Source organism: Kogia breviceps, chromosome 17 (genome assembly GCF_026419965.1).
Source record: "Kogia breviceps isolate mKogBre1 chromosome 17, mKogBre1 haplotype 1, whole genome shotgun sequence".
In the NCBI taxonomy this organism is placed as follows: Eukaryota; Metazoa; Chordata; class Mammalia; order Artiodactyla; family Physeteridae; genus Kogia; species Kogia breviceps.
The window spans coordinates 59,373,331-59,517,509 of NC_081326.1; the positions used below are offsets into that span (position 1 = coordinate 59,373,331).

Consider the following 144,179-nt stretch of genomic DNA (forward strand, 5'->3'; position numbering starts at 1 on the left):
TAATAACTCCCGTGAAGTGCTGCATGCAGTGTCTGAAACACGGTATGTTTTCAATATATTAATATGATTAGTATAGGCCCCCAATGCCACACCTCCGGGTTTTTCTTTTTTTCTTCCCATGGAGATACTAAATATTCATTGAATTAGGCATAATGCTAGGTGTTGCGCATTCACTGCGTGGGTGAAGAATATCACCTGTCATAGCAGTAGAAAAAGGATGCTGCGGCCATCAAGCCAGCAGTCGCCGTGGCGGCCCCCAACTCTGAGGAAATCTGGGATGAAACAGAACAAAACAAAACAGGATACCAGTCTTAGACTTAGCTAGTTAAAGGTGCATATCAGAGGAATGAAATCAACGAGCCAGCCTCTTGAATCTTCCCGTACATAGAAAAGCACTAAATTCCTTAACTTGAGATGCCTGGTTTTCTTTAATGAACAGTGATCTTTTTTTTGTTTGTTTGTTTTGTTTTGTTTTTTGCGGTACGCGGGCCTCTCACCGCTGTGGCCTCTCCCGTTGCGGAGCACAGGCTCCGGACGCGCAGGCTCAGCGGCCATGGCTCACGGGACCAGCCGCTCCGCGGCACGTGGGATCTTCCCGGCCCGGGGCACGAACCCGTGTCCCCTGCATCGGCAGGCGGACTCTCAACCACTGCGCCACCAGGGAAGCCCTGAACAGTGATCTTTGATGTTCCCACTACCTGGTTTTTGTTGCAAAAACTCCTCTATATCCCGGCTCCTCCTGCCTCTTCGGAGCAGTCCCCCCAGAGGGATCTGAGAGGCTGGCCTCTTGTCTTAAGTCCTCAGAAAATCTGCCGAATAACACGTAATTCTCAACATGGAGGTTGTGCGGGTTTTTTTCAGTCCACAATTATCTCTAATTTTCTTAAATATCCAAAGAGGTACATATGAGCATTCTTATTTTACAAATGAGCCGGCCACAGGTGAGAAACATGACCAAGAACTAGTACGTGGCAGAGCCCATGCTTGAACCTACACCTGATTTCAAAGCCCCAGGGTTTTTCCTCATGTTGCAGATTCAAGCTGTTTATGTGAAAGGGCACAGCCGAGGGATGGGGCTCATGTGACCAGGTGGGCAACTGAGTTTTAGCAAAGTGCAAGAACAGGACAAAAACTGTAAGTCTCTGGCTGGGGTGTTCTCACAGCCCAGAGTGAATGCTATCAACACGCAGAAGAAACACAGTTCTCATTTCAGGAGATGTGGGCCTCTGGATTACCATTTTATCTTCAGCTCATCCTAGAGTTTTTCAATGACATTATCTCAGAGGGTTGAAGAGAGAGGAAGCCCCATCAGTCACTCATCTATCGCTTAATGATAATCAAATCTCTATGAGGCACTAGGCAAATGTCTCTGAATATAATGATGAATAAGACAAGATCCCCTACTTTTGAGGTAGAGGAGATAAATATATTAAAGTACAACACTGGTTGGAGTTACTACTGAAATGGCAAACAAAGCCCTAAGGGAGAAAGAGGTAAAAGATGATTCAGATTTTTAAATCTGTTAAGGAAAAGGACAATGCATTTTCTGTGACAAAGTAGATAATAGAAATGTAAAGTAATGTAAACATAGGGATATTGTGACCAGCTCATCATGGTTTGCCGGAGACTTTCAGATTTTAGCACTAAGTCTGTCAGTCCAAGACATCTGGTCACCCTACGTGGGGGTCCAAATCAAATGCCTAAAGACAAGCAAATTAAATGAATGCAGTAGGATAAGTACCAGCACAATAAAACAAAAGTACCAGCCCAATTTAAAAAAATTGCAACGTGTACTCCACCTGGGGTGGAAAGAAAGACAGTAAGAGAGGTATTAAAGAAAGTCAAGCCCATTCGTTTATGTAGTGTCTATGGTTGCTTTCACTCTACAATGGCAGAATTGAGTAATTAGAGGCTGTGTGGCAAAGCCTTTTACAGAAAACCCTTGCCAACCCTGTTCTAGAGAACGCTTGCCCTGACTTAAAGGCAACCAAATAGGCTTCCGCTGATGGTTGACAGGAACTATAGCCTACGAACAATGACTAAGGAAGGAACGCTTAATGTTGTAAGAGAGGTCAAAAATCTGCAATCCGTTGATTCTAAATGTTGGCATCTAATGTATTTTTTAAATATCATGTGGGCACAACAGAGCAATCTGTGGTCTGTATCCAGCCTGTAGGCCACCATTTTGCAAAGTACAATGTACATCATATGTTCTATACTAACACTTATCCCAAGAGGAAATTATATTAGTTCCTTAATTTGAAGGCAAATCTATGACAGAGGACTCTATTCATTCATTGCTTTCAATTTCAAATTTGTTTGTAATTCAGTTGCTTTACCCATGAGGGCCTTGCCAGAGTTATCAAATCTTCTCAACAGCCTATAAAAGCTTTCTTCCACTCTAAATAACATGAAGTCCTCCCTCAACTCTACCCACCTCTTGCAATTATTGTCTATTTCTCCTACTTCCTATCTTCAAAGGGCAGTCTCCACTCACGGCCTCTTGTGTGGTCTCCCATTCTCTCCTCTTCCCAGTAGAGTTTGGCTGTTTCTCAGTACATTCATTGAATGTGCTTCCAGGAAGGTCACGGATGACCACCTTATTGCAAAATTCAATGGATTCCTTCAAATTCCTGTCTAATTTAACTTCTTTCTGGCAGTTGACATCCCTGACCACTTCCTCCATTTTGAAAGTGTCTCTATCCTTGCGTTTCACAATACTCACTCTTTCCCTGTTCTCTCCCTACCTCTCAAGCTGCTCCTTCCATTTAAAAGAAAAAATTTTTTTCCTGGCTCATTTTTATTTAGACAATATTCTTGAGCACCTGACATGTACCAAGCATGGTGCTAAGCATTTTCCAAATGTAACTGGTATGTATCTTACTCCCTAACTTTATTTCCCTAAAATAAATTTCATTTCTAATCTAAGATCCCAGCTAACATGGCTTACATGATGTTTTAATTCAGTCTTTGTGGAGAGTTCCATCTTCCCCTCCAGGCTACACCAGAATCTAGTTAATGGGGAATAATGGGAGAAGTATTGGGTTGGCCAAACTTTTGGTTCAGGTTCTTCCGTAGGACGTTACGGAAAAAAACAAACAAATTGTTTGGCCAAACCAATACCAAAGGCATGGATATCTTCACTCTGCATATGCCCAGGTCCCTTGAGGTTTGCCCATCTTCTGTTTCCAAGCCACAGCCAGGACCTCCAGGACCTAGGGCTCCATCTCTCTAAAAGGACCATACAGCACATCCTAGAGTGTAATCACCGCTCAGATCCACAGACTCCTCTCTGTCCTGAATCCCAGGAAAGTTCCCTTTCTCTCTTGGAACTCTAAAGACTATTTCTTTCCACCTCTTCAGTGGGTTTAGGTTTTCACAAAAGACAGGAAATCCATTAATTTCAGACTACTTCTGCAAAAGTAGTAGTAGTAGTAGGGCTTCCCTGGTGGCGCAGTGGTTGAGAATCCGCCTGCCGATGCAGGGGACACGGGTTCGTGCCCCAGTCGGGGAAGATCCCATACGCCGCGGAGCGGCTGGGCCCATGAACCATGGCCGCTGAGCCTGCGCGTCCGGAGCCTGTGCTCCGCAACGGGAGAGGCCACAACGGTGAGAGGCCCGCGTACCGCAAAAAAAAAAAAAAAAAAAAAAAAAAAAAAGTAGTAGTAGTCCCACACCCACTCTGCAAAAAGCCACGAAGCCCAAAAACCACTTTAAAAGGGGATGCCTTCCTTGCTGGGAAGTGGACATAAAAATGGAGGAAAAATGTATCAGTTTATATTTCAGCAAGGCTTCCTGCCATAACCCTTCGGCCAATGCTGAGAAGAGTTATTGTCACCGTTTTATAGATGAGAAACATTAGATGTAAAGTGGTCCGAAGCCGTATTACCTGCGAATCTCCAGCATTTATCCCACGGCCTAATACAGCCTTGTCTTCTCTCCTCTGCCCTGAAATGCTGGCATCCTTCCTCTATCTTGGTTTTTCTCACTCTGTATACCTTACAAGGGGAGTGGGGCCCACACGGATTGTATTAACTGACACCTACATACCAGGTGTGCAGATTCTTCCTTATCTTGAGTCTCCTACTTCGCTTGCTTCCTGGTCATCTTCGCCAAGATGACTTGTTCACACTTCCATCACACTTCCCTAATAAATGAATGACTTAATTTATTGTCTCCTTGTTACTCCAGCATCTTTCCACCTGTTCATTTTCCTAGAATTTTGGGGTAATGGCCCCATCATTTCCCCAAGTGCCCAAATTAAAAGCCTCTGAATTATGCTTATTATCCCTCTTTCTGTCTAGTGAACCTCCTATCTATCTGTCAAATTTTTCCCTGCTTTCCATCCCCAAAACTATTGAAACTGTCTGGGCCTTCATCCGTATACCCAGTAACAATAAGACTCTTTACTGGATGCCTACCCAAATCATGCTATGCATTGAGGGAAGATGGAGCTTCCAAAGTCACAATCTTGAGTGTATTGGTCTTCACAGTAAACAAGTTCCATCAGGATGAAGCCTAAATCCTTTCAGCAAGCTCCTTTGTTACTTGAACTCAGCCTTACCAGTCTAACTTTTAGTCTCCACACCCCAGTTCCAAAGCCAGCACAAGCATATGCTCCATGAAATTCATTTCCATTCCCTGACAGTGTTACGATCGATCTTTCAGAATTCCTACTTTTGCAAATGTTTGCTAGAACTGCCTTCGTTCATTTTCTCCCTGAAAGACATTTACGAATTCTTCAGGTGTCTTACTGCTTGAATGTCATCACTTCTCAATGTCCTTTCTGATCTGCTCCTCCCCTCTTCCTACCTGAAAGGCATTTTGGCTTGCAGGAATAGCATGGCTCTTGTAGTGAGAGAGGGATTCAAACACTGCCTTTCTCCTCTTTACCTATGTGGCCATGGACAGCTCGTTTATCAAGTTAGCCTGATCTTTCTCAGCTATAAAATGTGGGGTTTTGTACGTACCTCAGGGCTGCTAATAGCAGCGAAAAACATAACATAGGTAAGATCACTAGCTGAGAGTCTGGCGTATCGTAGGTGCTTAATAAATGCTAATTTCCACATCAAGGTAGAGTGATTCTTCCTTTCTGTTCTCACTAAATGTATGTTGCGTTGTAACTATATTTTAACATATATATGACCCACTATTACTGTAAGACTTTTAAAGTTAAAACTATTTCTCGTGCATTTTTGTATAAAGCACACTGCCAAGGGGATCAAATGTCCAGCTGAACATTAATCAGCACCTGAGTTTCCACTGAAAGGCAGGAAAAGAACCGCCTGAAGGAATGAGAGGGAACAGAGTCCAGGAGGAATTAGAAGGAACAGGGATTGGAGTTTTGTCTGTCCCCAGGAACCAGAGCGCAAAATTTCATAGGACAGGGACACAATTTCCACTTGCATATTCCATCCCAAACTGGACATCCCTGCCAGGAATGGGGACGTGAGGGATCAAGGACATGCGCTTCCTAGAAGTGCAGCCCAAACAGCAACCACTGCCACTCTTGGCTGAGCCTCTAGCGGGGCTCTGTTTACCCCAGCCTACAAACGCAAACAGCTAAATCTTGTTCCTCACCATCCCATACAATCCCTCTCCTCCTGGGAGAATTCCCATTGCCTTTACCACGTCTCACCCGCAGGGCAGCCCCGTCCTGACTCAGCAAAAAGATAGGGAGAGACAGCACACAAACAGGAGAGATCAAGACCTCATCCGCAGCCACCCTCTCCCCAGCCACCGCCAGGAATAATGGCCACTGGAATCCGGGGCAAACCCAACTGACACCAAACACTGCTTTCGCTTAGATTTTTTTTTTAAGTCAACACTCCTAAAGACAATTCAGAAGGTTTTTACCCTTGAGAAACTATGTGGCTCCTTTCCTGGTTTACTCTATTGACAATGAGCTCGTGTTAGAGAGTCACTTTTGAATGAGAACAGGACCACCATGCTAGCAAGCATGTGGCAACTTGCTCAGTGAAAGCATGAATGGACCAAGGTCTCAATAAAAAAACAAAAAACAAAAAAACACACCCCAACTTAAAATAGTGTTCCGGACCTCATTTTAATAGAGTTCCTTTCCATTCAGAGACTTTCACGAATAACCCCACAATTAATGACATGTGTTTATCGGCAAAACCACTCACCTGAAATATACAGTGGTCGGTATGGAGTTTATTTATGAGAAAGAAAGACGACCTAAGGATTAAAAATAGAGTAACGGTACTCAAGTAAATCTGCAGCTGCTTTCCCCAAAAGCCTCAGGTATAACCTATTTTTAGAAGAGTTCAATCTGAGGTGATGTGCAAATCTAGCTAAGCAAGGAGCTTGCAAATATTTTTAAAAAGTAGAATTAACACTCCTCTCTTGTAATGCTACTTTTGGGAGTATTCGTGCAGAATTACTGCACCCAATAGGCGTACCCTCTCAAATCAGATGTATTTTATGTGGAATTACATTTAGAGCATACTATGTAATTATTGCATATCCATGCCAATACACTGAAATCTTAAATTGAATGTTGTCATACCTTGGCTTGAAACTTCTCAATTATTTTCCTTTGCACTTAGAATAGAATCCTCAGCAGGGCCCAGAAAGATCTGCTGACCTGTTCCCAACCAACCCCACCTTTGTGTTTGGGCGCACCTATTTTTCTTTCAGACCCTCATGCATCCCAAGATTCTTCCCCACCCCTAATCCTTGGCCCTGCTCTTCCTTCTCATCCTTGTTCTTGAGGCCAGTTCTTCTCATCCCTCAAGGGTTGGCCGTAGTGTCATCGAAGGCTCTTCTCTTTCCACCCCCTTGTCCCTCAGCACCTGTTACTGTCTCACAGCACACATCACAACTAAACCCTGGGGTTTTTTAAGGGGTCTCGTTCTCCCACTAAAGTGCAAGTTCTGCGGCAGCAGGAACCACGTTTATCTTACTTAGTTTTAACCTCAACAGCAAGTATAGGTATTGGCATGCAGTAGATGGTCAATCAATCATTACTGAATATTAAATAAATGATGAGTGATATCCCAATTCATTTCTACCATACTCTTGTTGCCAGACCAGGTTTGTTTTCCCTGACTTGCAGCAGACCAAAACGCTGAGACACTGAGTTTTGCAGCAGAGAGAGGACTTACTTGAAAGGCAGCCAAGTGAACAGGCATCTCAGATCTGCCTCCCAGAAGGCAAGGAGCTCAGGGTATTTATGGGATTAAAAAACGAAGAAGCAGGGCGGTCTGAGGCTTGGGGAGCCCGAGGGAGAGGTGACTGGAAAAAGGTGCAGTCGTCCATCACCACTCTGCGCAGGGGTAACTAAGCCACAGGCCTCTGCACATGAAAAAATGGAGGCGCTTAGCACGATCTGAAGGTGGAGTTTGGGGCCCTGTGATGTCCGAAGGTCACCGAGAGGGGCCACTCGCGCGTGCCCAGTTGGAGGGTTGGTGGTCCTATCCAGTCTTAACCAGCTCAGCTCACACTAGACAAGGCTGACTCCCAGTTCCTGGAAAACGACTTGGGCAAAAGCGTCTTACCGTTTAGGCGACATGCCGCTCGGAGGACGCGCAAGTATTTTTGATTCATGAAGGCAGCTGAAATGAATTTGACTAACGATTGCCCACGCTTTCACTTCCGCACTACCTACCCCGAACTACAAATCCCAATTCAAGCCTTCTCCCTTCCCAGCTTCATGCTTCTCCTTTCCGTAAAATCTTCCCTGAGCTCCTCACTTTTCAATATCTACAGACAGAGCATGAGAAGTGCCGGAGACATGCCTGGACTATAGCAGCTGCTGGATAAATACAGATGTCAACAGTATTACCACGTTCACTTCTTCCAGTGTATTCCTGTAGCTGTGTTTCCCAAACATCGGTTTTTCTCATACCACATTCATGATTTTTCACATAACCCCACCACCATCTGTCCTACTTTTGTTATTATGTATTTTTTATTTAACACAATGTCTTCCCTCTTTTTTAAAAAAATAAAATTGTTTATTTATTTATTTTTCGCTGTGTTGGGTCTTCGTTGCCGCGCACGGGCTTTTCTCCAGTTGTAGCGAGCAGGGGCTACTCTTCGTTGCCGTGCACGGGCTTCTCATTGCGGTGGCTTCTCTGGTTGCAGAGCACGGGCTCTAGGCGCGCGGGCTCCAGTAGTTGTGGCACGTGGGTTCAGCAGCTGTGGCTCGCGGGCTCTAGAGCGCAGGCTCAGTAGTTGTGGCACACGGGCTAAGTTGCTCCGCGGCATGTGGGATCTTCCCGGACCAGGACTCGAACCCGTGTCCCCTGCATCGACAGGCGGATTCTCAACCACTGCGCCACCAGGGAAGTCCCCACAATGTCTTCCTTCTTAAGCAGATTTACTTTTAAAGGAGAATTTATAGAAATTAAAAGCCCATTCCACTGACCATAAAAGGTGGCTACTGTAAAAATTAACATGATGAAAAAGAAGTGCTGTTCTTTTTTTTTTTTTTTTTTTTTATGGGAGATTACTAACGGTTAGAGACATGGCAATACTAAGGTGCACCTTTCTCCCTGACACAATCAGAAGGACTGAAAATCTCTGAATGATTCCTCACTTTGTGCTTCATTATTACTTAAAGCCACAACTGGGTCCATCAAAAATCACCCCACCTATCATTCAGACCCTTCTGTCATATTGCATGATTAATAACACTTTTCACTTGGCATTTATTATTCTCAACTTTGATTGGTGAATTACACATTTATGTCTATATTTCATCCCAGTGTCTTATTTCTCTTTATATCCTCCCTGGTTCTTACGTTGATACTTATACAGAATATAGCCTTAATATAGTCTCTGCTGAGTCTAATAAAAGCTTTGAAACAACTTGATCAAAAGAACCTGTTCCTCCAAACTTCAAAGTATTTTTAAAATAGATAGGTGAGGTGAGAGAGGATATTCCAGAGTTCTTCTGACTCCTCTTTTCCTCTGCCCTTGATTTCCCATAGATATGTACCTCATCTATCTCATCCAGGCCACCACAGTTGAATATTAAGGATGTCCCTTTTACTATGTGAACTACATCCAACTAGGAAGAGGGCCCAATACAAGAAATGTATACATTTTATGCATGAAATATACCAGAAGCAAACACTCTAATTTATGTGAAATAAAGACCAAATAAAACCAGAAAAAAACTGAATGTGTGATTTATTATATTTAAGATTGGTCTATAAGGCTTAAATATGTCTCTCATAATTAACAGTAAGTGAATGCAACTTTACAAAATCAGTATTTCAATACAGTACGGGACTAAATGTGGCAACTGTGCATTGAAAAATTGATATTTCCTCAATGCAAATATCAAATGTGCAGCACCGTTTAGAAGCTTCCACTAAAAATGCAAGCTGCAGTAATTATTACAAGCTCTACTCAGAACACAAGACTACCTATATCGAGCGTTAGGGGAAAGCAGTGGAGTCATTCAGGCGTAATATGTCAGATTTGGTACAGGATTAAAATACTAACATTTTTTTTAATGTCCTGGTTTCAAATTAATAAATACAAAAATAATATAAAAATATACACCAGTTGATAAGACTGCACCGCAGAGGATCAGAAGGTTAAATCTCGCTCTCATATGTATGCAGGTATGTCTTTAGTGTCAGAATTTCTGTATAGCTGCGGCTGGTCTTGCGGAAGAAATCCAGACTGGTAAGATGTTCAATGTCCCGCACCCGAGCCGTGTGCATCTTTATAAGCTCTTCTACCCATTTCGACTCATCCTCTGAGCTCTGCAGCGGAAAGGGAGTACAGAGTCAGAATTCTCCAGAGGAGTTTCTCTGCACAGTCCATTTGCTCCAAGTCCACAAATGACCTCTACATACTCCTGCACCCAAAGCCAAGGCGTGTTATTCCTTCCCGTCCTCCCCACCTCTCTCCCACAGTGCTGCTGGCAACGGGCCACAAATACTGGCCCTTGGCTGTGAACATTTTCAACAGCAATTAGCTGTACCAAATAAACCAGATGTGTGGCGCGAAACGGCATTTGGTGCAATACGTTCTCCTAACGTAAATCAAAATTGGGAAAACCAAAGGCCCTGGAGCATTCAGTGATTCGTTTCTTTCCCCTGCTGTCAAACTGCAATGAGAAGTGCAAAGCATGAGGGATTAGGAATGCTCCTATGCCTCCCAAGGGAAGGAAAGAGCTTGTGCCCAACGCACAAAATGATGCGAGTGCATTTCTAGTCCTTCAGAAGAATGTGCTAGATCAAAGACATCATCTATTAGATGGCCGTGAATTGATATTTGAATGAGTTCGACTCTAAGCAGCTCAGTTGATACACCTGGCACTTTGGGGCCCGAGAGGCCTGAGTTGAAGTCGCCACTCTTCCACTTCCTGGCTGTGAGACCTTGCTGAAGCTGCTTGACCTCTCTAGGCCTCAGTTTCTTCATTGGTTCATAAGAATAATAATGCTTACTTCAGCTCCCCGGGAAGGAGGAAGGAGAGGAAGGAAGAAGGGGAAAAAAAAAGAGTAAAGTAAGGAAACAACATCATGGGTTTTCCCATCATGGGAAGGAAGGAAATCTCTTTCTGTCTTAACTACCTGCCCAAAATTGCCTCACTGGCACAAATTCGAGATGAAAGACATTGAAATGTCCCACACTAAACAAATCTATTTCACGTCTAAGTAGAAACAAAAAGGCAGTGCAGATAAAGCAGTCCTTTACATTTAAAAAATGTCTTCTTTCACTTTCGAGGGAACTTGAGAGAAGGAACGAGATCTGAGAACCTTGAGAATGTGGAGAAATGTCTACCTTTGTCAGTAGACATGGGGCAGGAGGGTCTTTGCCACTAATTTTATTCCCAAATGCCCCCAGAATTGCAATGGCTTCCAAAAGTCTTTCTACAAGTCGAAGGGTAGCTGTGCATCCCAGGGCTGAGAATGTTCAGGTGTGCCCTCACCCAAGTCTTTGACTGCAAGTGGTCTCAATGACCTACCCACCAAAGCCCAAGAACCTGCACTGGGTCTTCTCCGAAAGCTCCAACCCACACGGACCTGGACAGGGAGCTCCTGCAGCTTGTGCCAGTGCTAAATATGCACAGGAGGGCGTTGGTTCGGGAAACTGATGCCTGGCCATCCCAGGCAAAATGAAGAAACAGGAAGAAATTGCTTTGCAGGCTGGGGGAAATAAGGATTTTAACCCTCCATGCCCCACCCTCCTAACCCAAGCTAACCAAGATCTCTGCGAGTCATAGGAAAGAACAGGCCTAAATATAACTCTACCCACAACGGTACTGACCAATCCTCAGCGTGACCATATAATTAACGAAGTAGGAGGTCTCCAAATGGGTCGGGACCCCCTCAGAGTAAGCAGAGTAAGCATGAAGTGATATTTTCGGGAGAATTTTCATATTCAACTCATCTATTTGATTTTTCAATGGTCAGTAAGTCTAATGTTTCCTTTGTAAAGGCAGTCATTTGAATGTGTGGAGAAGAAGTGAAAAGGTTTTTCCTAATTTAAATAATGGCGAGCTGGGATTATACGAATTTGGGGGAAAATCTGTCTTTTGCTATTTCTTTCCTTGGGAAGTGATTTGCCAATTTCATTTGAGAGGCATTCTCCTCTGGTTCTCACAGGCTAAAATCCAGCCTCCAATTAGTCCAAATACTGGGCTATGTTACACATGAAGGAAATGACTTCTGCCTCTTGCTAGCTAGCAACCCACAGAAGTATTTGCTGCAGGAGACTCTAGTACGAAATGCAAAACTAATAAAAGTCGAATAAAAGTTCATGTGCACCAAGAGAGGAAAAGAAAAACTTTAAAAATAAATTTTAAAAATAAATAACTTTACACATTAATGCAAACGAAAGCACAGTCCAGGAACTTGCTTAGTGTTTTTCTTGCTATGGACATTTATCCTTCACCTGCCTTTTCTCCCTGACTTCCTCCCAAGTGAGTTTGTGAATTCAAGTCCCAGAAGTCTTAAGGTGGACTTTAAGGCAAAGACAAGTGTCTACGTAGGCAGGGGGGGGTCTTCAATAAGAGGCATGCTGGCCTTGGACTCTATAAGAAATGCCTCTAAGCGCTGTGCAGAGAGGAAGATGTATGGGGACATCAGTGGATTTCATTTGTCAGATGTAACATAAGGGTGAATAAAGAACTGTCTCTGAGCTGAGTTCAGAACGTTTTTCAAACTCCTGCAGCACCAAACTCCCCTAATGACAGGGAAACATGAACGTACATCCCCCAGGAACTGAGGTGTCTCTTAAATGGCCTACTTTAAGTCTGAAATGTCTTTGTAGTCTCTGCCTGATCTTAAACATGTATGGCAACTTTGAATTTAACTCCATAAAATAGGTGTTTACATTTTTTTCAAAAAGTTTACCTTCCCAGAACAAGATTTTAGTAAAACTGAAGTTCAAAAAGTACATCATGCTATCCAGAGGCATTACCTCCCTCCGGTACACCATTACCTAGTCTCTTGGGCTGCAAACAATCAAAATTGAGAAAGTCAAGCCAATAAACTGAGGACAGCTGCTCTCTCACTTGAAGTTCCCTTGCTTCTCCACTTCCCATCCAATTATTTCTAAGATCTTATTTATCCTTCCAGTATAGTATTGCTGTCTTCCACCTTCCTTTAGAAATTTCCAAGACCACACCCAGTTCAAGTTCTGGTCCCTCAATCCTGGGACTTTTGCCAAAAACCTTTGAGGACCATGCTTGATCCCCTCCAATTCAAATTTATCTCCCCAGAACAGAGTCTACAATGTTGCTCTTATGCCTAAACATTTTCTGTGGTTATCTATTGTCTGTGTGATGAGAAAAAAAGTCTTAAGGCCCCAAGCTTCCACTATAGAAATCTGATAAATTTGAAAAAGGATGGGCTTTTGGAATCAGAGGCCTTGAATCTAAAGTTCTACTTTTCTACTGACTAACCAGTAATCATGTTACATACTTTTTCTTCATGAGCTACAGGTTTCTCAAGAGTTACTAAAAGGGGAGGGGGAGGAGCTCATATATACCTGCCTAATAGGATAATGAGATGATTAGAAATAATGAATGAGAGGACCTGCACAGTACTTGGATAGTAACATGGACTCAATCAATGGTAACTACTACTGCTACGGGCTCTGTGATTACTACCACGACTACTTTTATTTTAAATCTGATTCCACGCGAACTTTAAAACCTTATCTCTCACTATGATCCTCATTTCCAATATTCTAGCCAACTTAATTAGCTTTTTCAGCCATATTTCAACTTGCAATTTTTTGTCTGCATCTGTTATTTTGTTTTGGATGGTCATAGCTTCAATCTTCACCTATAATTGAAGCCATAGCCCCAAAGCTGCCTTGTCCACGAAGCTGAAAATCTCTGTTGAAGCTATTCTTAAGGGTCTTTGCCTTTTAGTGAAGCAATTTCTGTGCTTGTTTCATTGACTTTCCCCCTTGAAGGCTGCCTGGAGTGTGACTATGTTAAATACACCATCATTTTTCCCAGGGTACCTTAACATAATTAAGGAATTTGAGTACTGCTTTTTGACTAAACATCTTCCTCTGTAGATTTTATCTCCTATTCTATTATATAAACAAAAGCATAGAGACTATTACTTCGAAAATCAACCTTGGAACACAGGATTTCCATCACGTTAAAGAAACCTGGACTGATCATGTGATTTGTCCCTGAGTGCAGCATTAGTACAGAGACAGGAGCACAGAGCATGGATCCTGTCTGCCTTCCTCAGGGCTTTTTTGCCATGCCGTCCTCCTTTCACGTTGGAATCAGTGAATCAAGAGTCATCTGTGCCATTTAAGAATGGGGTGACCTGTTACATCTGCCCTCATAACTAGTAGCAAATGAAACTCTGATTTGTAAAGTATAGATTCCTGTGTGTGTGTGTCTTTTTAAAAAAGTTTTTATTAATGAAATTTTCAAACATCCACAAAAGTAGAACGAATGATATAATGAGCTCCTGAGAACTCTTCCCTCATTTCAGTAATTACCAAAATTGTGTTACTTTTCACTTTTTACAAAATATCTATGTCTTTTGCAAAATGGAAAACATGTGGGCACTCCTATCATTTGCCAAAATCAAACACAGAAATAGAACAACATTAAATGCACACACATCCCACACACCCCTATGCTGAAAAATAAAAAGCCATTAGAGCACAAAGTTCCCAAGTGTTATGCAAAGTTTCCTTTGGGTCCTTTCTAAAGACCCAATTTGTATACTCATTTGTGTAGTGCAAATGTTTTAGGATAAGTATGTCCTAGTTCAAGGGTGGGAATATAAATTAAGACCCCAAGGTGAATTCTGTCAGCAAATCCTAAAGGACACTGTTTTGAACTCACATTGCAGCTTTCATCATTGTCCGGTCTGTGAGGAAGGACGAACGAGGAGACGGAGAGGGGGCCGTCACACTTGTCGGCGGGCTGGGTGAAATCCAGGCAGCTGGTGATGATGCTGTAGTAGTGAGTTGGAACAGGAATAGAACTGCCTTCCACGTAACTGAAACAGGAAGGCAAAATCAAACTATAGCCGAGGTAGTAGCTTTCTTTTTTAAATGGTGGCCAGTGTATATTACCCAAGTCACTAAAATTAAATTTCACTCAGTGGAGTAATTTTTCACTTACAAGTGTCAACCCACTTCTATATCTTTGAATATCATGTTTTCAATGCCTAGAATCTCCTCTTTCGCTCAGCCTGGTAGAGTGAAAAAGATACTCCAGACAAAGAAAACAGCTTGAACCAATTCTCAGAGGCAGGACATAATGCATAGGTCAATGGAGTAGAAATGTAAGTCTGGAAGAGTCAATAAAAGCCAAAGTAAGTGGGGTTCTGAGTGCCAAAGTTGTAGAGTTTGGGCATTATTTTTCAGGCAGTAATGCTCCACTGCAGGTTTCTGTGCTAGGAAGTGCCATTATGAGATCCATGTTTCAGGAAAATAACTTTCATAGACTTGTATAAAATGGACCGGAGGCAGGAAACACAGGAGCTAGGAGAGTGATAGCCCTTCCAGCCACAGTGAGATCCTGAACTTGATACAGTTGGTACAGAGAATTCATTTACTAAAGAAAATTCTATGAACTGAGTGTTACTGATGAGTTACAAAAGTATAAAACAATATTTTGAGTAGAGATAGTACAGAAATTCATGGTTTTTCTATTATCTTAATTTTAATCATTTCAAAATATTGAAATTATGATTGAACTTACAATATAATTTGGCTGAAAACTATGGCAATAATCAGCAATAAAATAAATGTATAAGTAGGATCAAATTTCTCTTATGGATGACTGGAAAGGGGATAGGATAACACCTATTTTATTAGTTATATATATGAAAAAAAATTGGCATTTTATGTCTGTCAGTCACAATGAAACCCTCTCATATTCTGTATTGCTCTCTAATTGTTTCATGCACCTATAAAATTAAATGAAGAGGGCTTCCCTGGTGGCGCAGTGGTTAAGAATCTGCCTGCCAATGCGGGGGCCACGGGTTGGAGCCCTGGTCCAGGAACATCCCACGTGCCACAGAGCAACTAAGCCCGTGCGCCACAACTACTGAGCCTGCGCTCTAGAGCCCACAAGCCACAACTACTGAAGCCCGCGTGCCTAGAGCCCGTGCTCCGCAACAAGAGAAGCCACCGCAATGAGAAGCCCGCACACCTAAATGAAGAGTAGCTCCCACCTGCCACAACTAGAGAAAGCCTGCACACAACAACGAAGACCCAACGCAGCCAAAAATGAAATTAAAAAAATTTAAAAAGTTTTTCAAATATTAGTTATAGCAGCTCCTTAAAAAAATTAAATGATGACCTATTATGAATTTTTTCTATTTATATCTTCTTACTTTCTCCACCAGACTGTAAGCTCCTTATGAACAGAGTATGCCTCATCCTTTTATATCCCTAACAGCACCACAGAGAGGGACAGAAATGAGATTTGACCAAAGTTCATATGTAATTTCCTATTGAAATGTACTGACTCAGAAAACCTAAGGAATTCTAAAAGTCCCCCCCAAATAGTGAACACAAGTGAAAATGATCATCTTCCCACTAAAGAGTTGTTGAAGAACAAACTTAAAAAAATTTCTAATCTTCTGATACATTTTCTTTCATGAAAATGAAAAGTGCATTTATTTACCACAAATCCTAATTCCTTTCCAACCACCAATGCCTCGTTTAATCACAGGTCCAAAAGAACTGAAGAAATCACAAGGAGATTCAAAGAACAACAGGTTTAAGAGGTATCAGCTCTTCTCTAGTACGTGAATATTTGAAAAATATTCTTGCGTGAGATCTTGGAATTTAAAAGCACACGTTGCGTGGAAATGGAAAGCTTACTGTTTGATTTTGTCTTGTGTGTCATGTAAGCCATCGTAGTCATAGTCAAAAATTGGTCCACTTATCACATTAACTCCATTTCTTTCTGAAGCATATTTCTTCACCAGAACCCTTTGGAAATAATTCCAGACTCCTGTACAAAAACAAAATCAGTTCTCCGTGAACAAAACTCCTGCTTTGGCCAAATTCTCTCTTGGATGCATTAAACAAGCCAAACGTCACAAGCCAAGAGACAGGAGAGCTTCTGTGATTCTTAAGAGCAATCCATCCTAAAGCATTAGCTGTGGATGCGTCATTTATGAACCGGCCCAGAGAAAGATATGGAGACAATGGTAGAGGAGTTGAATGTAGCCCAACCAGTCAGGGAAGGATTTGCTGGCGAAGTGGTTACTAGGCTGAGATCTGAAGGACAAGTGGGTGTTTCTGAGGCAAAGAGGTGGAGACAACATTCCAGGCAGAGAACAGTATGTGTAACAGGGGAAGTACGGTGTTTGTGGGAAATTGAAAAAAGGCTTTAATCTACTTTCTCTTCTTTCACATGTCGTAGATGGGCTAATTCCCAAGTTTATGTCTCTAGCCCTAACCTTCCAAGGCAACTCCAGACATGTTATCCAACCAGCCATCTCATGGTGCATTTGAATACCTAATAATCATATCTAAGAAAAAATTATCCAAACAGAATTCTTGATTTTTCTTCCACTTCTGCTCCAACTCTTGGCTTCTCCATCATAGCCCGTGGCACTCACTCACACCTCGATGTTCAGGTCAAAATCTTAGGATTCATCCCTGACTTCTCTGCTTACTTCATATGCATGTGAACAAGTCGTGTTAGTTCTGTACCTCCAAGATACGTCCCAGTCTTCCAAATCTGACCACTCCTCACAGCTTTCCCTGCGTCCACTCTGGTCTAAGTCACTATCCTCTTTGCAATGAACTACCACAAAAGACTACTTGGCACCTTGGGAGAAACTCTTCCTTCCCTGTAGCCCATTCTCTCTGGAGTAGCCGGATGGATCCTTTTACACTATATATCAGATTCTATCACATTTCCGCAACACCCATCTCTAACATTCCAGATGATTTCTCACTGTAATTAGAATAAAATCCCAACTTTCCACCACGGCCCTTGCCTCCCTCCACGACTTTTCTTCCTGTTCCTTTCCCCCTCAGGCACACGCCCTTCTTCCTGTCCCCCTACTCGCTAAACTTGTTTCAGAGTGAGATTTTGCCTACGCTTTTCCCTTCATCTGGAAAACACGTCCGCTGACTAGGCATGCCTGGTTTCCCCTCCGCTGTTCATTTCTCACTTTCGTGGTCATCCTCTGGAGAGGGTTTCCTTGGCCTCGCTAGCTCCAATTTACATGACAGTCAATCACAGGGGAAGGAGAGAGGCAGAATGGAAAAGGGAAAAGGCAAAAGAAGGGAATAACAGAAGAGGACAGGAAAGGCAAACCAAAGAAGTTGGCTCTAACGTGTTAGACTTCACTTACCACGCTCTATTCTGCATCGGGGTTTTGAGGTTCAGGCTGTTATCATTTCTTACCTCCCCTTATTAAAATTGCTTGGGCATTTTTCCCATGCTGCTTCAACTGCTGACCCTCTGTTCTAAACGAGAAAGACAGAGCAGCCCACCAGAGCCAAAGTACCATGGATAATTATTTGCAATAAAGAAAGGAGGACAGTGGAGAAGAAGTTCGAATGTTAACTTAAGCATAAAAATCGGAGAGGCATAGAGGGAAAGAAATAACAATGAGAACAGTCAAAAGGCCAAACCCGCAGAAATGTGGCATGTGAAAAAAACCATTCCCCTAGTGAAGAACAGCGGGCCCTCTGTGCGAGGCCTTTGGCCGCACCAGCCTCAGGGTGGTACCGTGTGCTTCCTTTATTGCTGCTTGGTCAAAAAGGCATCAGTGGAGGATAAAGAAATCCAGGAACCCCTGACTTGTGGAAATTCAATGAAGCTGCATTCCATGTAATATTAGGACAAATGGATCTACGTGGGTTTGTGAAACATTTCTCAACTGGGGCTGAGAACGAACCAGGAAACCCCCTTCCAAAAGCATACTTTAATTTTTCACTCATACGCAAGAGATTCTACCTTTGAATAAGCCTTTATTTACGAACTTAGGACATCAAATAAACATTTTTTTTTTTTTTCTTCTCTAAACCGTGTTGGTCATTTCACCAATGTCAAGTTGAGGAGGCCCGGCCCTGTAGATGACATTCCACCATCTCGTGTCCTATTTTGAGACTTTATTTCAGCCCTGAGAGTCATGTAACACAGCCCAATACTCCTTTAGAAAGTGGAGTTAGGTAGAAGTGTCTCCTTTTCCTACCTTTCCTATAAGCATATATGTCTGCTCACTGTAAATAAACTAAAGGGAGGTCAAAGCTACTCTATAATGCTTTCTCTGTCTTTGAATACATGGATGGTTGCACGGATGGAGGGGTACGTGGATGGATGGAAGACGGACGGATGGGCAAATGAATGAATTCTTTGTTAGCAGAAATGGAAAATGGATTGGTTTTGTCATGGGACAGTTGTTACAAGTCCACACAAGCCATAGAAGTCATGCAATCAAATCTCATAATTTTATAAACGAGAGGCTAAATGGCATTTCTATGATCACGTAGCCAGTGTTGAGACTCCAGAGACCAGAACTCAGTTTTGGGGCTGGGGCTCACTGTGCCTACATACCATTCATTTCATCACTATCATCCACAAATATGTATGTCATATACAAAGAAATTATGAGTGTATATACTTTGCACAGCCCTAAAACCAACTGAACTTAATTCTCTGATGATTCCGAAGACCCTTTCAGCTCTTGCTGGGTTTCAGGGTCAACATTCAGAATACATCTCCATCCCCCTAAAGGAAGAAGGTGTTAGTGGCTTTTACTGTAACATTCTATAAATAAATACAGATGCTGTTAAATGTCAGGTAGCCTCCAAAATACAGAGAAGACTCTTTTAAACCACTGAGCATTGAAATAGGGAGAACACTGGATTAGAAGGAAAGCACAAACTTGGTTTAGCTCAGCTTCTGCCTTTCATGACCTGGTTCACTTCTTGTGACTTCAATTTCTTAATTATAAACAAGGGATAAAAAGAAACCCTGCCAGGCTCCCTCACAGATTCCTATTTTGGCTTAGCAGTAGAGAATTTACATTCAAGTTCTTCAAAAATTATAAAGGCTAAACACATGAAAGGTATTATTATTATTAAAATGAATAGAGAGGTAGGAAAGGTAAGTGGTAAATTTAGAAACATTTCTTTCCACAAATAATAGTCTACTAGGTAAATATTAGACTTACGTTTGAAAGCAGGATACATTGGAACCATATTGGTTACAAGGAATGCATCATATTTAGCTTCTGGCAAAGAGCTCAGATCTAAACGTTGGGAAAACAAATAGTGTCCATTACATAATAGAATCGACATCAATTAAAAAAGGAATCTTCTAAAATGGTCCAAACAGCATGAAATGCATGGATCTACTCTTTTATTCCTACTTATCCCATTATTTATATACCATTTCCCACTTCCCTTCCCACTCAATCTCTTCTCTTCACTCAATAGTTCTCCTTAAAAAAACTTTTATGATTCTTTTTCTTCCTACTTAGTCTTGGGTCTACTAAGTATTTTATAAAAGAATTCCTTGATTTTACTAGCATAATTGGACCTAAAAAAAAATGTCATCAAGGTAATGAGAGAGAATTAAAGGGCTTCGTGTATTCTTAAGAGATCACCTCTATAGCATTATTTAAAAGATTTATGTCAATAATTTCCTGTTTCACTTTCAGATGCTCATTTAGTGATGTCAGGTGACACACAGAATATTCCCTTGCATTTTAGAATTCCCCGGGGAATAGGATTTGTGAAAGCTGGTCTCTTTTCTGGCTGCTTTTGGAAGGCTCCCAGAGAAGTTCATCTCCTCAATCTCTTGAGCGCCCCTCTGGTTTTTAGGTTTTTTAGAAAACCTAAAAACCACTGAAATCCTAAATACCAAGTTGCACACGCCAGACTCCACAAAATAACATCCCTCTAGAATGGTCAGATGCTGCTATTCTGTAACTTACACGGAGGAAAGAGGAATCCATAGGACATCTGTTTATCATTTTTGTAGGCCAAACAGCTCTGACTGAAACTCGGAGAAACACGGACATCAGGCCGGACACAATTGGTCAGGTGTTCAGGGATGCCAGAGACCTCAGCCTGTATGGTAGTCACAGGTAGTCAGCAATGCCATGGCAGAGACAACACCAAACCAACAGGGAAATACTGAAGCCAGATTGTTTGGTTCCAAACAGCCAGAATCAAAACCCCATTAGCTTTTACTATAGCTCATATTCTAATATTGACTCTTTTTTTTTTTTTAAGGACCTCAGTTTTAAATGCACTAAGCTAGTATTTTTTTAACTCTTATTTTTTTAGTAGCAGGACTCTCTTATCAGTCTTAGGTAAAACAATAATACGTAGGGCAGAAATCTCACTGTTGATATAATGAATGAGATTCCACAGAAGACAGCTTAAAAAATAATATTCTGAGAAATAATATAGACATATCTCCTATTTTTAAAAAAAGACTATCTATGTATCGTATGTGCCTGAGTACAAATTAATAAGAAGCTGTGTTTGGGGCAGTAGAAGTAGTCATTTGTATTCAGAGTTTAAAAACATACTTCAACTGCCAAATGAATTTTTCTAATTCCTGATATAAACTTTCCTACCTCATCTTTACCAAAACTGAAACCCCAACATAAAACCTTCATTTAAAAAGAACAGGATGTTGATAGTGCGGAAGGCTATACGTGTGTGGAGCCGTGGGTATATGGGAAATTTCTGTCCCTTCCACTCAGTTCTGCTGTGAACCTAAAACTGCTCTAAAAAATAAAGTCTATTAAAACAAATGGCCAGATACTGGTGGCTTCTGTAACTAGTGGGCCATGACAAGCAGAGTAAAAAAAGCTACAAGAATGAGTATGCTATGCTATTTCACCTATTACCATGAAGCTTTTAGAGCATTGCAGAAAGTCTAATTCAAAATATTTCACAACAGATCCAATATAGGATTTCTTTCATCAGGAAAAATTAAAATCTTTTCTAAGACAATTCTGTTCTGCAAATAATCATTATATTAAGGCAAGGAGCGTAATGACACGAAGAACATGAGACCCAGTTTTCTCAATGACCTGTTTGGAAACAGTGTACGATGTCCAGACTGGCATTAGGAATATCTCACTATAACTGCTTTCAAAGTCAGTGTGATATAAGATATTATATCTAGTCCGATAAAGCACTGCAGGCCGTCCATAGAGGAGGTGTCTCTCTAGGAAAGAAAAAAATAAACTGTCTTAAACACATATTAAACTGTACGTCAAATGTTAAAGAAATATTGGAAGAGAGTCAAATTGTCCACAATTGGCTTGCTTGCTTATTAATAATGGAGCTCCTCCTCCTTAATTTAATCAGGTTAGTTTTCCTAACACTTCTGTGGTTTATTTGATCACCTAAGCGTGGGTCAAGACTTACAGTTCTCAAAACTGTAATGTAAATACCGTATTTATTTTAATGTTTTTTTTTTCAGTGATAAAGAATTGTAATCTGTATGGGAAAGAAAATTATTTATTAAAAATTTTGAAATGATTCGGCTGAATGGGCAGTCCAGACAATTAGATTTTTATGGAATTAATTCATTTGACCCTGGAAAGGCTCATCAAATTAACCAATGATTTAATTAAGAGGAAGGTACTCTTTGATCATTATTTGTAAACTGCAACTCAAATATGCATTATTTCAGCATAAAAAGTGAGTACTAATGAGCATTTAAAGTAAGTAGCTTTGTGACATGGAGGAAAACTCTTTAGGTAAGAACTTAAAGAAACATGTATAGATATTTAAAATAAGTGGCACTCAAGGGGGTCCTTTAAATACAAAAGGGAAGTCATCGGTTACCAAAGAACTCAGTTAAGACCCCGAATGTAGATTCAGACCCCTAAGAGAAAGCTCTCCTCTCAGGAAAAAATAACGCTTTGAAACTTTATTCTTCTAAGAAGAAGACATGGGAGATTAATGTGCAAAGCTTCATTCTACACCCACAATAAATGCCTCAAGCTTGATCTGCCCATTTTAGACAGGCTAAAGTCAGAACTGCCATAGATTCATAGAAATTGGGGTCCTGCAGACCAAAATATTTAGAGACTTGAGGCTTTGGCAATTCACGATCCCCTAAGTGATAATCAAAAAAAATTTTTTTACTATTATTTCTATGAGAAAAAAGTCAGTTCTGGCACTTATTAAATTATGTATACATGTTGCTTTAATTAAAGTATTACCATTCTACACAAGTAACAGAGAAAACCCTTTGTAGATTACTTTGCAAGACCCTCCCAAGTAGAACTGCTGATTTGAGGCAAAACAGGCCACACTGTTAACAGCACAAGCCTGTTCTGGGTCGTTGGGCTCTGTCAGCATTGCAGTAAATGTAGAAGTCTTGGTAAAGCTGCCAAATTTGGGGACCCACCCCCAGGAATTAGAGCATAATATGCTCATATCATACAAATGAAATATAATGAACAAATAAAAAGCCAGCAAATCATAACAGTAGTACTTGGGGGCCGTTTACCAGGTCAGACTTTCCTTCAAAACTCAAACCAAACCTTTTCTAGGTTCAAAATTTCCATTAACGTTTTCCTTGATTTCATTTTTGCTGCCTCTGAATTTCCTGGTTTCAGCTGGAAGCAGAAGTATCAAGATTCTTTGAGAAGCTATTCTCTTTTCATCATTCAAGTTTTAATGCTTACCCAACACATTCCTCCAAGCTCAAATGCAAACCTGGCATATTATCCAATCTATCCCATTGAGAGGACAACAAAACAGCAGCCATATTCCTCGATGCAACACCCCTCTTTAGAGCAGCCATCAATCAACACTCTTAGACAATCTATAGACTCCACCAACTCTGGTTCCTCCTTATTTCTCACCATTCCCAAACGTAGCACTCCATTCCGTGAAGGCTGATTGATCTGTAATACTGCTCATGATCATTGCCAACAACTGTATGCTATTATATATATGACTCCCTTTCTCTCTACTGGGAATAACTTCTCCACCAGTCCCGTCACTTAGCTCCCTCCAAACTTTTCATTGATGTATTCCCCCCTCATCAAACGTATACTGAGTACCTTCTTTGTGTCAGGCCTTGGGCTATGGAATAGAAATACTTGGTAAGGACAATTAAGATAGAGCTTTTACCCTCAAGAAGCTCACAGTTCAATGGGAGAGGCCAACATGGCATAAATGACTAAAATGCAATATGCTGCTCACTATAGCAGAGATACCTACATAGTGGGACAGGAAAACAGAGCATGATGCATGCCACAGATGGGGATGAGGTGGCATCAGTACGGACCGTACAGAACTTATGAAGCTAAGCCAGAGTGACCCCACATCCCATTTATGCCTGTTGCCCTGGCATAACTGTCCTTCTCACCTTCAAAAGGGGATGACGCATAATATGGTCACATAGTTCAGCTCCCATGAAAGAGACATGGGGAGGAGAGGGAGAAACGGACAAGAGGGGAAGAGACATCTTAAGGGTCACTTCCTCCTGAAAGATTTCTCCAGTTAAGCTTCTCCATCTCTACTCATGCTTCTGCTCTGCATGTAGAAACTCAATTTTCTTTTGAAATGTGGGTGTCCTAGCTCCCCAGATATGCACAACTGCAGTTTGGGGCACACAGCTGGAGCCCCAATATATCATTATCTGACTAACTTTTTCTCAATTGTTCACTGAGCATGTATGACATGAAGAAAAAAAAATGTAGTGGCTTTGGCAGTCTCCTAATATCCAACCAAGTTGCCCAACTGACCCAAAGAATCTACTTGGGTCTTCCTGTTGCATAATAGTTTCATCTAAGAAAGAGGTGAAATCATCTTTGCAGTAAGAAACACGTTAAGGTCCAGAAACAAAATTTAGATTTCCCTTTTTCAGTTTATCAGGGTATCAAACAATCACAGGTTCTTGGTCACAGCCTGCTACTCCATATGACATCTTAGACAAGTCACCCACTGCATTTCCGTTTAGCAAAAAGTCCCTCGTTGAGCCACAAGAGTGTACTTGAAGCTCACTCTTTGGACACATAAGTGCTTCATCTAGAGACCAGCCACCCTGGAGATGAGCCTGCAAGCTTCTGCTTTTGAAATATGTTCTTCGTGATTTCTTGATACGGATCTAGAATAGCTTGTGTCTTCCCAGGCTGGGTTCCTACTCCGTGAAATTCCAGACAGAGCCTCCACTCCACGCCCCAGTTCCCTGTTTACAATAGTGGCTGGCATCTTTGGTACACGCCACGGTTCTCCTCCAGATACCACGTTGGCAAAATACTGTGAGGCAAACCTTTTTAAGTGGTGTGGACTTCCCCAGCGCTCATTCTTTTGTCTTCCAAAACTTGGTCATCCAGACTTGAGTGTGTGTTTCTTTTCCCTCTTCAGCTTCCTGATTCATATTCCCACAGATTAGCTGGCTGGCTTGAGAGCCACATGAAAATCTCTCCTCTTTTTTGTTTTTGTTTTAAACATCTACTCCCACAATAATATGCTCTTACATTTTACCACAAAATCTCTACCCAAGGTCTTTCCTTTTCCTACATCCTTTCTCCTCCTTTGCCTTAGAAGTGTCTACTAGCATTTACTGCCATGTCAACCTCGTCTGGGATTAGATTTGATGCCTCTGGTAGGGTCCTGTTCTCTCTTACCTCAACCCTTAAAACACTACGCTGTAATTCATCAACTGGCTAAATCTCATAATAAACTAATAACTTAATGAGGACACGGATTTTACCTATTTTGTTTACCATTGTATCTCTACCTCCAACAACACCAAATATCTATGTGGATAAATAAATGATTGTTTTATTTTTAAAAAAAAATACTGTTCTTTATGACTTTCAAGAACTGGCTTTCTATGTATGACCCGCCTAATATTCCCTCTCTAGCTATTCAGGCCTGCTTTAAAGTTAACAAGAATTAGTAGTGTTTAAGTCATTTTTCTAACAAAACTAACGTCTCATGGTGTGTGATAAGGAGCCAGACACATAGGTGTCAAAATGATGTTTAATTCCCTTTCTCACAAAGATGAGAGTGAATGCCAACCTGACTAAGAACATACAAAACATGGTTTAGCAATGCTAGTGGAGAAAAGACTACAGTGAAAATAAATAGTGCAATTATTCTTACAGTAAAAATTATACCTGGCTCTAGTGCCAGAATTGCTTGCTGTGAGAAATTTAAATATTTCCATTTCATTCATTCATTTATCCATTGATTCATGGATTACAAAATGAAAATTCAATAAGTTTGCCAAGACATTACATACATGTGATCCAGAAAAGCAGCCATGCAATTAAGATCCGGAATTCACTACAAATGTAGAAATATTAAAGCTTTAGCAAGCAGTTTAGATCACAATTTTTGAAGCTCATATTTGTTCTTCCTCTTCATTTTAGTAAAGGACTTGATTCTCTAAGTTTAGTATTCATAATAAAATATAGCCTAAGATTAATTTAATACACCACTGTTTTGTTACCTCAAATTTACCCTGGGTTGTTTCACTGTTGGAATGCATAGCTTATACACATGTGTTTGGTACAGATGTATGTATGAGTGGTTTTATGTCATATGACATCAAAACAGTTACATATGAATGTTACGAATGGAATGGGCAGGGCCTGTGGTTTATTCTGAAAAAAATCAGCTACCTATAGGTGTATTTTTTTTAAAACTAGGCAGAAAAATAATTCAGCTTTACATTTGTATAGAACTTTAGGTCTACAAAATGGTTTTAAAGCCTCAATATATATTAGAGATAGCCAGAAAGGGGAGGTGATTCCTCTGAGCGTGACACACACAGCACCTCGGTTCTACTCCAGCAGAGCAGATGTTGACTATTTCCAGTGGGGGACTAGACTTGTGACCCAGGACACACCATAAAGGCCTGAAAGAACTCAGACCAAGAAAATGTCACTTTGCAGCTGAAGAAATGACTGAGACAAGACCCTTAAGGAGACAGACACCAAGAGACAGAGAGAGAGAGAAAGAGACAGGAGAGAGAACACCGAGGCTTACACATATCCTAGAATCTAAATGAGCAAATGCTTTGCACATAATAAGACAATGATACATAATTATTTGAATTTCATGTAATAGTTTTAAAGTCTACCTTGTATCACTCCAGTTACTGGCAATTGCAAATAGCCATTATTATGCACACATACAAAACAGTGCTGTATAAACTTAAACAACTTTACCAAAAGTCTATTGACTATTAAACTGTTAATGAAAATAAAAATAAATAAAGTCTCTCTTGTATCATTAGAGACTGTCCCATTAAGCCGTGAGCAGACCAAGAAGGTGTCTGCTTCATGATCCTCCCCTAACATTTTCTGTCACCATTGGGAAGTCACATGCTGGAAACTATTGGTGACAAGGCTGACAGAAACAGGTGTCTCAGAGAAAGCAGCTCCCAGCCCAGGGTAGGTACTCAACAAATACACATGAGGGTCCATTTCCATGAAAGTATATAAACTTTAAGCCTCGGTGACATAAAATCATCTAGAGATAAGACACATATTCACCTCTGAGCAGAGCAATGGAGCGGTGAGGTTAATAACTATGGCTCTGTCCATCCCTGAGAGTCAGTGATTCACCTAGAAGATGCCTCTTATTTTCAGGCTCACAAGTTTGAGGCCACTGTTTATGCTGACTTGTGGGACTGGTTTTGTCCTATGAGCACACTGCCACGAAAAAGCTAAATGAAAGATTTTTTTCCCAGATGGAAATGTTTTAGGACCATGAATAGTCAGAGCTTGAATCAGCAAAAAACATTAGAGTCCATTCAAAGTTATCATAATTAACTATTTCATTAGTGACTTTTAGAAGAGAAACATCTCAGTCATATTTCTCTGCCTTGGTGAGTGAATATTTGAAAAACTCAAATCATGAGATTCCATACTCCTTGATCCTGGCAGCATTGTAATTTTTCCAATTCTAATGACACTGCGGTCCACTAGAGGTTCGATGTCAAACATTTCAAATCACTTCTAGATTTGTGAAGGATTTGTGTACCGTCCATCAACTAAGTCCTATCTCGAAAGCCGTGTTCATCCAATTACATGCCAAAGAGTCTGTGTGTTCTATCATCAAAGAGAGAAGCGGAAGGGTGGTGATGCAGAAAGAGAAAAAGAAAAAACATGAAGATCTTTATAAAGAGGGGAAATAAGTCAAGTAAATAAAATATTCCACTGGTTTCCTCAACCTTTACTTAATCAGATTGGAAATGGCATGTATGATAAATAGAACCATATGTAAGCTAATAACTCAAGTAATGCTCTCAAGGGAATTTGACTACGTGCATCTTTACTGCATGACTTGGGCTGCTGTGCTTGATTTCTCTCTTCTTTTTAATACACTTTTGGTCATTCCCTTGCTGTTACAAGATGCTATCCCATCTGCCGTAGTGACCTGTGTAGGAGCCTTTCTGTCTTCTTCTAATCTCTTCTAATTCTCCTGGGATTTCAAAACCAGAAGGAAGAGCTTATGTGGTAGATTGCGTTATTGTTCCTAATTATTTACTGCTCTTTTGTAAAGGATTATATACTTCTACCCATTGCCAAGTGACTTGTAGGACAGTGTCCTTGTGGAAAGAATATACTTCCCTACTCCACTGGTTTCATGTGCCCTACTTTCATCAATGAACTGGGAATGGAAGTGACAGATGCCTCATCAAGGCAGAAGTGTGGAGACCCATTGCCTGGTCCTGCCATTCCTCTTTTCCCTCTGCCACGAGAAGGGCATGTCCCAGCTCGGGGCTGCTCCTTCAGCCTAGATTCCAGAATAATAAGTACACATGGGGCAGAGCCACACTTGGCCTATAGTCAGCATCCTGAAATATGAACAAGAAATGCACAGCCCACTGAGATTCTCTTTTTTCATCACAAGCTTGCAAAAGTTGACTAATTCAGGAGGGTTATTATTGTACATAAAATAAGAGGAGAATGAGTTAGGGCTCAAGATAATCCTTCTTTGAAGAGAGATTTCTGGTTTGGTTCTTTCTCTGCATCCCTTCCCGTAACATACACACTGACTCTGCAGGTCGGTAAGCTTCAGTAGAGGTACCAGCTGCTACCATTTATAATTGTGATTTCCATTCCCTTCATTGAAGTCCCCGTCAGCACCTTAACTTATGACCCATCGATGCACAATTGTATATTTAAGCCCTCTGCTTTTCAGAGGGCTTAAAAGCTACTGAGGAAAAAAAAGGCAATGGAACTTTTCTGACTTATTACATAGCTGGCATCCTGTGTACATAGAATAAACTAATACCTTTTGCCAGATGGTATAAAAATCACTTTGCAATCCAAATTCGAATTTTAAAAAATATTGTGCTAACACTATGAAGTAAATAAGAAGTCTCTCCGATTTTTGGAAGCTAGAAAACAAAACTTATCTGGTTGTTTTTTCCACCAACTCCTTACCTTCTGTAGACCCTTTTATATGAAGGCGTTTGTTGAGTTCATCCAATTTGTTCTTCATGTGTGAAAACCAAAAACAAAAAGAAAAGAGAAGAGAAGAGAAAGCAAATCAGAAACGGTTTTTCTTTCCAGCACCCTTCTCTCTATTTAGTACCCAGCTAAATCCAAAACAGGATCCTAAACTTCATCAATATCATAAACTCTGTAGAGTATTACTACTCTATCTCAAAATGAAATTTTAGGCTCCACTTCCTAGTGATCTATGGTCACGAATATGTTATTTAATTTCTCCATGATTTTGTTTCCTTTCCTTAAAAGTGTGGATAATCATGGTACCAACCTCCCATGTCGACAACGATGATTAGGGCGCATATATGTAAATGAATTCGAATATTGCCTCACTATTTCGATTAATCTCTAGGTACGCTAAAGTGATTCCCAAACCAAGTTATGAAATTGCTTTTTCTAAAGCTGAAACATAATGACTAAGCAGTTCTGAAAAGTCACGGCTCAGCAACTCCATCTCCCACTATATATTCTAGAGACACTCTAGCATACGTGTACAAAAAGACATTTGCTGGGCTTCCCTGGTGGCGCAGTGGTTGAGAGTCCGCCTGCCGATGCAGGGGACACGGGTTCGTGCCCCGGTCCGGGAAGATCCCGCGTGCCGCGGAGCGGCTGGGCCCATGAGCCATGGCCACTGAGCCTGCACGTCCTGAGCCTGTGCTCCGCAATGGGAGAGGCCACAACAGTGAGAGGCCCGCGTACCGCAAAAAAAAGAGACATTTTTAGTAATGTCTACTGCAGCATTGTTTGGAAGAACTAACAATTGGAAATTACCAAATGTTCTCAAATAGGAAAATGAATAGAATCATGATGGCATAATTATATAATTAAATATTACTTATTAGCGGTAAAAATGAATGAGCTAAAACTTCACATATTAATATGCATAAATCTCAAAAATACAAGGATGAACAAATAAATGCAGGATACATATAGTATAACAGCATTTACATAAAAATATAAAATATCCAATGCTATCCTATAGATTGTTTTAGGGAACTATATACTAAAAATTAGTTAATACATTATTTAAGAGATACATATGTATGGAGTGAAAGTATAGAGGCGTACATGGCAATTATATACACGATATTCAGGATATTAGTTACCTTTGGGGTAGAAAGGAAGTAGGACTGGGGTGTGGGATGTCACATGGAACTTCCATTCAATCTGTAATGTTTTCTTTCTCACAATGTGTGTATTGAAGTATTCAGTTTATTAACCTCTATACCTTTTCAGTGTGTCTGTATTTTTTTTTTTTAAGAAAAGGAAAATAGTCTTTTGGAGAAACCCATTGACAAAATAAAGATGATCTAGAATCTCTCTAAAACGGTTTAAGATAAAATAACCAAAATATTTCTTGCTTCCCAGAAGAAAGGTAATTCAGAAAACAAGATACAGCTAATAGATGCCTCTAAAAATATAACTAGAATTCACTTCAAAGACCACTTCCTGTTGACTTTGGCAACTCAACTCCTCCAGCTGAGGTCTTAGAATTACCTACTTTATACTAATCAGCCCTGTTAGTTCTTACCAGGAGCTAAAGTAGGAAGGATTAATAAAGGGAAGGAGGTAGAGAAGAAGAGCAAACTTCCTCCCATGGTGGGCCTCCCAAACTGTGGCTCCTAGGCCCCTAGGAATCCTAGAAGGTAGCAAGTGGTAGGGGAGGGGGATAGACCAGTAGGAAAATTATTTTCCATTTTTCTGAGGTCTAATAGAAAGATCACACATTTGCCTGTAATAAAACCACACATGCACACATAAAATTGCTTTGCTTTGTGCTGGAACCCTCTCCACCACTAACCAGTGTTAGTGGTAACACTGGTTGTATCTTGCTGTCAGAAGCACTGATGGGCAACTCTAAAAGGTCTTTGATCAATATAAAATTCAATAAGCAAATCATTACTGAACACGTGTAGTTTGCTTGTTTCAATAACTGTCCAAACACGAGGGGCTGGGTAGTCCCTATCTGCACCCCCAATGCCCGCCCTGCCACACCCTTCCTTACCCTGCTCTGTGCCCTGGGAGACTGATCTCTAGGGACTCATCAAAGAGCAAAGCTTGCCCTCCAGCCGGGCTCCAACAATGAGAGGTACCAGCAGGGGATTGGGAGGGGCGGATTTACTGCCCCAGCTTCCCCTCTACCAGGTTGCAGTGCGTTAGCGGCAGCCATCTACCAAATTCCGTCCTTCCTTCCTATATAGCTCTTTCTCCATGTGCCAGTAACTGCTCCCTCCCTTTACTGTTGAGACCCAGGATTGGTACCCTATTAGCCCCAGGGTACTTCAGCAGCCCTCATTGATTTCCCTCTACCCTGCCAGCCTTTGAAATAGTCTTCTCATTAAACGTGATTGAAACAATCTCTTTAAACCTTCTTTTAAAACCTCTTCTGCGTGGGCCATCTGTTCCTTATTGGGACCATGACTGACAGACATGTGATCCAGGTTGAAAAAAAAAGAAAACAACCATTTTGGTTGGGAATTGTGACTCCACAGAACAGCATTATGAATTTTACTTTTTGTTCTTCATTATCTGTCCCTGGGCTGTGCAATATGGTGGCCATGAGCCACATACGGCTCTTTAAATTTAAAGTCACTAAACGAAATTAAAAACTTAGTTCCAAGTGTTCAAAAGCTACATCTGACCAGCGACTACCATTCTGGACAGTACAGATACACCATTCATATAATCACAGAAAGTTCTATTGAATAGCACTGCTCTACACCCAACAGGCTCCTGCATGATAGACATTAAAAATTATTTCTACCTTTGGCTCTCCCTTATCATCACAGGTACAGCCCAGGTCAAAATCGGACTGAAGGTACATAATCCCTGGGTAATTGGGTCTGGTAACTTCCTCTGGCATGGTTGGTCTGAAAGTGTTAGTACACAGGAGATGGTTCAAACTTCCATGAGTCCCGTTATTCGGAGCTGGTTTCAGTCCCAGGAGATCTGATGAGAAGAAAGAAAAGAGCCAGGTACTCTGTAAATATTTTTGATGAGGTATAGGGAGAGTCAAAACCATTCACCTTCCAGGGGCCTGAAAACTTGGAACACAAATTAGAATAGAATAAAACCAAATTTAGACTGTAGGCTCACTTCTTACTTCCTAAATCATTCTTGCCTGATCATGTCTTGGCAACGACTTTCTGAAATAGTATGTTCATTGCTTGATTATAAAGAGAGACGTTTCCAAAAAGAGAGAGTGAAGAAACAGGGCCTTACTTAGCTACTGCCTATGTCTGTGACAGTTACGGCCCAAGGACCATCAGCGTCAGGATCATTGCCTTGCTGCTTCTCTAAACGTCTAAGGAGACTTTTTAATCCCGAATTTTCAAGTGGGACTTATGATCAATAAATAACCTCTAGTCTGCCCTCTCATGCACTCCACAGAAGTATGGGGACAAGGGAAGGTTTTGGCCTTGTGCCCTAAAGGGCCGCTGTGCAATGAACAGGCTGATTTCACAGCAAGTGAAATGGTTGCCAAGCAAGCATACAGTGACTTGCCTAAGCTGAGAGGTGGGGCAGGGGAGAGCCAGCAGCCAAGATGGGAAAAGAACCCAGGAGACCCGACTTTCAGACTCCCCCTCTAACCACCAGACCGGCACTCCCTTACTAAATAGGAAATTTGTCCTCATTCAGCAACTAGAAACTCAAGGAAGAAAAATAATTAGGAGTACATAAATAGCTGGCCAGGATACAAGCTGGCGAAATTTTAACTGGGCTGCCATGAGAGAGATGGAGGTGGGAGAAAGCTCTGTGCTGGACTCTTGCTTCACCCAGCCTCTGACCACTGGTGTCAAACTGTAACGCTATGTTAGATCAGCCAGAGACTGCCAACGGCAACGCTATGAAAACTCCCCGTTCGTCAACTGTTGAAGGAAGACAAAGAAGCCTTAGAAGGGGATGATATTCTGTCTCTTGAACCAGTGGGCAAATTACAACATTGTTTGTGTGTGAAAAGATGAGGTGATCCCAGAAAACAGACACCTCATTTCTTTCTCTGACATTGAAAGAAGTTCATACATTAACTCAAGATTGTTTTCTTGGTTTTGATGAAATAAGTGACTTACCACACATAACATTGTAAAGTTCAATGTTTTCAAATGGAGGCACCTTCGTCTTGTACTTAAATGTCGGGCCATAACCTACGAAAACAGTCTTCCAAAAGAAAAGAAAACACACAAAACAATTAGGCATTGCTAATATCTAGTAGCAACGCTTCGATTTATAAATGCTTTGCAAGCCTCACTCACACCACCATTCCCTTCCCTTCTTGGAGTCACTAAAACACACTTCGATTCACAGTTCCAGGAGCACACCTGCATACTGTTGACCTTGTTATCAAATCCGTGGTCTCCCTGGAAAAAACATTTTCCCGATGGTTTCTTATAAACATCCAAAGGTTTCCTAGAGTGAAACAATTGTACAGTCAGTCAGGATTTCTCATGAAATCATTCTGATTAAAAACAAAAACAGTGCACAAAAAATATCTCTAAGGAGTGCATCTTACAAGTATATTCTTCTCATTGTAATTGCATCATTCCTGTGGTGACGAAAACATGATGCTGTTCTTTTGCCCCAAGTGCTTTTGCTTGGACAATCAGCCCAGGACAAATTGGGACCTGAAGTCCTGGTCCCCTCCTCATGCCTCGTGCTTGCACGGAGCAAAGCCCTGGTCACAGGTACAGACACACCTTGTAGATACTGCACGTTCGATTCCAGACCACCACAATAAAGAGAAAATCGCAGTAAACTGAGTCACATGAAGTTTTTGGTTTCCCAGTGCATAGAAAAGGTATATTTACACTACACTATATTAAGTATGCAATAGCATTATGTCTAAAACAGCAACACACATACCTTAATTTAAAAATAGTGCTAGGGCTTCCCTGGTGGCGCAGCGGTTGAGAGTCCGCCTGCCGATGCAGGGAACTCGGGTTCGTGCCCTGGTCCGGGAAGATACCACATGCCACAGAGCGGCTGGGCCCGTGAGCCATGGCCGCTGAGCCTGCGTGTCCGGAGCCTGTGCTCCGCAACAGGAGAGGCCACAACAGTGAGAGGCCCGTGTACCGCAAAAAAAAAAAAAAAAAAAAAAAAAAAACCAAAAAATAAAATAAAATAAAATAAAAAGAACTTATTCTTAAACATTTCTTAAAAGTGCCAGGCATCGGACTTCCCTGGTGGCGCAGTGGTTGAGAGTCCGCCTGCTGATGCAGGAGACACGGGTTCGTACCCCGGTCCGGGAAGATCCCACATGCCGCGGAGCAGCTGGGCCCGTGAGCCATGGCCACCGAGTCTGCGCGTCCGGAGCCTGTGCTCCGCAATGGGAGAGGCCACAACAGTGAGAGGCCCGCGTACCACAAAAAAAAAAAAAAATAGTGCTGTCAGAAAAATGTCACCTATAGACTCTCGATGCAGGGTTGCCACAAAGCTTCAACTGTCTGCCTATGTGCTTCACTGGCTCCAGGACTGTTAAGATTCTCCACTCTGGGGCCATCTTGGTCTGGTTCATTTCTACATACCCATCACTATGTTCCATGCTAAGCACACAGTTGGCACTTTAAAAATGTATGATTTTAATCAATGAATGGAGATCTGTATTCTATAAAAATGTTTGCATACAAATTTACCTGTCAACAAATTTACCTAATAATACCACTAGAGAACATAACTGAGTCACAAGCTTAACATATGTAATAGTGGCATAGCTAACAAGAGCTAAGCCTCACCTAGACAGTACCTCTACTTAAAAATAGAAAATGGAAACCTTGCTCTCTAGACATCAAAAGCATCTGAGCTTCCTTGCTGGGACAGGAAGATGCCTTTTGCTTAGAGTCATGCAGCACTTTTCCAAAACACTTTCATGTTTATTAAGACAAATATTTCCTAAGTACCTATAGGTACACTGCACTGAAGTAAAGTGCTTGGGGGAAAACAAAGAAATTAAACTTTGTGGGCTTTGCTCTTAGGAAAAGTACTTTCAGCTTGGGATAATAAGATATGTGCATGAAATAACTCAACAGTGCAAGACATAAGTTGAAAAGATTTACTGCTAATTAAAATGCCTGGCTTTGGTCTACACTAATTTGCTCAACTATCTTCATCTTACTTAACTCCTATTCAACTCCCAAGTTTTCTTCATCGAAACCTACAAACGGCACAAATTTGCTCATTCTTCCAAGCCATCCCATACTCAGACATACTCAGCCAAGCCATTTGGGTCACATTTTTGTAACTTTTCCTTGAAGACTCCCCATGTCTATTCTAAATGATCTCAATAATTTCTAGTTTACACACATAACTCTTCACAATCCTACATATTTAACTCTATGTACCCCCTGACAATTACGGTAGGATATTTGCATATTTGTCACATGTGTCTCTCTAGATGTTCCATACTGATGCAAGCTCTTAGAGGACACACATTTTCTTGTCATCTTCTCTCCCTTGTAAATTCATTCAAGTACCAAGCCAGAGTACAGCTAGTAGTTGTTCAATTATTACTAAGTTAAGTAAGACTGAGTCTCAGCACTTTTCTTAAGGAGAAAGTCAGAGCAAGAGTGAGTGGGGGACTTCCCTGGTGGTACAGTGGTTAAGAATCCGCCTGCCAGTTCAGGGGACACGGGTTCGATCCCTGGTCCGGGAAGATCCCACATGCCACGGAGCAACCAATCCCTGCACCACAACTACTGAGCCTGTGCTCTAGAGCCCATGAGCCATAACTACTGAAGCCCACATGCCCTAGAGCCCACGCCACAAATACTGAGCCCGTGTGCTGCAACTACAGAAGACCCCGCCTAGAGCCCGTGCTCCGCAACAAGAGAAGCCACCTCAATGAGAAGCCCACGCACTGCAGCAAAGAGTAGCCCCTGCTTGCCTCAACTAGGGAAAGCCCATGCACAGCAACGAAGACCCACCACAGCCAAAAAAAAAAAAAGGAGTGGGTAGGAAAGGTCTACCCCCAGGTCTGTGTGAAAGTGATTAAGCTTTGGATAATTAACTCTTTGGAACTGGTTAGAGCTTCCAGACACATCCTACATCAGATTCAAGAGCAAGGAATAGTCTCTTCCATATTGGAGAGTCTTTTGTAGTTCAAAACAAGGCAAACATCTGAAATATTTAAGGCAATGTAAAACACGCCTACAGTAACAGAGGTTCTAAGATTAACAACATTTTCTGAACTCTTCTATAAATGTCGCTACAAGCTAAGTTTCGTCAACGGAGGCCAAACCTGTCCAGTGTGGTAAGGCAATGTCCCAGGCATATGTTTGACTTACTCAAGTAATAAGAATAGAAGTAAATCTGAAAAACAAAACGGAGAGACAAACACACAAAGATGCACTGAGAGGCTACAAAGAGCCACCAAGATGCTGAGACCAGGAACACAGAGATGTATTGTCTCAGGGCTAATTGTTTATCCAGCACACAAACTCTTTGCAAACGATGAGATTTCCAACCGAGGTTTCTTTTTCTAATGGCTAAAGACCTTAAAGCACTCCAGCTGCCAAAGGGGTGGTTATGAAGATGAGAATCAGGGACAGCCTATCCCCAAGTTACCTTGCGACGTGCCATCTTCGGTCCACCAATAAATGGATGTCCTCGATTCTTCTGTTGTTGGCATAGTGCAAACGTTTGGGAAGGTGCTGTTTCATGTAAGGCTTAAAGTGCTGATCTGGTTTTTTACACTGAAATAGAAATGCATATTGAACTTTAGATGGAGTGTCTTCTAGAAAAGTCCAAGGCATTCTCTCTAGAAAGAGGAAGGAGGTTTTAAGTCAAACAAAAGGCCAATTACTGAATAAATGGCATTTGTTACCCCTATCAAATGATAAAAGCTGAAAACAAATAGATTCAAAGGGGATTAGATAATGTTGAAGAAGACATAGAAAGTTATCAGAGGGGAGTTAGAAATTTTTAAGATACCTTCCTGACTCGTGAGACCATCACGAAGAGCAACTCAAACTCCAAGGCTTTTCCCAAACGCTTCAAATCAAGGGATGGGGAGGTGGGGTGGGAAGGGGGGAGGAGGAATGTTCAGGACCACGTGATTACAGTCTCATGTGACTTTACGGTCTCCATCCCGGATGGGAAAACTATGGAACAGGGTGATGGCCAGATCTGGTTCAGAAAGAGTAAGGATCTGTTTAATCATGAATGAATACTTTTCAGCCCTAATGGCAAGGTCAGATACTCTCCTTTTGTATCGTTACCAAGACCATTAGGGAGCCTACAGCTGTTCGTGGGCCAGAAGTTTTGAAAGCTCTTAGGGAAACAAATATACAGGATGGCAGGACAGTGAGGAAAATGTTCCTCCTCTCGGCCTACAGGGGAGCTGAATACAGGAGATGAGTGTGTGGAAGCTTCTCCAAGGGCAGAGGCCTGGTGACATGCAATACTTACCGTGAGATTAGCAATAATGACTTTAGGGTCATCTGTTCAAAGAGAGAAGGAGAAAGATTTCAAAAGAGTTGACAGTAATCACAGAGAGAAATCATTTTTGCAGCGAGAGACTCAATTCTTTTTATTTTCTCCTAGAAGACCTATCACTTTCGATTTTGTTTAAAATATATGTAAAACTGTGTGTGGGTATTTAAAAGTTCAGTAAGTGAAATGTATCTAAATGAGAGGAACAATTCCTATGGTAAATGTCCCTGCTAGGTCCAAGTCAACCTTTCCGGAAGGGAATTCCTCCTTCCAGAGCACTGGGGTATTGCTGGGTAAACCGCTTTTCTAAAATTCTCCCAAATGGTCCCTCTGGAACCTGGACTGAATTTATTTGAAATTTAACAGCAGGAACTAAACTGGACATTTGGGGCTTTTAATGTAACTTCCTATGTATCCGCAGATCTTTCAAACAAGCGATCATCCACTTTTAAGATGAATCTTCTAATCGATTATTTTTTCTAAAGGGAAGTTTTCTCCTCAGTAATATCACAGGTCTAATTACATAGGTGGCTGCCCCTTTCCAGTTGCAGACACACACATGTATGCACCTCCTTTATTTTCACTACCAGCAAACAAAGGATATTTTAGTCAATACCCTGAACTGGCTAAAAGCAAAACTATGTAAATGATGGCTGTGTATAAACTGTGGACAGAATTATATTATCTGAAGGTCCCCTTTTGGGGGGTAGTGTGGGGAGAAAGAGGAGATTGTAGGTTGGTTGGATTTTGTTTTGTTTTCCAAAAATTCGCTTCAGCATGTCATTATAGAATCAGCAGAAAAGGAAAGCAGCGTTCACAAGAGATACCGACAGCCATGAGGCAACGGTCCCTGGAATATAAACATCAGTAGAGCAGGTCACGTCTCTGTCATTTCCTGCTGCATCCCCAGGGCCTGGTAAGCACTCAATAAACATTTGTTAATAAATATAAATAAATATTTGTTCATGTTTGCTGCAAATGCATGAATAAGCTTGCCTTGCAGCATAGATATACGCTCTTCAAAGACAATGTTCAGAATCTTAGTTCTAAAGCTATGAAGTTCGCAGATAAAAAAATGTGGATTCCCTTCTCCTTAAACTGGGGGTAAAATTTAGTTGCATCTTTCAATGACAAGCAACTAAGTAATAATGGTAGCAATAATAATTAACCCCAATTGTGTCCATACCATGCTCGGTCTCTGTAAGGGCGTTGCAGGCACTGCCTCTCTGGTCATTCACAACTACTCTGCTGGAATGCAGGTGTGATCAGAATCCTCTCTAAGCCCAGTGACATTTAGAAGGTGGAGGCGGGGCACGAGGGGAACGTGCACACTGGGACCCTGCTGGCAATCTGGCTGAGCAAGCCATGCTTTGAACCTCTACATTCAGTGACCTCATCAACCACAGTCCTCAAAGGGGCCAAACAGAATGAGTTCATGTTCTTCTATAATAGTGAAGAAAAATAAATAGCACAGGGCAGTCTTGTGCTCAGATAAATCCCAGAGAACTTCGAGGAAATAACAAATGCCTGAGTCCATGTGTGGGACACCAATCCTTCAGCTCTGAAACACTCAGCCCTCTCATGCTAACAGCTCCCAGAGAGCAGGGGAGGCTCCCAGGACAGGGTAGCGGTTAAGCGTCAGTTAAGCATCTGGGTTTCAAGCCCCACTGTGTGCTCACTAACTGCCGTCCTCTTGGCCAGTTACTTCCCCTGTCTCTGAGCCTTGATTGCCACTGTCTATAAGAGGAGCTGATAATGCCTCACGCACAGGCCATTGGAAGGATTCAATAAGATGTGTATACATCTGCTGAAAGAGTGACGTGACGGAAACATCATTGTCGTAACTACCATGTATACAGATTTGACTCTGTGCTAAACGCCAATCGAAGTGATATGTGGAGAATCTCTCATTTAACCTTCCCCCAAATCCTTATGTTACAGATGAGAAGAGTAAGGCACAGAGTGTTTAAGTAGCTTTTGCCTTAAGTAGCTGAAGGTCACAGAGTGAAGCAGCTGGCAAAGATCTGAACCTACACATCCTGCCACCATTGCTTTGGCTCTTAAACACCTCGCTCTCCCATCTCTCAGAAAATGTATGAACGGTGTTTTTTAAAATACAAGACCTTTAATTATTGGTAGTTATCATTTCATTAGCCTTAGGAAAGTTTTCCTTCCACCCTTAAAACCACCTCCCCATTACTCTTACTGATGTTTGGAAATACCTTTCAAAACAGACCAAAACTTTCTCGCATAAGCCCTAGAACGCGAATACTAAATCAAGAGGTACCGTAGTGACTCTGCAGGCCGCTCTGGCGAGTGCCTGCCTAGCTCAAGTGAACAGAGAAGACAGGACACGAGGATAGAAAAGGCATGGAAAAGAGAAGGCAGAGACACCAACGTTTTGTTTATTTCACAGCGTTGCCTGGAGCTGACCTTGGAACAGTTCCCATTTCTGTTGACTCAGTAACATCGTTTGGGAAAAACTTAATTTTCCAAAGCTTTGTGCTTGGTGCCAATGGTTTCTTATTACCAAGGCTAAAAATGCGAAAGGATTTTTTTTCTTCCCCCAAATGCAGCATGCCTCCCATAAAACGATACACTTCTCCAAAGCTAGGTGGTTAGGCTGCATGTAAAACATCTTAGCCCATAAATCAAAGTTCTCGTCCGTGGCATATCAGAACCCAAATGTGTAAAACAGAAGGGATAAGATTATTCCTGTTCATTTTACTTCTAATCTTTCAAAACAGCTGCCACTTTCCAAGGGCTTAATAGTTTCTCCTGCTGGGTCCTGTCAATCACTTTTCTAAAGGTGAAGAGTTCCCTTCAACCAGGCTCCTAGGAAGGTTTAGGGTCTGAGGGCACTTTTGCCAGCCCTGTCATGGACTCCCTCACTTGAGCTAAAGAGTAAACCTGAACCTCTTGCTGGAAAGTTTGTCTCTTGTAAGCAGAAGTTTATGGTTATACACATGCCTCAAATTAAGTGTATTTTCCACATGATAAAAACAAGAGCAAATATTTACGTAATGCTACCAGGGGCCAGGAACTATTCTAAGTGATATACATAGAGTCATTTTCACAACAACCCTATGAGCTAGTTGTTATTTATCGTCCCTTTTTCCAGATGATAAAAACTGAGGTTTAGAGTTTCAATGACTCATTCAAGTTCACTCAGCTAAGCAGCAAAGCTAGGATTTCCACCCAAGTAGTCTAGCTTCAGAGACGAAGCCCCTTCTCACTCCACTAAATTACCCTTCTAACAATTTAGTATTTTAAGAGTCAACTTACATTTAGCATTATTGCTAAATTTGGGTCGAATTCTTCCCAGGGTTCCTGGCACTAAAGTAATGTCATCCACATTAGTTAGGTAATTGCTCAAGAATTCGGTTCTATCACATGTGACATCTTCCATTCCTATGGGGAGGGAAAAGAAAGTATTTTCAGGCAAGTGTAAAATTAAAATCTCCACACAGACACTAAAGGTAACATTCAGGCCTCTCCTTAATTCGTTTTTCACAACTTAACGTGAGGATCCCTGTCTTTTGAGGTTTCTTAACCTGACTTTGAATTTTTGAATGTTTCATTATATAATCTTTTCATCAGGCATTGCTTTAGTCATATCATCTTGCAGCACTAGAAGGCTGAAAATGCATCATCTCAATTATATTTTAAGACATTCCCCGAGACCAACAAGATAAAGGAAGTAACCGTGATCTTTTAAAAAAAAATCTATTTACACTGTCATTATGAAAAAGATCTATTCTTTAAAAAAAAAAAAAAATCCCAGATTGCTTTAAACTCTTCCCAGCTAGGGGTGGTGTAAATAGCTGTGTCTCTTTTACAGAATGTCATTTTCCAACTCTCTAATGTATCTCACGACTTGAGTACATAATCACCATCTCACTCTGCCTTCACTGGCGGCCTTGGATGTTACTGACAAAACAATACTGGCAACAAGAGAGAGAAAGAAAAATGTCAGCCCCAGTGACCACCCGAACTGAAAAACAAAATAACTCTGAAAACAAGCTGTAAACAATATAATCAGTTAAGACTGAAAGCTAGCAACTAGAATATAAAAAGGGTCTTGGTAGGGAATTTTTTCACCAACAGATATTGCCCCCTCCCACCCATGGTTTGTTTCCTGCCTCCCATCAAGGAGAATTTCTTGATCAATATTTAAAAAATAAATAAAAACAAACTCAAATCTTAGAATCACAAGTTATGGAGGCTGGAAGAGAACTTTATTGTCATTTCAGAATTTATGAGATGAGATAAAGCTATAAAGGTTTCATACATTGCTTTGTACAATCCAGTATCCAAATATTTTTTAAGTGGGGAAACTTAAATGATTCTGTAAAGGATTCCCTAAGGTTTTGGAATAAAGAAATATAACTCAGAGTGGCCCAGATATGGTGAAATTCAAATTATCACCTTCTGGGATCCCAGATCCAGACCCCTCTTTTTCAAATATAAATTGGAAGGAAGAGAGAAAAAAACATATCCCAACATAGCACAAGGGTTATATATCTTGCCTTTTAACATTTAAAATCTCAGGAGGAAAAACTGAAACAATAAACAGCTATTATGTTCAAGTACAATGTTAATCCAGGAAGGGGAAGTCTCTAAATACATGTTAATGGAAGACTAGAAGGATCTTCCATTTGCTGCCTTCCTAAGTCACTCAAGCCACCCCAAGGGTGAACCATCTTTCTTGCTTTCAAAGTGCTTCTCAAGCATCATCATCCTTCACCCTCCAGACCAACTCTGTGTTGGTGGTGTCGGTGTTCTCATTCTACAGACGAGGAGGCTGAGACTTAGAGAGGCTTTTGAGTGGCACAGTGCAACTGGAACTCCATTGCAACTCATTCTTACTCCAAAGCCCAGGCTCTGGAACACTAGACAACACTACCTTTTAAGAAAGAGATGCTGTGCCATCTATTCACCTCAGAAGCCTGCACGCTGGCAAGACCAGATTGTAATCTAGCCAAGACTTTTACAATGCTCCAACATGTGATTCATTGGAGCCCATCTACTTAGACATATGGCTCCACCATGCAAGCAAATGTTCTTGACACCTCTGGGCAACTTAAATCAAATCAGCTGTGTCACAGGCTCCAGATCTCTGTCCTATCTGCAGCTCTCCACCAAGTCAAACTCATGGAACATGATTTTGCAGATGGTTACATTTAGTCTCTGCAAAAGAGCATGTTAGTTCTAGGGGTTTTTTTTTTGGTTTTTGTTTTAATTTCTCTTAGATCTTCTAGAAAATTCTATAAAGAAAACTTCAGGCCCAGAGCAGAGTTTTGATTAGGGAGAGTTATCTGCCCTTCTTAACAGAACTACCAAGTCAACTAATTTTCTTCTTCCAAACCCTCTCCTAGAAGGGAGCAGCCCCATATTCCAGAGTCAGGATTTCAATTTGCTAGTCCTGGAGTGCAGAAGGCACTCTCAGTCTGCACACCTGTGAAATAAGAATGCTCTCGATGCACCCTCCCAGCCCAGCTCTATAAACATATATGTTTATGATACTCTTGACCCATAAATTTTTCTACTTTATACAGTGATTTAGAAAACAGCCTCCTAAACTGCTTCTTCCTCTCTTTAACAGTCTTCTCTACTGAAACAGGGTCCTCTGATTTGGGTCTTGAATTCGCTCAATGAATGCATGGAAATCACTTTTCTCATATGCCACTTCTTTGACAAGAAGCCTATGTCTCCACCTTTTTTTAATCATATTTAGATTTATTTTTTAGCCACATGAACTCTGTGGGCTCCTTTTGCGGATGTGGCTAGGAGGGATAGGCCACATTCACAGAGGAAGCTCTTAATATCACAAGGGAATTGTCTGCAATCTTTTTTTTTTTTTTTTTTTGTCATGCTGCACAGCGTGAGGGATATTAGTTCCCCCGCCAGGGATTGAGCCCAGGCCCCAGCAGTGAAAGCGCCGAATCCTAACCACTGGACCGCCAGGGAATTCCCTGCAACTTTTTAATATGGTACAAATTTTTGTAGGAAGGCTTTTCCTGCAAAGAATAGGAAGATACAGGAATTCCCTGGTTTTGATCAAAATGTATGCAGGGTCATCTCAGGTCGTCTCATAATTTTCAGTCACGGCTCGATTTCTTTCCCCATCCTGAAGAAAGGGGGAAGGAGGAAGAAGAATACGACCTGGGATTCTGAGAGCAAGGGTTTCCCCGGCACATCAGAAACCTTATCTATCTGGATAAAGAAACAAAGCTTTACCATGGTCTCCAACAAAGATGACATTTACACAGCGATGCAGCTTTAGTTGTTTCAGTCCATCCATTAATTGCCCCACTGTTTTGTCAATATCCCTCAGAGGATTTGTCATCTGGAAAAAGGAGCAAATTAGTCCCTGAAGGTTTTTTTTTTTCCTTTCAGTATCTCATAGCTCTTCCACCCCTAGAACATTCTGGAAAGAAAACTTCAGGCCCAGAGGCAGAGCTTTGTCTAGGGAGATTTTCCTGCCTTTCTAAATGGAAACATGGTCTAAGCATTTTTATTTGTATTCTTTTAGGAATGTAAAACCTCTCCTCATTCAATCCCTTTCAAGATTCTTTGATATAAAAATAGAAAAATTAAGGGCACTTCTTTCTTTAGAGATAAAACGGCCTTTCTAAAATGTAACAATGTTCTTTAAGTCCAAGAATTTTGAGAGTGAGTCAGATGGACAGTTTAAGCCTCTTGTTCCCTACGTGAAATCACCTAGGCTCTGAACCATGGCAAGAAGATGGAGGCTAAGTGAATCAAAAGCAGTTCTGAGGTTAAATGGTAACCTTCCACTGGATGCCAAATTAGAGCATCATTAATACAAAGAGATCCATCTAGCGTTCCAAAAAAACTTAGCTGTCAATTTCTGACAACAATAGATTCTTAATAGAAGGACCACTTCTAAGAAGCAAGCTACTACTTCTCAATTTAGTCCCTTTCAAGCTGATTTTGAGTAAAATAAAAATCTACAAGAGTTCAAACTTAAACAGAAGTGAATCATTGAGCTTGTTCTAGAAGGTTTCTTATTTAGCCTAACGAACAATGAAAACTCAGTTCTCTGAAGAATATTTCCAAAGCATAAGAATCATAATCCAACTCTCATGTTCTTATTTCAAATGGAAGTTTCTGAAAGCAGGAATGCCACCACCTACTAGAGATTTCCCTCTCCCTCTCATCTCTGTGCAATGGAAAGATTTTCAAGAAACATCCCATCAGACAAACACTTGACAGAACTTTAGCTGAATTTGACAGCTTAGCTACAATCACACATATCCACTGAAAATGACAGAGATAAGAACAGATCGGCATATCTTTTTTTCCTCAGACACATAATCTTATCTTCCATTAGCATCTTCTCAGATGACTCTTGACCTTTCCTCATATCATGTCATCAGTAAAATCAGGTGTAAATTTGTTTTTCTTCATGACAGGAGTCAGTATTTCAAATTCTGTCCCAAGGAGTAAGTCACAAGTGAAAGTTTCATAATGATGTGTGTGGCATAATCTGAAGAAACTAACAGAGGGTAGACTTAGTGGTATTTGCTTCTGAGTAAACTGTGCTCTCCTCTAAGACCTTCACCTAGACAAAGAAACACCAAATGCACAACCTATGTCAACGCTTGGCAACAAATTCATTTTCCTTATTCAGAAGGATGACTCAGGTTAAAATCCAGAACCTATTTCTTAGTGATTAGTTCAAACAGTCATAAGTAAGATAGTGCCTCGGAGGTCTCTGGAGGTTTCAAGAAAAGTAACAACCTATGGGCTAGTCTGAATGTAATGAAAAGAGTACACATTGCTCATATCTCTATAAGAAAACACACCCAACTCTATCTACCCATTGTTTTCTCTCTCCTTCTGTCTCAGCTCTTTCCTTGCCTATCATCTAAGACCTCTTCTGACCTTGGAAGGCACAGACCACTAATCTAGTCCAATATACTATCGAGTTCTAATCTATGCGTCTCTCAGGATTTCCCCGGTTACCTTGCTGGGCTGTTCTCAAGAACCAAGGCTACAAGAAACTGTGACAAATTCTGTGAAAAAGTGCAAGCAAAGCCAATAGCTTTCTTAACACTCATTCAAGCCTAAATATTCATACTAGTCTGGGGCAACTAACTTTAAAGAAAGTAGAAGGTGGTGGTGGTGGTGATGTTTTTTCTGGCTGAAAGATCAAGAAGTCTTCACATCAGTGTTAACCTCTGAAGGGGCAGATTCTTCTGGACTCAAAGCCAGGGATGACACGCCAGACTTTTCCTGAAAACTATTCAGCTGATTTTCAAACCAAGGCACTGAAGGTTTGAAACCTTCAACTCAGACCTGCCCGCCGCAAAGCTTTGGAACAATAGATAAACTTACTTTGTCCTGACGAGTTTCCGCAGCATAATGATCCATCCTATGTAATTTTCTTCTTCTTTTCTTTGGAGGAGTAACTGGTCTTTCCTGTCTCCTCTTAGGGGTAACCTTCCTCTTAGGTCTCTTAGCCGGAGTAAAAGGTGAACCATAACTACTCTCCTGTACTGGCGGATAGAGATGTCTGGACTCAGAAGTCGTCTGTCCCTCTGGGTCAGACCATAAAGCCCACACTTTGCCATCTGGGGTCAGCAGAGTCTTAGTTAAAAAAAAAAAAACTCACTCCTTAAGTGAGGAAAAGTGGGTATGAGGGACGATTCGGGGAACTCGACAGAGAGAAGCCTCCTAGGTTGGTCTTGATGCTGCTGTTACAGCTTCTTCAGTGAAAACAAGAATATAATTTAAGAGAATCTGGTCATGTGGGTCTCTTTTGGCTAAGGGGCCTACTGTGGCTAGACCTGAAGGTGACTCTGCATTCCATAACTCCTGCGTTACGGAGAGACTGGTCCTTGGCTATGAAAAGCTCTGCATTTATAAAGTACTAGCTGAAAACTAAATAGAATACTAGTCACTTGGTCGTTTCAAGGTGCAAAAGGATTCATGGAGGTGGTTCCAATTCAGATTCTAACAGGGATCTCCGCTCAGACCATCAACTATATCCAAGCAACTGTCACCTTCATTGGAAAGCATCAGGAAAGAAAATTTTAAACCAAGGATGGAATGAAACATAAATACCAAGCAGTCCTCCTTGGTCATGAATGTACTTCCACAACAGCAGAGAGAACTCCCCATTGATAATTTAGGTTTCTGGTAGCAAAGAACTCTGAGCCAAGAGGTAACCATAAATAGAACTGTCTTTTCAAAACTCCTCTTGTAAAATGAGGTAAAATGTAAAAAGTCATTGAGATCTCTTCATCTTGGTATACATATATGTATATCAAGAAAGAGTCTACTTACACTCTTTCTGTCAGACATTCCCCTTTTAGTGGTGGTTGGAGGGTAGTGGCTGTACTATGCATTTGTTTTGAAAATCTAGCGAGCAGTAAAGGCTGACACGTAAACTGTAGATAAGGAAGATAACCTTTGGGGACTTCCAAATGCTGGAGAAAAACAGGCCCCTGATTTGCTGATGGTGCAAAGGTGAATTAAAGCAGCAAGCCCTGCTGTCTACCTAGCTGATTTCTCTCGGTGGGACTGTCACGAGACTCATTCAAATGCAAGAAGGGCCAGGAGGAGGAACGATGTTAGTGTATCCAAAAGGGAGGCCATCTGCCATGCGATTTCACTGTTTCCAGAGCAAGCCACTGCAAAGGCATCGCCACAGCTGTCTCATCCTCTCCTCCTCCGGCACAGCGATGGAAAGACACAGCCCCACGGACTCTGGTTTGGTTTGGGTTTTTTTGAACGCCTCTAGTTTTAGCCCATTCCCCATGAGATGAGAAGCAAAAGGAAAAAGAGGGTTTACCATTTCCTGGTCACCAAATTCATTCAGCTAGCGCTCAAGTCTGCCCATCAGACACTCGGCCATTTGCAAGAGACCTCAACATTCCGAAGGCTCCAAAGGTGAGCCCTTCTGATGGCAGCGGGTTAGAGGGGCAGCAGGAGAAACAGGATTTTAGTCAAAAGGAGTTTTCATCCAGGGATTATATTGCACGGATTTCCTTCTTCGAATGTTAGAGGTTGACAATCGCTAAGTTTTCACGGACCAGCCATACTTTAGTCTGACTTTTAGAAGATTTAGCCTGAGGTTATTAAAAGGATGGGAAGGAGAGGGGCAAATTTCCCCACTTTTCAGAAGGATACTTTGCCATCTGAAGGTAGTAACTGGCCAGCCAAAGCTCTGCCTCTAGGCCTGAAGAGCAGCCGAACAAAGAGTCACAGAGAAAGCACAGAAGCTCAAAGAGAAAGAGGTTGCGCCAGTAACCAAAAGCAAGCGTATTTTCTGAACATTCACCATTACACTATGAAACCAGGAGCAACACACCATTTCTTGAAGCTATTAGCCCAATGTTTGTGAATCGGCCTGAAAAAAGTATACTCGGGTATTAAGCGAATAAAGCACAAACTTCAAGTGTGTTGGAGCACACAGCATTTTGCCAGATTGAATCATTTCGATTAAATTTCAAATGCAAGGTGTAAAAGATAACGGGATACTGATTTTAAAAATAATATTTCGGCTACATGCACAATAAGTGTAGATGAGGGATATACAGGTAGATAAACCAATTCGTCTACCACAAAAAAGAGGTTTCGCTGGCTTTGGTTTCATGTTTTAAACTGTTTTGTTTTTCTTTCAGTAAAAAAATAAGATTCCTAGAACCAAATGAGAAATCATTGAAATCTGAAAACATCCCTTGCTTTTTTGGGAGAAAGTGACCAAGTTCTCAGGTTATCATAACTGAAGATACATCATAAGGGTTTTACCCCGTAGATATATGAGAATATCCCAGTTATAAGAAGCATTAACACTAAAAAGAACATAGCATGAATACTTCCAACTCTTAATTCAAAAATACTCAGGAAAAAATGTTTGTATATTTATGAGGATCCTGGACATAGAACCATCCTTATAGCCAATTAAAGCGTCCTATATTATGCTTCATTTATCACTGCTCAGGACTTAAAAAAAACCTTGTAGTTCATTTCTCGATCAAGAACACACTTTCAAGTAAGTAATTATAACTGAACTACACATATTAGAAATCCAGAGATGTTAATGAATAAAGAACATTCATTGCTAAGCCATATAACTTTTAAGGAAATGAATATTATAAGAATTATACCTCCTCTGTGTTGTAAAAAGCCAACTTTTGACACAAAGAACACGTTCTGTGTGGTTTGAACATAGTTATTAATGGACCACTTTGCTTATCTCCTGGACTAAAGGAGAGTTAAATTATTTCCTAGTCTGGGAGTCAGAAGTTCTGTCTCCAAGTTCACTTACCAGCCGAGCAACTGAAGTAGCTCCTAACCTCTTAAAGTGTCAGCCTCTGGCTTCTAAAAGAACGGCTATACCAATTGCTGTTTGCTTATGCCACAGGGTCTTTTAGAGGATACTATTATCCAAGCAAAACTGAACCTTTAAATAGGGTACATGGAACTGCTTAGGGTTTGGGTTTGTTTTTCTTTTTTAACATCTTAATAAAATGAGGTTCCTACTGTTCATTTTATTTATTTATTTTTATTTTTTTAAATTTATTTATTTATTTATTTACTTTTGGCTGTGTTGGGTCTTCGTTTCTGTGCGAGGGCTTTCTCTAGTTGTGGCAAGCGGGGGCCACTCTTCATCGCGGTGCGCGGGCCTTTCACTATCGCCACATCTCCTGTTGCGGAGCACAGGCTCCAGGCGCGCAGGCTCAGTAGTTGCGGCTCACGGGCCTAGTTGTTCCGCAGCATGTGGGATCTTCCCAGACCAGGGCTCGAACCCGTGTCCCCTGCATTAGCAGGCAGATTCTCAACCACTGTGCCACCAGGGAAGCCCACCTACTGTTCATTTTAGATTAATCTCAAAGAAAATCATCCTAAAGATAAAATAGCCATGCTTGCTCTGGCAAGAATAAGATTTGTGTTTCATGTATGCAGATGTTTATCTCATTTTATCATTTGTGTTTCATACTCATACAGCAGAGGTTAGACATCAAAGGAATAGGAAAAAGAGCATCAGACTTATATGACTTCAATGATTTAAGGCAAACTAGGAATGGGTTCACACAGCCTCTAGTTTCCAGTGCTTAAGGAAATCACCACTGAATGGATGTTAAAGCATTCAGAAGTATTTATGGCTCCTTAGTATTTACTGTCTTTGTTTAAACATGCTGCATTTTGATCAGAAATACTTAAACCAAGACACACTTATCTGTATTTCCTTAGTCATCCTTATGCTGAACATAACAAACTTAATTATAGCCAACAGTGTTGCCACCAGCTATCAGAGAATAAGAGGTAGTTCCCATCATCAAAGAGCTTATGAAACAATTTCTCAGCCAAAATCAAGTTTTATTATGTTGATGTAGACCTCACCACCCTAGTAAGAAAGAGAGGTGGAAAACATTTAAAATATTAAAAGATTTAGATTTGCAAATCCCAGAATATTTTAAAATGATCTATGCTGCAGCATTGGAAAAATTTCCATCTCTCGATAAAAGAGGAACATAATAAAATATCTCCATCCCTTTCCCACCTCCTGAATTTGAAGTTATACTGGATACTAACTTATAGACAGATTGTATTCTACTAAGATCCCTGAGTGAGACAAGGGTGTCACGTTGCTCTGCTAAACAGATTCATTAAACAGTGTATTTCTCCCAATTAAGAATTTATTTCACTTCGGGGGTGATGGATATGTTCATACTCTTGATCATGGTGATGGTCTCACAGGTATATATACCTATGTCAAGATCAAATAAAAAAATGTCCAGTGCTATCAAATTTTCCAGGTTGCTTGTACCTGTTAAGGTTAGTTAGCTGACCTACCCTCTCTGAACAGCAAAACCATTTTAAGGGAGCTGAAATTCAGTTGCAATGCTCTATATTGCAGGTTTCCTCTCCAGATTCTTTTCTACTCCTATCCCAGTGATGGCAAATGCCAACCCTTCCCGATCCTTCATCTTTTGACTGATGCCTGCAGGGCTGGAATACATCCCTTCCTATGAACACCAAGTTTAGGATATGTTTGAATAGCAAATCAATCTGAAATGAAGTTCCTGTAAGAAAACCAGGTATGTTTAAGATTCTTTTAAATGTTTTTACTCTTGTAGTTCTTTGACTCTGTATCCACTTTGCACATACAAACACCCTAAGAGACTTTGTACAAATCCTGAAATAAGGTCAGTAGATTAGGTGGCCCAGGGACACAGGTTCTCCTCAGGCAGAAGATAAGCTACTAACCTCAGGGCCAAAAGGGCCATATTTGTGTCCAGAGAAATCAGGTTGTTCGGAATAGAAGGCATAGACTGAAGGCCTACGGGAAAATTGGAAGGTTCAGAATCTCCCCCAAACCACACATGACAAAGAATATCAAATATCCCTACATGTTACTGAAAAATCCTCTCAAATCAAGTTAATTAATAGCCCAACCACTGTTAGTCTTAGCATGAAAAAAGTCTCTTTCTTGTTTTTTTTTTCTACGAGAAAAAAAAAACCATCCACCACCCCCTACACCGTCCCCGCTGGGGTAACTGCCCGGTTGCTACCTTCAGGAATAAAAAGTCATGAGGAAAATCTGAACGCAAACTCTGGTCTTGGATCCTCAAGATAAAAGAGCCCAGTGATCATTCACAGGGGCCATGCAATCTGCAGCCTGAAAGAACAACTCCATTCAAGTGAAAAGTCAGTCTTCTGGACTGGGAGCTTGGGATTAGCAGATGCAAACTACTATTCATTGAATGGATAAACAATAAGGTCCTGCTGTGTAGCACAGGGAACTATATTCCACATCCTGTGATACACCATAATGGAAAAGAATACGAAAAAGAATGTATATATATATATGTATAACTGAATCACTTCGCTGTACAGCAGAAACTAACACAACATATTCCAATAAAATAAAATCTTTTTTAAAAGTCAGTCTTCGTGCTTCCCCAGTCCTTGGGATGCTGCTGGTTTATTTATCAGAGCCGGGAACTCCCTCGAGCTCTGCTGCGGTGACCAGGATTAAGAGCTCGAGTGATTCATGTAATTAAATGGTCCTCAGTAACCTACGTCCATTGTCACCTAAGTCCTTCTTAGGGAAGCCACGTTTAAGGCTCAGAACCACAAAGCTTGTAATAATACCAAAGCATGGCTGTGCTTCTATTGTACAGTCCATCTGGTTATTCACCCAATTCCAACCTAAAAATGGAAATGTACTAAAGAAAGAAGGGGGAGAGCCAGGTGGGAAGGGGGGAAGCAAATACCTTTCGTTGTCCGGCAGGGTGAGCCACTGCAGGATGGTTAATATCCTCCGCTCATGAGGGATCATCCTGTAGGGTAGCGACCGGCAAAGCGTGAGGTTAGGTTGCATTCCTACCGTCTCCAGCCCGATAAGCTCTTGCTCCTGCACCCAGGCCAAGCGCTCTCTATTTACCACCATCTGTTTTCACTTTGTCGTAGGAAAAGATCCCCTTTCCAATTAGTGTTTAAACGTCCGTTTCTATTTGCAACAGGTCACGCTGCTCAGCCTCTGCTACAGAAGACAACACTGGAAACTCTGATTCACAGTCGCGTGAAGAATCTGCCCTGCTTATCAGAGGCTCAGCTACAGGCAGAAAGGACCCCAGACTCAGAATCATTGCTAGTTAGTGGGTAAAGCCGTTTAGTTGTAGAGCCACCGAGGGGCCAGGACTTATATCCCGGCTCTGCCTCTTGCGGGTGTGACCTCTCTTGACCTCTATGCCTCTTGACCTCTCCCCCAGCTTCAGTTTGCTCATCAGTAAAATAAAGATGATAGCAAAGCACACTGAACAGCTGGGTTGTAAGGAGGAAATGAGACAAGAAAGGCAAACGGCATGTCCGGCGCCTAGCACACAGTGAGGGCTGAAAATAATCCCTATTTGCATGAATGATCATGATTATTATCATTCTATCTCTAAATAGCTATATGACTTACGACACATTATTTAAATCTGAAACTTTAAGTTCCTCGTGTATAAAATCAGGGTTTAGGAAAGGTATTCTTGAAATTCTCTTCTAGCGCTACAAAAATCTATCAAGAAGAGGCACATATAATTATGAGACTGACAAAAAGGGTATAATCTTCATCCACAATGACTTTTGTGTTTTAAGTCTCATTCCTCTGTCGAAATATCATTACCCTCAATCTGGCACTCATTTCAAGAGCTCTCGGCTAACACGATAGCATTGTATCATGGGCCGAGTTACGTTCAGATTCTCACAAGCTGAGTGATGTCTTTATTTGCGGGGAAATTTGTTTATTTTTTCCTAACAAGGAACACAACATACTTTGCTGCTTCCCCATCCAAGACCAGGCATTAGAGCATGTTTATGATGAATTTAAACTGAAGCCTAAGTTTAGCTGTAGATAGTAAAGCTTGCTGTGGCCAAGAGTGAACCCTAATATAAACTATAAAAATTGCTGTGGCCAAGAGTGAACCCTAATATAAACTATGGTCTCTGGGTGATAATGATGTGTCAATGGAGGGTCATCATTTGTAACAAATGTACCACTCTGGTGGGGATGTTGATACTGGGAGAGGCTGTGCGTGTCTGGGGGCAGGAGGTAGATGGGAACCCTCTGTACCCACTGCTCAATTTTGTTGTGAACCTAAAACGGCTCTAAAAAATAAACGATTAAAAATTTATTGTGGGATGTTGGGTCAGCCATTTCAACTTTTACTTTGGGTAGAGACATGAGCATGAGAGAGGTAGGAGGAAAGACAAACCTTCAGAGCCATGGCAGATGGCTAGAGCTGCCAGGGACTCTAATCAAGCAGCCTCCCCCTATTTCCAATAGGTAGGGGGTTTGTCATTTCTCTCTCTGGCCCCTTCTCTGTCTAGAACTGTCCTGCCAGCCCCCAAAAAGTCACGTTTACCATAAAACAAGTTCTCATTTAAACAAATTCCAATGCTATTGAATAAATGTGATCCTGTTTATTATATCCTATAATTGAATTTGAAGTAGGCATAGCAAAGCCAGGTTAATCGCTGAAGGTATTTAATTCTTCAGCCTTAGAAATCCCCTGTATCTGAACAAAATAATTACATATTCTGAATTCTTTCCTAACTTAAAAAAAAAGTGAACGTTGTAGAGCCTTTTCATTTCACCTTACTTCACTACCTACCTACAAGCTGCTTTATTTTGTGTAATTGGTGTTAAGTCACAAAAATGGATTCTGATGGACTCACTTGATGCTAGTGGAAAAATACAAATTAACAGAATTTGTTTCAAGCTCAAAATGTTCACCCTTTACTGCCTTCTTTGGATGGGGTGCTTGACAAGGAGGGAGCAGGGAAAAAAAGTGGCAGCTCTGAGGCCAGAATGCCTGGGTTTGTGTTGGATGAGACTCTGACAAGTGACTTAACCCTTTAGTGCCTCTCTAAAATGAGGAGAATGATCGTCCCTATCTTATAAGGTTGTTGTATGGATTAAAAGAGATAATACTTAGAATAGTGCCTGGCACATTGAAAAAGGTTAGCTTTATGGGAGTTCCCTGGTGGCCTAGTGGGTAGGATTCTGGACTTTCACTGCTGTGGCCAGGGTTCAATTCCTGGTGAGGGAACTGAGATTCCGCAAGCCACATGGCATCCCCACCCCCCCAAAAAGTTAGCTTTTATCATTATGTACTGGATTCACTGGCACACCCATTCACGAAGTATTTGTTAAAAGCGTATTACGTTCAAGGCATTTCTGTGAATACAAAAAAAGATACAAGACACTCCTACCAAAAGAAAAAGCTATTACGGGGAAGTCACCATTCTCTGCTTGGAACGAGAAGCAAGTGATTGCCATTTTGAGGGCAGGGGCTGAATTCGTGTGTGTGGTGCGAGGATGAGTACTTACTTTGGAGGTCTGAGTATCCACTGTAACTGTGGCCTTGGGTACGTTTTACCTCTCTAAGCCTTGGCACTCTGATCTCAAACACGAGGAGTCAGACACAGTGGTCTCTAAGTTTCCTAGCCGCTTTAGATTATCTTTATGAAATAACCTCAGAGACCAAAAAAGACATGGCCCTTAGCTATTACTGTTTAAAATTTGAAGCAGACATGGCACAAACAGATCTGACAAAGGAAGAGTGTATTCCAAACAGAAAGGGAAATGGAATTCATGCTGTTGCCTTGACATCATTGATTGATATAGAATTTCTCATGACACCAAGTACATTAGACTTGTCTAGAAAAAGAAAAGGAAGTAGGAAAAATGGAAAATAAACTAGATGAGTTTCAAGAAACTAGATGAGCGATTTAGTGCTAAAGGGGAACAAATTACCTTAGGTCCTATATAGCCATTGTCTGGTCATTGTTGAAAGAGGTAATGTGAATAAGAAAACAGATACCATTTATTGGCTGTTCTCTACGTACTAAGTACCATACTAAGCATTTTAAATAAGGTAACTCATTCTATCTTCACGATGCCCTATGATGAAGACACTATCATTCCTATTTGAAGATGAGGACATTGATTTATCAAGAGACTAAATCACCTGTCCAAAGTCAGCAATCTATTATTACGTGACAGAGCTGGGATTGGAATCAATCCAGACACCCATACATAAAGGGAATTACTGCCTTTGAACATGAATTGACATAAAAGAATGTAATGGAGACTCAGCTGAGGATGACTTTGAAGTGAAATGAAATCCTTTGAAAAGCTAGACTAATTCCAGGTTGCAATATGGAACCAGGTTAAAGAGATGACCTTTAAAGTCTAAGTCTATGGTTGAATCTGGTTTTAAATTTTAAAATCTTCATAATCTATGACGTGTAGATGTCCTTGACGTATATTCCATTAAATACCTGGAAGTATCACAAGTTTTTTTAAGTTCTAAAGGGATTTTTTAAAAGGAAAGAAAGAAAATGAATCCAAGTCACTTCCAGGATATAGAAATAAAAGAAGAATAGTCTGAGAAGCAAAGCAAACTACAGACATCTTTGGAGCAAAAAAGCTACCTTCTTATAAGGTTAGAAATGGGTGGAAAGAATTGCCGTTCAATACCGGCACACTAAGCCTTTTCAGTGAAGCTCTGCAGCAGTTTCGGGGGGTAAGGGTGGGTATTATTAATTATGCTGTTGGCACCTCTCCATTCTGCCAGCCAAATATGTTGTGGAGCAGAATGAAATCATTTCTGTAAGTATCAATGACAATCAAGGGTTAACAAATGTAATGCATAAGATTAAACTGGTAAATCTACATGTCATTTCTAACATATACTTATTTCTCAACAGAGAAAATCTCTTTTTTAAAAAGGGGGGGGAGACTTTTAAGGGACACTCTGTGTTAGCTTCAAAGCACCAAACCCAATTTCAATTTAGCCCTTCAAATCTGAAAAACCTACCTTTATTCCTGAATTTGGAGAATATAGATGGTAGCATTCTGTATTAATTTGAATTTGTGATTGCTCTCAGCACACTACTATTGCAGAATAGTCAGATTTTTGTTACGGCATAAGAGGCAAATATGGAAACAGCTTTAGGTGGTTTAAAAAAAAAAAAAAAAAAGATGGAAAGAACATCTCAGTGGGAACAAAATCCCCATGAAAGTTGAAACAGATTCCTTTTCTTACTAAGGAGCCTCAAAAATAATCAACATGTTGACACTTTTATTAGGTAAAGTTTCATCTTAAGTCTATTTTATGAACATTAACTACTAATCCCCCCATCACCTCTGCAGGGAAGAGAAGTAGCTCCTTTTTTCTTATTAGGGAAATCCTGGAGCTCAGTGGGAAAATGGGATGGAAACAGAGACTTCCTCTTGTCTCCTGTCTGGAGTTTCCAGTCTCTAGACCACTACATCAGGTGTCTGAGACCATATTCGATATCTAAAGTTGTGAACCAAAATAAATATAGAATGTTGTAATATATTTATAGAAAATGATAATTCAAATCACAGTAATAAATAGCCTGAGAAATACACATTCCCTAGGTGCCAAGTTACCAAAAACCTATAAACAGGGACAGAAAAATCTAAAGGGTGACTAGATGTAGGAGAGAAAATCTTCCTTACATTCTATTAAGAAAAGATGGGGGGAAAGAGAGAGAGAAGAGGAAAAGAGAATGGAGATGGGAAAAGACAGAGAGGATCTCTTTAAAAAAATGGAGGGTTATTTTGAATCATATGTTGGAGTATGTTAACATTTAACTGAAATGAAATCAAATTGAATGAATGTTTCTTAAATTGAATCATAATTGTAATTTTACATTGACAAAATAGAGGTAACTTACACAGACCAGAAGAATGTCCCAGCTTTCACCCCTTGCTTGGTGGCTGTAATCCATAGCTAATGAGGAAAAGATAAGAGGCTTAGAACATATTCTGGGTTTGGGTCAAAGAAGAAAAGGTTTTAAAATATATTAGCTCAGATATGTTATACCCCAACATAAATTTCCCAAAATTTGCAACCTTTTTCTTTTTTCACATCTGGAAGTCAGAATTATTATTATTCAATACATTCTGTGCAAAAGCTTTCAAGCTCTGCTATGATTATAGTGGCTTTTTTTAAAAAAAAAACTTTTATTTCATCTCAAGAGTCTCTTCTGTACCTGTCCTTTCTGATCATTGTTTTGAACATTTCACTTACATGGCAGAATTCTGCTCATCAAAGGACCCCGAGTGACCATATGTTTCCTTGACTGTTGAAAGCCTACAGAGGAAAACCCCAATTTGGCACACAGATGCCAGGATCTCGGAACCTAGCTTTGTCTTGTTTTGTTTAAATGAGGTGAATGAAATGGGGAAAAGGGGCTATTTTTTATTCTGGTTTTCCCCTTGTACCTTTTACTTAGCCTTTTAGTAAGTGGAATTTTAGGAGTAAATTCCTGGGTTGTTAGGTGAACCAAGCATGTCATTAAGGCTTTTAAAATATTCTCTCCAGGGACTTCCCTGGTGGTCCAGTGGTTAAGACTCTGCGTTTTCCACTGCAAGGGGCAGGGGTTCGATCCCTGGTTGGGGAACTAAGATCCCCCATGCCCCATGGAGTGACCAATATATATTTATATTCTTTCCAGCTCACGCTGTTGGGAGGTAGAAGATACGGCAGTTAAGAACCTGAGCCCAGCGACCAGCTAGCTGCATTTTAAGCCTTGCCTCTGTCACTTACCAGCCGTGTGATCCTTCAGCTCGTTATTTAAGATCTCTACATTCCTTTAAAATACAGATAATATTACCTAGCACATAGGACTATTCTGAGCTTTAATGAGTTAATACAAGTAAAGTCCTTAAAAACAGTTTTTTAGCATTTGGTAAACACTAGATCAATTTTCATCGTAATTATTATGCATTAATGGAAATAAATATAATCCAGTTATTTTCAGGACACTAAAAACAACTTAGAATGGCCAGTGTCCCATTGACTAGAAGTCTGTGAGAAGAAACCCCTTAGCTTCAGGAGGCAAACAGGAAAAAGAAGTGTAGCTTGGTTTTTTATAAGACCAAAACAAAAATGGTCTACGAGTTGCAACCAACCTCCTTTCTGGTGTCTTTGTCTCCAGAATTTGATAGTGTTTTACTTACTCCAGTTAAAATCTTTGTTTTTTGAGGAAAGGGGCAATTTGGAGGTGTGGGGCATTCAGGAGCTTGGCCATGGCCTCAGAATGGTCTGGAACGCCGGGTCTGGGAGAATTCTGCAAGGATTCCCAGGCCCGTGGGCAGAACTGGAAACCGCCAGCTCCAAAATCACAGCTGCTGCAGCTAGCAAGTGAGGGATGGGGCAGGAGAGCATCCAGCACCCTCCCAGATTCCTGGAGGTCTGAGCTGCCAGCGGATGTCATTAGCATGGGAAAGGTGGAGTCCTTGTCCCATTGGGATGGACCAGAGAGATCAGGACCTCAGATTGCTCTGAGCACTCTACCGGGGTTTGGCCCAAAGTATCCTTCTGCTTTACAGATAAACTCTGGCATTTCTGGGCATCCTCATGCCAAGGAGGACTCAAATGGGTCCTGGAGTTTCATACATTCTTGTGTCAGCAACTCCTCTAGCAGGAAGGTAAACTCAAACCGAGTCCTGGACACCCTGCAGGCCTCAAGGCTACCTCAGATCCCGGAGAGATCAGTTTCTTATATTAAGTGATCTATTTGCATACTTATTTTAGTTTCAGAGACACAACCTTGGTGCATGCAAAGCCAAACAACTTCCTAGAAAATGTGATGCCTTGACATTTCCAAGGAAGTTGTATTAGGCAATATTTGGCAGATACGAAATGTAAAATCAATCTGGGGTTTTCTAATGGAAATTTTGTCAAATGATGACCCTACATTTTCAAAAGTTATATTGTGGAATACATGCTGCTGTTGGCATTATCAGAGCAACAGGAAGCCCTATAAGTAACTTTTAGCTTACTAACCCTCAGGGGGAAAGATCACCAAAGGAGTCTTTGCAATAGCAGAAGGAAAGGGCACTAGGAGAGACGACAGATGTGAGGGTGCTAAAATTATCCCCCTGGCAAAATCAGAATCATTGGTTCTTTGTACTTGTCTGTACTTCCCCCAAATTTTGTAGTGACAATTAACATCTTGGTAATCAGAAAAAAATAAAATTAACCAGTTGTAAAAAGCAATATGAACTATGAAAACAAACTAAAGGTAAAAATTTTTTATTTCTTTTTTTATTTCTTCCAAAAAAAGAAGCAAAAAATTTCTCCCTGCTTCTTGGTACAAGTCGCGTTGGCCGCATTTCCTAAAAGAAAATTGGGAGCATGGTCAGAAAAGTGCAAAGAATGAACAAGTAAGAGAGAATACTTGGAATTAAAAAAAACATTCTAGGGCTTCCCTGGTGGCGCAGTGGTTGAGAATCCGCCTGCCGATACAGGGGACACGGGTTCGTGCCCCGGTCTGGGAAGATCCCACATGCCACGGAGCGGCTGGGCCCGTGAGCCATGGCCGCTGAGCCTGCGCGTCCGGAGCCTGTGCTCCGCAACGGGAGAGGCCACAACAGTGAGGCCCGCATACCACAAAAAAAAAAAAAAAAAAAAAAAAAAAAAAAACATTCTAGGGCTTCCCTGGTGGCGCAGTGGTTGGGAGTCCGCCTGCCGAGGGAGGGGACACGGGTTCGTGCCCCGGTCCGGGAAGATCCCACGTGCCGCGGAGCGACTGGGCCCGTGAGCCGTGGCCGCTGAGCCTGCGCGTCCGGAGCCTGTGCTCCGCAACGGGAGAGGCCACAACAGTGGGAGGCCCGCGCAACGACATTTTAAAATCTCAAAGGAAACGGACCGTAGCAGTAATGAAGCTGGTCGGTCAAAGGTCTGGCAAATGGTATGAGACTGAAGCATGAAGAAAGTTTCTTAAGTTAAATCAGATCATGAGCAGCTATAAAAGTTCCTTTGCAAGTTATACATGTATATTATATTTCAGAACTCTAAAGTTAAATCTAGTAATTACAGAGAAAAAAATGCAGTAAAATGTGGGTCCAACGGAAGATAAATGCAAAGGAACCTCTTGGTCTATAAAGTGGAGGAGGGGCAGGGGAGGGAGAATCGTACAACAGAAATCATAAAACTAGTTTCTTGTTAATTCAGAGAAATAGGAATTATAATTTCCCATTTCCCATTCTGAATTTGAATGTAATCTATATTTCCTCAGAGATGGGCCAAACAACCAGCTAAAATAAGAAGACACTGAGTCTGGCCTTCCCACCTTTTTTTTTTTTTTTTTGGCGCTACGCGGGCCTCTCACTGTTGTGGCCTCTCCCGTTCCGGAGCACAGGCTCCGGACGCGCAGGCTCAGCGGCCATGGCTCACTGGCCCAGCCGATCTGCGGCATGTGGGATCTTCCCGGACCGGGGCACGAACCCGCGTCCCCTGCATCGGCAGGCGGACTCTCAACCACTGCGCCACCAGGGAAGCCCCGGCCTTCCCACCTTTAATCCCAGTATTTCTTCCATTGCTTTCCTTTATCTAGAGGCAGAGTTTTCAACATTTGTGTCCTAGATGCTACAGTGTGAAAAGGGGACAAATGGAAATAATATTGTACCTTCTTGATATGTTATCAGGAATTAAAAAAAAAAAGAAGGGCTTCCCTGGTGGCGCAGTGGTTGAGAATCCGCCTGCCGATGCAGGAGACACGGGTTCGTGCCCTGGTCCGGGAAGATCCCACATGCCGCGGAGCAGCTAAGCCCGTGAGCCATGGCCGCTAGGCCTGCGCGTCCGGAGCCTGTGCTCCGCAACAGGAGAGGCCACAACAGTGAGAGGCCCGCATACCGCAAAAAAAAAAAAAAAAAAAAAAAAAAAGAAAAAAAAAGAAAACTCCCACTGGGACCAGGAGCATTTAAATGTGAAATCCAACACTTTCTCAAATTCAGGAGAATATGCAGCTGTGGGAGAAGGGGAGATGTTTTAAAAAGGAAAACAAGCAAAAAACATTTTGAAAACCATGAAGTACTATTGTAGTCTTCCTAGCAGTTCTTTGCAGGGAAATTATTCCTTTGCATTCTAAAGCACAGAGGTAGAAGAAACAGAATTCTGGGAGACCAGAGGAATGGGCGGGGCCCTAGTATCAGCAGGAGTAAGTCAATCACTGAGATTCAAGAGTAGGAACAAACTAAAGATGTGAGGGTTCGGGGATGCAGCACAATAGATTGTGGACAAGTGTGGCTCTTTCCAGGTGATTAGGGCCAGAAGAAGGTGAGTGATGAAATACAGGAAGAAGTACAGGCAAACACGCCTCAGGTGGGGCTGTAGAACAGTTCAATCCAAAACATAATAAATGGACACCTAAATGTGTTAGGCTGTGGGTTAGGTCCTGAGAATAAAGAGACAAATAAATCAAGTCTCTACCCTCATGGGGCCCATAGACTAAAGCAGATTATGTGAATAATATCAAATGATATGGTCACCGTTATGACAGAAATAACAAGAAAACCCAAAAGAGGGTCCCTGAGCTTAGCGAAGGCTGAGGGAGCTCAGTGAAATCTACTTAGAAAAGGATGCTTAAAGTGAAATTTGAAAGAGAAATGAGCCTGGCAGCAAAGGGACCAGGAGAGTAGAGTCTATCCTAAGTACATTGTGATACAGTAAAATGAGAAAGAAATATAGATTTATCGCAGTATATGGAAAAGAAACACAATAAAGAAAAGGTAAAATTTTCCTGGAAAAAAAAAAAAAAAAGAAAGTCACCTGTTAGACAAAGTGGTAGGCAAAGACGAACATTTTCCATCAAGCCAATCCCTTTGGCCTGGAAGTTCACTCCTACTCTAATGTCATTCTTCTTCTCTTTGCTGTCTCTTTCTTGAACCTGCCATCTTTCTTGTGTTCTTACACTACAGCAGTTCACAAGAATGATCTCAGGACCAATTCATTGCCTCACCAATACCGGCCGAAAACCACCGTCGGCCCAGCAACTTGAGAAGTAATAGGAACGCAACAAACTAGTAAATAAAACAACAAAGAAGCAGACTCACAGATATAAAGAACAAACTAGTGGTTACCAGTGAGGAGAGGGAAGGGGGAGGGGGCGATATAAAGGTAGGGGAAAAAGGGGGGGGTTATTATGGGATTATCTGATATCATGCGTGTGAAACTTTTGAAAATTGTAAAGCACTATAGAGTTTAAAGACTCTTTCATTCAATTAAAAAAATTGTTTTTAATTTTTAAAAAGAATCCTCCTTCCTCCAGGAACTATGGCTTCAGAGGACTTGCACCATGGTAGGGTGCTGGACTCATCTCTCAAATCGCCACACGTAGTGGGCCCTGTGGAGTCTCATTCACTCTCCACCTCTCTGAGTCCAGCTTTGAACAGAACAGGTAATTTCCCCACTGAGTTATCTTAGTATTAGAAATTGCAGGATTAGAATGGAGAGATTTTTTCAAAGAAACAAACGCACTTATGGCACTCTGTTAAGGGTATGGAACATACTTTTGTAATGAGAAAAAAGTAAATAGTTTCAAAACAACAACATAAAAAGGAATTCCATTATAATATATAGGAGAAATGTAGGGTTGTACAGTGAATGACAACTTTTAATAGTACATTCTGAAGATTAACAAATTAAAAGCAGACTCAACTTTGCTAAAGTGGCTATATCAGGGCTTAAAAATACAATTAAATTATAGAAATTATTTTTGGAAGTCGAATGGTGCCATTCAAATTGAATGGACACTACAAATGCCTCATATCACATATAAGATTTCAAACTGGAATAAGAGTGGTTCTTATTCACCATTTAATCTGACTCATATATTATTTAGCCAAATGTCCTTCATGGTTTAATCACTCAGTAAAAAATAAGTTGAGTTTGACTTAATTACCTGTTTAAGATTTTTATAAATATTTTCTCTACTCCACTTATTTTTTCACTGTGAAATATACAAGCCTCTGAGAGGATGGTATAAATGCTTAAGGAGTATTTATTAGGGCTCATCTTTTCTTATAGCACTTATAATTTCTTATACTCATACTGTAGTTTCTTATAGTTCCTGTCCATATATTATTCCTGTGTGCCAAGTTTCTATAAAACCTGTTTTTAAATGATACCTACTGTGCTCCTTGGATTTCTTATGGTGGCATCTTGTTCAAGAAGATAGACAGAAACACAAATCAGTTTCACTGCAAATCTCCCTCTGCACTAGGGAATTATTAAACTTAGTGAAATGTGTCGACTTAGAGAGTTAGTGAGGAAACAGGCAAACAGAGTTAAAACAGACTTCACTTCATTAAGCAGGTTCACAGCTTTCTGTCTGCTCTGTTTCTGCAGCAGTTAATGAACATGTGGACTCATCTTCTGAGTCACGCCAACCCAGAGGAAGCCTAATAGCCATACTCAGTGGAAGTTGATCCAATTTGATAAAATCACTGTTTATATCCTCTGCGGTTCTTCAAGCAAGTTTGCTTCCATGACAAATTTAATATAAAAGACCAACTAGCAACAGCTCTTGACAGAACTCAAATTTCAATTATTTTATTTACACCTAAAATGTTCCTCTATCATAAACTTTGCTTGGGAAATCCACACTGTAAACAAATTTCACTTTGCTGACAGCGTAGGACATCACAGACTTCTGGGAGTCTAGCCTGAATAAAGACAACAGAATCAGAACCTCTGCTAGAAAGAAACACTTCTACAGATATACAAGTCTTCCAACTTCTTTTTTAATGAAAAGCCCATATTTAACCATGCATACTGATTATGTGATATGAATATGTTTGTCATAGATGACCGTTTCTCAAAGAGCAATAACATTTTTTTCATACTTTATATCCTCTATTTAGACCATAGACTGAAGCCAACATTTCCAGGTAGGAGATCATCTGGGGATGGTAGGTACGTGGATGTGTGCAGACTGCCCACCCTTCATGCCATGGCAGATTGCACAAAAGCCTCCCAGCCCCCCTTCCCACCAGCGTTCCAGGGAGCCGTGGCCCCCAGTCAGAGTAGACATGAGGTGGAACCATTTGCCATCCTTCTTCTACGCGTTTCTGATTGACTGTGTGTACTGGGATGTGTTCCTATGCGGACTCGGATCCTTCTACCCAGGGTCGCATGCACTTAGCTCAATTCTGCACATTAAACAGCTGTGGATTTATGTTGCTGCTTTGCTCACCTCTGACCAAAGCAAGCTGCCTGACCGTGCACATACACACAGTCACAGGAAAAATATTGTGCAGAAAGCCACCTATATCCCTTTTTACTTTCTGCCCAGCCATTTGATCTGGAGTAAATAGGATCATTTCTTTCAAAGTACCAATTTGCTGGTCCAGAACCAAGGTGGATTCCACTTATATGTAACTTCCAATATTTTTTTTAAATGGATTAAACAGAAGAATTCATAAATTTACTGTGGGTTTCATTGAGTTTTTTTTTTTCCCAGCAAGTTTCCCTGTTCCTGATCATATGGCACTTGGGCTAAAATTCTGTGGCAGTCATGTCATTGACTTCTTTTTCACTGTGTCCTCAAATCTAGTAAATCAATAAGATCTGAGTATTCCTTCCTCAAAATATTTCTGCAAGTTACCCCTATGTCACCATTTCTACCACTGTCACCCTAATGAAGATCCTTACCATCGCACACTTTTATAATCATAACCTCACATACGCACACACATGTATAAACATAGACACATAAACATATGTATATACAGTATATATACATTTATACGCACATATGTATACACATACACACATACATATATAAGTATATATACATGCACATACATATTATATGCACATATATATACACATGTATTATGTACACACATATATATACAATATCAAAAGACAGAAACATTGCCAGGTATGAGGAAATTAAATGCATCTTTTCAACAGGTAACAAATTTGGGGGTGGGTGAAATGTTTCAAGGCACAGACATACAAAAAAAATGCAAAACTCACCGGTTGACCTCCCCACCACCTATGATTAAATTTCTCTCGCCCTCGAAGATGGAAAGTGGCATCAAATACAGGATCATACATTGAATTGCCAACAATTCCATGTGATTCTGGATATAGCCCCTTTGTGGAAAAGCAAATTTATTGTCAAAATAATCCACACATAAAAGTTCTCTCATAAATTTTCTTATCATAGAAGGTTTTATAACAATATTTAATTTCCAATTTTATATAAGACATATATAATCTCTATACATGTCTATCTTAGCAAACAGGAATATTCTCTACGGACTAATTATAAGCCATCTGTGAAACTTGACATGACTATAAGAAATTTAATATTGGGATTTTTTAAACTGTTGCATTTAATAAGATGACAATAATTTTTATTACAATAAATTATCCTTTAGAATGAAATTTACTTCTGTGCCTCCAAAATTTCTAAATACGCTATTCCTTTTTCCTAGGTTCTATTTCTACTCCAAACCAAAAATAAATAAATAAATTATATTTATTAAAGAAGAAAGCAAGGTAGAATTGGGAGTATCTGAAAATTTAAACACAGCAGCTCTGAAGTCAACATTTCTTATTTGAAAATTCAGAAAATAGAGACTAGCTCCTGTGGTATTTGAGAGGTTGAACGTATGTATGCAGACAGAACTGCAGCTGAAAAACAACAAGGTTTTAAAGTTGCAGTGAAGTTCAGTCATTCACAAAGTTGTAAAAGGCATTTACTATGAACAACTGATACAGGTAAGATGAAAACCAGAAAGATTTTCTCTGAACACTAAGGAACATGGTTTTTAAATCTCTCTTTAAGTCATTTCAGGATGAAATCAGCGCTTTGAATCTACACCACTTGAAAAAATACTTACAGTGGCCAAAGTGTATAAGTTAGGGAAAGTTTTTGTCGGGTACACGGGCCTCATGTAGGGAGAGTGAGTACCACAAGACCCTAGAAACAGAATTCGGGTATTAGAGCAAGAGAACACCCAGCAATCACCTCGTGTATGCAAATCCATTCTATAAATGATCAAAGACACGTGCCACCTTCACTTCTGAATTTCAGATGGTAAAGTCACGTGTCCATACATCTCAGAACCGACAGCTAAGTGGTTACTGGGCAGATCATGGATTACAGATAAGAACACAGTATGAAAATGACTTACTTAGTTTCTCAATGTTAGGCATGACCTTGCTGCCTTTCTTCATGTACGATGCACGGAAACCATCCACAGAGAAGATGATTAATGGAGGGCGAACAAACCTTAAACAGTAACACATTAAGCTTTAGAAAAATCATTGTCACAGGTTTGCTCTATGCCTAGTCATTCTCAATAATTGGAACCGAGGGTTTCCAAGATGAAACTTCAAGTGAGGATATCTGTACAAGCCTGGGCTTCTAGCCACATAACGTTTGTGGCAACTTAAGTGCAGAGTTAAATGACCAGGGAAGGGACTGGACTCCGATTTCCCCTAATGTACTTTCTCCACTGCTGCCTCTTGCACTGCAAACAAGGTTTTTCAGAATGTAAAAAGCTGCTATATTTGCCTGGAATATTGATTCTCCCATTTGCTACCTGAAAAGCTCCTATTCATTCTTTACAATTCAGCTCATGATTTCCTCTTTCATAGTATTAAGTGTCATGCTTCTGAATCCCTTTAAGAGATTAATTAACACCTCTTTTATCATTCATATAAACATTATACTATATTATATTACTATATTAACATGTTTACCTTCTTCACTCGTTTCAAAGCACAGTTTGTGTCTTATTCATCTTTTTATTTTGTGCACCCATAGTAGGGCTTCAATAAATATTTATCAGATACAAGAAAAAAGGAAGGAAGGAAGGAAGGAAGGAAAAGAGGGAGGAAGGAAGGAAGGAAAAGAGGGAGGAAGGAAGGAAGGGAGATGAAATTAATAGTAGTAGTACTCCTGTCACTAAAACTAAATACTTCTACAAAAATTATTTTAGGTTTAATTACAAAATAATTTCAAAAATAATTAAAATTGTTGAAGATCTAAAAATCAATCAATAAAGAACTAGACTATCCACCTAACTAGGGCAGGACTGATGAAATAGGCCTTTTGTTATATTCTAAAGATACAGTTGTTCGATCAGACTTGAGAACGCTAAGCTGTGTGCAAAACTGTTTCTAATAGTTTGAAGATAATTCAGCAAGCACAGGCTTGAATTTATTTGAAGCTACATTTATTATGAGGCATTTTTAAAAATATTTATTTATTTATTTGGCTACGCTGGGTCTTAGTTGTGGCACGCGGGGTCTTCATTGTGGCATGCGGGATCTTTTTAGTTGCAGCATGCGGAATCTAGTTCCCTGACCAGGGATCGAACCCAGGACCCCTGCGTTGGGAGCATAGAATCTTAACCACTGGACCACCAGGGAAGTCCCAAATGAGGCATATTTTAAATGACTCATTTAAAATAGAGTCACATATAAAGAACTTAGAACAATACTATATGAGTTCATTATTATCATAACTATTATAATTTAACGCTTCTACCACATAGACTGCTTTCTCCTCCAAAATAACTGAACAAATTTTAAACATTCAGAAACGATTGCCATCCCATTCTAAAAGTCCAAAGAAGTTCAAGTAGCTCATGAAAGTTAAAAAGGAGACAAAAATAAAAATATTTAAATTCTTGGATTTTGTGTCCCAGGCTGTGCTGCCTAAAACAAAAAGACACTCAATCAAATACATTCTTGAAAACACATTTGTAGAACATTTTATTTTCTGCCAGGCATTTTAAGGGTCCATGAATTTGCAACAGTTTCCTGGAAGGCGTAATAAGTGCCTTATGCTGGTCCCACTTGAGCTGTGGGGTGTCACTCAAGTTTGGCTGTATCCCAGCAAAACAGGGCTGTAGTGGTTTGTCAAGTTTCTGTAGCATCTGGTAGGAGTTACCATCTTGGATAATATTTTAGAGACATTCTGTAGTCCTCCCTTCAGCCACCCCACCACCACTACCGTCACCAAAAAAAAAAAGCAAAAGCAGCACTTCAGGAAAAAACACAGGAAAAAAACCCAAATCACTGCCAGAAATGTTTCTTTTCTTCTTCAGTATTATTTACATGTACTTCATAAAATCTTCAGCTGAGGTGAGATACAGAGGATATTCAGTCTCTGATATGTGCAGGTGATAGGAGAAAAAAAATTTTTTTAATTCCCTACTTCAAGATGTACATTCCAGCATTCAACTGGTAAATTACTCAGAAGTACTCATAAGTTTGCCTATATAAGAGGATTTCAGTTTTACATTGTTTTTAACCATTTACCCATCCATAGCCTGTGATATTTTATCAATAAATATATAAAACTGTATAATATTCGTAAAATGCACTCACCCTGCAGGACATTCTGGGGACTTTATTTCCTCACAGTCATCATCTACCCAATGTGACTCTCCTGTAAGGAAAAATGGGTAGACTTTTTGGTGAATCTAATTATAAATAACATCCAGAGCCTTGAAGTGTATAATTGCAGGACCTGTGTCCTGTTTGATACTCATTGTTTATGGGACGCCATCTAAAAAGAACTTCTGAAATAAAGCCTAGTGTCTGTTTTGGCTTACTAAACTATACCCATACATGATGGGAAAGTCTAGATTTAATAACCCCAAGTGGTGTTTATTTGAGCCTTCCGAGTCTAAATGGTTTGTAGATAAAAACACCAGTGGCGTCAGTGAACAAAATTCCATGTTTGTTTCCCTCCAGAAATAAACTGTTTGGTCATTAGACAGAACATTTTTTCCTAGGCCACCAAACATCTCATAGCCATAGAAAACATGGCACAACTTCCCTTTAGCTGGGGAAAAAGATTTAGACTACTCAGAGATGATAGATGGAATATCGCAATAGAGAGGTTATTTGCCAATGGATCTGTGTACAGCCCTTGCACTTAGGAATAAAAACCAAGGCTATCTTTCACTTTTATCTTCCACTAAGATCTGAAAGCATAAACCTATGTCTTTCTTGAGTTACTCCCATCAAGAATAGAGAACAGAAAAGAGCTTAGATACAACATGAAGCTTACTTTGGAGAAAACGAAAATTATCAAAAAGCATTTGCTTTAAGTTCTCCTAAAACAAACAAAAGCATATGTCTTGAACATAAGTAACATTTGTGACCAAGACTTTGGAGAAGTTGCTCCCATGTAAAGAGCACTGGAAATCTCCCTGGTCAATAAGAATCTAACTACCGACAATTGTGTAAGTACCATGCCCCTTAAAATAGGGAAGCTTAACCACACGTGTAATAACCCAGGCGTACATATGGGCCCCACAAAAGTACTGCAACTAGAATTTTAAACCAGCAAAAGCCAGCGTTTCATGATTCAACGACCAGTGATACTTAGGACTTTATTTTCTCTTCTAATAGCCTTTGTGGCTTATTGGTACATTTACTAGGAAAATAAAAGGGAAAAGGAAATAAATCCTTGATGGATTTTATGCTTTATCAACAATTCCAATAATCATCTGGGTAGGAAAAATGTTCAAACTCAGCATTCAAGCAGTATGTCTTGCCATAAATAAACACTATGCATATTTCAGAACGGATTTACTTTTCCCCAAACATATTTGAACAGAAACTCTATTTAAATGTTCCATGTCACAGCTAGGAAGAGGACTTAATTTAGACACTAAAAAATGACTTGCAAACTTTACACAAAGATCCTTGGATCCTTCCATTAACTTTAGAAGTGGGTGCCATGGTGACTTAAAAATCCTTAAAGACAGAAACTGCATATTTTTATATGTTCGGCAGTCCATTGAGTAGTATTTATTATTGGAATAAAACCATCATATTTGACAAGCAGCCACACAAAGTCAGCACACATGCATGTATGGCTTTGGGGTACAGCAGGAGCTATTGCTGTCGCATCCCCTTTAGCAGCTAGTACCCCCATCCCCATGCTGCTGCTGGCGCTTCGGCTTACAGCTTACAGCCGGTGGGTACAAAAGCCATGCCCCTTGCCTCAAAGGTAAGAACTCTGGGATTTACTTTCCAGAGCCTGCAGGAGAGCACACCAAGGTGAGACTTCCCCTGAGGCCACATCCTCGCTTGCTCTCCCCTCTCCCACATCCCCACTGCTCCCTTATATGGTTTTCTTGCAGAGCACTCTTCCAATAAATTCCATAGACAGAATACCTGTTTCAGGCTCTGCTTCTAGGAAACCTGACCTAGGACCAAGACCGGAACTCTTTTAGAAATCTCCTCATTATTCTGGCTGTATCTAATTATGGAACTTGGGGTTATTTCCTTGTTATTTCAGATCAGTGAAATGCAGAGAAGCAAAACTAAGAAAGAAGCATGAGAAATTAGGAAGGACAACTCATTCCTGCCTCCCAAGCCCATATCCAAGGTGATATATCCACAATATCCAAGGTCTCTTCGAACATCTCCAGTTTTTATTCTTTTAAAGATCAAGCCAACCCAAGGAAGCATGTACCTTTGCAAACCACTTGGTAATTAGTACAGCAGTCTCCCCTGGCCAAGCAGTCCTCTGAGCAGTGACATGCATTGTCTTCGTTTCTTACTTCTCCGCATCTGTCCTTAGTACACTCCCAGCCGCCAGCTGAAATCGGCACAACAGAACACTCACTGCTTCACACAAACCAAATAAAAGAGGCCACAATTGCTTACAACGTTTGCCAAGAAAAAGAGCTAAAAATCCCACATCATTTAATCTGCTTGTGAAATTAGAGTTGGCCTGAGGCCTAGATGATATTTGGAGGACTTACAAATAGGATGGATTTTTAATTTTTCAAATCAGAGTACAAAGCTAAATGCCACTGGGCTCCTTTGGAAAAATGAAACCCTTAACCATTTGCCAACTGTCCTAAAAGACCCAATACAATGTATAGTGTGTGTAAGGTTTGTGATAGAGATACCTACCATTGTAGGCATAGTTGCTATAGCTGGACTCTTTTATTTTCCCAAGTAGCTTTATTTAAACTTTAATCAGCTTGATTTAAATACAAATGAGAGTGCAACAAGGACCTACTGTACAGCTCAGGGAACTCTGCTCAAATTATGTGACAACCTAAATGGGAAAAGAATTTGAAAAAGAATAGATACATGTATACGTATAGCTGAATCACTTTGCTGTACACCTGAAACCAACACAATATTGTAAATCAACTATACTCCAATATAAAATTAAAAGTTTAAAAAAAATAATAGTGCAACTAAATGTCCTCTACCTGCTATAAGATGCACTTGGGGGTTAAAGTCCTAAACAGATATGAAGAGTATAAAGGTATACTAAAAACATTCACAGTTCTAAGCGTTGACCAAACTGTGGCGTGGCCCTACCCACAATCAGAGGTCAGAATCCCTATTTTCAAGGAGGTCAATCGCTAGGTTACAGATTTCTATCTGAGCATACTTGATTGGGAGTTCACATCAACTCTACCAAGAAAATATCTTCGGAAAAGTAATATTTTTATTTTAAAGAGTGTGCTGTACTTTTCGTGTGACTTTTCATCTGCTAGACTGTAAGCTCCATGGAAGGAAAAATCACATCTCTCCTTTCACTGCTATATCTCCAGTACCTGAGTCTATCTGCCTGGCATATGCCAGGTAGTCCATGAACACTTATTAAATGTAATTGAGAATTACCCTGAAAATAAAATATGACTCTTTAAATTGGGGGTTGCTGTAGTGAGAAACTTCATAGTTAATTCATTTATTCAATAAATACATCTACTATATTTTCTATGTTCTAGGTGCTGGGGAGATAGTGAAGAACGAGGAAGACAAGGTCCTGTCTTCACGGAGCTTACGTTCCAATCGGGAAAGACAGACCATTAGCAAGTAAACTAGTCAATGAGATCATTGCAGCTCGTGCTAAGGGCTGTGAAGGAAATAACAGGATGGCATGGATAGTGAGTGACAGGGGTGGGCCCGGTCTACTTGACATAGAATGGTCAAGAAACGCTTCTCTGAGCTAAAGGACACTTCAGGTCTTCACCTCTTAAAACATGTCATAAGTGGAAAGCAATGATTTTAGAAAGCCGTGCTGATTGACATATATACACTAATATGTATAAAATAGATAACTAATAAGAACCTGCTGTATGAAAAATAAATAAAATTAAATTTTAAAAAAAGAAAAGAAAGCAGTGCTGCTCCTTAATAATATTCTACCTAGAGATACTACTGCTATGTGACTAAATGGATAAGGAGATAATAGCTGCCATACTAGAAAACAAGGCAACTACTGTCTAATTTCCATTCTTTTAGAATTACCTTTGCATCCTGATTCCATGCTCTGATTTTTTTTAATATCCCCTATTTCCACGGCTTTCTCTTCCCAAGCAGAATAAATGCTTGGAATTCTTTTGCCCAGGGTATGCTATTCCCGATGGTTAGCAATTTTCCAAGGTTACTTTGACTGATAGAGGTCATGCGAGTCTTTTTCCTCAATTCAAAGATAACTCTATCAACCAGTATTCCTCTCCTAGTTTATTCTTCCCCTAGTTCCATAAGAAAGTCCCTTCGCTTACAAAAGTGCATCACTATTAACAAACTAGGTTTATTGAGAAATTACTAACTTTGTATAAGAATGAAGTTTTTTAAAACTCAGTGAACTACAAGTAAGGTATGATTCAGTCAGCTGTATAATTTTCAAAGCAAATATGGGAATAAACATAAAAAACATTGAACTTTATTGGATAACAAGAAAGTTACCTTTCAGAAAAATATTTTTAAAAATGAAAACATGCTGAAAAGGGAGTGCTGAAAAGCTCTTGTGCCCTTTGAGAGAAATATCAACTTTGAGAAGTGTAACTCTGTAATACATATTTAAATTTTTAAAATGCATATATGCTTTGATCCCCAAATCCCATTCCTCAGAATTTATCTAAAGGAAAATAGGCAAAAATATGAATATGCATGAAAAATATTCATTGATAACATTGTTCATAATAGCAAAAATTACCGAAACATAAATGCTGATCAGTTACTCAATGAAGTAGGCTGCATCTGTTCAATGGAATACAATGTCGGCATTCGAAAGGGGGTTGTGTATAAAGGTACACAAATACAGATACACCTCACACAGGCATAGATATACACATGTATAAATGTGTACACACATTCTAAACACACACCCAGTCTCAGAGTTTACACTGAAACATTGATTGTGCTTATCTCTTGAGAGTGCTGTGTCAGCATAGTAGAATCTCAGAGATTTCTGTTTGCTCCTTCAACCTTTTGTTATTATTTTATATTTTATTCTTCCACATTTGGCCTTGTTCATTTCCACAGGGAAACGAACTACTTGAAACATTGATTGTGCTTATCTCTTGAGAGTGCTGTGTCAGCATAGTAGAATCTCAGAGATTTCTGTTTGCTCCTTCAACCTTTTGTTATTTTTTTATATTTTATTCTTCCACATTTGGCCTTGTTCATTTCCACAGGGAAACGAACTACTTGAAAGTGTTACTATAGCCCATATTTATTAAACTTGGGAAGAAAGGCATGAGCTACATTCAGAGAGAGCTGAGCTAAAGTCAGGAGATCCATTAAACTTTGCAATGAGCTCTAAGATCAGGAATCCGGAGGGCTGAGATGATGCGTCAGGGACAAGATACTCAAGGTAGAGAGGAAACATACACCATTAGTTAGTTCCTCAGTGCTAAGCAAATACAGACCGCTGGTTTGAAATAACACTTTAGAGCCAAAAACTCTCCTGGAACATCTGTTCCATCCATATATTCAGGTTACAAGGTTCCCGGCATTTAAGTTTACAAACCCACAACTAAGGAAGCTGGCAGAAGTTCCAAAGGAAAGTAACACAAAAAATGGCCAAATGTTTGGCAAATGTATTATGCAAAAAAACCAGCCTAATAAAATTCTTCTTATCTGGGGCAGAAAACAAACAAATCAGAACTAGTAAGGGGGTTGACATAGGTTTTCATATAAATCAGCGGCTATTTCTTTAGTAAAGGAGAGTAATGTCTCTGTTTCTAATGATGTCATTAGAAAAATCAGACTAATGTTAATGATAATATAAGTCAGATTTTTGAAAAAATCATCTAACCATAAATGTCTGAAAACAGGTAATAATTTATCAAGAGAGCTGCAGAATCTTTGCATCTAATGGTGTTAAGAAACTTTCCCAGAAAGTTTGAACGTGATGCTGCCCAGAGGCATGATGGGTAGCCTACAGCGTATCTCAAAAGTCCCATCTAAAGTGTTAGGCTTTGGAAACAGAGCAGGTAGAATGGCAGAAGTCTCCAAAGTGCTTCTTCTCAACTCAAGTATATTCACTCAGAGGCCTGTATATTCTACTGACTCTTCCAATAGGGAAGAAATGTAAAGGAAGGTCAGGAACCTGTAGAGGAAGATCTGAGAGCTGCCTTGAGCATGCGACCCCAAGCAGAACTCCCTAACAATTTTCTACTTGCGCTGAGAACAGGAAATGACATCCAAGCAGTACAGTAGTAGACTATAAGATGAAATAAAACAAACGTTAGAAACTGGGCAGGCAAACAAAAAAATTAAAGTTGAAACAACAACAAAAAACCCCCAACACTTTAAGAATGTGCACAATTTCAGCCCAGGTGTCCTAGCAGTGAATGAGGGAATTGACAGCAAGAGACAGAAATGATAAAGGTGAAAAAAAAAAAAAAAAAAGGCTGGCCACAAATACTTCCAAAACTAGCAAATAATGACTGCAGCTGCAAAGAACCATCTTTGGGTGGGCGTTATGTGGACACAACAGTCACATAGGGTGTGCTCACAATAAAACTGATAATCATTCAAGAAACAAAACTAAAACTCACCGTTTGGTTTGGCCAAAGCAGAATGGCAATGGCAGGGTGTACAACAGCAGGGGGTCTTAAGCCATCTAATCAAGGCTAGAGAAGACTCAAAAGTTACACACCTGTCTTCAAACAAAGCTCATCAAAGTCATGGCAGCAACTGCTGTAGCTCTTACACAGGTTGTCACACCGACAATCAGGGGGTCCGACCTCTTGAAGTTCAAAGCATCTGCCCTTGCAAGATCCAGAGGTGTTGGTCCAGGGGGAGTCTGATAACACTGCAAGATACAAGAGACAAAGGCAACGGGATTAGGGAATGGGTTATGTTGCTATGGAGGGGTGACCCCGTGTAGCAATACAATGCGGTGATGCAGTCAGACTCCGGCTGAGCAGCCAGATCCATCACCTGCCGGCTATGTACCTTCAGCAGGTTCCTTGTTCCAGTTTCTTCATCTGTAGAGTGGAGGATTAATAGAAGTAACTCGAGGTTACAATGAGAATTAAATGAAACAAACCACGCAAAACATTGAGCAGGGTGTCAGCCGTATAGAAAGTAACAAATGTTGGCTATTGGTTTTACTACTGTTTACAATGATTATTACTACAAACGTGAGGGTTAGTTTCTCTGTGGATGCTGTGATGCCAACAGAGAACAGAACTTTGAAGTATATACTTTGAAAGAAGAGTTTGTTCCCCTATTCAAATATCCATGGCTTTTGTAAGGAAAATTGAGCCTAAATGTTCTGAGAACATTCTGAACAGATGGGATTGGAATAGAAGACTCTTAAGATCTCTTCCAGCCATAAAATCTACACCTATAACTAGGGCTACACAAACACAAACTCTACAATCTCGGCTTTTCAAACATAAATCCTCCTACATTATCTTCATATGATGTGATTGTATATCTAGAAATCTCAAGAACCAACTAAAAATTTTAGGAAAAAATAATTCAATGAGATAAAAATTCCACAAATTTGTAAAATACAGGCAATATAAGTTCAAAAATTAAATGGAAGTTCCATTCATCATAGTACCTAAAAGGTAAAATATCTAGGTATAAATTTAATAGGATGTTTAGAACCTACATGAAGAACACAGTTGGGGCTTCCCTGGTGGCGCAGTGGTTGAGAGTCCGCCTGCTGATGCAGGGGACATGGGTTCGTGCCCCGGTCCGGGAGGATCCCACGTGCCGCGGAGCGGCTGGGCCCGTGAGCCATGGCCGCTGAGCCTGCGCGTCCGGAGCCTGTGCTCCGCAACGGGAGAGGCTACAGCAGAGAGAGGCCCGCGTACCACCAAAAAAAAAAAAAAAAAAAAGAAAAAGAATCACTATCTCCATAAATGGAATATTGCCCAGCCCTTAAGAAGAATGAGTCAGATCTTCATAGGCTAATATGGAAAGATCTACAAAATTGAAAAACACATTTTTTTAACCAGCAAAGTACAGGAAACTGTTATAGTAGTAAATAGTACATACAATTGATATATTTTGTGTTAAAAATAGAGACAAAGCAATAAGGATAAAGATAAATATAAAATAAAAACAGAGGCCAGAGCTAGAGATGAGACAGAGGGTGAGAACAGAGCCATTGAGACAAGGTGCCAGTATGAATAACCATTTTTTTTTCACTGTAAGAAACTCCTTACAGCACTTACATTTGGGGAAAATGAGAAAGAGAGAAGCAAGGAGACTTCTTACTTTTCTGCAGTTTGAAACGTCTAACGTTTTACAAATGTCTTTTTGGGTTTTTGCTTGCTTACTTGTCTCTCTCGTGTATATATGTATACATGCATGTGAACATACGTGTATAAAGTATATGTTATATAATATTGATATGTAAATATCCTAACAAATGTTATTTAAAACATGCTATCTGTAATTTTTTTCCTTATTTACATTTACAAATTTTTCATTTTTTATGATTAGTATTCATTACTTATAAAATCAAGCAAACACCAGAGGCAGGGAGAGAACAGATGTTCAATGACATTTCTAGGTTCACCGAAGCCTTTTATCTGAACATCCTGTTCATCCCTTAGCTCTTTGTCCTCTTTAAAGTCAGAGTCACCCAATCCTCACCCATATGGCATTAGATCAGTTCAACTAAAGCAAACAGATTCACTAGACCATGAGATGTGAAACGCTTTCGCATGGTTCATTCTGGGATCTTGAAATACATACAAAGCACACCAGTTCAGTTTAAGAAATAATGTCAGGTTTCCAATGCAATGCCTTACCTCTGGTTCATAAACCACATTTTTCTATTGACTTTGGCCAACCAATCAACAGTGCATGCTGCATGCACCCTAAGAAACTATGAGGGGAGGACGGTTGAGAAGTGGAAAAAGGAAAAATAGAGAAATCCTATAGTAGAGATAAGAAAAAAGATAAAGATAAGAAAAATGCTTATAATTGAATTATTCCTTTTTTAAGGGTACCGCTTAGACAGAATCATTCCAACAGCCATCTAATAAATTCTGAGTCGTATTCATGCCTACGAGCTGCATACATAAATATGCTTGGCTACACTTATAGCTGAGAGAATCAGAAGAGATCCAAAGGCACATTGTTTGTAGTTGTTTACTTGTCCTGGCTCCTCTTCTTCATAGCATCCCAGCCTGCATGTGAAATTTTCCTCCATTCATGCCCTTTGCTTTCCCTTTATCATAATCTCTTCCTTCTTCCTTTCTTTCCTTTCAAAATATCTGTACAAAATTTCAGCCATTTTAAACCTTTCTTTATCCATGCTATCAACGTGATTTTTACTCTTTTCTTACAAAGTTGGTTTTTCTCTAAGTTTATCCCTTACTTTGTCTTTGAAAATAATGGAATTTCCCTCAATAGCTTGCCCCTATCAATTATAATCTTCCTTGCCAACCCTTAAACTGAAGACAGCTTTGTTAAGAAGGATTTGCCCTTACACTCATAATGCAAAGATACATCTCATAAAAAGTACTCAAGATTGGGTTACCAACAGCTTTCAAATGAGAGTGAATTCCTGGGCCTATGTGGGTTAGGGATACATATGACAAAATTCATTCTTGGCTGACTTGGATTCAGCTGACAATGGCAGGAAGAGAAATAGGAAGATAAACAGTTGAGCCATATACTTCTTCAAGTCCGATGAGCTGAAGAACTGACCTGCTGCACCTTTTTTAAGAAAATAAAGTGATAGAGTAGAACAAAGTTCACTTTGCCTTTCCAGGGTCTATTCCATCCCTGCCATCTTCTTTCATAACAAGTTCCAGCCCTGCTTCTTTCTGCAGTTCTGTAATTCATCCCCACATGCTGGCTTTTTCATTTCATGCCCAGGTCCCATGTCCTTCTCCCCACACCAGGCTAAGCACAGATTTTAGGACTTCTCTTTATATTATACCTGATTGAATGATCAAATATGGAAAGATTCTCTGACTTACTATGCCTGAATTCTAAAATCTGTAAAGCCTTCCTTTTCCAGACCTAATAAGCTCAGAACTAACAAGAAAGACAAAGACAAAACGAAACAAACAAACAAACAAACAAAAAACTTCAAAAGGATCAAGTCAGAAATCTGTGCTAGGTGCTATGGGGGTTTGAAATTTTGTATGAGACATTTGCCAATTTAATTACATACTTTAAATGGTGTTACTTTACTTCAAAGAAACTAGTCTGTTCCAGAATCTTAAAAAATAAATGTTACAGATCTACACAGATGGAAGTTTTTTAAAAATAGGGACTTTAAATTTTAAAATATGTGTGTATGTATGATATGCATAAAACAAGGGTATACATTTCTTTTTTTTCACAGAAGCATAATTTGATGATTTAGACAAAAAACACCAATGTAAAACCTGATTTATTTCATTCAAATTCATAATTCTGATAGAAACAAGTGAAATTATTTTTATTTCTTTAAGTAAAACCTTATTTCTAAAACATTCCATCTTACCGTATCAACACAGAGGTAGCGTTGTGGAATTCTGGTGTCATTTATATACGGAAGAAATACTATTGATAATTTAATTAGACTATTGGAAAGAACCTAATTCATGACAAGAGTTGTGACCTAAACATTACTTCATCCTGGAGTCCCAATCATATTTCCCTCCAACTCTCTCTGCAAAATGGAAATTTTCAGATTTGAATGATGGCCAGTGAAGGAGGCTGTATTTAAGTTTGAAAACATTTAGCTCAGCATAAAGCTGGACGATTCTTCGAAGTTTTGTCTGGTCCTGCATTCAGAGTTTGCGATATGACACCCTCTCTGTTCCTCCCATTCTCCATGGTTCCCAGCCCTAGTATCTCCTGACAGTGAGACTAAAGGCTTGAAATGAAACGGACTGTGGTTATGTCGCCTCCTTTTCAAGAGCATTGAAACAGATCTGGTTCTCCTGTGTCTTCCTGCCCTGTCTGAAGTACCAAATGAAAGGAAAGGAGGCAGACAATGTGAATGACACTCAACATACCGCTCAACTCGAGGATTTAATACTGTCTGATGCCTCTTCTGGAGTATATGATTCGTTCTTTCTGGTCATACCTTCTTGTACTGAAGTCATTTTTTTCTTTTTGTTGTTCGTTTGTTTTTCTTTTTTTTTTTTAAAGTTTTTATTGGAGTATAGTTGCTTTACAATGTTGTGTTAGTTTCTCCCGTACAGCAAAGTGAACCATCTATATTATACATATATTCCCTCCTTTTTGTATTTCCTTCCCATTTAAGTCACCACAGAGCAGTGAGTAGAGTTCCCTGTGCTATACAGTAGGTTCTCATTAGTTATCTATTTTATATGTAGTAGTGTATATAGGTCAATCCCAATCTCCCAGTTCACCCCAGCCTCCCTTTCCCCCCCTTGGTGTCCATACATTTTGACCTCATCCCTTAGAAAGCAGCACTTACATGCAGGCCTGCATGTCTGTATCTCTGCTTCCTAAATACATCACTTTCTATAAATACCTATTACTTAGGCATCACTATTCTCTCCTCTTCACAGCTTCCGAACCAGATTTCATAGATAAATTTTTTAATAAATAGGTCCACCTGGGAAGTTTTCAAACACCTGTACTTTCAATGTATTTTTAAATACAACGTCCTCATGTAGAAAGACCTCATAAACTACAAGAAAACAGATTTCTAGTTGACTTGAATGAAATTTAAGACTTTAATTTCACTTATAAACCACTCAAATAGCATTTATGAGAGTAGTCAGTAGTGTAAGTCTGAATGATTTACAAATCTGCTACCAAACAATGAAACATCATTTTATACAGCAGGTATTGTCAAGTTGATAGGATAACAATTTAGACACTGACCTTCAAACAAAATTGGAGGTAAATTAAGGGTATCATCATATACTTAACACTTTATATTCTCATCAGTCTTGGCATGGCATTTTGTTTTCAAAAATCTTTTCGGATAAAGAGGCAACATTACCCCCATTTTCCTGGTTGGAGGAGCAGAGCTCTAGGCCTAACTTGAGTTAGCAAAGGCCTAGCTGCAATTTCAGATCATCTGACCATAACTACAATACCATTTTCACTAACAAAGAATTTTTCAAATTATGTACATAAGTTCTGAATTTTAGATGTTCTTTTTAAGATATGATCTTGGAAGATATATTGTATTTGAACTCTACTGAAGATGAAGATTTCTGGTTAATGCAACAAGATAGAAGATTCTGTATCTTTTTTTTTTTTTGGTGGTACGTGGGCCTCTCACTGCTGTGGCCTCTCCCGTTGCGGAGCACAGGCTCTGGACGCGCAGGCTCAGCGGCCATGGCTCACGGGCCCAGCCGCTCCGCGGCATGTGGGATCTTCCCGGACCGGGGTACGAACCCATGTCCCCTGCATTGGCAGGCGGACTCTCAACCACTGCGCCACCAGGGAAGCCCTGTATCATTTTTAAGATAAATGAAAAACCACTGCACCAAAGCACCAATTAACAATGAACTGAAAAATCCATGCCCTCCTTAAATTCTAATTCAAATTATTTCATTCCATTGACTTAAACTCCCTCTGATTTCTACACTAGATTTAACATAAAATCCCATAACGTGATAGTCCCCTTAATTTTCCTTGCAGAGTAATGACTGATATGTCAGCTTTGCAGTTCCTACATGCTGCCACCCTATCATTTAAGTGACTTTTCATTGTAGAATGAGGACTGAGCTTTCTAGTCTGTATTAGCCAGTTATTCACAAGCTTAGAAATTTCCCTTTGTCTTTCAAGTACTAACTTGCTTCTCTCAGAGGATATCCCGTTTCCCCCTGGAGACTGGAAGAGTATGTATCACCAACTTCAGTGCAATAGACTCCACCATCACACCACAGACATACACATATGCACATTACAAGAGTGCACACACACTTGTATACACATACATTCGCTTGCAGTTTTAAAGGTAAATCAAGCTGGCTACATCAGATGTATGGGACAAGGATGTCAAACTGAATTGCACATATTCTTTACATTCTCTTTGAAAAGTGATTCCAGCCATTTCATTTACCTGATGGCCCACTACAGTTACCCAACAGAATTATAATTAGCTCTGCTCATTTCATATCTTCTAATAAATCTATAGGTCTTCTATGATCTGGTAGAGGAAATCCTATTCTACCATGATTTCCAATAGATCACAACATCCTAGCAAAAAAATCCAGCTAACAAGAGTGCTAGCTAATTAATTATAACAGTTTGCACTGCCACAGCCTTGAAACTTAACACCTCAGTCCGTAGTGCAGCAGCAAGGGTGTGCGTGAATATAGAACATTCTCAGCTACGGTTGAGGACTCGGGGAACCTACATTTGCTAAACAAGAAACTGAATGCTTGTGAACGAGAGGTCTTGCTCTGGTCAGTCTGAAGCTGGCCGTAGGTCAATACCCTGTACGTTCCTTCTATTTGGTGGAAAGATCGCGAAGCATCTAGCTTCCCAGGATTTCTCTGGAACATGAAAGCGTTGTTGAAAATAAGCATAGCAGCCTTTCCTCCTAGTACCTTGTTCTAATACATAAGTAATCGTTCACCCAGTGTTTTCCGATGTGTAGGCTTTGCTGACAGACTCACCAACTATATGTGCCACTTCAGGCACATAAAACATTTAAAAAGATGAAAATGCTTAAATTCTCTGCACTAAGCTCTCACCCAGTTTCCAAAGTACATCTTGGTCTTTATTCAGGAGAAATCATCCACAGTGCCTAGACAGCCGGTAAGCTATAGCCAACAGAAAATTTAAAATAAAAAGTGTCAGGTATACCAAAATCCCAAAACTCAGACTTAAATGGCGTTGTGTCCCAAGACTAATACTTCTTAGCTGTAGAATTTTCACCAATAAATTATTTTAGAAGATACCATAAAGGCTGAAAATAATTAATGATTTAATTAAATAATTCAAGAAGCAAATATTTTGTAGTATGTTTAAGATCACTTAGATTTATAGATGATAATTTAGATTATATTATTTTTCCAGAAGTAGCATTGATCCATTAGTTCTTATAGTTGTTCTTAATAACGTATGGAAATAATTTATTATACACAAAATATATTCAAGGATTAGTAAATCTGGTCTATATTTTTCAAGTTCTCCTGAAGAGAGCACACACATTCAAAAGGCAATGAAACAGAGTGGACAGAACCACGGGCTTTTTTTTTTTTCAAATCCAGAATGAAAATTAGAAATCATCTAGGCCTGTTCCTTGTCGTACAACTAAGGAAGCAGAATTCACAAGCGACTTCCCCAAGATGGCCCAGCAAGTGATACAGATCCGGGGTGCCAGTCCAGGACTTTCATGACCATTTTCCAAAGAAGTCAACTTTGAAAATAATGGGTGACTTGATTGTTTTACAACGTTCATCGTGGAAATCGCTTTTAATATCAGTTTTAGCCAAAGTAATATATTAATACAAAACAGGAAAAAAGTTCCCTTAGGGTCCATTGGAAAGAACCAGCAGTGAGCTCTCAAGAGGTTAGCTTGCCCACATGACCAAACGAAGGATCCAATTCCCCCCTTCCAGTCTGAACAGTTACAGTCAGTGTGAATGGTAGTTATACTCGTCTGGAACAAGAAAAAGAAGTCTTTGAAGAGAGCATTTGTTACCAATAAAAACAGGACTCTCCAGCCTAGTGATCTACTTTCCTCCCCGTCCCCAACAGAAGACAACTCATTCTGTCCATTTGGCTCCCTGGGGGTGCAGTTTTTATGATCTATTTTCTCACTTTTTGTTTGTTTGTTTTGTTTTGTTTTGTGGTACGCGGGCCTCTCACTGCTGCGGCCTCTCCCGTTGCGGAGCACAGGCTCCGGACGCGCAGGCTCAGCGGCCATGGCTCACGGGCCCAGCCGCTCCGCGGCACGTGGGATCTTCCCGGACCGGGGCGCGAACCCGTGTGCCCTGCATCGGCAGGCGGACCCTCAACCACTGCGCCACCAGGGAAGCCCTATTTTCTCACTTTTTGCCCCAAGCACACCCCACTTGGACTCACTAAACTACTTCTAATATAATTTTTTCACCCTTACTCAAAAGTTACTTGCTTGATGTAAGGAAGACTCAGTATTCCATCAACGTATGGATCATAACTGGGCTAATAAGTGCTCATGCTGGCTAAACAGAGACAGGTGAGAGTCTCTTATGAATCAGGTCAAGAAATACAGTTCAGAGAAACACAAAATGCACAGGAAGGCAGACAAACCTGCTGAGACGTCAGGAAAAGTCAAGAAAAGATTGCCCCATAGAGCACCCATTACTTCCTATGTAATTTTAATTTATAAAACCATCAGCAGCTCCAATTTCCATGAAATTAACCAACTCATTACCTAAGACCTGGTCAGTTAAGCCCCTCCATCTGCACAAGGAGCTCCTTCATAAGGATTCACACACACACACACACACACACACACACACACACACACACACAGAATTCCCACACTGCTTATGGCACAGTGTATTGTAAAAGGAAACTCTTTCACTTCAGTTCTATTAGTTAAGTCAAGGCGCACTATTAAAACTTACCGCTCCTCAGTCCAAAAGAAAAATCAATGAGTGCAACTCAATCTTGTAAACCCTTCTAAGCACCTCCTCTCTTTTATATTTTTCCTGTTCTAGGTAAATCTTAATCTCATAGCCCTGAAGTTTCACAAAGAGAGTTCCCTGCCTTTTTAACTTCCATTCCTATTTTTCTCTAGGTCAGAACTTTCTGGAAGCAAATACTCCATCTCATACCACATGACAATAAATCAAATTCTCTTACCTGTTGGAGGGCCTTCACCCCATCCTTCTGCTCTCTTAATTCGATTTGCTGTGAATCCTAAGCAGATATTGACCCCAACAGCAAAGGTGAACAGGGATATTACCTAAGGGAATAAAGAGCTCAAATTGTCAATGCAGCCAGACAAGCCTAAGTCAAATGCCAGGAAGGCAATGCAGATGACTTCAACATCACCACCCAATCTTACAACTTCCCAGAGGCACCATACAGCGCTGTCCTCATTTTAGAAACAAAACGAAAATTCAAAATCAGGAAGCAGCTCTGAAGACCAAGGCTTTCCCCTGGCATTCTGTCATTCTCCTACCTGATACAGCTGGCAGGAGTTTCTCCTGGCCATGGCAGAGGGTTCTTGGAAAGCCTTTTGCAGTGTGTTCTGTTTGCCTACACTGAATGCACTGCTTTTGGGGGCTCCGAGTCCAGTCTATTAACTACAAGTAATCCCACCTGGGAGGTTGACAGGCTCCTCTGATTTGTCCACAGCTTGATTTCATCACAGTTCGTTCACAAATCGCAGCTCTGAGCATAAGAAGCTTGAAATATCCCTCTCCTTCTCTCCACCCCCTATCTGTCCCTCCCCTGACACACAGATACTTTCATGTGGTTTCCTCTGGTAACATAAGGGTTTCTTATGTCGCTGTAGCCAATAACACTGCATGTTCATTTTTCTTCCCTCCTAAAAACATGGTTTTAAAAAAAGAAACCAAATGCATTTTATCCAATAAAAATGAAACAGAGCCATAAAAGGGTTTCTACCCGCTCTAAGCTTTTAAGGTTTACAATGTAGTTATTCAATGTAGCCAACCTCACGACTTTATTATTTTTTTTTAAAGGAAAGTTTTATCATTTATAAACCTAGTAACTTTCTCTGTCTTGCCTATTTATTTATTTTTCTGGCAGTTTCAACGACCCTGTCCCTTTTGCCACATTCTCAGCTACTCCCGACTCCGCAAACATTTCTCACGATGAAATCTCCCACAATTGTAACTAAACACAGGAGATAGCATTATGTTTCCCCATGTTGTTGTGAGAGTTTAGAGAAGTAACTTTTATCAAAACGCTGGGAATGCCAACTAAACAGCACGGGGTTCTTCTGCCGGGTGAGGAGGGACGATATAACTTCACGTCTCTCTGCCTCTTCCTCCCGAAAAAACTGTCAGCTTGGGTTTGGGGTTTGGGGGGTTTTTTTTGCTTTTGTTTTTGTTTTTTTGGGAGGGGTACGGGAGCAGCAGGGGTGGGATGGGAAAGCTTTATGAAGGATTGAATTGAGGAAGGAAATCTCAATGGCAGCAAGAATTTAGCTTTCAAGAACTGCTTCCCTAGGCTTTTCCCAGATAAATTATCATCTAGCCACCAAACACTGTGCCCTTTGATGCTATCGTGAGCAGGAAAGTCTCTTCACTAACCTCGTTGGCAATCTGGAGACTTCTAAAAGAAATCAAGGCCTCAGAAGCCGAGAGGTCTTTAAATACTGTACACTTTTAGGATTCGAATGAGGGAGGAAAGCTTATCTTTGGATTTTCTCTGGCCGGACCCGGTGACCATGGTTCTTACACACAGCATATGTGTGTATGTAAACAAATAACGGCGCTTACCATGCAACAAATTACTGAGGAAGCAGTGGCTCAGCTCCAATAAAACCTGATAGCACAAAAGCCAGAACTTGTTTATGGTGGATTTTGCACATCAGTCCTGGGTTTCATTAGATATTCTAGAATTTAGTAAAAGCTAATTGAGCAAAAGAAAAAAACACTGCCAAAATGTTAGCTGCCTTTCTAACGTCCTTTTCATTTCGCAGTCTTGCAGAGATGGCAGGCTTGTGAATTTTTCTGTAGAAGGCTCCTGCTTTAGTCTGTGGGCCATACTGAAATGATTTGGGGGCCTGCATTTAGCAGGGCTTATGAAAGATGTTAACCCCACGTAAGATTTTTTTTTACTCTTTACGTTCAATTTCAAGATGCAGGCTTGCTTTCACAGAGGACAACTCTAAAGCTAAAAGGAAAATACCAAGGCAATCCTGTGACTGCACTGCATGCCGCGGTGTCCCAAAGGCGCTCCCCCGCCCTCATCAACTTCCCCGGCCCTCACCAGAGTCCAGCAGATTTCGAATCTGTCTGACATTTGACGGTAGAAATCCAGCATGAGGACAGTGAAGATTCCCCTTGAAAAAAAATTAGACTCAGAAGCTGAACATTATCCATGAATTTTTTTTTTGACCTGCAGACTAGCTGTGCAGGGGGGAAAAGTCTGAAGTGTAATAGCCAGGTTGATCCAGAATTGGTTTCTGTACAGCACTTGTTACCAATTATCTAAGAGGATTGAACTCAGCCACTCTTTCTGTTAACCATCTGCCAAAGAACTTTATCTTCTACCAGGTCATTGTGTGCACGGAACACATTCATACCAACACACACACGTGCACACACACACCCCCCCCCATCTAACACAGTTACACAGGATTTTACTGAAAGACATCGTTATAAATTGACTGTCAAGAGGAGGACCAAAGTCCCCATCTGGGGCATCAAATCAAACACAAAATAAAATTACCCCTCATTATCTAAAATTGAGAAAACCAAAAAGCCTGACAACGCATACCGCACGTCCAGAAACTCAACTAAAATGACCGAAATATAGTCTAAAACCTTCTATAACAAAAGCGAGTCAAGAAAGTTCACCTGCTCTGGTATTTAAGACTTTTGGTATAAGGTCAACCATGGTTGGGGTCAGTAAACAAGAAAGTGTATGAGAAAGACTAAAATTAACTTTCAGCTTGGTTTATTAATCCAGCCATATTTCGGAGAACACTGCCCCCTGGCAGAAGAGAACCCAAACAAATCTGGCAAGTCTCAGGCCCCAAAAATCATTCTGTGGTTCTCAAGTTTTATTGGGCATAAGAATGACCCTGGGAACTTGTTTAAAAATGTTGATGCTTATGGTCTAAACCCCAAGATTCTGATTCATTAGCTCCAGGAGGTGGGGAGAAGAAAGGGGGAGTTCAGGAGCCAGACAAGAACTGAGACAATGGGCTATTCTGATAACAAGCAATGTAAGGACCACATTCTGATACAAATAATGTAGGAACAACCGAGCATTAGAATAAATTACTCGGAATCAATTAATTTCTGCCCTGAATGTTGACTTGCTTGATCGAATTCATAATGTAATTTTAATATACCATTAATAGCATTCGCTACTAATTGGACATTAAAGTTTCAATCTCAGTGACAAACCGTGGCTATTCCTCCGTGGGGATCATCTCCAAAGTGTAAGCGGCAGAACAGTATTTTATTTACTTTGCTGGTGGTACGAAGCAGCAGTGTGTGTATTGCTTAATTGCAATACAGTAGTTGCATTTATACAAATGCACAGTCCATCTTTTCATGAAATACTTCTGTGAATCCTTGTTCCCAAGCCCTGATTGAGGTAAGAGGGCTTGAGGTTAACAGTGAGATTTGAAAGATCTGTAATTGAGGGTTGTAATTCTTGCCTCCTGCAGTAATTATGAAGCATTCATCAAACTTTATCAATGTCCAGCTTCTCATTGTGCAAAACTAACTGCAGTCATGGTGCCTTGACTTGACTTAATTCTAGTCCCAGGATACTGCTAAGACTATGGGGTTAGACAGTCACTGACCACCTGATTTTCAGGGGTACCACTTAGCAGACGCTACAGCACATACACCAGGAAAGTAAGAAAACCGCACGCATGTGTATTCTTCCTATCCTATTTTAAAACACTTTAAGACTTGTTTTTCAATTCTGCTCCGGTTGAGGACTATTAGAAAATTCAGAATAAAAACCGGACAACAGTCTCTGCGAAAGGGATTTGCCAATCTAAATGGAGCAAAAAATCATGACAGCTAATAGAAAAACAAGCAGGCTCAATCGCTTCCACAACCCAGGACTGCCTGTATGTATAAAGTAGACACCACTTAAGAGTTTAAACCACAGAGGCAAAGTTTTACGGGTAATCTATGGTCCCGGGGGTTTCTCCAGTGGAGAAATAGCATACGCCTATTCAAATGAAAACAGTACTTGTGTTATTACTTATTACACAATTGAAAGCTGAAATCAACACTGTCACCTCTTTCAATGACATCAACTTATATCATAAACTTCTATGCATTACATTTACTCCCAATGGAATCCAAACATGAGCCCCTGCACTGGAACACTCTCTAAGAATATGCATTCATCGCACAAATGCTCATTAGCTCCTACTGTGTACCAAGCACTCTTCTGGGCACTAGTTCTATACAAGGAGCCAAACCAAACACAGTCCCCTGGCTGCATATCAATCAAACAGACACAGAAATAAATGTAAAATTGCAGCCGTGGCAAGCACAGACGTAAAGAAGTCAATGATGCTACGAGAACGTGTAATTCAGGTTTGACGTGGTCAAGAAGGTCACGAAAGACTCTGAAAAGTGTCAGATGAGCTGTGATTTGAGGGATAGAGGGGAGTAACTAGATAAGAGAGGAGAAAAGGATTCTAGGCGGAGCGAACAGGATCCGCAAATGTTGTAGGCTGGAGACACCAGGCATCCACCAGAAGAGAAGGCAGCCCGTTTGACTAGTTCAGGGAGATAAAAGGGAGCCTGCAGTGAAATAAGACCGGAGAGGTTAGTAGAGGTCAGTCCATGTGGGGCCTCCTCAGTCTTGCAGGGTGGTATAGTCTTTATCCTAAAAGCTTTGGAAAGCCTTTAAAGGGCTTAAGTTGGTGGAAGCTTAATTAGATATGAAGCATTAATCTCTGTACAGTGTGGTTATGAATTGGAGGGAGTCAAATGGATACAGTAGATTAGTTTGGAAATGACAGCAGTAATCCAGACGAAAGACACTGAGTGATATTTTGCACCAAGAAAATTATGGTGTTGGTGGAGAGGCAGAAAACTGGGAGAGTTATAGGAAAAGGACTTGTTAATGCATTGGGTATGGAGGCTGAGGGGCAGGAAGGCGTTAAACGTGATGACTCCTGAGTGAATGAATACGCAATGATCGTGATGACCAGTAAAGTCACTTCTTAAATTTTAATGGGATTATAAGAAAGACTTAGAGACATGTATCCATTTGCTAACACTCTAGAATTAAATAGTTAACTTAAGGGATCGCGCTAATAGCTTTAAAACGTGTCAGTAGTCTTAAAAATCTTCTAAGACAGTGGATTTAAAGTAAAGTTATAGTAGACCTGAAACACTTGAAAATACATTTATTCATAATTGAGGTTAAGAAGAATTACACCCCAGGAAATAACTCAGCTTTGTTCCTAACCCTAGCTTATAATAAAACATTTTAAAACTCAAACTCAATTTAAGTCTTTTTTTTTTTTTTTTTTTGGCTATTCTGAAACGTGCATGTAAAAGTCCAGGTGAATGAAAGACGTTTGAGTCTACTTTGCCATGTGGACTGTGTAACATCTGAGCACGAATCGGTGGGTATGTGACTAGAGAAAATTGTTTTACTAAAAGTATCAGCACAAGGTTGAAAACGCTCAGCCTTTACCCTCCAGTCTCACATAAGCAGGCTGAGAAGCTGTTGCCAACTCCACCTGTAGATAAAGAGATGGAGGTAGGTGACATCTCAAAATGGTAGAATGAGTGATTGAGTTTCTAGAAACCACGCCTCCTAAGCCAGTTTGGTCCTCTTCCCACTATAGCGTGATGTCTCTCTATGAGGCCACACAAGGGCCTCAACTCGACACGTTCAAAACACAGCTACCTCAACAGCCACCCTGCTCTCCAACTTCTTTTCATGGAGACCTTAAAACCACTTTTTGTTCTACAATCCTTTCATCTCTTGTTTCTAATCAGAAACCATGTCTGCAGAGTCTCATTATTAATTACAATTATTACTACCCTTTATCAGAGCCTGCTGAGTGCCATTAATACCTAAATTATCTTTCTGTGTGATTACTTTTCGATTTATCTCTTCATCTGCATTCTTCTGGACACACATTAGAAGTTCATCTCATAACTATTCTTCCTGTGTGCACTCTCCTCCCCATACAAACACCATTTCACTGAGGTCTCTCTTATCCAACTTGTAATTCATTTCCATTCCTTACCCAGAGAGCCCTGCATAAAATACAGGCAAATCTGATGATTTTCTCCCCAAGCTGAAAACCTTCCAGGAGCTTCCTATCACAGCAGTTCTCAAAGTGTGGTCCCCAGGAGGCTCAGAATCACCTGGAAACTGGTTAGAAATGCAAATCCTTGGGTCTTACCTAAGAAACTCAGGGGTAGAGCCCAGAATCTATGTTTTAACAAGCCCATCCGGTGGTTCTGCTGCAAATTTCAGAACCACTGACCTAGAGGATCAAATTCAAACTGCTTAGCAAGGTGCACAGGACTCTAAATCCAAAATTAAGCTCCCTGGATTCAGATCCCAGCTCTACCACTGTTTAACTGTGACACCTTACGTGACGCTTAGGTGAATTACTTCTCCACCTTAAGACTCAGTTTTCTCATCTGTATCTAGCTCATAGGATTCTTAAGAACATTACATGAAATAATCCATGTAAATTGCCTAGCACAATGCCTGACACAGGAGAATGCTAAATAAAGGGTAAGTTCTCTTAATTTGAGAACTATTTGCTATTCCCTGATTAAGCTGTGCTTTCCTACATCTTCGTTCTTTAATATAGCTTGTTATTTTAGCCTAGAATACTCTTCTCCACCTACTCTCCCTGGCAAACTCCAAAATATTCGTGAAGATTCAGGTCAGGTGTCACTCCTCTGTGAAGCACCCCCTGATTTTGCCCTTCCCGTGCAGAGCAGTGGGCCTCCCATACTGTCTATAATCTCTTTTTAGGCATCTCTATCCCTTGTGGTCCTTCAAATGCAGGGGCCAGTCATCCTTGCACTCCACGGAGCTTTGAATCTTTCCTGGGATATAACAAACAGACAATAAATGTTTGCCTAATGAAGTACTTGGCATCAAGAAGTTTACATTGGAACTTGAATTGAACTTGAATTCTTGCTCTCTTACTAACTAGCTGTGTCCCTTTAAGCCCATATTTATTCATCTGTAAAGCAGGATTATTGGGCTAACTCAGTGGTTTGAAACACTTTTTTAAGCATTAAAACCTCATTTTCAAAGAAAATCTCAAAGTGAATACCAACATCTAAATTTGGAGCTGCTCTAGTGGGAGTGGGAAGCCAGGATCCCATCTAAGCAGCCGCCTCCCTTCTCTCTCTGGCACTTTCTCAGAAATGTGGAAATTCAAGGAGTACAATTTGTAAAAACAAACAAAAACAATCAATAAGTAAGTTAACTCCACTACTTAAATACTTTTCTAAACCCTACCCTTTGTTGTAGTATTCATATACCTACACACACACCCCAATATGACCCAGATTACCTGCAAACCAGATCTTTCATTGATAAATGACAGAAACTCTCACTCTAGTCAGACTCTTCCCCCCGAGAAGTCCAAGCTGATTTCCACACTTCTCCTTATGCTCCTCTCGGCCCCGCTCCTCTTTCCATTGTGCTCATACAAATCTTAGTCAATCCATTCCTTGCCCCAAGGCTCAGCATCTTAACAAGAACCCTCCTCAAAACAGCAATACCCACCGTGCTATCCTCAAGAACCTATAAATTCTACCAAAAACATTTATCTCTTGCTCTTTAGTGTTGCCTGTTTTATTTAAGTATTTCCCGTCTCAGCAATAAGAATATAAATCCCCAGAGAGCAGGGGAAAGAAACAACATGGTATAGAGACTCAGAGTCTGGACCCTGGAGTCCAACCAACCTAGGTCTGCCACTTTTAAGCGTGAGACCTTGCTGAACTTCTCTAAAACTCAGATTTCTTTTAATAAAAATAATAATAGTTTTCATCACACAGGGTTGATATGAAGACCAAATGATATAATGCATGTTAAGCAGGTAGGTCGGTACTTGAACATAGGAGACATACAAATATTAGCCATTATTAAATACAGGGGGAGAAAGACTGCATCATCTACTATCATGTTCATGTCACCGAAAGTGGGGTCCGGCTGCTCGCTGCTCAAAAGCCAATAAAGAGGCAAGGCTGGTGGAAAGGAAAGTTTGCTTTATTTTGGATGCCGGCACCCGGGGGTTGGGGGTAGGGGTAGGGCAGATGCTGGTCCAAAGGCTGACTCCCCACCCCACTCCCCGACAATCAGGGGGCAAGAGCTTTTATAGACAGAGGGAAGGGGCTACATGCAGAAACAGCACAGTCAGCTCTGACAGTCATCTTGACATTGGTCACTGGTGGTCTGACCAGCCTCATCTTGATGGTTTTAGGTATAGTTCATCTTCAGTTCCAGGGTCAGTTTGTTTCCATTTCTTTGAGGCCAATCCTCAGAATTGTGGCAGCTCATGTCATTGCTATAGTCATGTCATAATGGTCATCCTGTAGTTAACTTCTTCCACCCGGTGGGCATTTCAGTATCTATAAGACAGCTCACAGGATGTGGCTCAAAATATTATCTATAGCCCTTGAGAAGGAACTAAAGGTCCTTGACTATGCTTAATGACTAAACTGTTATTATTTGGTATCCTTTGACTGTTTTCCTTTGTTTCTGCATTTTCTCACCTCTCTGATTAAACTTATTCTTTGGCTAAAATCTTTCCCCAGACAAAAGGCAGGCTGAGGATATGGGGGGAACAGACCCTAGGGCCCTGCTCCATTTCATTCTCAGTAGGTAGCAAAAGGCTGGGCACATAATAGGTGCTCAGTAGTGACAAAGGTTCTTGGAGAATTCCCTTTACTTATGGAGAGATTACATGTAGGTTTAAGTTAGACATGTTATGAACAACTTTTTTTTCATTCTCTCTAACCTCAAGAGAAAATGGGCAGCACTTATTTGGAAAAGGGTGCAGTGACTCTGGAGACAGCTTTGAAGGCACAGGTTTTAACTACAATAATAAAGACCTTCTATTTGAATTGGAAAGTCCCGAGAATTTGAGCTTCAACTCAAGAAAGTTGTTGAACTCAAACCTAAAAGGAAGTTTATACTTGCTAATGGAATGGCATCATCACATGCTTAGAGCACAATGGTACCCTCTCAGGGAGGAAGCAAAACTGCCATTTCTGTGATTCCCCTTGAAATCAAACAACAATTAGTGACATTCAGCAAAGTAGGAATAGAAAGAAACTTCTTCTGCCTGATAAAAGCTTTCTTCGAAAAACTCACAGCTAACATCATACTTAACAGTGAAAGACTGAATTCTTTCCCCCTAAGATCAGGAGCAAGACAAGGATGTCTTCTCTCACCAGTTCTGTTCAACACTTCACTTCTAGCCAAAGCAATTAGGCAAGAAAAACAAACAAAAGGCATTTAACTTGGAAAGGAACAAATACAACTATCTCTATTCACAAATGACATAAACTTGTACATAGAAAATCCTAATGAATCTGTTTAAAAAATATTAGAACTAATAAATGAATTCAGGAAGATGGCATGATACAAGCTAAATGTTAAAAATCAGTTGTATTTTTGTACACTAGCAATGGGCAATCTAAAATGAAATTGAGAAAGCAGTTGCATTTACAAAAGTATCAAGAAGTCTAAAATACTTAGTAATCAATTTAACAAAGGAAGTGTGAGACTTGTATTCTGAAAACCAGACAGCATAATTGAAATATATTATAGAAGACCTAAATAAATGGGAAGACAATCATGTTCATGGATTGAAAAACACTGTTGTCAAGCTGGTAAGAAAGTGAAAAGATGGTCCACAGAATGGGGGAAAAATTGCAAATTATATATCCGACAAGGGTCTAGTATCCAGAATATGTAAAGAATTCTTACAACTCAGCAATAAAAAGACACATAGCCCAATTTTTTAAATGTTCAGAGGATTAGAATAGACATTTCTAGAAAGAAGATATATAAATGGACAATAAAGACATGAAAACATGCTCAATATCATTAGTCATTTGGGAAATGAAAATCAAAACTACAATGAAATATATACTACTTCACACCCACCAGGATGACTAAAATTTAAAAGACAGAAAATAATAAGTATTAGGAAGGACGTGAAAAAATTGGAACCCTCATATATTATTGATAGGATTATAAAGTGGTGTAGCAGCTTTGGAAAACAATTTGGCAGGTCCTCAAAGTGTTAAACACTCTGTTAAACATCGTGTTACCATATGACCCAGTAATTCCACTCCTAGGTATATACCCAGGAGAATTGAAAACATAGTCCACACATAACCTTGTACACAAATGTTCATAGCAGAATTCTCAACTGATGAGTGGACAAACAAAGGTTGGTATATCTATACAATTAAATGTTATTCAGCTATGAAGAAGAATGAAGTCCTGATACATTCTAAAACATGGATGAACCTTGGAAACATCATGCTAAGTAAAAAAAGCCAGACACAGAGGCCACATACTGTATGATTCCATTTATATGAACTACCTAGGATAGGCAAATCCATAGAGAAAGAAAGTAGATTAGTGGTTTTCAGGTGATGTGGAAGTGACTGATTTTGGATATGAAGTTTTGTTTTGGAGTGTTGAAAATGTTCTAAAATTACATTATGGTGGTGTTTGAACATCTCTGTGAGTGTATTAAAAACCACAGAAATGTTCAGTTTAAAAGGATGGATTTTATGGTTTATAAATTATATCTCAAAAAATGCTGCTAAAATAAAAGAGAGCTAGTGAGATTATTCTCACAGGGAAGCAAATTCCAAAGCATCTGGACCCACAGAAAAGGAATATTAATCCTGATTTGCAGCTTGGGTCAGTGCCTTCAAAGCTGTCTCCAGAGTCACCTCAGTTACCCTCCAAACCTGATAATTAACAGGAAAACTGAAGCGTTTTGAGTTGTGGTGTGGACCTATTTTAACTAGCCCCGATGTGTGATGAAACCCTTTACTTCCCTAAAAATAGGAGGATTTCCTGGGACTCCTTTAGAGCACTTCAGGGTCTCTGCCATTCTGCTTCATCAGTTTCCTGCTTCATTTTACTTTCAAATAAAGTCGCCTAAGAAGAAAACCTAGGGCATTGTAGCCTTGTCATTTCACCTACAGATCTCAAGGGGCTTGAATTTAATGGCAACAAACTGTAACCAGAGTCTGTGGGACAGTTGTGGGATTTAAGAACAATGACTTGGAACAACATGGATGGTCCTTGAGGGCATTATGCTAAGTGAAACAAAGTCGGACAGAGAAAGACATATACTGTATGTTCTCACTTATAGGAAGAACCTAAAAAAAAAAGAGAGAGAGAGCTCAAAGATACAGAGAACAGACTGATGGTTTCCAGAGGCAGGGGGTTGGGGAGGGCAAAATGGGTGAAGGGGGGTTAAAAGGTACAAGCTTCCTGTTATAAAATAAATAAGTCATGGGGATGTAACGTACACCATGGTGACTGTAGTTAATAATGCTGCATTGCAGATTTGAAAGTTGCTAAGAGAGTAGATATTAAAAGTTTTCATTATGAAAAAAAAATTTTTGTAACTGTGTGTGGTGATGGCTCTTAACTAGAGTTACTATGGTGATTATTTCTCAATATATACAAATATCGAACCATTGTTATAAACCTGAAATGACTATAATGTGATATGTTGATTATACCTCATTTCAAACAAATGTCTTAACATTTAAAGAACATTTCTTTTTAAAAAAAAAACGAGGGCTATGAGTTAGAAGAATTAAGGCTTACTCACTCTTCTACTTTGCAATCAATAAAACTGAAATGCTGCTCGTAGGCAAGGTCACAGAGCTAAAGTAGCTCTGGTTGGGATATCAGGACAGCTCAGGACTGGGTGAAGGAAAAGGGAAAAGCAAGTATGCATGAATGGTACCATACCTGGCATGGAGCAGACACCCCCTAAGTGCTAGTATTTAGTAAGTGCCTGCCTTTTGCCCACCAACATAACTAGAGGTATTTTTATATATTGCCTTATTTAACCTCATAAAGCCCTTCAGAGTATTATCACTGTCAACAAGCTCAAATTGGGCAACTTGCCCAAGTTCAAGTACATATTAAGTGGAGGAGTCCTCTTTTCTCCATGATTTCCCAATGAAAATTACAAAACTAGCAAGATCTAAAAGGAATGGGAATTTCAACTATTTTCTAGAAGAAACATGATTCTATTAAAAGCAGGGAATCTGATAAATGTCTTCTAAGTCTTCATACTTGATAATGTTTCCTATTTCAGAACATATCAGAAGCCACAGATTAACTTCTATTCTAGACTGACCCCCAAAAAAGAATCAGTTGGTAATGAGGAAGTGATCAGAGCCATGGGCATTATGACCGTGTCATTTCAAAGTTCCTACGGGATCAGAGAAAATGCAGGTCATTGTCAGACAATGGCTCTAAATTTTGGTGTGAGAGTTTTACAAATTCATATAGTGTTGATTCAACAGAGATTTAGTAAGCATTCCCTATAATATAAGCTAATGCTTAGTGAAAGCTTACTCTGTGCCAAGTACCATGTAGTATCAGGGATATTGAGGTAAAAAGCATGTTTTAATCGGAAGAAATGGAAGTCAACTGTTTGTTAAACACACTCCGGTGAGTTCCATCGTAGAAGTATGCAAGGGTTATGTGTGGAAGAGACTGAGAACTGGCTCCTTCAATCTCTACTCCACCCCACTTCCAGGGAGCCCTCCTGTCTTGCAGGCTTTTTGTAGGATGAGTTATAGATACAGTTCATAGACTCTGCCAGTTACGCTGCTGAGATTGTCTTTATGTACATGAGATTTGGACAGCAGAATTAAGACAGGATCTCTCTTCCAGCCCCTTTCAGCTGTTTCTCTGTGCAAATAAGATTGTGGAAGTGGGGGCTTCCCTGGTGGCTCAGTGGTTGAGAGTCCTCCTGCCGATGCAGGGGACACGGGTTCGTGCCCCGGTCCGGGAAGATCCCACATGCCGCAGAGCGGCTGGGCCCATGAGCCAGAGCGGCTGGGCCCGTGAGCCATGGCCGCTGAGCCTGCGCGTCCGGAGCCTGTGCTCCGCAACGGGAGAGGCCACAACAGTGAGAGGCCTGCGTACCGCAAAAAAAAAAAAAAAAAAAAGATTGTGGAAGTGGAAGGTTTTCTGAAACATTATTTCAGTGTCCATTCTCCAGCTTCCTATGCCCTAGGAGACATCTGCGGGGGTGACAGGGATGGTAGCTTCTTGATTCCTGAATCATGGATACAGGGTATGTTCTCGAACACAGTATTCCAGCAACAGCTAGCTGCCACGTACTACGTACCATGGACTGCATCGAAATTCAAAAATATCTTGACAGGTTGAAGTCAAAAGATTTTAGAAAAAATAGAGAGAGAGCCAGATCAATCTGTCTGGGGTAAGATCCTTGAAATAGAATACAAAATTCAGTTATAAAACTTCACACTAGGAGAGACCAGAACTGAAAACAATCCTTGTTGTTAAACAATCCTTTGTTGTTAAGAAAGCTGGGAATTTTTGTTACCTGCAAGTTCTATAGGAGGCTATGCTTGTCCACAACTCTAAATGCCCTCGTTTTACCTTAGGCTCCTCTAATAGACAATTACCGCTCAGATCCAGGAGAGAAAAGTTCAGCTGAGCCTGGCGCTGCATGGACTCCGTCTGGACTGTTTTCACTTCTGGATGTGTGTCTCCTCTAAGTGACCACTTGTTTTAGGTCACTACCGAACCAGACATCACTGAGAGAGGCATGACCAAGAGGATGAGCAGTCCCTATTACCCAATCCAGTTATTAATTCATTCATCTATTTGTTTATTTATTCAACAAGCTTTTATTGAGCACTTTGTATGTATCTAGCACTGGAAATGCAAAGTGAACAAAATGAAACTTCTGCCTCGTGGATCTCACATTCTCGTGGGAGAGAAATATAATAATGTCAGGTAATTAATAATAAATGATAAGGAAAACAAAGCAGAGCAGAGAACAGAGAGTAACGGGAGGAGTTATTTTCAATTGGGTGGTAACAAAGGTCTCTCTGGAGAGACGACCTCTGAACAAAAATCTGGATGGAGTGAGGGGAGAACCAGGTGTCTCTTGGGAGAAATAGCAGGTGGGAAGGCTCTGAGGTTGGGACAGCTCAGGAAGGCCCGTGTGGCTGGAGCGGAGTGAAAGATGGGGGAGCAATTTCAGAGCACATCAGAGACTGGATCAGGTGCTGGTTTAGGTAGGACCACCCAGGGCACAGTAGTGAGCCTCTGTGTTTCATTCCGGGTGTGCTGAGAAGCTACTGGAGACATCTGAGTCAGGCAGCGACATGATCCGAGTTCTGTTTCAAAAGGCTCACTCTGACTAATATTTAGAGACTGGATATCTAATGGGCTCCCCTCATGGCCCATAGTTGAGGAAGCTGTGACCATGCCTCCCGGGTGCCTTGCATGGATGATGGGAGAAGGTGGGTGTGGTTGTCTTTCTCAGATATTTGAAGGGCATTGCACTTCCTGGAGGAAAACTAGAAGGTACAGAGAAGCATGTTTCATCTCGTAATAAAATGAACTTTCTAGCCAGCCGTGCTGCCAGAGTTCTCTTATACAAAATGAACTCGTGGTTACTATTCAAGAAAAGGTTGGTCTTATAAAGTATCGGAATTCAAAGGAAGATGGGCTATACAACATTTATGGTCCTTTCCAACTCTAGGCATCTATTATTTTTCTCTCTTCTTAAAACTCTCTTAGGTAGCTGAGTTCTCTCTCTATATATATATAATGACCAGCAAAGAGCTACTCAATTAAATTAAATAACCAGAACTTGGTTTTACTTTTCCTGAGTAAATCCAAAGGAAAGGTAAGGATCCTATACACACCTTGTTCTTACTATTTCATTTCCTGAACGAAATATACATTATAGATATAGATAGGTACAGATAGATATATAATACCTATGGCATGCGCAAAGTAATTTATGCTAATTAAAGGGAACATTGTCAGGAGTGGGCTAAGAAAAGGAGGAATACCTTTCACAAAATCATTTGATGGACTTAAGGGATGAAGCAATCTATTTCTGGATGGATCTAGAAGACAGGCATAAGACAAGCTGACCTTATATCGCCTCTAGCAGCCTTATAGGTCTCTTACAATCCTTTGTAAACAGAGAGCCACTGAAAAGTTGAAATCCGATAACCCCAGCTTGCCACTAGAGTGTTATGCAAGAGAATGCAGAAGTCCTGGACCTTCCGTTGCCCCGCTAAGCTTCTGTTGCTCTTATGAGAGATACTATACAACTTGCTAATTACGAAAATCCTGGGCTCTCAGGCTTGGTTAGTCATGACTCAGATGCTTGCTAGCTGTGTGGCTTTGACTAAGTTAGAAAACCTCCCTAGACCTCCATCTCCTCATATGTAAAATGGGAAGAATCCCGTACCTTCTCATAGGGTTACTGCAGAATTAAGCAAAATAATCCACGCGGTGTTCATTGTTAATAATAACAGCTACCATCTATTGAGCCCCTAGAATTGCTGGACATCGTATGGGAGTGAACTCACTGAATTCTCTCAGTCTTGCAAAGTACATATTGGTTTCTCTTTTTGACAGAGGCTCACAGAAGTTTGAGTAATTTGCCCAAGTTCACACAAGTTCATTCAAACTCGGGTCTGCCTAACCAGAATCCAGCTTCTAAGTATTTCTTGCTATAGTCCACCATGCTATATTTTGTTTTATTATTTTTAAAAGAAATTCCTCTAATCTCACACTCGAAGGGCAGTTGAGAGTTTCTTTTCCTAGTTCCTTTAACAATTCAGAAACAGAACAGAATTTGTCAAGGACGGTTTCTCACTTTGGCACCAGCTGGGGCCATTTACCAGTGTACTATTTTTGTGTCATCTGACCGAAGCAGCTGCTTTTGTATGCCTTCTAGGTTTGGAGCTGGGTAAGTCTCAGTCAGAGACGTATAGCCTATGGTCCCATGTGACAAAACATTTTGCTAAAGATGCTATTTTCTCCTTTTCCCAGACTTTCCTCCCTTTCTGCAGCTGTTTCTCCTTCTTCTTGAGAATTGATAAAAATGCTGAAACTCTTATTTTTACAATTAATCTCATGTGACCTTACTATTGACAATGATCCGGCTGTTTCTCCCAGCTACAACACAGTTGATCAGATGCCAGTGCTAAGAACAAAGATCACCACCTGACAGAGCCGGGAGCAATCTTTCTGTACTGGGTCCTGGCCTGGCACATACCATATTCTACCCCTAGTAATGACACTAAGCCCAAAGACAGCTCCCGTGGGCTGGGAGCCTACGACTTGCTAAATATTTAACCTAGGAGTTAGCATTCATTCACTTGCTCATCCATTTACACAGTAAATATTTTATTGAGAGCGTATTATGTTCCAGGCATTGCATTTAGGCACAAACAACACCAGCAATGAACAGAAGAACCCAGATTCTTGCTGGAGCTTACATTTTTTTGGATGGAAAAAGACATAAAATATACAAATATGTCAACGAGTGATAAGAGCTATGAATAAAGAATAAAAAAGGATGGTAAGAGTGATGAGAGAATGCAGTTAGCTCTTGAACTACACACATAAGGCCATTAGAATTATCTTATTTTACAGACGAAGATTTGAATAGTTTGCCCCAAGTCACTCAGTGTTAGAACAGAATTTGCCATACTCTGATACTAACAGTAATAAATACAGCAACAGTGATTAATAGCCACCATCTATTCAGGTAGTTACACAATGGCATGAAGTAGTTATAAAATCCCATTTTATGGGTGAAGAAACCAAGACTCAGAAAGATTAAATAATTTCCTCAAGACTGCATGGTAATGGTGGAGAAAACCCAGACTGAATGGTTCAAATTCCTGATTTTTTCACCACACCCTGCCTCCTGGGTTGAGTTTGTTTTGTCAGAAATTCTTCCTACTAAACTGAAAGTTCCTTGAGGACAGGGATCGCCTCTCCATCATCTCCTGAAAGTTCCACAACATCTGGCATAGAAAGTGTTGAACTTCGTCCATCTGGACCAGCCGCATTCCCCCAAACAGACAGAACTCTAAATACCCAAGAAATATGGCTGCCAATTCTAACATTCAGACCTCCTCAACCTCCCCTGGCAGTGAGTTGCAGTGTGTAATTAGCACTGCAGGCAATATTACCCTTGAACCCCAGAGTGCCAAATGACATTCAGAGTTCATAATGCAATGGCAACCTGCTAGCATTAGCCTAACCTCCCCCAAATACCCATCTTCCCAAGCGGACTTATGACCTGGACACACTTGTTTGCCTCTTTATTAGACTTGTGTTTGTCTAGGAATGAAAGGAATAAACAAGTGCGATGCACATGCCTTGCATTTTAATGAGGACCAGGATCCTTTGGAGCAAAGAGGGCATTGTGATGCATTTGAAGAGCATTCAGGCTCTGGCCGCATCACCCCAAGGCCGGGCTAACAATGCTTTCCTCAACATTCCTTGGCGTTGGTCACAGCTGTGCTTGCACTTGCATACACATCGTGGCTAACCCATGGTAAATGATCCAATTGGGTGAAGGATGAATGATTTCTCTCCTTACTGTTGTTCAGGTTGCTTCATGAGAGGACAACACAGCTAAATGTAAACATTTGGGGAGCAAGTATAATTCTTTCTGTGTTAAGATTTAGTGAAGAGTGGAGAATTCTCAAAGTCAGGCAAACCTAGGTTCAAACTTCAGGGCTGCCACTCACTAGCTGGTTGAGTCTGGAAACAACTCATCAGAGTTTTCTGCTCTCACTGAGCCTTCAGTTCTCAACTCAGAGAGAGGCCTCCCTGACCCCATCCACACACACACACACACACACCCCACACACACGCCATTATTCTCTTTCTCCCCAATCTTTACGCCTTGCAGCACGTACTCTCTAACTGTAATAGGGAAGAACCTTCGTATTCTATAACAGGTTAATCACTAAAAGGATGTTGCCTATAAGCTCAAATTATAGATAATGGCCCATCTCTGGGAGCCCTGCTTCCCAGGTAATGAGCATTAAGCTAAAATACCTTTGATTAGCTCACAGGAAACATCCTGACCGGGTCCACCTGTGCACGACCGCAGGCAGGAAGAAATTAACACATCCTCTCCGGAGGCTGATGGGAACCCGGAAGTGTTTGACTTTACTCCCTCCCCTTTTAGTGTAAAAGGAGCCTGAATTCTAACTCAGGCAAGATGGTTGTTTGGGGCACGAGCCCACCGTCTTCTCAGTTAGTTGGCTTTCTGAATAAAGTCGTTATTCCTTGTCCCAACAACGCGTCTCTCAATTATCGGCCGATTGTGTGGCGAGCAGTAAGAGGTTCGACTCGGTAACCACTTCTGGCCTGTGTGCCTCTCCCACTAGACTGTAAACTCCACGAGATTAGAAACCAAGTCTAGGGCTTCCCTGGTGGCGCAGTGGTTGAGAATCCGCCTGCCAATGCAGGGGACACGGGTTCGTGCCCTGGTCCGGGAAGATCCCACATGCCACGGAGCAGCTGGGCCCGTGAGCCGTGGCCGCTAAGCCCGCGTGTCCGGAGCCTGTGCTCTGCAATGGGAGAGGCCACAACAGTGAGAGGCCCGTGTACCGAAAAAAAAAAAAAAAAGAAACCAAGTCTATGCCTCTTCTCATTTATCCCCAGAATCTGGCACAGTGCCCGGCACACAGAGACATTCAATTAATGTTGGTTCAGTGAATTCACAAAGGAAGAAGATTGTTAAGAGAGAGGAAGGGAAATGGAACCAGAGTGTGGAGGATTGAGACAGAATGAGGCGACTGTCCTGCAGCTTTATTCTCTGTAAAATGGCAGCAGGGTTGCTGGAGCCTTCTCCCTCCACCTCCAAGGCCAGAGTTCTCAAGAATGTTCTAGATCCTAGAGGATGGCTAAGCCAACCCTAGAAAAATAATGCTACTTTCTTTGCTCCTGTTTCCATGCACCCCCAGGCACGCTAGGAAATTGCAAAACGCTGCTGATAATGGCCATGCATGCTCATGCCACTTGACATTTGCAAAGCAAAGTCTCCAGGAGTCTCGGCCATGTTTTTAATTACTACATATTGACTTAGCCCTTGAATGGTTTATACACAATATCGCAAATTTTTCCAGTCTTTTCAAGTCTTCCAATTCCATCACTCTCAGGGAACAACCTTTATCTCCTAATCTCCTCAAAAGATCAAGGCTATTCTAATATATTTAACAGGCTCTACATACAGATTTTATTCATAGTGACTCCATACACAAAATATGCTTTGGAGGGTGAGGAATAGTGGTAAAAACTGATTTTTTTTTTCTAGTTTTTGCCTAAGGATTAAATTATAGATTGAGGTGTTTCTGAGGACAATTGCCTGTTTTGTGCTATTTAAGAAGGTCATTCTCCAACAGCCTGGCTATATTTTTAGTCAATTTGGAGCCACTGGGGGTGGATATTAGGGCTATAAATATCAGAGGTAATAGTAATAAGGGGTTTAAGGTCCAGTGAGCACTGGATGAACATCCTGTAACATCTCACAGCACGGCTTCCCAAGGCAAACACGGCCAACCAAGGGCTAAAAGACACTCCCAGAACAAAGACATCTCTTACAAGCTCACCTCAGAGATATTACGGGTTTGGTTCCAGACCACTGCAATAAATCAAATACCGCAATAAAGCGCGTCACGCGAATGGTTTAGTTTCCCAGTGCATATAAAAATGATGTTTACACTGTCCTGTAGTCCGTTAAGTATGCAATAGCATTGTGTCTAAAAATCAGTGTACATAACTTAATTTAAAAATACATTATTGCTGGGGCTTCCCTGGTGGCGCAGTGGTTGAGAATCCGCCTGCCGATGCAGGGGACACGGGTTCGTGCCCCGGTCCGGGAAGATCCCACATGTCGTGGAGCGGCTGGGCCCGTGAGCCATGGCCGCTGAGCCTGCTCGTCCGGAGCCTGTGCTCCGCAATGGGTGAGGCCACAACAGTGAGAGGCCCGCCTAGCACCAAAAAAAAAAAAAAAAAAAAATACATTATTGCTGAAAACTGCTAACGGTTGTCCGAGCCACCAGCAAGTCGCAATCTTTTTGCTAGAGTCACATCAAAGATCACAGATCGCATGACAAATATAATAATAATGAAAACGTCTGAACTATTGCAAGAATTACCAAAATGTGACAGAGACACAAAGTGAGCCATTGCTGCTGGAGAAGTGGTGCCCACTGACTTGTTCCACGCAGGGTTGCTACAAACATTTAGTCTGTAAAGAAAAACAGAGGACAGTATCTGCAAAGCACAGTGAAGCAAATAAAATGAGATATGCCTGTATAAAGAAGCCAGACAAGCATCTTTCCTTGCTGTGATCTGACAAGCAGGGGCCACTGTGCTCTCTGAGCTTCCTGCCTGAGCTGTTCTGTCAACCAACCATGGCAGATGTTCCCAACTTTTCCAAACTCTTTATTTTACCCTTGCTTTGAAATAGTCACTTGAAATAAAAATAATAAATGCCTAGTGGACCACTAGGCAAATGCTCTTCCCATTTTTTGTTTTTTGTTTTTTCTCTTCCCGTTTTTTTAGACATTGTCTCACTTAACCCCAGTAACAATCACACATATAGGAATTATCATCATCTGTAATTCACAAGGGTGGAAACTGAGATACAGAGAAATTAAGCGGTAGGGCTGGGGCTTAAGCATTGTGGCTCCAGAGCCTGGGTGCCTAACCACGACCCCATTCCTTCTGCCTCATCTTTGGGATGGACAGTATTTAATCAGAAATCAGAAGTGTCTCCATTATTAAACCCATTTCGGATAAACGTAATTGACCTTGACCATCAGCCTTAGGGTCAGCTGTAGTCAGAAGTTTTGTAATTCAACAGACCTTAGTTTGAACTCTAAGAGCTGTGAGAACTTACCCAGTTTTTTAAACTCTGTGGGCCTTCCTGTTTTCATTCTAAAAATGGGAATATAGGTAACTCCTTCAAAGGGTGGTTTTGAGCAAGTGTAGGCAAACTTTACTTGCAAGGGGCCAGGTAATAAGTATTTTAGGTCTTGTGGGCCATACAACAATCTCCTATCACAGCTACACAACTTGCTGTTGGAGCATGAAAGCAGCCACCAACTATACAGAAACAAACGGGGTGGCTGTGTTTCAACAAAATCTTATTTGCAATATAGGCAGCGACCGGATCTGGCCTGCAGGCTATAGTCCTCGGACCTCTGATTTTGAGGATTACATGAGATAATGCATGTGCTTTGCATGATCCCTGGAATACAAGTCATCAAAAATGGTAATAAAATTATGGTTTCAGCATGAGATGACAGTGCTTTCAAGTTGGGTCAAAATAATCCTAACCGAGAGCTTCCCTGGTGGCGCAGCGGTTGAGAATCCGCCTGCCGATGCAGGAGACACGGGTTCGTGCCCTGGTCCGGGAAGATCCCACATGTCGCAGAGCAACTAAGCCCGTGAGCCATGGCCGCTAGGCCTGCGCGTTCGGAGCCTGTGCTCTGCAATGGGAGAGGCCACAACAGTGAGAGGCCCGCATACCGCAAAAAAAATATTAATAATAATAATCCTAACCGAAATCAAGGAAATTTAACATTTTCAGGATCCTCTGAAGTCTTACTTGTGTAAATGTATAATTTTCATAACTTTTGAAATATTGACAAATAATCAACACTCTACCCCCAATATAACCTTATAGGTAGGGTTGCCAGAGACAATACTTTTTTAGTATCTTCAATATCGGGGACATAATTATACTAAAAAAGTATTTCTTGTTTATTTGCAATTGAAATTAAACTGGGGCATCCTGGAGGTTTTATTGTTGTTGTCTATTTTGGTTCCCTTGCCTGTTTTTTCCTAAATCTGACAACCCTACCTACAGACCTCTGTGATTCCACAATTTGGGAACCGCTGGTTTTATCACATAACAAGAATAGCCCAACACAAGCAACATTTTGTTCTTTCAGGGAGGGAAAGAATTACATTCTTATGGAATTATCCCTAAGGTTCAAAACTAATAAGTCCCCTGGGTAGAAGCCACTGAAACACTATGAGACAACCAGTGCTGTGTGTTCACGGGTGCCAAGAACAAGCTTAGGTCACCCAAGGAAAAAGTGCAATAATCTTGCATTTGTTCCTGCTGATTAAAGTCAAGCAGCTTCCTGGAAATTGCTTGGCGCCCCTCATGTCACTATGTTGAATTAATATCTGAGCAGAATTAATGATGGAAAAACTCAATTATATCCAACACATCCAAAGTTTTGCAGTTGGATTTGTCAGTAATCAAACTGTGTCCTGAGAAAGCCCATTTTGTCAGTAAACAAAGCTTCTGTGTGGAGAAGAAATATTCTGTGCACATAAACACGGGTGCCTAAATTCCTGATAAATATTTGATAATGAGGACGTGGATGGAGTAGGTGCCTTCAGCCATCAGAGATCCTCCAACAAGTAGGATTATAAAATCATTCTCAGGGGATTTAGGGGAAAAGAAAAAAAATGAGAAATCTGGCTCAACATGCCACAAACATGTCTTTCAAATTTTAAAGAAGGAAGATGATATTTGACATTCCATGAAGGTGAAAAGCATTCTGTTTTCATTAAAATAGTGCGGTATTTAGTATCCAAAAGCCAATCTTTGAGTTTCAGGTCTACCTCTTACAAGCTTTGCAACTTTGAATAATTCACTTAGTCTCTCTGAGCCTCTGTTTCCTATCTCTAATGGGCATTCTTACAGAGATATAAGAATGCCCATCTCTTAGTCTTTGATCAGGGTCAAAGGAGATCATGGTAATGAAAATGTTTGCTAACTGAAACAGCAATATATCATCAGCTGTCATTCCTAGAGACAACACCATAATCTCTGGTGACCAAAGAGCAAAATAATGTTGTATTGTTACCAGCTGAGGCCACGCTAAGGGAATTATGCTCTCATGAAATCTGTATTAATTCAAATCTGTATTAAGCCATAAGAAAGTATCACAAACTGGATGGCTGAAATAACAGAAATGTATTGTCTCTCAGTGCTGGAGGCTTAGATGTCCAAAATCAAGGTGTCAGAAGGGTTGGTTCCTTCTGAGGCCTGTGAGGGAGGGATCTGTTCCAGGTCCCTTTTCTTGGCTTCGTAGATGGCCGTCTTCTCTGTGTCTCTTCCCATCATCTTCCTCCATGTCTCTGTGTCGAATTTCCCCTTTTTATAAGGACACCAGTCATATTGGATTAGGGCCCACCCTGATGACCTCACTCTATTTTGATTACCTCTGTAAAGACCCTATGATGGTTAATTGTTACGTGTCAATGTGTTTGGGCTAAGGGATGTCCCTATAGCTGCCAAAACATTTCTGGGGGTGTCTGAGGGGTGTTTCTGGAAGCGACTAGCCTTTGAATTGATTGAGTAAAGAAGATCACCCTCGGGACTTCCCTGGTGGTCAAGTGGTAAACAATCCGCCTTTCAATGCAGAGGATGTGTGTTCCATCCCTGGTCAGGGAACTGAGGTTCCACATGCCGCGGGGCAACTAAGCCTGCCCGCCACAACTGTCGAGCTCACACGCCTCAACGAGACAGCCCACGTGCCGCAAACTACAAGCCGGGGCGCTCTGGCACCCTCGCGCCACAACTAGAGAGAGAAAACCCTCACGCCACTAGAGAAAAGCGTGTGCACCGCAACGAAGAGCCTGTGCGCGGTAACGAAAGATCCCACATGCCTCAACAAAGATCCCGTGTGCCGCAACTAAGTCCCGACGCATCCAAAAAAATAAGGAAAGTAAATAAAATAAATAAATTTTTTAAAAAATCACCCTCAACAAGGCTGGTGAGCACCATCCAATCCACTGAGGGCTTGAATCAAACAAAAAGATGGAGGAAGAGTGCGTTTTCTCTTCTTGCTTGAGTTGGGACATCCATCTTCTCTGCCCTCAATATCACTGCTCCTGATTCTCAAACCTTTGGACTCAGACTGGGACTTACACCACTAGCCCTGCAATTCTTTGGACTCAAAGTGAATTACACCACCAGTTTTCCTGGTTCTCCAGCTTGCAGACAACACATCAATGGTCTTCTCAGCCTCCATACTCGTGTGAGCCAATTCCTGTTATAAATCTCTCTCTCTCTCTCTCTCCATATACATATATCTATATAGAGATATATGTATATAGTTGACCCTTGAACAACTCAAGGGGTGGGTGGTGACCCTCAGAGAAGCCGAAAACCTGTGTATAACTTTGTAGTCGGCCTTCTGTACCCACAATTCTGCACCTATGGATTCAACCAGCTTCAGACTGAGTAGAAATGTCGTACATATTGATTGAAAAAAATCCACGTATAAGTGGACCCATACAGTTCAAATATGTGTTGTTCAAGGGTCAAGTGTATATCCTATTGATCCTGTTTCTCTGGAGAACCCTGACTAATATGGAACTTATCTCCAAATAAGGTAGCATTTAAAGGTATTGGGGGTTAGGACTTCAAGGAGTGGGGGATAGATACAAATCAACCCATGACAAGATCTTTATTTATTTTGTTAAAAAGTCACCAAACTGATTCACAGTGTTTCCCAACCAAAGCCTGCTTCTCAGATGAAACATTTCACTCTACAATGGAGACCTACCTGCTCCTTGAGTGTCTAAGAAGATGAATTATTCACTTTAGAATAAAGATCTAAGGCCATGGCCATGTATCTCCTCCAGACACCAGAACATTAGGCAGTGTTTCTCTTTTCAGAGAATTCTCTTTATCCTACAACATACATGTCATCACTGTTCCTTATATTTAGCTTGGAAACAAAAATTTGTCACCCTGATACAGTCACTGAAGTTTTTAGATTTCAAACTCAATTCATTGTTCAAGAAATGTATTCACTTGTTATCTCTCACCTCTGCGTCAAGCCCACAGACTGTTGATACATTTTCAAATCAGATACCTTCATGAAATTCGAGAATTAATAAGTGGAGACACACACACACGCATGCACGTAATATCTCATATATAAGAGATTTATATAACATAGAATACTAGTGAAGTTTTTAAAGTAAAATTAGACCTTTTTTAAACTCATGCTCTCTTAGCAACTCAATATCAGTTTTTGGTCAACTATCTTGCAATTTTAGAAAATGTAAATGTCCCATACAGATGGATATATGTATGTCTCAGAGGATCATCAAAGCATTATTTGTAACATCAAAAGATAGAAACAACCTGATGTCCACCACAAGTTAGTTAAACAAAGCATGAGACAGCTACGGAATGGAACACAATTCACCACCCCCCAAAGACCACGTTTTTGAAAAATATATAATGACATGGGGTAACACACTTGGTATGTTTTAGTGAAAAGCAGGTTACAGAAGGATATGCATGATTCCAATTTTAGGACTACATGTTCATAAAAGAATATAGAAGGGATATTCACTGACATGTTAACATGCTTATCTATAGGTGCTACGATTGTAGACAGTTCTTTGTTTCTTCCTGGTACTTTCCTTAATTTAAATTTTTTCTACAAAAGGCATGAATCACTTTAGAAATGAAAATATGACTTTTTCTAATAAATGGGCATTTCCTTCTGAAACGTTATTGCCTTACACATTGTACCATTCATACTATTGGGTGACTATTTTTCACAGATCTTAGTACTGGACTTCTAGGGGATAATGGAGGGAGATCAAATATTTATAAAAATAATTATGGGGCTTCCCTGGTGGTGCAGTGGTTGAGAATCCACCTGCCGATGCAGGGCACACGGGTTCGTGCCCCGGTCCGGGAAGATCCCACATGCTGCGGAGCAGCTGGGCCCGTGAGCCATGGCCGCTGAGCCTGCGCATCCGGAGCCTGTGCTCCGCAACGGGAGAGGCCACAACAGTGAGAGGCCCGCGTACCAAAAAAAGGAAAAAACAAATAATAAAAAATAATAATAAAAATAATTATGTACTTAGCACTTTAATGCAACCTATGATGTGATAAGAAGGCCTTGAGGAAAAAGTATATTCTCAATGAAGTATACAGAATGCACAGAGGAGTATTCCTGACATAGGAAAGGCATAAATAAGCAAACATGCAGCAAAATGCCAGGTTTCCTCTGGGAGTAACAAAAACTTCAGTATGAGTTGTTTGTAAGGTTTCTAACAGAATGCCAGGGGATGAGGCAGGAACATTAAGTCAAGGGATGGATGATCATAAAATTTATTGTTCAAACTGGGACCTTTTGAGAGTGAACGTTGAGTGCTCATAATATCTACTAGGAGACACCAGGCATGCACTAGGAATATACAAGGAAACCAGGACATAAGACTTCCCTACAAAGGGCTAGGTCACAGTGGGCCTTAAATGCCAGCCTAAGTAAGATATTTAAACTTCATACACACAGTCTTGGAATCCTGGGGTTGAAAGGAAATGTCAATGCCCTCCAGCTTGGCCACCCCATCCCTGTCTCTCCAAATTTTCCAAGCATATTTATCAAGCCTTTGTTTAAATATCTCTGTGACAAAGAATGCATTGCCTTGGAACAGCTCTGTTAGAAAATTCTTCATTGTATTGAGCTGAAATTTATCTCCCTGTATCTCCCACCCGTTTGGCCCAGCACTGCCATCTCAGAGAGAAAAGCACAATACTAATCTCTCTTCCCATGGAGAGTGAAAGATGTAAAGAAAGATTATATGGCTCTCTAGACTTTCTCCTTTTCAGGTTAAATGTCCTACAGACATCCGTCCTACAGACATCCTTCCTACAGCAACCCGGAAGTTTGTCACTATTTGCTTTGTATCTCCTAATTAGCTTTTAAAATGTTCCTCTCTTATCATCTCCCTGCTACCATTTTCATTGGAGCCACCATCCCTTCTTGCTTATACTATAATAACTCCTCCTATGTCGTTTCTCTCCCTCGCTCTCTCTCTCTCTTTCTCTCTTCATTGACCATCCCTCCAACCCATTGTCCATATTGACCTTTCCAAAACACAAAACTGACTGTGACACTGCTTTGCTTACAACCTTCAATGGCGTCCTGTTCTCCTCAGGATCAATTACAGCTTCAGAGCATGAAGTTCTAGCCCCGACCACCACTCTAGTCTCATCTCCCTCATGCCCCCTCCTCTGTGTGTGTATCCCTTCTCTCAGTTCCTCGCACAGGACTTTTGCCCTATGGAAGTTACTGTCACCTGCACTTGGAACCCTCTTCCCTATACCACCTGTGCCTTGATAACCCTTACTCTGCTTTTGGGTTTCAGTATAAACATCACTGCCTCCAGAAAGTCTACCCCAATTCCATTAAGTCTGGATTAAAAACCCCTTCTTAAGTGGTTCCTCAGGGACCTAAGCTTCCCCTATTATACAAGTAAAACATTTAATTAAAATCATCTGCTTATTCGTCTAACACCTTTGCTATACTGTGAACTCTGTGAGAGCAGGTCTGCTCTTTTCAGCACTGTTGTCATAAGTATCTAGCACAGTGATTGGCAAATAGTACGCATGTGTGCGTGTGAGCATAAGATATATGTATGTGCTCAAAAAACGTGTTAATGTATAGCACCCAGAACCAGATACAATTGTTCTAAATGTGGTCTGCATAATACAGATTAGAATGTCTATTGCCTCCCATGTGCTATACTCCATACCTCTTTTAATAAAACCTAACATTATTTTAGAAGAAACATCTCATGGTTGATTTTATTGTCAGTTTAAATCCCTAAACCTTAACTATATGAAGCCACCACTTCTGTCTTTAACTTTCCCTCTCTGTCTTTTCACTCTCTCTCTCTTTCTCTCTCTCTGTCACACACACCCAATAATTTGCAATTGATTTCTGGCAGCCATACATGATATATTTCATATCTATTTTTGCACACTGCTTCTAAAAATAAAAAGTCAAAGTATGCTACAACTTATTGATAACTTCTGGACTCCTAATCCTTATGCCTTTTCTCTGAGCAAATGTGATCAGTGTGCTATGCGTCTATGGATGTTAAGAATATTGAATAAAACAGGAATAAAGATGGACCCCAGTAGCATACCATCCTAAAGACATCCATCTGTCAAGCAGCTATTCTTTAGTAAATGCATTCGGTCATTAATCTGGCCCACATGCATGCTTCTAATCCAGAAGAATATCACAAGATCTGGGCCCTTCCTAAAATCAAGGTTTTTCAATTGATTAATGTTAAGTGAGTATAACCATGCCCCAGGTATCTTCGCAAACTTTATTTTAGTCACCATTTCCAACACCTGCTATCTTTTTTAATAGATGATAAAACTATCACTCAGAGAGAAAGTCACACAACTAGCAAGTGCCAGAGCAGGGACATGAGCCCAAGTCCCGTGACTCCAAATTCAATACCACACATTACACTGAGATCCTCTAAAAGAGAAAATATGCATTATTGGACTTATGTGGGCTCCTATTAATCACCACCTACTCTCCCAAATATCTGCTGAATGAATGAATTCTTTGATTCAAGATTCTTAACCCGAGGTTCATGACAACACAAGGGGGTCCAAGAGTAGGCTTGTATGAATCTCCTGAAAGTTTATGAAAAGTGCCATGTTTGTATATTGTGCATTTTTTCTGAGAAGAGTAATGTACATTTGAGTCTCAAAAGGACTGTGGCTCCAAACAAGAATAATCTGCAGTTTAAATAACTCTCTTCATCATCATTCACCTCTGGCTAGAGTTTCAAATGCACAAATTTCTTTAGAAAATCAAACTGAATTTTTCCATCTGTAGTCTCCATCACTCTCTAGCATCTCTGTTGGTCCCTTCTGAGCCTTCCTTCTGGCATCAAAAGATGCCAGCTTGTATCTTTGATATCAGCTTATCAAAAGGCTCTCTTAAAAGTCCACCTAGCTTGGTCTTCAACCTCTTCCTGGGCCAGGTACTATCCTGAAAACGGTTCCTTCGCTTTCACAAAGCCAAAGCAAAATTGCAGAAGGCTTTTCATGCAGCTTTTCCCAGCCTTGGGCAAGGTTGGGATAGATGCGGACAGCAATAGGAGAAACCCACTGAGATGTGGATGGGAGAGAGGGAGCTGGTAGATCTGGAGACTTGGGGGATCATCTTAAGCACCCAGAAAGTCTAAACCCTTCTTTCGTTAAATAATTGGAAGACTACACCTTTTCCTGATAATCAGGGCTGACTTTCATTCTTCACTCTTTACCATGCTGTATTATACATTGTATCTCTGTCACTTATTCAATGCCTGAAGATCATAGTCATTGACAAGACTTGCACAAGAGTTCACACAAATGTACTGAGCATCCTCCAGGCTATAGGCTCGAAGTATGCTCAGACGAATAGAGCTGCTGCCAGCCCTCGAGGAGTCTACAGACCAGTGGAGGACAGACAAGTAAATAGATACTTGCAATAAAGAATGGTAAACGCTCTGATAGAAGGACTAGAGGAAGCTCTGGGAGAAAAGGGGAGAGCCACCCACCCATCCTGGAGGATGAAGAGCAGTCTCCGAGAGAAAGTGGCCCTCAGCTGAGTCCTCAGGGAAAAATAGAAGTTAGACCTAAGAGAAGGACAAAGATGAAAGTCATGTTTAGTAAATAGTTTAATATGCCGAAATTTGCATACGACATGCATAAAGTGTGTATGAAAATGTGCATAATATGTGGAGAGGGAGTGACTGATGAGAGATAAAATGGAAGAGAAAGGCAAGTCCCAGAGAACCTGTGTACATCAACATTATTCTCAAAAGGAAAAAAATAGGAATCCACTGTAGACTTTTCAAACAAGATCAGCATGATCATATTGCATTTTAGAAAGACCATTTGATACAGTATGGTGACAAGACAGCGGGCATATGGGGATGGGTAGTCGGGGCCTCAAATGAGGCTAACAGAAAGTTGTGACCAGAATCAAATTTGGGGTGGTGCTGACTTACACTAAAACAGTGGAAGCTGAGCTGGAGACACAGGTATGTGTATGAAATGCATGAAGCAGGGAGAGCAGATAGGACTAGGTGTCATGAATGAAAGAGAGGAATGACGATTCTGTCTAGGATGATTCTGTCATGTCTGCCTTGGACACCTAGGGATGCCATTTGACTCAAAAGGTCAGAGGGAAACCAGGGAAGCGTGGTATCAAAGAATCCAGGACAGAGTTTAAAAAAAAAAAAAAAGAAAAAGAAAGAGAGGGATGGGGGGTGATGACCAACAGTTCAAAATGACACAGAGAAGACTTGGGGAAGGTTGAACACAACACACTCTCTGGTTTAGCTCCCAAGAGGTCTCTGGTGGCCCTGGCCAAGGTTTGTCTTCAGAAGGGAGGGCAGAAGCCGTTGACTGTGGATGGGCAAGTTACTGGGTAGCGAGGGCATTGAGATGGTGAATGTCACCCACTCGTTCAAGAAGTTTGGTGGGGCAGACTTCCCTGGTGGCTCAGTGGTTAAGAATCTGCCTGCCAACGCAGGGGACACCGGTTCAAGCTCTGGTCCGGGGAAGATCCCACAATGCCGTGGAGCAACTATTGAGCCTGTGGTCTAGAGCCTGCGAAGCACAACTACTGAAGCCCGCATCGCGGGCACCGCCACGAAGAGTAGCCCCGGCTCTCTGCAACTAGAGAAAGCCCGAGTGCAGCAACCAAGACCCAAGGCAGCCAAAATTTAAATAAATACATTTCTTTATTTAAATAGAAAACGTTTGGTGGGACGGTAAAGGAGAAGAAATTTTTTCAGCTAGAGAGGAAGTGCAGAAACTCAACAAACATCGATTGACTGAAGTGAGGAAAACGTCCTATTCCCGGCAGACCTGGCTGGGTGAAAAATTCATAAACAAATGCCAGAACCGGCTTCCCTCTCTGCGTCCTGCTGAGCGCTAGAAAGGCTTTTGTTTTCATTGTCTTTGTCAGTGAGAAACGGCTCGGTTCGGGGCTGAACCTGTTAAAATGAAACCAGAGTGTGTAGCAGGACAGCCATGGAAAGCCTTGGACCCACCGCTCGCACCTGAACGCCGGCTGCGCCTGCCACCCCTTTGCGACCCTCCCCACCTGCCGTATTTGCCCTGCGAGATTTCCAAGTGCGGATCAGAAGCACCCCTGCTCGGCTGAGACTCCGGGCTCCCTCAACTCTTCTCCAAAAACGAGCCAGATTCATTTGAAAGTCAGCTTGTTCAAATAGTGAAGTACAAAGGGCCGAGGGGCTGGCTGTGCCGCCGCCGGCTGTGTGCACGCCGGGCAACCCCTTTCCCTTTGTGGAGCCCCCGAGGGGACCCGGCCATGTGGAACGGGCTCCCTCCCTCTGCGAGATGTCTGTTGCCTTTGGAGTCAAGTGTAGGATCCCACAGCACATTACTGAAGCAGATGGCTTTAAAAATCCCTATCCTCCCTGCAAAGCCCTGGTCCAACAGGTCATCAGCCAAACGCCGAGCCCTCTCGCGGCCCCGGAGCACCGAGCTCCCCGAACCCCGCGACCCGCTGCGCCCAGGGGAGCTCCCACTTGGCACAGGTTCCAGCCGCGGTGACCGGAGACTCGTCCACGGCCCCTCTCTGCAGGGACTACCGGCTGGGTTTCCAGAAACCAGATACATATTTACAAACCCAAACATTCCCTGGCAACCGAGGCTCGAAATGAGTTCCGCTCTGCATCTCGCGCGCCTGGAAATCGCTGCAGCTGAGTGCACGGGAACGCAGCTCAACGGGGACCGCTTTCCGGCACATCCGGAGGCCCTTTGCAAGGTTTCTCGGCTGACAGAGCAGCAGCTGGGACCCGGGAGCCCAAGCAATGGAGGACGAGGAGAGGGAGGCGCCTACCGTACCCGCTCGGCGCGGCGGCTCATTGCTGCGGCCGTCTGGGCGCCTGCTCCGGCCCGGGCGCTGCGGACGCGGCCTCTGCTGTGAGCTCTGCCCCGGGACGGCTGCCTCGGGCTGCTCTTGTTTGCACTGGGCCGTTTGCTTTTGGGATTTCTCCAATGCAGATGTAGTCAGGGGGCCGCTGTCCCGGGGGACAATGATTCCATTGGAAGCTGGCCTTTGACAAGACTCACACATGACCTTTGACTAAAATGGCTTTGGGGAAGGAAAGTGACCGGAGGCTGAAGACCGGGCATCCAGGGCAGCCGTCCGCGTTCCCACCCCCAACAGTGCCAAGTTAATTTTTCATCCTGTAATCTTTCAAGGAGAGTCTCTGTGAGGTTTGATTTGCAATTTCTCCCTCATTCTGCCGGGTTCTTTATCCGGGGTTTCCGAAAGGATTTTGCTGCTGAAGTTTCCTGCCCTGTTGCTGATGAGTTCCCTGAATTAGCATTCCCAAGTTAAACGTGAGTAGTATGTGGTATAAATTCCTCTAACCCTCTGGAAAATGATACCCCCATTTTCCCCCCTAAAGCATGCTACATTTGACGAAGGGCTTGTGACAATCATATGCTGTCACTTGGCCTCCCAAACAATGCCAGGAAGACTCTCCTCCTATTACTGCCATTTTACACGTAAAGAAAAAGAAGCTCCAGAAAAAATAAGATATTTGCCCAATCACCCAACCAGAAAGTGAAATCTGAGTCTTCTCAATCACATCCTGTCCACATCCACAAGCCACCCGCCTCCCTGCTGGGTGACCCACCCCAGTAACCTAATTATAACACGTAAGCGCATGTTATAATGCAAATTATACAGCAAGAGTAACTAGAGAACATTTTAATGTTTGAATTATAAAAGCGTCAGAAAGTGTTTTAAAATAATAGCTGTTTGTGTTAAGGATATCCACAGATATCTTTGAGTTCATTGACTACGTTTTTTTTTATTGTCTAATTTTTTCTCTTTAGCAGCTGCTAAAAGAGTGCTATAGGAACCAGACTGGCAACTCTGAGGTGCTTGTACAAGCATAGGGATTCCTGAGGCTGCTACGAGAGTCTGTCCACTAGTCATGATCAGAGCCTTTTCCCCTCCTTTTTTTTTTTTTTTTTAAAAATTAATTTATTTACTTTTGGCTGTGTTGGGTCTTCGTTTCTGTGCGAGGGCTTTCTCTAGTTGTGGCGAGCGGGGGCCACTCTTCATCGCGGTGCGCGGGCCTCTCACTATCGTGGCCTCTCTTGTTGCGGAGCACAGGCTCCAGACGCGCAGGCTCGGTAGTTGTGGCACACGGGCCTAGTTGCTCCGTGGCATGTGGGATCTTCCCGGACCAGGGCTCGAACCCGTGTCCCCTGCATTGGCAGGCAGATTCTCAACCACTGCTCCACCAGGGAAGCCCTTTTCCCCTCCTTTTTCTGGGTCCTTCCAGGTGGCAAAATGCTAAATAGAAAGGGAAGAGGCTGTGGGATTGTAAAGAAAGCCTCCGTGAACAAGGAGTCAGCGTCCCAGAATTTTAGTGTGGTGAGGAGAGCTGCAGTGGGGGTCTGCGGAGATGCTCTAGAGATGCCTGGTCTGGCAAATGGCATCACTCTCATTTTTTCGCTTAGAGAAGGGGAAAGGGGGTGATACTCACACTCATTCTGGCAGGACTGGAAGGAGCCGGCCAGGAGGAGAAGAGGAAGAAAGACATCACTGACTCATACAACATCATGTCCCAAAGCTGTCCTGATGCCTTTGGCAAACTGCAAATAGTTCCCGCAGACAAGAGCAGAGGGTGTGGGAGGCTGTGTCTAGAGAGGAGGGTGTGGGTTTGGACTCTGACCGGCCTCCTGTGTCACCTGAGGGAATTTGGACTTCATCCTGCGGAGCCCAATGGGTTAATGTAACTGGCTCCGGGCTACCAGCTCATAAGAAAAGGATGCAGGAGTCATACGCTGTTCTACAACAAGAAAAATATATCTATCAACCTGGCTTGGTGGTTATGGGCATTGGCTTCATCAGACAGATGCAGTTTCTTCTTTTCCTTCCTAGCTATAAAACTGCGAGCAATATATTTAACTTTACTAAGTCTCAGTTTTCTCATCAGTAAAATGGGCATTATGGTACATGCTATGAGAATTAAATGAAATTATGAAGGTAAAACCCCTTGCCTTTCTTCTGACATCCCGTCGTGCTCAGCAACGGGTAGCTACTGTTGTCTTTTAAAGTATTGATGCTTTAATGTGTGCAGCAGCTACCATGGAATAGGAACTCCCTTCCTTCCCGCACATTCTCTTCTCCCCATTATACTTTTTTGGCTTTTGACTCATTAGAGTTTGTCCTTTGCTCTTTCCACTTTGTTCCTCCTTCTCAACATTACTTCCTTCCTTTATGTCCCAGTCTAGACTTTAATGTCGGTTTCGATCTTACTCTCCTTCCACCTCAGTTTGTTCATTTCCTGGTCCAACCACTGCCATACCATCTGCAAAACCCTCAGCCACGATGTAACGGTCTGCTAGAGCTACACAGCATCACACACCGTGTCCACTGGCACCACCACCTACGTGTGCTCTGCAGCCTAGTTGCCGTGTCCAGCACCACTGTATTCCTTATGAGTGTCCCTGGTCAGCCCACCTCTTCACTTCTACAGAGTCACTCTTCCCACTCCTGCAGAACCCGGACCCCACTCCCAGCTGACTTTCAGCAAACGACCTCCTCTCCCCCAGCAAAGGGCACAAGGGGCTATCAGGAGGGAACTCTGCTTCCTGTCCTTGCACCGGAACATTTATTTCCAGTCTCCACACCTTGCCTCCCAAGTGGCCTTCCTTCTGTGTGCTATGGAATCCCTCTCTTCCCATGTCTTCTGGAACATTCTTTCATCAGCCATCCCTCTACCTTTCAGTTTCTTCTTTACTGATTTCACTAGTTCATTTATTCATCAGACATTTATACATTACATGTATAAATGATGTGACAGCATCTTTGATTCTGGGAATACAAGAATAAATAAAATATCACAGTCGCTAAACATATTCAACTGTCTCTCATACAATGTACTCCATTTTTCCTAATATGGTCTGAATACATGCCTGTTCGTTTTAACAACAATAACAACACACACACACACACACACACACACACACCACATGTATCCACTGTCTAGAACATACTTCCTGTGGATCTTCCAAGGTCAGTTCCTTCCTTTAGAACCAGGCTTAAAGTCACCTCCTCAAAGAAACCTTCCCTGACAGCCAATCTAGGGAACCATCCTCTCCCTCATTATCAGCTATCTGTTAGCCTTCTTTATTTCCGTCACATCATTTATCCCATGTTGTAATGAGAGAATCCCTGGTTCCCTTACTTGCCTATTTCCTGCTGCTTCCACTAGTCTGAACCTTCATGAGGGCTTGGACCCATCTTTTAGTCACTGCTGTACCCCCAGTGCCCAGGGTGTACTTAATAGGCTCTCAGAAAACACTTGTTGATTGTTAAACCCCCAAGTGCCACAACCATCTTTGCCTTCATCTTTTTTAATTTTTTATCTCCATCAGACATCCTACTGGTTTTCAACATTGACTACAATTAGAATTCCCTGAGGAGTTTTGAAAAATCCTGATGCCCAGAGAACCCTCTGGGGTGAGACCTTTGTACCAGTTTTTGTAAGCTTTCCAGGCAATTGTAGAAGCAAAGCTTGAGACCACTGACCTAACCCTCTGCCTGACACGTGGGTGATGCTTGAGAAGGAAATGAATGGATGAATGAACGATTCAAGGGATGGCGTCATTTAGCTCCTGCTTATCCTTCAATCCTCTTCCCCTGAGTCCTCCAGCTCACCATGTTACCCAGGCATGCAAACTGCAAAACAAGCCCTGCACTGTCCTTGCTCCAAGCTTTCACATAGTAGCAGCTCTACCAAGAGCGCCCATAGAGCATCTCAGCTGTCTAAGGAGTTTCCTTGCCTCTGGACTTGCCGGTAAAATCTGGATTGGGGCTCCATACCATCTCCTCTGGCAGATCTTTCCCAGTGTCCCCAAAGGGCTCACCTTTCTCTTTGCACATGTCCCCGTTAGAGCCGTTGTGCTGACGCCAGCAGCTGTGTCATGATTGGTTTTGACCCGGTGATCCTTCCTCCTTGTACCCCCCATGTCTTGCAGACCGCCCAACCAGAGATAAATTAATGGATTATCACATTAGACAAATTTTTAAAGAGATGCTCTATGTTGATTTTTTGTTTGGAGATTTTTAAAGCCTAATTGAGCTGTAAATCAGGTAACATACAATTCCTCAATTTAAATGGTACAAGTCATGGTTCATAGGATATTCACAGAGTTAAGTATCACCACAGTCAATTCTAGAACATTTTCCTCACTCCAGGAAGAAACATTGTACCCCTTAATTATCACTCCACATGACTCCTCAGCCTTCCAGCCCTAGATAGCCACTGATCTACTTTCTGTCCCTATAGATTTGCCCATTCTGGACATTTCATGTAAATGGAATCATACAATACTTGTTTTGTGTGAGTGTGTGTGTGGTAGGCATTTACTTCCACATTTGAAGACTTATTTGGCTGCAGGATCCCTCTCCCATTGAGTCGATGTGGCAGATTATGGGCTTGTAGAGAGATCTTGGAGGACAAACCAAAGCAGTATTTCTTAGACCACGTTACACAGCAACCTGGTAAATTACCAGATTCCTGAGCTGGGGGAAGGAGAATACAGGGATTAGCTATACCTGCGACCGCAGAAGAAAGGGAGAGGGGATGGATTCCCGGATGGCTCAGCTCTGCCTCACCAGTCCCATCACAGCCAGGCCACTGGGACAGGACCTCCTGCACCAAAAGGACCCCATATTGAGGACAAACTGCCTGGATCAGCTAGCTTTGTTACATGTTAGCTGTTACTCTTCATTCCCAGCTACCTCATTTCTAAAAAGAGGATAAAAACAACCCTACCTTATAAGCACCACATCGTAGGATCGTGATAAAGATTAAATGAGGGGATGCATTGCAAATGCACAGCACTTGGGCCATTATAAGTGCCTGATAAATATTTATGGTGTTGTACTTGTCGATGTTTGACCACACCTGTTTTCATATTGTTCTTCTAAGTAAAATTTAATATGGAAAGAGGGTTCTGCTGCTTTACAAAATAATTCAAACCGTTATTCTAGGAAAACTTCACACACCACGCAGATACCCGCTGCCAGATGGTCATCTGTGTTTTGCTTGAAGACAGTAGGGACAGTGGCAAGATATAGCTGAAGCCAAAGAGTACTTGTTAATGGAAAGCTGGAGGGAGGAGAGGGATTAGGTCCATTCCCAGCATGAAAAGCTGATGGAGAGAACACACTTCTTCCCACCAAAGGCTCATCAGTGCCATTAGAAGGCAGAGGATGTAGGCTAAACGGACCCTGTGTCTTGTCTTGTTTATCTGCACTCCTCTCCAGCAATTTCTTTACTTTCCTTTTACTATTCTTATGCGTCAGCCCTACCTCTGGCATCCTCTGCTAAGCCCTCCTACGGTGTCTCTTAGGTACATCTGAATTCAACGTGTAAGTAGCTACAAACAACAAATTCTGGAGAGGGTGTGGAGAAAAGGGAACCCTCTTGCACTGTTGGTGGGAAAGTAAATTGATACAGCCACTATGGAGAACAGTATGGAGGTTCCTTAAGAAACTAAAAATAGGACTTCCCTGGTGGTGCAGCGGTTGAGAGTCCGGCTGCTGACGCAGGGGACACGGGTTAGTGCCCCGGTCCCAGAAGATCCCACGTGCCGCGGAGCGGCTGGGCCCGTGAGCCATGGCCGCTGAGCCTGGGTGTCCGGAGCCTGTGCTCCGCAACGGGAGAGGCCACAACAGTGAGAGGCCCGCGTACTGCAAAAAAAACCCTTAAAATAGAACTACCATATGACCCAGCAATCCAACTACTGGGCGTATACCCTGAGAAAACCATAATTCAAAAAGACACATGCACCCTAATGTTCTTTGCAGCTCTATTTACAATAGCCAGGTCATGGAAGCAACCTAAATGCCCATTGACAGATGAATGGATAAAGAAGATGTGACACATACATACAGTGGAATATTACTCAGCCATAAAAAGGAATGAAATTGGGTCATTTGTAGTGAGGTGGATGGACCTAGAGACTGTCATACAGAGTGAAGTAAGTCAGAAAGAGAAAAACAAATATCGTATGTTAATGCATATATGTGGAATCTAGAAAAATGGTACAGATGAACTGGTTTGCAAGGCAGAAACAAAGATACAGGTGTAGAGAACAAACGTATGGACACCAAGGCGGGAAGCGGGGTGGGGGGGTGGTGATGGTGGAATGAACTGGGAGATTGGGATTGACATGTATACACTAATATGAATAAAATAGATAACTAATCAGAACCTGCTGTATAAAAAATTAAATTAAATTTTAAAAAAACCACATAGGTGGCTGAGCCTTGGTAGGCAATCCAGTGGTCAGACACAGCCATCTGTAGCAAGTGGGCACAGGATCTACCCATTTTGCTATCAACTGGTCAATTATCCTGCCAGCTCCAGGGGAGCTGTCCTCGCATGTAAGCATCCAGTGTCTATTTCGAGTTACAGAGGGTAATTCGCGGCCCTTCATCTGACTTCCGCTGCTTTGAATGGCCTTTCCTGCACATCTGGCAAACCTCTGTACAGATTCAGCTCAACTGTCTCTCTTTCTTGACCTCCTCCCCTCTGTGATCTCACAGCCCCTGTACACGCCTGTGGGGCAGAGCTTAGACAGTGTCCAGTCATCATCACCTGTGCATATGGCAGTGAACACCTAAAACACAAGGACCTTTTTCATTTATTTCTGTGTCTCCTATTAATAGCCCTGGGCCTAGCACACGAGGCTCGTTCCTCCAATTTCACAGATATATATTGAGAGCCTACTATGTGCTGACACTTCAAAATGCAAATATTTCATGGAAGCACGGGAGTTTCACTTTGAAAGGAGTTTTGAGACAAGCAAATGAAGCCCGGAAAAGGTTGTGTCTTATCAAGTTTCTCCAATGCCTGAGAAAGGAAAATATTGGGGATAGAATTCAACTCTCCTGACACCTTGTTCTTTTAAGGCAGGGATTTTTTTTTTTTTCCCCTTTGGTTTTAATAACAGAATTTTGGGGACTTCCCTGGTGACCCGGTGGTTACGACTCCGTGTTTCCACTGCAGGGGTCACAGGTCGATTCCTGGTCAGGGAACTAAGATCCCACACACCGCATGGTGAGGCCAAAAACTAAATAAATAAAATAAAATAACAGATTTTTGAACATGGTTAGAAAACTAGAGCAAATATGAATGATTATTTTGTTCATTAATGGTTTTTCCAGATCAAACACTAGCCCTCAAAGCACCCCTGAGTTGGTGAGGGAGGATATTAACACAGACCATGCAAATCTGCAGTGTGGCTAATTCCTTTACCGTCTGACTCCCTGTCTTCCTCACACCCACCCCTGCTGGCTCACATCTCACCCACCCCAGGCCAACCAAGGGCCTGTAAAAATTTAACTTGGTGCGATTGCACAACCATGAAAGCTCAAATTGCTTTTCCGGGTAATGAATGAGATTCTTCAATTGCCTTGTGAGAATGTTTCCAATGGGGGGGGAAACAGAACAAGTTGTCACAAACATCAATGTGCCCCTCAGGCTCAGGTGAGGTGATTATACAACGAAAGGTCATAGGCGATAGCCTATGGGCCAGCCTTTGGGCCAGCCTGGAGGACAGAATCTTGTGCCGTTTCTCTACCTGCTCCTTTGTTGAACGTCTATGGTTAAGAGCCCTTGCGGAGGTTATGCTTATGTTTGTAAACTTTGATTTGGTGTATGCATATGGCCAAACTCATCAAATTCTATCCATTAGATATGTGCAGGTTTTTTCTATCAATTACACCTCAGTGAATGTGTTTTTAAAAAAAGAAAAAGAGAAACTATTTCCTCGCTGAGTCAAAAATCATGGTGCAGCAAATCCTCTATTCTGTGTCTCTCACCAAGGTGGGCTTTTTGTAAGAAAAGAGCAAGACTGTAATTCCTGCCTGGCTCCTTGAAGGCAGCTGCTGAGTTTCTCTTAACTACTCACGTTGGCACAAACTCCAGTGAATGCCACTCCTTAAGGCCAGGCCACCATAACCTCTCATCTGGACCACTGAGAAAGTCACCTAACCATTCTCCTGGACTCCAATTTGAAGTCTTTTAACCTACCCTCCATGCTGCAGCTGGACAGATCGTCCTAAAATTCCAACCTGACCTAATGCCTCTGCTGAATACACCGCAGGGTTTCCCATTGTCCCAAAGATAAAGTGTTAATTCCATAATCTAGTTTAGCGATAATCTGGTCAAGGTTGCTGCCTATAGACAAAAGTTTCTAGTTAAGGAGTCAAGTGAGCTAAAACCTGGTCCGTGTTCCACACGCCAAGCCATGAGCCCTAGCACTGGCCCATATTCTGCCTAAGACACAGGAAGGGCTGGAGGTCCCCCCTGGATGACCTATTACTTCCTGCTGTAGGTGCATATCTAATAGCCCCTATACCCGCTTCCATCCTAACCTCAGCATTATAATCCCACCTCTCAGAATTCCCGTCTGTCTTGCTTCTGACTCTTTGCCCATGTTCTCCTCCACTTGAACTTCTCTTCATTCTTCTCTTCACCTGGGTAAGTCACATTCTTCTTTCTTCTCTCCACTTAAATATCGCCTTCCCTGACCCTCGTGGATTAGATTAGGAGCCCCCAATATGTGTTCTCAAAGCACCATGTGTTTTTCATAACAGTGTGCTCATTCTATGGTTTTATAATTGCCTATTTATCTCTTTACTTGAGAGCAGGGACTGTACCATGGTTCTTTGTAACTTTCTTGTCTAGGTATTCAATGGATATCTGTTGATTAAAAAAATGAATGAATCAATGGATGGATGCATAAACATATTTTTAAAGAACCTTGAACTCATGTTTCCAATGAACATCACATTTTGACTAAAAGTGCTCCAAAATCTTATTACCTACTGTCTTATAATGGTCTTAAATATATTTTTTTCTGCCTTCACAGAATGCATTTGAAAGGATGGAACTCTAGGAATTGGGAACTTAACTTAGCTCATCCCATTTAGCTTTCCCATTTTACAGACTAAAAATGCCAGACTTCTTTCTTTGTAGCCTTGATGGATGTTTCCAAATGAAAAGATGCTGGTCTTTCCAAGGTGTCTTCAACTCATGGGCCTGTCCACCTTCCCCCAACATGGCACTCAAGGCAACACAGTGGAAGGCCTTGAATATTTTTGTGAGGAGTTTTGCATTTATCCTGGGGGTAATAGGGAGTTCATGAAGAGTTTTAAACAAGGGAGTGTCATATTCATTTTGTGTCTTGAGCAATTGCTCTAGAAGGGGTAAGGAAGATGAGAGCCTGTGGGCAGGGAAGTGAGAAAGAAAGCCACTGGAATAACCAGGCAAGAGATGATGAAGGCCTGGACCTTTATCATGGCAATGGAGATAAGGATGCAAATTTTTTTTAGAAATTGAGGAGGAAAAATCTCTTGGACTTGATTAAATATGGTAATAAGAGAGGGAGAAGAATCAGAAAAGATCCTAGGATTTCTAGCTTCAGCAACTGGGTCACTGGTGGTACCATCATCTGAGCTCAGGACTATGAAGATAGAGTTCACTAAGATGTATTCAGTTTAAGTTATGGACTTTCCTAAGAAGTAAAGGTAGGAATTATCCCTGTACACACAGTTTCAGACATACCTCATACATAACAGGTGCTCAAAATGCTTCTTAAATTGAATTGAACGTGGAGTACATCCTACATATAAAATTTTCAATAACTAATTTCAACTGCATCTTTTGTCAAATTCCATGCAAAGACTCATCCAACCATACTGCCCTCATATTAACATAAGTATAAGATTTATCCTATGACAAGCTAAGAAATTTCAACCCCCTGGAAAGTATGACTAAGAAATTTTACTGCAATAATTTTCACTAAGTGGTGGAAGGAGTCAGGAAAGGGGGTAGTTATTATAGCAACCACAAATTGGTCCAAGGGCTACACTTGGCTTTCAATTTCACTACAAATTTCAGAGAAGCCATAAAAGATTCTAGTGAAATCTGGTTGGTTGATTAGAAACATGCAAAGGAACCCCAAACAGGCACGTGTTTCACGTTTCCTACTCCAAAGTTTGCCAAGTATTAATCATCAGCCTCTCTGTGTTATTCCAGAAAACATAATCACTCCAGCTGGTCTTTTGGAAGGACAGGACTGGGGTCAGGAGAGCATCCACAAATCCAGAACTTCCACAGAGGATTAGAGAGTAAATGCCATGCAGAGGGAAAGCTGCCACACATAACTTTCCCCATCTTCCCAGACCCTGCTTCCCCAACATGGCCCTCCACATCCCTGCCCTCAGCCCCGCCCTTGTTCACCTCCACAGCAGAAAAGAGAGTTTAGAGATGTAGCCTCTCAAGTGAGAATACTACTGCTTTAGCCGAACATCTCCCTCCCCAGAACACAGATTCCAGAATTGAACAGGGACAGGCTTTGGGGCCAGAAAGTCCCAAATTTGAAACCAAACTCCACCATCTACTCCGGGTAATTTACTTAATTAACCTCTTTGAGCCTCAGATTTCTTCATTTCCAAAACGAGGATAATAAGACCTACTTTGAAAGGTGAAGAATGAATGAGGTAACTTATGTAAAACACATACGTGTGTGATATTAGCAAACCTGTCTGGACCCTTCCTTCTGTATGGTGACCTGCCCAAGCAGGCATGGAGCCCAAACTGTCATTCAACACAATCCCCACTCGCGGAAGTCCCACGGGAATGGGTCAATTTTCCCAGCAACTGGAGCCCTGATCAGGTGCTCTGAAGGGGGCTCAGATTCACCTGCTCCTCCTGGGACTCACAGAGCAGCTGAGAAGACAGCAAATCTAGCCTCTCTCAGATTTAAGTGCTACCAGAGCAAGGATGATGAAAAAGCTAGTTTTGCCTGGAGCAGTAGGGTCAGAGCTCATAAATGAGGCATCATTTGAACTGGGCCTTAATGGATGACTAATAATTTTCTGGGAAGGAATCAGAGACGTTCATGCAAAAGGGGGAAATAAATAAAGACAAAGAGGTCATGACGTGTTCAAGAAACTATAACAAGATAGGTATGGCTAGAGGAGAGGCAATGTCAGGGGAGGGTGGTCAGACCCATGAGTGAAGACATCTTAGAAAAACCAGCATATTTTCATTTGGAAACATCCATCAAGACAACAAGGAAAGAAGTCTGACACTTTTAGTCTGTAAAATGGGAAATACGTGGTTTTGGATGAGCTGGAGTTCCCAACTCCTAGAGCTTCACCCTTTCAAATGCATTCTGTGAAGGCAGAAAAAAAATATATCTAAGACAAATACAGGACAGTACACAGTAAGATTTCAGAGCTCTTTTAGTCAAAATGTGATGTTTGTTGGAAACATGAGTGCAAGATTTTTTTTTAAAAAAATGTTTTTGCATCCATCCATTTATTCATTCATTTCTTTGATCAAGAGAAATGCTGGGGAAGAACAGTATGGAGGTTCCTTAACAAACTAAAAATAGAACTACCATATAACCCAGCAATCCCACTACTGGGCATATACCCTGAGAAAACCACAATTCAAAAAGAGTCATGTACCACGATGTTCACTGCAGCTCTATTTACAATAGCCAGGACATGGAAGCAACCTAAATGCGCATCAACAGATGAATGGATAAAGAAGATGTGGCGCATATATACAATGGAATATTACTCAGCCATAAAAAGGAACAAAATTGAGTCATTTGTAGTGAGGTGGATGGACCTAGAGTCTGGCATACAGAGTAAAGTAAGTCAGAACGAGAAAAACAAATACTGTATGCTAATGCATATATATGGTATCTAAAACAACAGTACTGATGAACCTAGGGGCAGGGCAGGAATAAAGACGCAGATGTAGAGAATGGATTTGAGGACACGGGGAGGGGGAAGGAGAAGCTGGGACAAAGTGAGAGACTAGCATGGACATATATACACTACCAAATGTAAAATAGATAGCTAGTGGGAAGCAGCCGCATAGCACAGGGAGATCAGCTCAGTGCTTTGTGACCACCTAGAGGGGTGGGATAGGGAGGGTGGGAGGGAGACACAAGAGGGAGGGGGTATGGGGATATATGTATATGTATAGCTGATTTACTTTGCTATACAGCAGAAACTAACACAACATTGTAAAGCAATTATAGTCCGATAAAGATATTTAAATAATTAATTAATTAATTAATTAATTAATTTCAAAAAAAGAATGACCGACCATCTCAAGCGCTAGCAAGGCAATGAAGCAACTGGTCCTCTCATATGTTGCTGGTGGGGCACCAATGGTCCAAACACTTTGGGAAACTATTTGGTAGTTTCTTATAAAGTTAAACATATACCCATCCTATGGTCCAGAAACCCCACTCCCAGGAATATGTCTACAGAAATGAATACGTAGAACCACGGAAATACTAGTACAAGAACGTTGAGTAACTTTATGCCTAATAGCCAAAAAAAAAAAAAAAATAGGAGAGAGAGAGAGAGAAATGCTGGGAGCTGGTTTTAGCAAGGTCAGCTGGGTTAGCTTACCATGAGAGGCAGAGCTTCTGGATTTATCCTACAAGTAATGCAGGATCATTAAAGAGATTTGAAATTTTCTCTTTTGAATTTGATTATATTTTGTATTTAGCCTTTTTATTCTCATTATGAAAACCATACACATAGTTTTACAATGATTCAAGCAGTACAAATGGAGGCAATAAAAATGAATCCTTCTCTGCATCCCAGAATACTGGGCTAACTCCTGATCCTCGATCTGGGCTCTGTCCAGTTCTTAGAAATGTCTCTTCCTTTCCAATATTATTTTAAAATCCACCCATTTTTTCTTTCATACTTTTATGACTTCCTATTTTATGTTTACTTTTTTTTTTTTTTTTGCGGTACGTGGGCCTCTCACTGTTGTGGCCTCTCCCGTTGCGGAGCACAGGCTCCGGACGCACAGGTTCAGCGGCCACGGCTCACGGGCCCAGCCGCTCCGCGGCACGTGGGATCTTCCTGGACCGGGGCACGAACCCGCGTCCCCCGCATCGGCAGGCGGACTCTCAACCCCTGCGCCACCAGGGAAGCCCATGTTTACATTTTTAATCAATCAAGAGTTTGTTTTGCTATAAGGTGTCATATATAGATTTGATTTCAGTTTTTCATTCTTTGTGTCTTTCTTTTAAAAGATGATGTTACACTCATTTCAATTTATTGACATGATAGAGGTGTTTGTCCTTAGTTACATTCTCTTTATTATGTTTTCTATTCTTAATGCTTCCTCTGTTTTCTAACTTTTGGTCCATGGTCTGTTTTTATCTACTTTGATATGTCTGCTTTTCTTTTTTTTTTTAAATGGAAGCCTGGATCCCTAACCACTGGACTGCCAGGGAATTTCCTTTCATTTCTTTACAGGGAACTACCTGATGGAAGAACAAGGAGTCTGCCTGGCGTACAGTGAAGGCTCTTATGTCAGCAGTGTTCGCTGTGTACGTATCTACCTGTATATGTCAGTTGACCCTGATATGATTATCACCTCTCTGCTGTACACTCTCACCCTGAGAACTCTTGTAGAGATGGCATGTCTGCAGGATTCTCTTTTGATTCCACTTCCCATGACACTCCACAGTGGGGAACTGGAACTCAGATACTTTCTTAGTTCATCCACAACCCCACACATTGCTGTTTCAGGCACAGTTGGCTCATTAATGATGTGTGACCTCTTTTAAAAGACCACTGCAGAAATACAGGTTTACTATTATTGTCTTTCCTCAGTTAGATCCAAATTTTACTATGCTTAGCAACTATTCTTCAGAATTTGAGGTTATAGGTATTTCCTAAGCTCTTTGAACATAAAAATTCTCTTTTCTTTTTTTTCAGTTGGTTTTAGAAGATGTCAATAGAACTGGAGTAGAAACAGCTATCCATCCCTGTTTTAGCCAAAATTTCTCCATTGAAAATAGTTAAGTGGAAGAGAATATGTTGACATGAGACTAATTATGATTTTGATAGATGGACTGGAGAGGAAAGATAATAGAGGCCGGGAAACCAATTAGGAGGCTAGTGTGCTCATCCAAAATAGAAGAGAGGTGAAGCAAACCCGAAGGGGGTTGGTGACAGTGATGGGAAGAGACAAAGTCTGGGAGAAATTCTGCAGGCGAAATTGACAGGACTTTGTAACTGATTAAAAGGTAAGATTAGCCAAGTGGAAAAGAAAAAGATAACTTGGTGGATGGCCATGTATTAGCTGAGAGAGGAAATGTAACAGAGGGAAAAGTTTATTTTCTAATATGTTGAAGTTCCTGGGACATTCAGAGGAAGATAGAAAGCAAGCAGTTGGAAACACAGAACCGAGATTCAGGAAAGAGTCAGGGAAATAGGTGTGGATTTAGAAGTCTCCAGCACATTGAAAGCTGTAGTGGCTGGAGCCATGAAATAGATTAATTTGCCAAGAAAGAGAGTATAAAGTAAGAGGAGGATGAAGATGGAAGCAGGAGAATACCAGTATTTAAGGGGCTGGGGGGGAGAGCTGAGCCCATGAAGGATAGAATTGTAAAGGCCGGAAGAAAACAAGAAACAGTGGTATTATGAAAAAGAACAGGAGAGAGAAGCAAGGAAGGGAAGGGTGTATAGTCAGCAGTGTCCAGTGCTGACAAGGTTTATAAAGCAAGCACTGAAATTGTCCACAGAATTTGGCAACTGGTGAGAGCAATTTGGGGAGGAAGGAAGGAGAGTGGAGGGGAAAATGACAAACTAATAATAAGTATCTAATACATACCAGGCAATACACTAGTGTTTTGCATATATCATTACAGTTAATCTTCACGAAAATCCCCCAGAAGAGGAAACAGAGGCTAACAGACATTAAGTAAACCCTTGTGCCATCACACAGAAGCTAAGGAGGTAGCTAGATTTACACACAAGCTTGTCCTGCATTCAAAGCACCATCCTGTTTCCACTATGTTAATTTCCAACAAGTCAGATTAGAATAACTTAACAAATGCCTGTAAACTAAAAAATGTAACATACTTCAGATTATAGGTTCCTAGTGATTGTCATGCAAAGCATAATCACTGTACCCGGGGCTGTGTTGGTACAATGTTAGCCTATCAGCCTCCCTCCTGTAAATCAGCCAGGCTGCATTGGCTTCATCCCTGGCAATAGTTAAGTGCCCAGGAAATGGTTAACTAAACCAACAGAGGTCACAAAATTCGTGGCAAAATAAAGGCCACAATGCAAATATCTTTATATTTTCCCTGCTCATTCTTTAAGAGAAATTTGTCCAGCCTGAGTTCTGTACACATATTCATTTCCAGCTACGTTGTACAGAGGTGAATATGCAAAGTTTTTTGACCTGAGAGCTTCTGTTATCATTACGCTCTATCTGGGTGTCATCTCTTCCCTTGGGTTCTGTCTCTCCCGCAAGATATCAATGCTGTTCACTGCTCCATACGGTGCCTGCCACATAGCAAGTATTCAATGAATATTTGTTCTACTGAGTTGTTTCTTCTAGGCCGAGGTCACTGCGGGTGGTTCTGTAACCTATTTGCCTCTGTTAGAAAGAGCCTGGTGCTCAACCGGCTCAATTAATTCAAAACCAACCAACCAACGAAATTAGCTGGAAGGGGTGCCAGCAACTGTGCAGCTTTCCTCAATACGGGAAAAAGATATGTTGTATGGCCATATTTATAATGGGAACATATTTAAAGATTCTGGAATTCCGGTATGCCATTTCCACCCGGGACACCTGCCCTGCAAACACAGAGGAGCCTACAAGTAATGGCATTTCCCATGGGGCTACACGACCAAGACCCCTATATACAGAATATTCACAGCAATGATTCCCCAGACCACCTCGATTAGAAGGAAAAGAACAGCTCCTTGTTCTGGCGCTCTGGTGACTGCAGCTTATACGGTGTGTATCCTTCAGCTGATGGATGGTATAGCTTTTACTAGACATGTTTTGAGGTATACATTTTCTCAACAGGGAAATTAGTAAGAAAAAAATGACAATAAACACCATCATTTATTGCACATTGCATCTGTGCCAAGACTGTGGCTTAGCTCTTCCAACAGTCTTATGAGTTAAGTTCCTTAACCAAAGTCACACACATGCAGTAATCAGCAGAGCCAGAGTACGATCAGATCTGTTTATTATTAAATCTACAATCTTAGTCATAAGACTAGAGATGGCTGACGTTCCCCTGATTAAAAAAGAAAAAAACACTGAAATACTGCAGTGAAGTACTTCTTTCAGGAGCTTGAAGTTGTGTCAGATCCTCCCAGTTTTCTCCCTGATCTTCCTTCTCCTCCAGTAATTGAATCCCTGATATTCGATTGAATTCTTGTGGTCCTCAGGGGAGAGGGGGAAACTACATTTCCCAGCTTCCTTTGCAGCTAGCTATGTCCATGACTAAATTTTGGCTCATGTGACATAAGCAGAAGTGGGGTATGCAATTTCTTGGAAGTATTCTTGAAAAAGGGGGGCATATCATTCTTCCTCACTTCCCTCCCTTCTGCTGGATAGGATTTACATGTCATCGCTATAGTTCTAGCAGCCATTTTGGAATGGAAGTCATACCCAGCAGTGCAATAAGAAAAAAGGTGTCTAGACCAGTTGCACTGTGAAGCGCTGGCTACTGCCTACAGACATCCTGAATGTGGGGTGGAAACATCTCTTCTTGTTTAAGCTACTGCTTTTCTTTCCTTTTTCCCACAGTTGGGTCTAGATGCCTTATCATCTTGTGTATGATGAAATCTTTCTTGTATTGTTGTTAAATGTAAGTTCATTGAGTTAAACTGGTATTGGACATGATAAATATTGTAGATAGAAATGACTAAGATACAGTTTTACTTCAAGGAACTTTCCATTTAGAAGGGGAGAAGAGACGTGCCCCTGAGACTAAAAGAAAGGGAATACCTGGTATGTGAGTAGGAGAGTTTTATGCTTAGTGTATTTTTAGGTATATTTTGGAATGTTTATATCTAGTTTCCCTACATGGATGATGGAGAAAGCATAGAAAGAGTGCATTTTTCTGGGGCTTTTTTGTTTTTTATCTTTGCATACCAGCAGGTACTCAATAGTTTGACCGACTGATAAAAATATTCTTCAGTTGATCCATTGCACTTAAGTACAACTGGAACTTTGGCAAGTTTCTTGTTGGAATCTCTGAGCTGTGTCTCATCATCCTTCGGTACAAAAGGAAGATAAAGATTCCAAGAAGAGTAGCCCGAAACCCCACGCTTCCTTCCCCTGTGAGATAAAGGGCCAGGACCCCGTTAACTAGCTCTGTGCACAGCATACACTCAGAACATCCTGAGAGAAATCCTGGAGGAGGGCTCTCAGGGGCTTGGAGAATAAAGATGTGGGTTCTAGATCCTGGCTCTGCCATCAATTCTCTGTGCCATCAGCAGACTGTCTCACCTTTGTGGGCCGCAAGTCCCTTAATTAACAACAAGGAATGAATCGATTATAACAAGAGGATTTGACTCAATGGCTTCCGAGGTCATTTAGCACAAATGCTCTGTGACTCTCTAGTTGGAACAAGCCCTAAACAGGGAGTTGAGGAACTTTGAATTCAGTTGGGTTAAATCCTGATTCTTTCACTAATTCACAGGATAATCTTAAGAGAAATATGCCACATCTGCTAACCTCAGGTTCTTCACCTGTAAGATAAGGGAGCTGAACAAAATGCCTTACAATACCTCATAGAGTTCAACTACGTTATAAATGCATTATGAAAAGTATTCCTTCTTGATGGAAAAAATCAAGTTAATAACATTACTAGATTTAAAATCCATATAAGTTGTACTATCTAAATAACACCAATCTAATATTCCATGCACGAAATTAGGATTTTTTTTTAAAGGTACCACCCTGTGATCATAACAAAATCGACGCAGAGATGGAATTTTGCATTATCTTTCATCTTTTTGCACAGGCTCTTATATGTCATGACTAAGGTCATAAATGAAAATGACCTTATGGGAACAGAAGTGCCTTTAATAAGCATAGCGGTTCCTGTTGATAAGCATAACCAACACTCTTAATGTCACATTGTTCCCCTTGATCCCAAGTCAAAATGTTTCCTTTTATCCAAGTCCAAACAATTTGCCTATGTCCACTGGAAGAAAATGATTTAGCACCATCCATCCCCTGTTTTAACACCCTTGAAATCCTCTTTATAGCAAATAGCCTAAAGCCAGCAAAGTATCATGTTTTTTCTTCTTTTAGAGCTTGTACAATGTGTACACATTTCCAGAGTAAGATATTCTACATCAACTCTAGGCTGTAACTAAGGACTTAGTAAACAAAACAGTCAGGGCTGGTTAACAGAGTTTAGTGCCAAAAAAATTTAAAAATCACTATCTTTATCAAACAATGAAACCCTGAGTGAATGGAAAATTTTAATGCTTTGGATTCTTCAAGCTGGTTTTCATTTTGTTAAAAGAACCTATATTTATTTACCTATTAAAGGTAAATTTTAATAAAACGAACACCCCCAAGCTTTTCCACTTCCTGAATTGAGGCTGAGTGTTTGAAGCTACATGTTATGGGGCTACATTTTGTCCCCTCGAAATTCATATGTTGAAGTCTTAACCCCTAGTACCTCGGAATGTGACTATATTTGGAGATACGGGGACTTTAAAGAAGTAACGAAGGTCAAATGAGGACATATGGTTGAGCCCTAATCCAATATGATTGGTGTCATTATAAGAACTGGAGGTTAGGACGCAGGCAACACACAGAGGAAAGACCGTGAGAAGACAGAAAGAGAAGATGGCCATCTGCAAGCCAAGGAGAAAGGTCTATGAAACAACCCTGCTGACCCCTTGATCTTGAACTTCTAACCTCTAGAATGGTTTAAAAATAAAAGTCTTTTGTTTAAGCCACCCCAGTCTGTGGTGCTTTGTTATAGCAGCGCTAATAAACTAATACACTTTGAATATTCTGTCACAGATTTACAGAAATGGTGAGTTTCTGGGGTCTCTCAGAGCTTAGCACATTGCCTTGGACATTATCAACACTCCATTTGTGGTTGTCAAATGAATGAATGAATTTAAAAACGGAACCACCACTCACCTAGACTTCCCATGCTTAATTCTCTGTGAAGTGATATATGGAAATGAAAAGACTAGCCTATCCTTTTTATTCTCCTCTCCTTTCCCCCTCAGTCTCAGGCCAGCGTTTCCATCTGAGTTCTTATTCAGTCTGTGATAAGAACCAACACTTTTGTTATATTGTTTTCATACATGATCTGGATTCTTCTAGAATTAGATACACTTCTACCCACAAGTCAGGAAGTGATCTGAGTCTCTTGGATACAGCCTTACAAGACGCTTGAATAGTGGAGAAAACTTGAGTCAACATCCAAGGTCTAAGGGTACTAATCCACTTTGAGAGTTGGGGAACTGATAGGACAAAAAAAAATCACCTAGTTATTTGGGGCTATATTTTCCCATTCTATGTCTTCTCTTTAGGCCTTATTGAGTTGAAAATTTACTTGCACCCTTCCTTCTAGTCCATCCAAATCGGAAGAGTCTCAATTACAAAATTTCTCTTGAGGAATTCTTCCCTTCCTACTTTGCATTTATGAACACGTCCCCATGGGACTATGGAGATACGTGAGAGCAAGATCAATCTCACTTTAATCTTTGCATGTAGTGCCAGGCCCACAACATACGTGTTCAACTGAGGTATTGTTGCTGTTTAAATGGGTGAACAAACATCTCCAAAATATAACAACATTCATTCAACAAATTATTTGCTAGGTGCATCATTGCTGCAGGCACTGTCCCCGATATGATGACCTTGAAGTGTCATCTAGGAATTGCAGACCAACTGAAAGTGCCAAGAGTGAATGACAACGACGTGATGTGAAGTCGGTCACAATGTGTGTGAAGTGTTAAGGGGAACACAGCACAATGAAAAACCAAACTATACTAAAGCAAGGACTCCCATCTTCTTCCCTACCCATCCTGGCTACCCTTCAACTTCTGCACTCCTGTAGTATTTGACTCATTACAAAGAGCATATATTCAATTTGCAAATTTTTGCAAGTCCAATTGTCTGAACTTTTTATAAACCCAGCTTATGCTTTATCCTCTTGGGTAAATCTTTTCAGATGGCACCAGGGTTGAGTCATCTCTACACCTTCCTTACAATCTTCACCACTCATTTAGCAATGACTCCAAGACCACCTGAAGAGAGACCTCAATCACTCACTTGAACTTCTATTTACATCATGCATTGCTTGTATTTTGACACCTGCCTTAGAGACTTCAAGCTTCAAGGCAGGAACCATACATACAGAATGTTAGAAACTGAAGGAATTTAATGGTTATTTGATCCAGCTCCATCTTCTCATCTTACAGACGAGAAAACCCAGAGTCAAGGACATTACCACTTGCTCATAAGAACGTAAAGAGTTAGTGAAAGAATAAAACTAAAATACCAAAATGATTTGAAAGAGTATCAGAAGAGGCTGACAGCCCTGACCTCTTTTCCCAAAAGTGCCAACACCGCTCTGGGTTCTTTGTTTCGGCTTCTAATATCCTCTCTCTCTTTATTTTATTTTATTTTTGGCTATCTTGGGTCTTCATCGCTGCACGCGAGCTTTCTCTAGTTGTGGAGAGAGGGAGCTGCTCTTCGTTGTGGTGTGCGGGCTTCTCATTGCGGTGGCTTCTCTTGTTGTGGAGCACGGGCTCTAGGCACGCGGGCTTCAGTGGCTGTGACTCGCGGGCTCCGTAGTCGTGGCTCGCGGGCTCTAGAGCACAGGCTCAGGAGTTGTGGTTCCTGGACTTAGTTGCTCTGTGGCATGTGAGATCTTACCGGACCAGGGATCAAACTCCTGTCCCCTGCAATGGCAGGCAGATTCTTAACCACGGCGCCACCAGGGAAGTCCCTCCTCTCTCTCTTGAACCTGGTCCCTTAAAAATGGAAGGCAGTTATGCTCACCACCATACCACCAATGCCAGTATAAAAAATGGAGTAGGGCTTCCCTGGTGGCGCAGTGGTTGAGAGCCCGCCTGCCGATGCAGGGAACACGGGTCCGTGCCCCGGTCTGGGAAAATCCCACACGCCGCGGAGCGGCTGGGCCCGTGAGCCATGGCCGCTGAGCCTGCGCGTCCGGAGCCTGTGCTCTGCAACGGGAGAGGCCGCAACAGTGAGAGGCCTGCGTACCGCAAAAAAAAAAAAGGAGTAAAGGAATAACTTGTCCCTAAGGAATAATCATCCATCTGTGTGTGTGTGTGTGTGTGTGTGTGTGTGTGTGTGTGTGTGTGTGTGTGTGTGCGCACGAGTGTACATGCCCATAGCAGAGTACTATAGAAAACTACAAGCTTATGGCTGTATTTACTCCACACACTTTGGAACCAGATGGTCTAGTTTCAAGTTACAGATCTTCCACTACTTTTTGCTGGGAAGGGATTAACTTTGGTCATCTCCAAGTCTCAGTTTGCTTATCTGAAACATAAAAATTAGAATACTTAACTCTTTTGATTTCTTACAATATCAGACTTCTAAAGCAATATTATAACGCTTGGCATATAAAGTAAATGCTCAATACATTTACAACTATTATGAAATTAAATGGCACAGCCTTTGCTATGACCTTGGTCTGACCAATATGAAAAGTAGAGGTAAAAACTGTAAGAAAATTTATGATGTATAGAGTCCTCATGTAAACTATTTGTAAGCAGTTACACAATTCAAACCTCAGCATTCCTTTACTACTACTTTTGTTTAAAAAAATGTTAAGACACAAAAATCATTCCTTGCATACTTTTCTATAAAAAAATTTTTAAGATACAAAAATCCTTCCTTTCCAACCAGAAATGAAGACCACCAGAGATGCCCCTTCACTCGGTTAAACTGGTTCTCTCAGAAAATACTTCTGAGAGAGGGCATTTATTTCTGTTTGCAAGTTTGGAGGACAGGCAGCAAGGTAAAAGCACTATTCATAACTTCTATTGCTCTTTCCACCTGCGTACAAAAACAGGAATCAATTCATTTCCTTCAGACACCAACCAGTCAAGTGCTATTGGCAGCACTGAAGGGTTCTAAGGACTTTCTTTTGTAAATGATGTCATTAAAAGCCTTGTGAGTTTCCTTCCTCCTGCTTGTGTCTTTCTTAGGAACAGAATATTCAATTTACTGCTTCTTTTCTTTCCTGCTGGATAAATAAAAATTTATGGTAAAAGTACGGAAAATAACCCCCATGATAGTTTTCCTTCAGCTCTGCCAAAACAAAACAAAACAAAAAGCAAAAGATCACCCCAGAACTTACGGAATATGCAAACCAGTCTTACAAAATTGGAATGGGGTTTAGCGTGTTTCTGTACAACAGATTGTGGCAGCACTTGCTCCCTGGAGATATTCTGTCATGGACTGATGATCTTGCAGGGAGCTGCTAAACGCTTTTTCTCTCCTCCTTGAAGCTCCAAACGAAACCATTCAGATATGCTCACAGTGGTACTCTGCTGAGCACAATTTGGATCAAAGGGCCTGTGTATTTCTACCTGGGAGTGACCATTGCGTTAGTGTAGAATAAGGAGTGAGTGTAGAGGGATAAGGAAGATGATCCCCCCTCCTGCTCCTGCCTCGCCATCTCAAGCCAGTTGGTACAGGCATCCCTCTCATGGCAGAGAAGTAGTACCAGGATGCGCTCTACAAAGGTGCTGAGGTACAGTAAGATGGATTTTGTCTTTGGGGCAATTATGCAAGCAAACCTGTCCTACATTTGACTGCTTGAATCTTACTGTAGTTCACCCCTGGGGATTCTCCAGCAGGGCAGGGACTCTCCAAGCTGTGATCAAATCCCTCAAGCTTTCATTAAGTACACAGATTCCCAGGTCTTGCCCCCGAAAGATTGATTTGGTAGGGCACAGAAATCTGAGTTTTTAATAAGCGGCCTAGGTAGGATTTGTGATATCGGTGCTCAGACCACACTTATTTAAAAGACTTCCCAGAATACTGTGTCAGGCACCACGTCCTCCTCTTTCAAAATCACAAGCCCCATGTTCTCATCCTCACCCTCGGCAAGCTGCCTCACTGGAAAACAGCCATCTGACACACAGCAAAGTAGGTAACGACTGCAAAACTCTCCTGAAAAGAGTTTTCTTTGTTTATTTTAAGGAGAGACAAAAGGGAGGTTGGTTTAGAAAAACACCTTGACCTGAAAGGCAATTATGAGCATTTCAGCAGGTGAGGGAGGGATAAAATTGGGGGCTGAGCTCACGAGTCATAGAGGTACCGCTCAGAAATCACTGCAGGTGCAGCCCCGTCAAGCAGAACGGATGAGCACACAAAGCCGTGCTCACGCCTCTCGGTAGAGCCCGGGGCTGGTGCTTCCCCAGGGCAGTCTGGCTTCCGGGAATCCCGAGGAAGCCACTATGCCTGGTCCTTTGGCCTTTCTACCTATCTCTCTGGGGCTCTCAAACTTCCCTTTCTTAATTCTCAAATTTTCTCAGGAGACTTAAGCCCACACTGAAGTTGCCTCCCATCTCACCATCTACCCACTAGAACTGTGAATCAAGCCTGATTTGTCTGGCATCATCAGTTATTGCTTTCCTTTGCAGTTGCTTTTTTATTTTACACTTTTCCAATGCAGAGCATCAGTGATCGTTGGAAAGCCCAGGAAAGGGAAGAAGATGGCATCCTCAGTTCTCTGCTGGACTTGCCTTCCAGAACTTGCCGTATGATAAGAAAACTACTGAAGATTGCTCCCCCTGAACTCAAGACACCTAAATGCATGATGTGCTAATGTGATTCATTATTTTTGCTCCTCAAGGCTGTTAAGATAGTAGAGGGTGTTGATCTGGTGTTCAGAAGCACCCACTAATTGCCAGACACTGAGCTGAGTACTCAGCACCCATTATGCAGTTTGAAACTCCTCACAGCCCTGCCCTGAGTAGAGGTTATTATGCCCATGTAAAGGATGAAGAAAGAGAAGTTCAGAGAGATGTAAGTGACTTGATGAAGTCAGACACCTAGAAAGCAGAGAGCTGGGATTTGTCCTCCTGACTTTGGTGCCCATACTCTTACCATGATAGCATGCTGCCTCTCCCCTTTAAGCACATTATAGATTACTTAATTACAAGAAATTCACTTGCAAGTCTCAAGGTCCTGAATTGATGGAGTGGACCCTCTATAAAAGCATTTCTTTTTAAGTACCGAAAACCTACACTGCATGGATATGTCAGGGACGTTTCTCCAGAAATGTGAATCTAATTTAATCAAAACCATACTGTACCCAAAGAGCCAACAGATATTCATAAAGTGTTTAACACTCTAGAGAAGGGTATACTGCAACATAAAGCCCATCCAAGCAACATGCTTAAAACCGCATTTGCAAACTTCATTCTCTATTTAACCAGAGACAGGATGACTTTTTAATTCCAGGGCATCTGTTCTAGATTTGAACTGACGGAAAATTGTTCCCTCCTGACAGCCATTCACCAGTCCATGTTCATTCTCAGTAAATTGGTGCTCCCAGGAGGCAGTGTTGCCTGTGCACAAACTCTGGATGCCACTGGCCTCTGCGGAACCGCATGGCGGAGCTGGGAAAAACCTGAGGAAAAGATCAACTTCCTTTAAAAACATCCCCTAAAGGGACCCCATGCTTAAGGCAAAACAGATGCTTCCGAGAAACAACATCAGGCTGAGAGAAGCTTGTGTCGTGCCACAAACTATCCCTTAATTCGTCCCCTTGCCCAGGTCTCCTCTCTCTCCAATCCTCTTCTTTGCTATGTCTTAGCAGCCGTGCCCACACACGCACGCGCGCATGCGCTCTCAGAGACCAGAAGTCAATCGTAGACTTCCTCAAAGTAAAATCTCAGGATGATGGGGAATCTTCCAGCTTTGCACGAGACTAGTTGTGTGGGACTCTACTGAGCACTTAATGTGCCTGGCCCTGGACCATGTGCTTCCTGTGGATGTAAGGATGAGGAAATGAAGGCTTATGGAAGGCATTATTTCCAGGATCACACATCTAGCAAACAGGGGTCCTAGGATACAAACCAGGTCAGTCTGACTCTAAAATCCAAGCTCTAAGTCCCCAAACTACACACTCGCTCACGTCATGGCACCTTTATAAGACTCCTCCGAGGGACTTCCCTGGTGGCGCAGGGGTTAAGAATCCACCTGCCAATGCAGGGGACACGGGTTTGAGCCCTGGTCCGGGAGGATCCCACACGCCGCGGAGCAACTAAGCCCGTGCACCACAACTACTGAGCCTGCAGTCTGGAGCCCACGAGCCACAACTACTGAGCCCACGTGCCACAACTACTGAAGCCCACGTGCCTAGAGCCCATGCTCCGCAACAAGAGTAGCCCCTGCTCGCCACAACTAGAGAAAGCACGCACGCAGCAACGAAGACCCAACGCAGCCAAAAATAAATAAATAAAATAAAATAAATTTGTATATATAAAAGAAAGACTCCTCCGAAAAACGAGGAAGTTGAACTAATTTGAGATTCCAGAATTCCAGAGGGGGAAAAAAGCCCATAAGGGATTGTGGAATGTTTTTATTTGTTTTGTTGACTTATGGTCATGGTTTGCCGGAATTTTTTAAAATTCTGAATTTGACTGCCTTTTAGTCAAGACATCCGCACTTCTGGGCCCATCTTCCCACTTGGTCTCTACTCTTTGCCTGCTGTCCACTTGTCCTCTGAAGGCATTTGAGTTTTCAACCCCTAAACACTCTATAAATATTTTTTTAGCTTGACCATTCTGTGATCTCTATGTGGATGACAGTTACACAGCCATGAGAATAGGGTGGGTGTAAAGTAGAAACTAGTAAAGTCAGTGAGAGGCACTGAAATTTACTGATGGCTGTGTGATAAGACACCAAGTTTGGACTTACAGGAGGAATGGCAAACATTATCCATCTAAAGTGCCAATTCTGGCCTGTTATTCATAGATACGTGGAAAGCTTCGTTGAGAAGAGCTCTGAGGCTGCACCTTGACTCAGCAGAGGGCCCAAACTGATTCACAGACGCTTGTTAGCCACAGAATGCTTTCCCTGGACAAACGACTTTTAAAGGCTCTATTAATAAAGCAGATAAAAGTGAAGTTGCTCAGGCTGAAGCAGAGATGGGAGAGCCTAGTGCTACCCTACTGGTTTCCTTACATTTCTATAATTACTGACGTGGTATCTTCATAGAAATCCTGTGACTCCTTAGAGAATAATTTAGAAAACACTGACAAAGATGCTCGCCCAGGTTCTTTTATGCTCTGACACACTTTGATCCCTTGAGACATCAAGAGCCTTTGTAGATGATCTGAAGCATCACCAAGGAAAATAGAAGCTTCTGCTTAAATTCATTTAATCAACTTTCACACAGTGGCAAAATGACAGTAGGTAAGGGTAGGCTTCCATTTCTGTTGTTCCAGAGATATTCCAAGATGTCCTCTGTGTCCAAGCCACCGTCCTCTCTCACCTGGATGATCGCAACTGCCTCCTAGCTGACCTCTCTGCTTCACTCTCATTCTCTGTAGTCTGTTCTCCACAAACACAGAGAGTGAACTTCTGAGATGTTAGACCAACTTATTTCTCAAGACCCTACGATGACTTCACATTTTACTCGGAATAAATTTCCAAGTCCTCATCACAACCTGCAAGTTCCTACATGGCCACTCTGAGGACACCTCTTCACCCATTATTTCCTCAATTACTATGCTCTAAAGCAATGGTTCTCAAAACGTAGATCCTGACACGCTTTTTGGGGTCTGGAGGTCGATACTAATTTTACCCTAATACTTTTACCCTAATTCTAAGATGTTGTTTTCATGTCTATTTTCTCATGTCTATGTCCTCAGAGAACAAATATTTTGTTGATACAGTTTCAGATCCCACTTTGCAACTACCCTGTGAAAGACTGTATCACCTGTTGAGTTTTGATGCAGCATCAAAGGAGAATAACCACAAATATCTGAAAAGCCTATTATAATACCTTCCATTTTCCAACCATGTATCTGTGTGAGGCCGGATTTTTTTCATATACTAAAACTAAAACAACACACTACAACTAATTGGATGCAGAAGCAGCTATGAGAATTCAGCTGTCCTCTAGCAAGCCAGACACTGAAGAGATTTGCAAAAAAATGCAGAACAATGCCACCGTTCTCATTAAAATTTTTTGGTTTGGAAAATATAGTTATTTTTAATAAAAATATTACTTATATTAACATGTGTTGTTTATTATTATCATTTTAAATGAATCAGTGTTTTTCAATTTCCTCAATTTTAACTTCTAATATGGCAAATATAGCTAGAATCCATATAAGCAAAGTTCTTGGGGGAGCCTCAGTAATTTTTAGGAGTGCAACAGTGTCCTGGACCAAAATGTCTGAGAACTGCTGCTCTAAACCTCTTGGCTTTCTTACTGTTCCTTCCCATGCCAAAAAGAGATCCATTCTAAGGAGCTGGCCCATGCGGTTATGGAGGCTGAGGAGTCCAAGATCTGGAGACCCAGGAAAGCTGATGGTGTACCTTCCATATACACACTACTGTAGGTAAAATAGATAACAAATAAGAACGTACTGTATAGAGTACAGGGAACTCTATTTAATACTCTGTAGTGACCTATATGGGAATGGAATCTAAAAAAGAGTGGATATATGTAGATGTATAACTGATTCACTTTGATGTACAGCAGAAACTAACACAACATTGTAAATCAACTCTACTCCAATAAAAATTAATTTAAAAATTAAAATTAGATTTACAGTTTAAAAAAAAAAAAAGAAAAAGAAATTCCTGACGGAACTGTGCATCACTAGCATGATTTCTTTAAACATTGTTTTAATATGTTACTTGCTATTTAATACAGATTAATTTCTGATGTGAAAAGGAAAGTGTGTATGTTTCTGCCTCAAACACAGATTTTTGAAATTTTGCCTCCTTTGAAAATCTCCACCTGATCAAGTTGTCTTTTCCACTATCCCTGCCCACCTCTGCCTGCCTAGTGCCCTCATCTTTGTCACAGGGCACCCTGGCTGCCATCCAACATAATATTTCCCACATTGTATTGAAATTACTTGTTTCTAGGACAACCTGTCCCTTGAGATGAAAATTTCCTTGCAGAGAAGGGACTATTCTATCTCATTTACCTTCATATCTTCATATCTCCAGCACTTAACCTCACTACTCAGTATATAGTAATGATTATATTAAACCTGGTGTTGTAAATACATACCCGCCTTTTTTTTTTTAATCACCACCTCATGATGAAGGGTTTAAATTACTCTTGCATTTCCTTTGGAACATATCAGTCAAATATGGAAGTGGAAACTACAATACTAAAGTAATTAATTATAGCACAATCACTGTTTAGCTGACTCAATTAGAATAAAATTCTCAAAAATGGAATTGCTGAAAGGTTTTTAAAGCAAAATCATCCCCAACTAGCAGGCCAATGCCTTTACTTTCAAATACATCTTAACAAAGATCAAATCATAGGAATATACTTTGACAGACAAGGCTTAATTTATCATTGTGAAATTCATATTGCATCAAAGGAATTTTTTTTTTTAATTTGGTTCATTTTTGCATGAAAATGGTTTGAGGTCAGTAATTTCCAGAAGTTTCTCTCCTTGAGGTGAAAAGCAAGGTCTGGTGCCAACTCAGAGCCCAAGCAACCAATTATTCCAACTGGCTATGCTTCAGCATCAAAAAATAAGTTTGCCTTCTGGGACGTAAGTAGATATTAGATCAAATACAAATGTTTCCAGTTTGCAGAGAGAAAAACATGCCACTTAAAGCATTGCAAGCAGGTGTCATTTGC

The 144,179-nt window shown here is 41.2% G+C and overlaps 1 protein-coding gene across 1 annotated transcript; it reads right to left on the reverse strand.

The window, feature by feature from the left end:
- Positions 1-9,142: 9,142 nt before the first annotated feature.
- Positions 9,143-115,554, reverse strand: ENPP2 (ectonucleotide pyrophosphatase/phosphodiesterase 2). The gene is given in 27 exon segments (XM_067018118.1): positions 9,143-9,743; positions 14,312-14,468; positions 16,306-16,438; positions 19,623-19,700; positions 20,388-20,523; positions 21,501-21,637; positions 22,968-23,042; positions 28,842-28,893; positions 31,672-31,856; positions 32,978-33,065; positions 33,227-33,314; positions 36,465-36,592; positions 37,308-37,339; positions 40,617-40,742; positions 43,572-43,680; positions 50,577-50,649; positions 51,587-51,652; positions 56,568-56,623; positions 64,664-64,783; positions 65,536-65,615; positions 65,830-65,927; positions 68,036-68,096; positions 70,140-70,265; positions 74,583-74,738; positions 83,678-83,780; positions 115,305-115,392; positions 115,394-115,554. Coding segments are annotated over 27 exon segments (2,865 nt in total). The 5' UTR covers positions 115,537-115,554; the 3' UTR covers positions 9,143-9,572.
- Between the last annotated feature and the right edge of the window lie 28,625 nt (positions 115,555-144,179).